General features: G+C 45.3%; 2 protein-coding genes across 3 annotated transcripts; one reads left to right on the forward strand and one right to left on the reverse strand.

Annotated features, from left to right (window-relative positions):
• Window positions 1–27,192: 27,192 nt before the first annotated feature.
• On the forward strand, window positions 27,193–88,186 carry KIF19 (kinesin family member 19). 2 transcript variants are annotated; one of them, XM_066587892.1, is made up of 20 exons: window positions 27,193–27,468; window positions 30,172–30,252; window positions 42,109–42,219; window positions 54,931–55,018; window positions 56,154–56,290; window positions 62,776–62,901; window positions 63,975–64,169; window positions 66,427–66,573; window positions 66,706–66,828; window positions 72,576–72,732; window positions 72,816–72,990; window positions 73,221–73,422; window positions 78,603–78,873; window positions 79,737–79,858; window positions 80,037–80,206; window positions 81,024–81,129; window positions 82,170–82,254; window positions 84,124–84,521; window positions 84,898–85,048; window positions 87,229–88,186. In XM_066587892.1, the coding sequence occupies exons 1-20, from the start codon at window positions 27,430–27,432 to the stop codon at window positions 87,390–87,392; spliced, it is 3,048 nt and encodes a 1,015-aa protein (XP_066443989.1). In that variant the 5' UTR covers window positions 27,193–27,429; the 3' UTR covers window positions 87,393–88,186. The 2 variants fall into 2 exon arrangements, with proteins under 2 accessions (XP_066443989.1, XP_066443988.1); XM_066587891.1 differs by lacking the exon at window positions 27,193–27,468 and adding an exon at window positions 29,207–29,800.
• A 1,502-nt stretch (window positions 88,187–89,688) lies between these two features.
• On the reverse strand, window positions 89,689–103,733 carry BTBD17 (BTB domain containing 17). Its single transcript, XM_066587893.1, has 3 exons — window positions 103,645–103,733; window positions 94,172–94,448; window positions 89,689–91,826 (listed from the first exon to the last, which is right to left on the reverse strand). The coding sequence occupies exons 1-3, from the start codon at window positions 103,721–103,723 to the stop codon at window positions 90,746–90,748; spliced, it is 1,437 nt and encodes a 478-aa protein (XP_066443990.1). The 5' UTR covers window positions 103,724–103,733; the 3' UTR covers window positions 89,689–90,745.
• Window positions 103,734–144,179: the final 40,446 nt, after the last annotated feature.

Consider the following 144,179-nt stretch of genomic DNA (forward strand, 5'->3'; position numbering starts at 1 on the left):
GTGACATCCCACAGCGGCCCCCAGTGTAATAGCGACAACCCACAGCGGCCCCCAGTGCAATAGCGAAACCCCACAGCGGCCCCCAGTGTAATAGCAACACCTCTCAGCAGCCCCAGTGGTAATATTGACACCCCACAGCTGCCGCCAGTGTAATAGTGACATCCCACAGCAGCCCCTGGTACCCACAGTGGCCCCCAGTGTAATAGTGACATCCCATAGCGGCCCCCAGTGTAATAGCAACACCCCACAGCAGCCCCAGCGATAATTGACATCCTACAGCGCCCCCTATTGTAATAGTGACAACTCACAGCAGCCCCCAGTGTAATAGCGACATCCCACAGCTGCCCCCAGTAGTAATAGTGACATCCCACAGCGGCCCCCAGTGTAATAGTGACATCCCACAGCGGCCCCCAGTGTAATAGTGACACCCCCAGTGGCCCCTAGCTGTAATAGTGACATCCCCCAGCAGCCCCCAGTGTAATAGCGACACCCCCAAGCGGCCCCCAGTGTAATAGCGACACCCCACAGCTGCCCCCAGTGTAATAGTGGCATCCCACAGCGGTCCTCAGTAACCACAGTGGCCCCCAGTGTAATAGTAACATCCCATAGCGGCTCCCAGTGTAATAGTGACAACCCACAGCGGCCCCCAGTACCCACAGCGACCCCCAGGGTAATAGTGGCATCCCATAGCGGCTCCCAATGTAATAGTGACAACCCACAGTGGCCCCCAGTGTAGTAGCAACACCCCACAGCGGCCCCAGTGTTATAGCGACATCTTATAGCGGCTCCCACTATAATAGTGACATCCTATAGCAGCCCCCAGTGTAATAGTGACATCCCACAGCGGCCCTCAGTATAAGGGCGCCTACCCACTTGCGTTGCCGATTTTCGCGCATGAAAAACGTGGCGTTTTCTGCGTGTTTTCCGCTGCGTTTTTTTGCGCGTTTTTCGCGACTTTTTTTGCGCGTTTTTTGCAGCCCTCCATTGACAATCATGGGTGCATTAAGAGAAAAATAAGGACACATATGCAACTGACAGTTCCTATGTGAAAAAACCCCACGAAACGGAAAGAAAAACCCAGATGGACAAGAACACATTCTATACTAATTGCTCTTGAGAAAAAACGCAAAACATCGCAGGAAAAAAATCGCAAGTGGGTAGGCGCCCTAATAGTGACATCCAACAGCGGCCCCCAGTGTAATAGTGACATCCAACAGCGGACTCCAGTGTAATAGCGACATCCAACAGCGGACCCCAGTGTAATAGCGACATCCAACAGCGGACCCCAGTGTAATAGCGACATCCCACAGCAGCCCCTAGTGCAATAGCAAAACCCCACAGCGGCCCCCAGTGTAATAGCGACACCCCACAGCGGCCCCTAGTGCAATAGCAAAACCCCACAGCGGCCCCCAGTGTAATAGTGACATCCCACAGCAGCCCCCTGTACCCACAGTGGCCCCCAATGTAATAGTGACATCCTATAGCGCCCCCCAGTATAATAGTGACATTCCACAGCACCCCCAGTATAATAGTGACATCCCACAGCGGCTCCCAGTGTAATAGTGACATCCAACAGCGGCCCCCAGTGTAATAGTGACATCTAACAGCGGATCCCAGTGTAATAGCGACATCCAACAGCGGCCCCCAGTGTAATAGCGACATCCCACAGCGGCCCCTAGTGCAATAGCAAAACCCCACAGCGGCCCCCAGTGTAATAGCGACACCCCACAGTGGCCCCCAGTGTAATAGTGACATCCCACAGCTGCCCCCAGTGTAATAGTGACTACCACAGCGGCCCCCAGTGTAATAGTGACATCCCACAGTGGCCCCCAGTGTAAAAGCGACACCCCACAGCTGCCCCCAGTGTAATAGTGACTACCACAGCGGCCCCCAGTGTAATAGTGACATCCCACAGTGGCCCCCAGTGTAATAGCGACACCTCTCAGCGGCCCCCAGTGTAAAAGCGACACCCCACAGCTGCCCCCAGTGTAATAGTGACATCCCACAGCGGCTCCCAGTATAATAGTGACATCCCACAGCAGCCCCCAGTATAATAGTGACATCCCACAGCGGCTCCCAGTGTAATAGTGACATCCCATAGCGTCTCCCAGTGTAATAGTGTGACAACTCACAGCGGCCCCAAGTGTAATAGCAACACCCCACAGCGGCCCCAGTGGTAACTGACATCCCACAGCGCCCCCCCCCCAGTGTAATAGTGACATCCCACAGCAGCCCCCTGTACCCACAATGGCCCCCAGTGTAATAGTGACATCCTATAGCGGCCCCCAGTATAATAGTGACATACCACAGCATCCCCCAGTACCCACAGTGGCCCCCAGTGTAATAGTCACATCCCATAGTGCCCCCAGTGTAATAGTGACATCCCACAGCACCCCCAGTACAATAGTGACATCCCACAGTGGCCCCCAGTGTAATAGTGACATCCCATGGCGACCCCCAGTACAATAGTGACATCCCACAGAGGCCCCCAGTGTAATAGTGACATCCCATGGCGACCCCCAGTGTAATAGCGACATCCAACAGTGGCCCTCAGTGTAATAGTGACATCGCATAGCGGCCCCCAGTGTAATAGTGACATCCCATAGCGGCCCCCAGTGTAATAGTGACATCCCATAGCGGTTGCCTCCCCTCCCCCTCTCACTCACAGTTGTGGTGCGCCGTCCTCCTGCACCTCAGCCTCTGCCGCTACAGTTTCTAGGGTCGGTGCTGCCCCCTGTCCCGTCGCTCCCAGCCTCGCAGCTGTCCTGTATGCCGGACCGCTGGGCAGGCTCTGTGCTACCTGTGCCACCGCTCTCAGCCTCGCCATCCGGTGCTCCAGGTATCAGCGCAGTCCTCTGCCCCCAGCCAATCAGAAGCTGTCAGTTGATTGATAGGTGTATTATGTCGCCACCCCTTACTGCCGGTAGCGAGATAATACACCAGTACTGAGGAGACGTCGTTGGAGGAGAATTCGGGCTGCACACTGGCGTCACAGTGTGCGCCAGGATCGGCGCTACTAGCAGTGCAGCTGAGTGAATGCCGGCAGGGAAGACTCTGCGTGCCGCCTCTGGCACACGTGCCATAGGTTTGCCACCACTGTCCTATAGTATCAGCTGTGGCAATATCTGAGGGCGCTGACAATAATTACATCACCTGTACAACACTGAGGACATCCTGAAAACATGACCTGTTGGGGGTCCTTGAGGACTGGAGTGCATTTTGGTGGTGGTCATCTGATTCTATGTGAGTCTCCCTACTCTTGAACTGCTGTTAGTGTGTATTACTGAGACTACACCAGCATGTCCGCCTCTACATTTTACTGTTCTCCAATCATGAAGCGGGAGTATTTTCTTTAGCTGATGAGATGTAAAAAAATTCACTGGAGGTTTTCCATAGACCGGGGATGTTTGTAATAGGGCCCATTGATGATTTTAAAATGGTACAAGAATATAACTGCTATAATACTGCCCCCCTATGTACAAGAATATAACTACTATAATACTACCCCCTATATACAAGAATATAACTACTATAATACTGCTCCTATGTGTGAGAATATAACTACTATAATACTGCCCCCTATGTACAAGAATATAACTACTATAATACTGCCCTCTATGTACAAGAATATAACTACTATAATACTGCCCCTATGTACAAGAATATAACTACTATAATACTGCCTCCTATGTGCAAAAATATAACTACTATAATACTGCCTCCTATGTACAAGAATATAACAAGAATATAACTACTATAATACTGCCCCTATGTACAAGAATATAACTACTATAATACTGCCTCCTATGTGCAAAAATATAACTACTATAATACTGCCTCCTATGTACAAGAATATAACTACTATAATACTGCTCCTATGTGTGAGAATATAACTACTATAATACTGCCTCCTATGTACAACAATATAACTACTATAATACTGCCCCTGTGTACAAGAATATAACTACTATAATACTGCCTCCTATGTACAAGAATATAACTACTATAATACTGCCTCCTATGTGCAAAAATATAACTACTATAATACAAGAATATAACTACTATAATACTGCTCCTATGTACAAGAATATAACTACTATAATACTGCCTCCTATGTGCAAAAATATAACTACTATAATACTGCCTCCTATGTACAAGAATATAACTACTATAATACTGCTCCTATGTGTGAGAATATAACTACTATAATACTGCCTCCTATGTACAAGAATATAACTACTATAATACTGCCTCCTATGTGCAAAAATATAACTACTATAATACTGCCCCCCTATGTACAAGAATATAACTACTATAATACTACCCCCTATATACAAGAATATAACTACTATAATACTGCTCCTATGTGTGAGAATATAACTACTATAATACTGCCCCCTATGTACAAGAATATAACTACTATAATACTGCCCTCTATGTACAAGAATATAACTACTATAATACTGCCTCCTATGTGCAAAAATATAACTACTATAATACTGCCTCCTATGTACAAGAATATAACTACTATAATACTGCCCCTATGTACAAGAATATAACTACTATAATACTGCCTCCTATGTGCAAAAATATAACTACTATAATACTGCCTCCTATGTACAAGAATATAACTACTATAATACTGCTCCTATGTGTGAGAATATAACTACTATAATACTGCCTCCTATGTACAACACTATAACTACTATAATACTGCCCCTGTGTACAAGAATATAACTACTATAATACTGCCTCCTATGTACAAGAATATAACTACTATAATACTGCCTCCTATGTGCAAAAATATAACTACTATAATACAAGAATATAACTACTATAATACTGCTCCTATGTACAAGAATATAACTACTATAATACTGCCTCCTATGTGCAAAAATATAACTACTATAATACTGCCTCCTATGTACAAGAATATAACTACTATAATACTGCTCCTATGTGTGAGAATATAACTACTATAATACTGCCTCCTATGTACAAGAATATAACTACTATAATACTGCCTCCTATGTGCAAAAATATAACTACTATAATACTGCCCCCCTATGTACAAGAATATAACTACTATAATACTACCCCCTATATACAAGAATATAACTACTATAATACTGCTCCTATGTGTGAGAATATAACTACTATAATACTGCCCCCTATGTACAAGAATATAACTACTATAATACTGCCCTCTATGTACAAGAATATAACTACTATAATACTGCCCCTATGTACAAGAATATAACTACTATAATACTGCCTCCTATGTGCAAAAATATAACTACTATAATACTGCCTCCTATGTACAAGAATATAACAAGAATATAACTACTATAATACTGCCCCTATGTACAAGAATATAACTACTATAATACTGCCTCCTATGTGCAAAAATATATCTACTATAATACTGCCTCCTATGTACAAGAATATAACTACTATAATACTGCTCCTATGTGTGAGAATATAACTACTATAATACTGCCTCCTATGTACAAGAATATAACTACTATAATACTGCCCCTGTGTACAAGAATATAACTACTATAATACTGCCTCCTATGTACAAGAATATAACTACTATAATACTGCCTCCTATGTGCAAAAATATAACTACTATAATACAAGAATATAACTACTATAATACTGCTCCTATGTACAAGAATATAACTACTATAATACTGCCTCCTATGTGCAAAAATATAACTACTATAATACTGCCTCCTATGTACAAGAATATAACTACTATAATACTGCTCCTATGTGTGAGAATATAACTACTATAATACTGCCTCCTATGTACAAGAATATAACTACTATAATACTGCCTCCTATGTGCAAAAATATAACTACTATAATACTGCCTCCTATGTACAAGAATATAACGACTATAATACTGCCTCCTATGTACAAGAATATAACTACTATAATACTGCTCCTATGTACAAGAATATAACTGCTATAATATTGCTCCTATGTACAAGAATATAACTACTATAATACTGCCGCCCTATGTACAAGAATATATCTACTATAATACTGCCCCCTATGTACAAGAATATAAGTGCTATAATAATGCCTGCTCTGCACAAGAATATAACTACTATAATACTGACCCTATGTACAAGAATATAACTACTATAATACTGCTACTATATACAAGAATATAACTGCTATAATACTGCCTCCTATGTACGAGAATATAACTATTATAAGACTGCTCCTATATACAAGAATATAACTACTATAATACTGCTCCTATGTACAAGAATATAACTACTATAATACTGCTCCTATGTGTGAGAATATAACTACTATAATACTGCCTCCTATGTACAAGAATATAACTACTATAATACTGCCTCCTATGTGCAAAAATATAACTACTATAATACTGCCTCCTATGTACAAGAATATAACGACTATAATACTGCCTCCTATGTACAAGAATATAACTACTATAATACTGCTCCTATGTACAAGAATATAACTGCTATAATATTGCTCCTATGTACAAGAATATAACAACTATAATACTGCCCCCTATGTACAAGAATATATCTACTATAATACTGCCCCCTATGTACAAGAATATAAGTACTATAATACTGCCCCCTATATACAAGAATATAACTACCATAATACTGCTCCTATGTGTGAGAATATAACTACTATAATACTGCCTCCTATATACAAGAATATAACTACTATAATACTGCCCCTATGTACAAGAATATAACTACTATAATACTGCCTCCTATGTGCAAAAATATAACTACTATAATACTGCCTCCTATGTACAATAATATAACTACTATAATACTGCTCCTATGTGTGAGAATATAACTACTATAATACTGCCTCCTATGTACAATAATATAACTACTATAATACTGCCCCTATGTAGAAGAATATAACTACTATAATACTGCCTCCTATGTGCAAGAATATAACTACTATAATACTGCCTCCTATGTGCAAAAATATAACTACTATAATACTGCCTCCTATGTACAAGAATATAACTACTATAATACTGCCCCCTGTGTACAAGAATATAACTACTATAATACTGCCCCCTATGTACAAGAATATAACTACTATAATACTGCCTCCTATGTACAAGAATATAACTACTATAATACTGCTCCTATGTACAAGAATATAACTGCTATAATATTGCTCCTATGTACAAGAATATAACTACTATAATACTGCCCCCCTACGTACAAGAATATATCTACTATAATACTGCCCCCTATGTACAAGAATATAAGTGCTATAATAATGCCTGCTCTGCACAAGAATATAACTACTATAATACTGACCCTATGTACAAGAATATAACTACTATAATACTGCTCCTATGTACAAGAATATAACTGCTATAATATTGCTCCTATGTACAAGAATATAACTACTATAATACTGCCGCCCTATGTACAAGAATATATCTACTATAATACTGCCCCCTATGTACAAGAATATAAGTGCTATAATAATGCCTGCTCTGCACAAGAATATAACTACTATAATACTGACCCTATGTACAAGAATATAACTACTATAATACTGCTCCTATATACAAGAATATAACTACTATAATACTGCTCCTATGTGTGAGAATATAACTACTATAATACTGCCCCCTATGTACAAGAATATAACTACTATAATACTGCATCCTATGTACAAGAATATAACCACTATAAGGGTGACTACCCACTACAGTTTTTTGTTCACTGCGAAATTCGCAGTGTTTTTTTTTCCAGGGGTCTATGAGACTTGTAATGTTAAAATCGTGATTTCGCGGTAACTACTATAATACTGACACTATGTAGAAGAATATCACTACTATAATACTGTCTCCTATGTACAAGAATATAACTACTGTAATACTGCCCCTTATGTACAAGAATATAACTACTATAATACTGCCCCCTATGTACAAGAATATAACTACTATAATACTGCCCCCTATGTACAAGAATATAACTACTATAATACTGCCCCCCTATGTACAAGAATATAACTACTATAATACTGTTCCTATGTTCAAAAAATATAACTACTATAATACTGCATCCTATGTACAAGAATATAACCACTATAAGGGTGACTACCCACTACGTTTTTTTTCAGCAGTGGTTTATTTTTCCGGAGGTCTATGAGACTTGTAATGTTAAAATTGCGATTTCGCGGTAAATTGCAATTTTGCGCGAACGTAATTTTAAGATTACAAGTACCATAGACCCCTGCAGAAAAAAAACCACTCTGAATTTCGCAGTGAAAAAAAACTGTAGTGGGTAGTCACCCTTTTACTGCTCCCTATATGCAAGATTATAACTACTATAATACTGTCTCCTATGTACAAGAATATAACTACTGTAATACTGCCCCTTATGTACAAGAATATAACTACTATAATACTGCCCCTATGTACAAGAATATAACTACTATAATTCTGCCTCCTATGTACAAGAATATAACTACTATAATACTGTGCTCCCATGTACAAGAATATAACTACTATAATACTGCCTCCTATGTACAAGAATATAACTATTATAATACTGCCTGCTCTGCATAAGAATATAACTATTATAATACTGCCCCCTATGTACAAGAATATAACTACTATAATACTGCCTGCTCTGCATAAGAATATAACTATTATAATACTGCCCCCTATGTACAAGAATATAACTACTATAATACTGCTCCTATGTACAATAATATATCTACTATAATATTGCCCCCTAAGTACAAGAATATAACTACTATAATACTGCCACCTATGTACAAGAATATAACTACTATAATACTACTCCTATGTACAAGAATATAACTACTATAATACTGTCCCCTATGTACAAGAATATAACTACTATAATACTGCTCCTATGTACAAGAATGTAACTACTATAATACTGCCCCCTATGTACAAGAATATAACTACTATAATACTGTCCCCTATGTACAAGAATATAACTACTATAATACTGCCTCCTATGTACAAGAATATAACTACTATAATACTGTCCCCTATGTACAAGAATATAACTACTATAATACTGTCCCCTATGTAGAAGAATATAACTACTATAATACTGTCCCCTATGTACAAGAATATAACTACTATAATACTGCCTTCTATGTACAAGAATATAACTACTATAATACTGCCTCCTATGTACAAGAATATAACTACTATAATACTGTCCCCTATGTACAAGAATATAACTACTATAATACTGCCCCCTATGTACAAGAATATAACTACTATAATACTGCCTCCTATGTTCAAGAATATAACTACTATAATACTGTCCCCTATGTACAAGAATATAACTACTATAATACTGCCTGCTCTGCATAAGAATATAACTATTATAATACTGCCCCCTATGTACAAGAATATAACTGCTATAATATTGCTCCTATGTACAAGAATATATCTACTATAATATTGCCCCCTAAGTACAAGAATATAACTACTATAATACTGCCCCTATGTACAAGAATATAACTACTATAATACTACTCCTATATACAAGAATATAACTACTATAATACTGTCCCCTATGTACAAGAATATAACTACTATAATACTGCTCCTATGTACAAGAATGTAACTACTATAATACTGCCCCCTATGTGCAAGAATATAACTACTATAATACTGTCCCCTATGTACAAGAATATAACTACTATAATACTGTCCCCTATGTACAAGAATATAACTACTATAATACTGTCCCCTATGTACAAGAATATAACTACTATAATACTGACCCCTATGTACAAGAATATAACTACTATAATACTGCCTCCTATGTACAAGAATATAACTACTATAATACTGCCTCCTATGTACAAGAATATAACTACTATAATACTGTCCCCTATGTACAAGAATATAACTACTATAATACTGTCCCCTATGTACAAGAATATAACTACTATAATACTGACCCCTATGTACAAGAATATAGCTACTATAATACTGCCTCCTATGTACAAGAATATAACTACTATAATACTGCCTCCTATGTACAAGAATATAACTACTATAATACTGTCCCCTATGTACAAGAATATAACTACTATAATACTGCCTGCTCTGCATAAGAATATAACTATTATAATACTGCCCCCTATGTACAAGAATATAACTGCTATAATATTGCTCCTATGTACAAGAATATATCTACTATAATATTGCCCCTAGGTACAAGAATATAACTACTATAATACTACTCCTATGTACAAGAATATAACTACTATAATACTGTCCCCTATGTACGAGAATATACCTACTATAATACTGCTCCCTATGTACAATAATAGAACTACTATAATACTGTCGCCTATGTACAAGAATATAAGTACTATAATAATGCCCGCTCTGCACAAGAATATAACTACTATATTACTGCCTCCTATGTACAAGAATATAACTACTATAATACTGCTCCTATGTACAAGAATATAAGTACTATAATAATGCCCGCTCTGCACAAGAATATAACTACTATATTACTGCCTCCTATGTACAAGAATATAACTACTATAATGCTACCTCCTATGTACAAGAATATAACTACTATAGTACTGCTCCTATGTACAAGAATATAACTACTATAATACTGTCTCCTATGTACAAGAATATAACTACTATAATACAGCCTGCTCTGCACAAGAATATAACTACTATAATACTGACCCCCTTTGTACAAGAATATAACTACTATAATACTGCCCCCTATGTACAAGAATATAACTACTATAATACTGCTACTATGTACAAGAATATAACTGCTATAATACTGTCTCCTATGTACAAGAATATAACTACTATAATACTGCCTCCTATGTTCAAGAATATAACTACTATAATACTGTCCCCTATGTACAAGAATATAACTACTATAATACTGCCTGCTCTGCATAAGAATATAACTATTATAATACTGCCCCCTATGTACAAGAATATAACTGCTATAATATTGCTCCTATGTACAAGAATATATCTACTATAATATTGCCCCCTAAGTACAAGAATATAACTACTATAATACTGCCCCTATGTACAAGAATATAACTACTATAATACTACTCCTATGTACAAGAATATAACTACTATAATACTGTCCCCTATGTACAAGAATATAACTACTATAATACTGCTCCTATGTACAAGAATGTAACTACTATAATACTGCCCCCTATGTGCAAGAATATAACTACTATAATACTGTCCCCTATGTACAAGAATATAACTACTATAATACTGTCCCCTATGTACAAGAATATAACTACTATAATACTGTCCCCTATGTACAAGAATATAACTACTATAATACTGACCCCTATGTACAAGAATATAACTACTATAATACTGCCTCCTATGTACAAGAATATAACTACTATAATACTGCCTCCTATGTACAAGAATATAACTACTATAATACTGTCCCCTATGTACAAGAATATAACTACTATAATACTGTCCCCTATGTACAAGAATATAACTACTATAATACTGACCCCTATGTACAAGAATATAGCTACTATAATACTGCCTCCTATGTACAAGAATATAACTACTATAATACTGCCTCCTATGTACAAGAATATAACTACTATAATACTGTCCCCTATGTACAAGAATATAACTACTATAATACTGCCTGCTCTGCATAAGAATATAACTATTATAATACTGCCCCCTATGTACAAGAATATAACTGCTATAATATTGCTCCTATGTACAAGAATATATCTACTATAATATTGCCCCTATGTACAAGAATATAACTACTATAATACTACTCCTATGTACAAGAATATAACTACTATAATACTGTCCCCTATGTACGAGAATATACCTACTATAATACTGCTCCCTATGTACAATAATAGAACTACTATAATACTGTCGCCTATGTACAAGAATATAAGTACTATAATAATGCCCGCTCTGCACAAGAATATAACTACTATATTACTGCCTCCTATGTACAAGAATATAACTACTATAATACTGCTACTATGTACAAGAATATAACTACTATAATACTGCCTCCTATGTACAAGAATATAACTACTATAATACTGCCCCCTATGTACAAGAATATAACTACTATAATACTGCCCTCTATGTACAAGAATATAACTACTATAATACTGCCCTCTATGTACAAGAATATATCTACCTGTAATACATAATTTACAAGACGCCCCGGGATCGCTCGCCTTCCTGCAGTTCCAGGAGCAGCTTGTTAAGCGCCTGCTGTGTGAGATAGCCACCCTGCAGCAAGATTACAAAGCCTCACAGAGCGCCACTTTTTACACCCCATTCTTGCCACTGAGGTCAAGAAATACCCCCCAAAAAGCATGGGAGCAGCAGGGATCCCCGGTTTTATTGCCCCATGTGGCCATTCCAATGACATCATCGAATGGCTGTGATTGGGTAACCCAGCGCCGGGTGACGTGGCACTGTATTATCCAATCAGAGCACTAGCTTGCTGGAGGCAGGGCATTGAAGCCCCACATCCAGAAAGCAATGCCCTGTCGGCGTGGAGGAGGACGCCACAGCCTGCAGCAGCGCTGCAGACCATCACGAGGACCGAAACGCAGGCGATAGGTGAGTATTAGACCCTCCTTAAGCCTCAGCTTGCGAGCTGCTTGACTCGTAAGCAGGCTCGTAACTCGAGTTTTTGCTCTTAAATCAGAGCAAAAATTCGGGAGAGAACCTGCTCGAAAGTCAAAAAACTCGCATGCTGAGGCACTCGCAACTCAAGGTATCACTGTATGTCATAACAAAGAATAGCAAGTAACATAGTAACATAGTATGTAAGGCTGAATGAAGACAATGTCCATCTAGTCCAGCCTGTCTATCCTACTGTGTTGATCCAGAGGAAGGCAAAAAACCCCAAGGCCAGAAGCCAATTAGCCCTTTTGGGGAAAAAATTCCTTCCCGACTCCCTAATGGCAATCAGACTGTTCCTTGGATCAACCCCTAATAGTTCCTACCTGCCTATATACCAGGATTGACACTTAACCTAAGATTTATATCCTGTAATATCCTTCTTCTCCAGAAAGACATCAAGTCCCCTTTTAAACTCCTCTATGGATTTTGCCATCACCACTTCCTCCGGTAGAGAGTTCCACAGTCTAACTGCTCTTACAGTAAAGTAAGGGGATCTATCCATCTATCACATATTTAGAATCATAGAGTGGCCCCTAAAGCTCCTGGGCCCGGGTGCAACCGCATCCTCTACATCCCCTATAGTTATGCCCTGACTAAGGACCTAATTTACCCAGAGATGGGAAACAACGCAAGCAGCACAGGACACAGCTCACACCAACACAGCATGGAATGCATACACAACGGAGCAGGACTGTGGGCACTTAACAAAACCCTCTTGAACTCGCTCTTAAAATAAACGATTCGACTACTTCTTGTTGGTAAATAATTGTGGGGTAGGCCACAGCTTTTATTAACTCTAAATAATTTATCATTTCAAACTCAACTTTTAGATATTTAAACTCTTCCATGCTTTGAATACCGTAGAAAACCATCCTGGGTGTTGGAAAGCCCCGTTCTCGTTCCGGGCTTGCTAACCCTCCACGAAAAACACCACTGGCATAGAAGCTCATATGCCTTCTTCACAAGCTGTGACGACTTCCTGTAACCTATGACTCCTTTGCCATGCTAATGGCCAAATCTCCACCCTTACCCTTCCAATTGGGATGGGTGGGCGGGTTTTCTCCCTTCTTCTCTTCTTTCTTCCTCCACTCGCTCCTTCTTCTGTCTTCCTCTCTTCTTGGCTCCTCCTCTTCCTCCTAAATCTCCGCTCCCAGCTCCTCTAGATCGTTCCACCTAACTTTAACCCTTTCTGTCCCCCAGTCCCTATGCAGCTGCGTTAGACACTGTGCTGCATTCCCGACTGTTCACAGCGCGTCTGGCAACCAGCACAGTCACGCAGGACACATTGCAGCTCACACCCACAGAGCAACAAGCATGCATGCAAACACAAAAGGGAATGCGGTACGGTACTGGTGTGCCTTGACGCCACCAGAAGTGGTCGGTGTACACCAGGATTAGGCTGCTTGACAGCAAGATGACGCCCACACTTCTAGATTGGCTGTTTAGCAAAGTGGCTGGCCACATTGACAGCGGGGACAGAGAACGGCGGACCAATAGGGGAGATGCCACAGCAGCAGGCAAACAGCGGAGGATCCTGCGGCCCCGAGGACATTCCGGCGATATTGACAGCAGAGAAAGGAGACTGGAGGGGCAGCAGGGAAGATGCCACAGCAGCGCCCACAGTTACAGCTGCCACCGAGCAACAGAACACCGTGGTTGTCATTGGTAGCGTGGCCGCCTGCACATTACACTCACAGCGCCCTCTACCCGCTGCAGCAGTCACGAGTTCCCTGGCACCGTAGTATCTCCGTACCAGCGGCCCTGCTCTCAAATAGGAGGCTGGTGTCCTGCGGCGTCTCGCTGTTGCTGACCCCGCTCTTGTCAGTTGCAGACATCTTATGCAGCACAGTGCATAACGCGGCTGCATGGGACTGGGGGCGGAGTTATAGGGGAATAGCGAGCTCGAAAGGGGGGGAGGAGCGTAGAACGGAAGAAGAAGGAAGAAGACAGGAAGAAGAACAGAAGGAGAAGAAACGTGGAAGCGAGAAGACGGAGCCGGGCAAAACGCAAGACGAGACAGAAAGACTGAAAACTGAAGGCAGAGAAAAGAAGAGAGGAAGAGGAGAAAGAAGCAGGCAACTGAACAGCGGAGGTCGGGAGACATTGCGAGAAGTTAAGAAGAAGGGAGACGGCGGGAAAGCGAAGAAGAAAGGCAAGATGGAGGACCTGAGGGCACGGATCCAGGCGGCGGTCATGCAGGATGGCACCGGCTGGCTAGAAGAGCTGCTGTCGAGCTGCAGGACGGCCGCGGGAGCGGCGGAGCCGGAGGGATCCGGAATGCAGCAGAGCGGAGCCAGTGAAGCACCGACGGAAGCAGAAGAGCAGTTGCAGGGAAGACCGCAACGGAGGAAGCAGCCGCCAGCGAGGCTCAGCCCGAGCCCAGCGACCAAACGCCGCGGACAGCGAAATAGTCGGGGAGAAGAAAGAGCGGCGGGAGCCGCGAGCACCGGAAGAAAGATGGCGCCGAATTCAAATCGGGTGGCGGGAAAGTGGCCCGCCACAAGGCAGCGCTCACCGCCGGCGAGCGGAAGCAGGAGAGAAGATATGCGGCAGTCAGCAGCAGCAGCAGTGAGCTCCGCAGCGACAGAGCAGCGCGCGTCTGGGCGCAGGACGTCGCAGAGAGGGAGAGGTGAGCCAAGGAGAGAGGCAGAAGAGAGAGGGAACACGCGGGGAGGGAGCGTACCCCAACAAGACGGCGGATCACCGCAAGTAGAGCGCGGCGCGGCACAGACTAGGCGAGAGAGGGAGCAGAGGGGGGGGGGGTACAAGTAAAGGGGGGAATATACCACAGGCAGCGGGCCCCTTTAGCACCCCCACCAGCAGCACGGCAAGCAGCCCTGGCCCCGCTGCTTTAACCCCACGGAGGAGCCAACAGGGGGGGGGGGGTTAGCTCATTTTCGGGGTCACGCAGCCCGACCCCTGAGCCCCACACATCTAGCCGCCCGGGCCATAGGCACAACAGGGTCGCTTACTATCACGGGAATAGAGCTGAGGCTTCCCTGTACCGTGGTCAGCAGGAGGCGGTATACCCCACCCAAATGCCAAGCGGACACGCTTCACAATTACCACCACCCACTACGGCCATACAGCGCCGTTGTTTTGTTAACCCACGATACCTTGACCCACTGCTGCAAGAAACGCTGGGTTATTCGTCCCAAACGTCAGACAATCGCGCTAGCAGTAGCCGCCAAGGGCAGGGCGCCAGGCGTAGGCAGAGGGATAGAACCAGAGCGCTAAGACAGGAGGCCAGGCGTTACAGGCAGTTAGAGCAGGCAAGTAGAGCTTCTAGTAGCAGCAGCTGCAGGGCGCGAGGAGCCAGCAGGGCAGATAGGAGCAGCTCAGAGGAAGAGATACGGTGCTCAGAAGACCAGCGTCAGCCGCTTAACTCACAATCGATGCAACGTGGAAAAGACCACAGGAGCAACAGGAGTCAAGGCCATTCGCAGGGATGGTCAAGCAGACACCAGCCTGGTTTGGCGCGACAGCAAAGGGCGCAGGAGGCTACGCGAATGGTCAGTCGGCAGCCCACGCCCGAGCACAGGATCCGTAGGAGGGAGACAGCTAGGACATCACCCTTGGCATCGCCGGAGGTCGGTCGAGCTGGTGAGTTATCATTGCATAATGCTTGGTGTAAGGTGATGGATCCCGCGAAGGGCGCGGATAAACAGGATTTGGTCACGGTGTTAAAGTCATTGTTGAGCAAGGTGGATCCGCAAGAAGGGCTTTTAGTGTCCTGTGGTTCACCAGGGGGCAGAGGCCCGCCTGTGAGTAATGTGTCTGGAAGCTCAACGTTGTGTACAGATGGTGACCCAACGGAAGGTTTAAAATATGCAGATTCGAGGTTTTGCGGGGTTGCCCCTCTAGTGGTAGGTTTGGCTGATGATGTTACGGAAAAGATCTAAAAAGGCTTATATGTGGATATTTGGTCCTTACTGTCAGCGGACCATGTTATGGTAGACAAGGAACGGTTGTCCGAACGTGGAGCTGAGAAGAAGCCAAAAATCGCTAAGACGTTTGGGATTTGGCTTCAAGCTTATTTGGTTTTGAGTCACGTAGTGTGTCAGCTTCAGCCGAGTAAAGGACCGGAGTTGATGGTCTATTTAAATACCATTTACAGCGCCTACAAGATACACAGTGGGTCAGCTTGGTGGCGCTATGATAAAGATTTCAGACGGCGGGTATCAGGAATGAGCCACATAAGCTGGGCCACAAAAGCAACTGATGTGTGGATCCAGCTTATTCTGGCGCAAAGGCCCGCCAGAGCGTCCTTTCCTACGGGAGCCGTGGGAGGCGGGCAACAGCCCCCCGTGGCTGCTCAGAGACCCAATGGCTCATGTTGGCTCTACAACGAGGGCCATTGCAGGTTTTATGCCACCTGCAAATTCCGACATGAATGCTCGGTTTGCGGGGGCCAGCATGCAGCAGTTCGCTGCTTCAAGAAACAAAGAGCGTCTGCCACAGTGGGTGGTGCCGGTGGAGCACCGAACCCCAGTGAAAAGCCGGGTCCTGGATCTGTGGTTAGACAGATACCACATGAAACAGGCGGCAAAAATTCTTAAGGACGGTTTTTTGAAAGGTTTCGTTATTCCGTTTGTGTTTTCCCCCGCGTCTATGTTTGCCCCTAACCTAAAATCGGCGTTAGATAATATCCAATTAGTTAGGGAAAAATTGATTAAAGAAGTGGAGCTGGGCCGCAAGGCCGGCCCTTTCGAAGTACCGCCTTTTACGAATTTGCGGGTGTCCCCCTTGGGTTTGGTGCCCAAGAAGGAAACCGGAAAATTCCGTTTAATTCATCACCTATCCTTCCCAGCCGGAGACTCAGTTAACGACGGCATATCAAAAGAACAGGCAACAGTTTCGTATACGTCGTTTGATTGCGCGGTCCGTTTGGTCAGGGCGGCGGGTAAGGGAGCTCAGCTAGCAAAGATGGACATTGAGTCCGCCTTTCGCTTGTTACCAGTGCACCCCGATTGTTTCCACCTCCTGGGATGTCGGGTGGACAATCAATTTTTTGTAGACATGTGTCTGCCGATGGGATGCTCAATTTCATGCTATTATTTCGAATTGTTTAGTTCTTTTTTGGAGTGGTTACTCAAGTATGAGACGGGCATCTCATCGGTGATACATTATTTAGATGATTTTTTGTTCGTGGGCTCGGTGAACTCGGGCGATTGCGTATTTTTGCTTAAAACTTTCCAGTCCCTCATGCGGCGGGTTGGGGTCCCATTATCAGAAGAGAAAACTGTGGGCCCCGTAACCCGGATCACCTTCCTGGGACTCGAGATCGACTCTGAGGATATGATGTTTGGGCTACCAGTGGAAAAAGTAGCTAGGTTACACCAGGCGGTCAATGAGGTTGCCAGCTGCAAGAAGGTCACTCTGCGTCAGATTCAGAGGCTGGCAGGCCTGCTTAATTTCGCGTGTAAAGTTATCCCTGTGGGGCGGGTCTTCTCAAGAAGACTGACGTTAGCTATGGCGGGGGTACGGGAACCCCGTCATTTCGTGCGAGTAACACAAGGGATGAGAGCGGACCTACATATTTGGAAAGTGTTTTTGCAATCCTTCAACGGGCAAGTGATGTGCCCAAAGGAGGAGGTGACGGGTAGCGACATATGCTTGTTCGCGGATGCGGCGGGATCGGGAGGTTTTGGTGTCATCTTTAATAACCATTGGTGCAGGGAACCCTGGCCTCAGAGTTGGTTGGATAGAAATTGGATCAAAAATGTGACACTACTGGAATTTTTTCCATTGGTGGTAGCGTTGGAGTTATGGAACTCAGAGCTTCAGGACCGCAAGGTCTGTTTCTGGTCAGATAACGTGGCGGTGGTTCATGTGATCAATAAGCAGACCTCGGCTTCTCCACCCGTTTTGGCTTTGTTGAGACATGTGGTTTTGAGATGCCTGCAAAACAATATTTATTTGCGAGCCAGGCATGTTCCGGGTTGTGACAATGGAGCGGCTGACGCACTCTCTCGTTCGCAGATGGAGGCGTTCAGGGAGCGGCACCCACAGGCGGAGGCCGAGGGGGTATGATGCCCTCCTCACTTATGGAATCTGGCAGAGCAGAGTTGCTGAAGCTGGTTGAGGCATCGGTCACGTGTGCGACTTGGAAGAGTTACAATTCCATTTGGTTGGATTGGCTATCGTTGGCAGGCGGCTGCGTGGTCGACGGTGAAAGGGCGCGGGCGTCCACTCTAGATATGTTGTTAGCATTACGGAACAAGCGCCGGTCGGTCGGAGCAGCTAAAAAACATTTATCGGGAGTAGCCTTTTTGTTAAAACTACATGGCAAGGGGGACGTCACGAAAGAGTTTATTTTTCGCCAGATAATACGCGGTTTGAAAAAAGATAAGACACGCATTGATAGAAGATGGCACATTACGTTTTCCCTGTTAATTAAGCTATTAGAGTTGTTAGAAAGCGTATGCGTCAATAGTTCGGAAGCGTTACTATTCAGAGCGGCCTTTTTGGTGGCGTTTTTCGCGGCGTTACGGATTGGAGAGCTGGTTCCGGCACGTAAAAATAAGTCTGGCGGTTTGCGACACAACGACGTAATTTGCTCGGGGGAGTCGTTACGAATATGTATCAGAAAGTCCAAGATGGACATTTATGGCAGAGGCGAGTGGATAGCAATTAACAGCCTTGGCTCCAAGTGGTGCTCGGTAAGCACGGTTCGGGATTATATGAGCTCGCGTAATATTTGTGACCAATTTTTTGTACATTTGGCGGGCGCCCCCCTCACCCGGTTCCAGTTTACGGCGGTTTTTCGTTCAGCCCTACGCACAGCAGGTTTGGAGGTGTCTGAGTTCGGCACGCATTCGTTCAGAATAGGTGCGGCAACCATGGCAGAAGCACATGGTATGCAGGAAGAGGATTTAAAACGCCTGGGTAGATGGAAGTCGCAGGCCTATAAATCATACATTAGACCGGACTTAATATTATAGGAACGTGAAGGTGTTATTAGTTTGGGCCAGTTAAATGGCGTTTTTTCAGTTGGTTGGTACGGGGTTTTTTCTTTGTTTTCTGTGTTTCAGCTGCAGAACCGTGGAGAGTCTGGATCATCGGGCATTCATTCGTGTATTGGGCCGAAAGGAGGGCAGCAACTCGGCCATTAGGAAGGAGTTTAGGAATGACGGATACAGTGGTAAATTGGCACGGGATTCGAGGCCTGCAATGGCCTAGGTTGCTGCAGATCGTGACGGAAATTAGCAGGTGGACCCCCCGGAGAGTCATTTTGGTCGTGCACGCCGGGGGTAACGACCTAGGCAAAGTGAAGATGGGCGACTTACTCGTCTTAATAAAACAGGACATGCTCCGTTTTAGGGAGTGCTTCCAAGAATCCGTGCTGGTGTGGTCGGATATTATCGCCAGGAGATGTTGCAGGGGGGCAAAAAACCCCGAAGCGATCAAGAATGTGCGAAAGGTGGTTAACCAGAGGATTTCGAAGTTCGTACAATCCCTGGGAGGGATTGCTATACGCCATTGGGAGTTGGAGGACAGAGAGAGAGGTGCGCTGAGAGATGACGGAGTACACCTGAATGACGTGGGATTGGACACATTTTTGTCGGGACTGCAGGATGGTGTGGAAGCTGCTTTAGCTCGGGTCCGTGGAGTGGGGCGGAATGCGCCGTAGGCAATACGGCGCATGCCATGTGGCCTGAACTTTCCATGCTGGCTAAGAGGAAGGTTTACAAGCCCAAGGAAAGCGGGCTGACAAACGTCCAGTGGAACAGTTAAAGTTAGAATCAGTTCAAGCGGGTTGTAGCATGGGAAGGGTAATGGATTTAAAATAGTTAAAGTTAGTAGAGGTTAAATCTTTTAATAAAAGCTGTGGCCTACCCCACATTTACACACAAGAAGTTTCTGGGTAAGTTTCAGCACAGTGCATAACGCGGCTGCATGGGACTGGGGGCGGAGTTATAGGGGAATAGCGAGCTCGAAAGGGGGGGAGGAGCGTAGAACGGAAGAAGAAGGAAGAAGACAGGAAGAAGAACAGAAGGAGAAGAAACGTGGAAGCGAGAGGACGGAGCCGGGCAAAACGCCCACCCACCCGCCCGTGAAATAGGCGAGGATTGACTTTATTGGACAATTATGCGTTTGGAAGTTGTCACAGCTGAGGTTGGCCTGAACTTTCCATGCTCGCTAAGAGGAAGGTTTACAAGCCCAAGGAAAGCGGGCTTACAAACGTCCAGTGGAACAGTTAAAGTTAGAATCAGTTCAAGCGGGTTGTAGCATGGGAAGGGTTATGGATTTAAAATAGTTAAAGTTAGTAGAGGTTAAATCTTTTAATAAAAGCTGTGGCCTACCCCACATTTAAACACAAGAAGTTTCTGGGTAAGTTTTTGTTATACTGTTAAGGGAGCGTCAGTCAGGCTGATGCCCCCAGTCCACTAGTGCCCTGGTGGCGTATCTCTCTTCGGCGTCCACGCTTTCACTGTCCCCATTGGGGAAGGGAGGGAAGGCCTTCTCATTTCTCCATGGAAGGCCCAGCGCAGAGTGCACCCCCCACCCCCACTCCAACCCCCCAGAGTTTTTGTAGGAGTCTAAGCAAAGCATAAGGAAAAAAAATACGCTTTTAATTTTTTTGGCAATTATGTCATTTTAAAAACATTTTTTTGTACAGCACACATTGGAATGAAGACTTACAACCTAAAATGGATCCCCTTGTTTGTCCTGTATTCAGAAACATACCTACTGTAGCCCGATCCATCAGGGCAGCTGAATCTTTAACTTTTTTTTACTTTCAATTGACTTTCATATGATCGCCGACATTCCGTAAATGCCGGCTATCATGTGACCGAGGATGGGAGGGGGAAGGTGCCCCGCGGCCCGGGATGACAGCTCCAGGTTGCTGGCTACCTCCGGTAATCGGCAGCATGGGGCTGTTACGTTCAGAGCTTGCAAGGTTTTTAAGCCTCGCAGGAAGCATGTTTTTACGTCCCTGGGGAATAAAGCCCAGCAAGCTAGGACGTAAAAAGGTAATGGGGTGGTCACTAAGGGGTTAATGTCTGCAGATGAGCCATCTCTGTCTCTAAATGTATCACTTCATGTTGTAAGTTTGGAGTCATGTGACCACGAGAGATATATGTCTTTGCAAGTGTTTGTGCTTGGGTCTTCTGTTCCAGTCGTAGCCCAGCAAGGAACCCACACAGACACCTTCCGTTCTGTGTGGCCCGCAATGGAGGAGGTTGAGAGACATCCTCAGTCGTCCATGGGCCTGTTACACCCAAGAGATGCCAGAGGTGCTAACCCACTGAAGAACTGAGAAAGAGAGTGAATCGCCATCGCAGTGTGGAGTGTATGCCAAACGTGAGTGCTGACAGGTAGAGAGCTGGAGAGTAGAAGAGGTGTTCGTGTCAGGCACGGAGCCCTACAGATAACTGGGACTGTAGATTCCTTGGTGAACCCGTGATTTCCTCCCTGTCGCACTACTTTGTGACTTTTACACTAATTGTCCTGCTGATGTGATCTGTATAGTGTTGGACTGTAAATACATTTTTCACAAGTAAAAGAGCACTGCCAACAGTTCCCGGCTTCGCTATTTAAATCTACTGTGTGAGTGCGGACCATTTCTTTCATCATCCGAATTTACCGCAGAGAAAGGAACGGTGGTGTCACCCATGACAACCAGGTAACTGGTGCCAGAAGCAGGAGCAGAGGAGCTAACTGGGAGCAGGGGACACCGGAGTGGCGCAGGAGCCGGTGCTGATGCCGCCAGGAGTCAGAGGAAGCGGCTAATCAGCGGGCAGAAGCAGCAGAGCGGGTCCTGGTGTGACAAGAGCACAGAGAGCACAGCTGTCGGGAGAGAGGTCCTGCCGGTGAGACTGCAGGAGCTGCCGACAGAGCTGATAGGTATACTCTGTGTGTCTTAGTGTGTGTGGGTCTAAGTGTGTGTCTTAGTGTATGTGTACCTGTGGGTCTAGGTGTGTGTCTGTGACTAAGAGAGGGGGTATTAGAGTAGGAGTGTGTAAGTGTCTGTGTGCAAGGTGTAAGTGCAGCAGGAATGGGGGATTGAGTGAGAGGGCGAATGTTTAATTAAAAAAAAAAAGTGTGTGAGCGGTTGCGCATAGGCGGAAGCATGTGAGCAGTTGCCAGGAAGACGACTGCTCCAGTGAGACAGATAGGGCAATCTGCCATAAAGTCCGTGATCGTCGAATGGTGTGTTGTCTTCCTGGTGCTCGAGTTTGACACATCGTGGATTGGACTGACAGATCACTGGGAGGGGCTGGTGAGGATCCAGCGGTCATGGTGCACGTTGGCACCAATGAACAAGTTAGAGGTCAATGGAGGGCCCTCAAAAATGGTTTCAGGGACTTAGGGTCCAAGCTTAAGGGGAGGACCTCCAGGGTAGTTTTTTCGGAAATACTACCTGCACCTAAAGCCACACTAGAAAGGAAGTGGCTCCGGAGTTGGTGTAAGAAGGAGGGATTTGGGTTCCTGGAGAACTGGGCTGACTTTGCTGTCGGCTGCAGGCTCTACCGAATGGACGGGCTGCATCTTAATGGGGAAGGTGCAGCTGTGCTGAGTGGGAAGATGGATAGAAGGCTGGAGGAGTGTTTAGACTAGGGACTGGGGGGAGGGCAAAAAGAGAAATAAGGGGGTAGTCAGCGTAGCTAGCGACCCGGGTCTAAGTAACGGAATGGGGGTCGAGCAGGGGGTGGGGTTAGTACAGTTAGAACTGTCAGATCAGCCAATAGTACCATTAGTAGCTAAATGAATTTAAAGAACAAAAAAACTGTATAAAGTATATGACCACGAATACAAGAAGTCTGATTGGTAAAGTGGGTGAGCTTGAAGCGAGAATGGCCGATGAAAACTATGATATAGTCAGAATAACGGAAACATGGCTTGATGATGAGTGCGATTGGGCGGCGAATTTACAGGGTTACAACCTCTTCAGAAGAGAACGTGGAAACCAGAAAGGGGGAGGGGTATGTCTGTACGTTAAATCATACTTATTTCTGAGGTTACAGAAAGATATAGGGGCAGGAGATGAACATGTGGAATCTCTATGGGTAGAAATACAGGGAGAAAAAAATTACAAAATCCTGATAGGGGCTTTCTATAGACCACCAAAAGCAACAGAAGAAACTGAAATCTTACTATTAAAGCAGATAGAAGAGATGTCAAAGCGCAACAAAGTAATTATCACGGGGGACTTTAATTATCCGGATAAAATATGGGATAACGAGACCTGCGATTCTCATAGGGGTGATAGATTCTTGAGAACAATTAAAGATAACTATCCTACCCAACTTGTGCAGGAACCAACTAGAGCGAGGGCCACTCTGGACTTAGTACTAACAAACAAACTACACCGAATAAAGGGGGTAAGGGTTGAGGGGCACTTGGGGAACAGTGACCACAATATAATCAACTTACAGATGCCACCAGTAGTGTCCAGTAGAAAGATCCAGAGTCCCCTGAACCCCCGGATGGCCTGCGAGAACAGATGAGTGAGACTCTTCAATGACTCTGAGACGCAAGGTCTCTGGCACAAACCGTCTGCCCTCCGGCACCCCTGAGGGAGCGTCCTGCTGACAATTTTGTAGATGAGGAACGAGATCAGATTCTACAGCTGCCACCACCACCCCAGGTGCCAAGATATTCTCGGGAGCCACTGTCTCACTTTCCGGTGAACCGAAACTCCGTGAGAGGGCATCTGCCTTCACGTTCTTCTCCCCTGGAATATATGTAACGACGAGGTTAAACCTGCCGAAAAACAACACCCACCTGGCTGAAGAGCTGTGAGTCTCTTAGCATTGGTGAGATATACCAAGTTTTTTATGATCAGTATACATTGTAATGGGATGCCTTACCCCCTCAAGATGGTGACGCCACTCTACCAGAGACCACTCAATCGCCAATAACTCACGATTACCCATGTCGTAGTTACGTTCAGCCGAAATGAACTTCTGCAGGAAGACTGCGCATGGGCTATACCCAGGTCTCCCGCTGACTTCCTGAGACAATACAGCCCCCGCCCCCACCTCAGACGCATCGACCTAAATGAAGAACTGTCGCCGCGCGTCAGGCTGTACTAGTACCGGGACAGCAGTAAGCGCCCTTTTGAGATGACTAAACGCCTCTAGGGCCTCTGGCGACCATCTTACCAAGTCGGCACCCTTCTTGGTAAGATCGGTCAGGGGTTGAGAAATAACAAAATAATTCTTAATGAATTTACGGTAAAGATTCGCAAAACCTAAAAACTACTGGAGAGCTTTCAGGTTATCTGGTCTGCCCCATTGGGAGATTGCTGCCACTTTATCAGACTCCATTTGAATCTCCGTGGGTGAAATTACATAGCCAAGGAAAGACACTTGTTTAGTACCAAAAATGCATTTCTCCAGCTTGACAAAAAGTTGGTACTCACACAAACAGGTCAGAACTAGCCTCAGGTGCCGCACATGTGAATACCAGTCTGGGGAGTACACCAGAATGTCATCGAGATATATGACCAAAAACATCCTCAGGAAGTCGTGGAAGACCGCGTTCATAGATCCCTGGAACACAGCGGGGGCATTACAAGTCTGAAAGGCATGACTAGACATTCAAAATGTCCGAAAGAGGTGTTGAACGCGGTCTTCCACTTATCTACCTCTCAGATGCGAATTAAATTGTACGCCCCCTTAAGTCCTATTTGGAAAACCAGTGGGCCTCCACCCCCTGATTCAATAAATCAAGGATCAGGGGCAAGGAGCACAGGTTCTTCACTGTAATTTTATTCAAAGCCCGATAGTCCACACAAGGCCTCAATGTCCCATCCTCTGCAAATAGTGCAGAGGGGCGGAGAGGAGGCAGAGAGGGGGCGGGAGCTCAGTTCCTGCTCCTGGCTCTTCCATCCTCCCCCCTTCCTGCAGATGAGGACGACGTATATCGGCTCGGCATGAAAACCGAGCCGATATACGTTCGTGTGAATGCAGCCTCAAAGTTAATTTGCCTCGATCAGCCTGTACGAATATGCCTCCAATTAGCTAACGAATGAACAAATCCTTGTTTGTTGGCTAATTTTATTTTTCATGCCAGCATTAAAATGATCCCTGGATGGCAGCATCCTATGGAAAAAGGGAGATGTTCTGCTGAGTATGGGGATGAACAATAGTAGAAATGGTCATTCTTCCCCATACCAGCGATTATCTGCCAGTGTAAATGTCAGCAATTAGTGCCAATCAATACGCTATTTATAAACTATTAGAACAGGCGGATTCTCGTCCAGTATAAAAGGTCCCTTTGGCTCTGCGCACAAGACATTTAAGGTATACCTTTAATGTACACAGTACTTATTTTTCTCTTCAACATCTTAAGAGGATTTTTTTCCAAATAAGGGCTCATTCACACGAGCGGATCCCTTCTCACACTGGCAGCATTGCGGCCAAAAGTCGTGTGTATGAAGAAAAGGCGCGCTCAAGTCCAAAGTTTCATTAGTGTTTTTGCTTGCATTCACATGGGTGTGGTGTATATACGCCGCAGCCCGGAAATTCCTCAATTGACATAAGTCTTCGAAATTACTTCTAATGCCTAAATAGAGGCATCTGTCATGTTTTAGCAGCGCTGGACGCAGCTAAACTCCCTCTACCTGCCATAGGAGTCTATAGGAACCACCAGCAAATAGCGGCCAAAAAATGGGGCAAAACCTTTCCCCATGAAATCTTTTCCATCTGTACGAATACATTGGAATTGGAAACAGAGCACTCCATGAAAATAAAAAACATGGTGAAAACAGCTAATTTTGCCTGTCTCGCCGCCCAAAAACGGAATAGAAAATGATCAGAACGTAGCATGGGTCAACAAATAGTACCATTAAAAAGTAGAACTCATCCCGCAAGAAAAAAACCCTTTCACAGCACCGTTGACAAAAAAATAAAAATGCCGAACCGGAGAACGATGTTATCATAGTATTAATGGGCACACGAAACGCCGTAAAAACGAAAAAACAAATGACAGAATTTCTTTTTTTTTCACTAATGCTACTAAATAAAATTAATAAAAGTTATATAATACATTATATCTACCCAAAATGATGCCATTAAAAAATACAACTTGTTTCTCAAAAAACAAGCCCTCGTATGGCTGTCAACGGAAAATGCGACAATTAAAAAAGCTGAAAAATTAGTTGGTCCTTAAGGCGGAAACAGTCTTCACCACTCAGGGGTTAAAAGAGAATAAGGGCTCAGTCACACGGGCGTTTATACGTGCGTAAAAACGTTTGTACTGCGTTCGTCAAAAAAAAAAACACATCTACAAAAGATAGAACACATGGGTGGCAATGGACATGGTCACGCGTGTAAAAACGCCCATGTGACTGAGCCCGAAGGCTGTAAAATCACCCCAAAGTGTCCGGTCCTTTAATGACCAAAACACGTTGTTCCTGAAGGGTTAACACGATATCTATTAGGCGTCCGTATTCCCAGTGGCCACAAGGGGGAGCAGGTGAGCGCTGCAGTGACAGCTGGGGTTGGTTTGTTGTGTTGGGTTTCCAAATCTCCAGGGAATCCATGAGAGATGAAGGAGTGAGAGGGAGCTGGTGAACTCCTCGCAGCCGCCCCCCTGCTGCCCCCTGCGGGCTGCACACACATGACGGACCCCCTCAGCCTCCATGCTGCACATTCTGGGGGCTCACAGAGGAGGCTGCGGTGAAGTGGGACATGTATGGATAAAGCTGCTGGACCTCCCTGCTGTGCTTCACTCCACATCCAGCCATGAAGGACGGAGGCGAGTCCAAGGACCAGCAGCTGACGGTAATCTATACGTCTCATCCCCTATATACACTGGTCAGATATCCGCTGTCACCTGCCATACTGGACAGAAGGGGAGCTGACAGATAAGAGGTCACCGGTGGATTGACACTGATGACCTCTTCTATCTGTCCGTCCTACATAGTCTCATCTACATAAAGATGGGTATGAACCCCTCCGTGTGTGTGTGTGTGTGTGTATATATATATATGTATATATATATATATATACACATACATACATACACACACTCACATACAAACATATATACCTAATTACATATACACTATCATACATGATACATATATACACTCACATACATACATGTATACCTAAATACAGATAAGCTCTGTGGGGTCAGGTGGCACTATACAAAAGAGGATTATTATAATTATATTATATACACTCCCATACATACATATATACACTATTATGCATGCATACCTATATGCACACATATTTATATACTCCCATACATACATATATAGACCCTCATACATATTCTTACACATACATATATACACTTTACACATACATACATATATATATATATTCCCATATATACCTAAATACATTTATACACTCTAACACATACATACGATTCCATACACACATATTTACACTCACATGCAAATATATACACTCTTTTATATATATATATATATATATATATATATATATATATACACTCTTACACTTAAATATAAATACTCTCAAAAATCTATATATACACACATACACTGTCATAATACATATATACACTCCTATGCATACATGTATATGCTCCCATACATAAGCACAAATATAGATAGACACTCTTATATAAACATACTGATACACATATAACGATGCATACCGACACACACATATATATACACATGCTTGCAGAAACTCTCTGCGATTGTGTGTACAGTATGTGAGTGACTATATATCTGGTTATATGCATGTATATGACATTCCGCACACTGGGGGTGACCTTCAGCCACACTGCACCCCCCTGTGTGACCCCGGAGTGCGTTGAATCTGCACTTCTTAACAGAAAATCAAATCTATACAAATAATCCCCGGGCGTGTTCCCGCGGCTGCCATACGCTGACAGCCGTATATTTATATGCGCAGAATGTATAGCTGCTGTGTGTATATCCACAGCAGATATGAAGGCTGTCTTTGTATTCGCGCACATGTACGCACACCCATTGATAGGTAATGCCGCGTATTTTTGCACACAATCGCACATCCTGTGACATAGTGAACTCAGATGAACCGACCCATTCAACTCCCTGCGTTCTATTCACTGCATATTACTCCATTACGTATTTCTATAGTGCATGCATATTACACAGCGCTTCACATCGCTCGACGAGTTCTGTCACCATTGGGCTCACAATCCACCTGTTTTTGGAGTGCGAGAGGAAACCATGCAAACACTTGGAGAACACACAAACTCCACGCAGAGGTTGTCCGATATGTAGCCATCCTCTAATATCCCGTTATTAGTCCTGACGAGGCAGGAGGCCATATTCACTTCACAGACTGACGCAGAAGAGGCGGCAGGGTCACCGACCGATCACCGGAGATTTGGTATACAATTCTCCACGCTGAATGGGTTAATGCTGCTGGCCGTCCCGGTATGGCATGGCTCCCGCTTGGCGTATGGTACATTTGCTCGCAGGGCTCTGCTTAGTCCTTGCATGCATCCCTCACCGGGGGTCTCACTGGGGGATCAGAGGACACGGAACTGCTGGGTAGGCGATTAAGCAGCGTTTTGCAGCGCAGGCTTTTCCGTTTTTACACAATTTTCCCAAGTATTTTCTGACAAAAACAAATATTTCGGCAGCTGGATGTTGGCTGAAGGTCAGTAGGGAGGTCTGAAATGTACTGCAAATAGTGGGGGGCATTAACTAAGGCCAGCGCTTCCCCGGTGCACAATGCACCTAATATATGAAGAGGCGCATATTGCGCATATCTCAGCATCTCCGTGCGCTTACATTTATGGCCTCATTTACCCCAGATCCTGGCAAATATTTCTATATGTATCTGTCAGCCCAAGGCGGCCACACCGCTGCTGAAAGCTCCACCCACTTTTCTCAAAAGTGCTGAGGCCAGTATAAAAAGTTTAAAAGTGGCAAATTTTTGCAAAAATCCCCTCTTGCACAAAAAGGTGTAAAATGCTTTATGCGAGTCCGCAATGTTGGTTTTCTTTGCTGGTGTTTTTCCTCATTTGAGGTGTTTTTTAATTTTCTTTCCCAAAATGCAGCACGCTCTAAGCCCAATTTCACAACGGGCAAGTGTGATATCAAGCCAAGAAACACGGCCCGATATCGCGCTTACCCACGTAAGTTTCCCCGCAGATGCGAGGTGTTTTAGCATAAAAAATGTATGGCATCACTTTGGGGAAGTAGTGATTCTCCATCGTGGAGGGTTTCCCATTGTTTTCATCGTACAGCATACACGCAGCACGTGGCGCGATGCTGCCGCTGGCCCCATTGAAAACAATATGTGATGCGATGGCACGCCCAAAGATAGGACGTGCCGCGATTTTGTGCCCGCATTGCATCTCATTGCAGGAAAAAGTAGCTCATGCATATGACCCCATTCAAAAGAATGGGCTTCATATTCATGTGAGGTTTGTAGGATTATTGAATTGACTCCCGATGACTCCGGCCATTTGTTACATACCGTTAATACTGTCTTTTACTACAACAGGTTGCTCTCCGCATACGGCCGATCAATGAGACGGAGCTGGTAGAAGGAGCCACCATCATTGCCCACAAGGTGGATGAACAGGTGAGACTTATCTCCTTGTGCGATGTACCATAAGATGCTGGAGATACTAGAGCAGTCAATATTGGGATCAAATATTTCTGGGAGACCAAAACATATGAAATGCCAGTGATCTTTGGTAATGTTAATAAGGATCCAGACTTTGTACAATATTGATGACTTTCGGACCATGACTTGGATGCTTTAGCTTTTACCTATAGCACCGCAAAACCTTTATCTGTTAACAAATCGCCCAACTTTCATCCCCTTCTGCGCCGTCCTGAAAGCAATTAGAAACACATTCCCAATAGTCATGGACCAATGCAGCCCTTCAGTGCTGTTTTCATTAGAGGCCCATAGCCTAGGACAGTGACGGCGAACCTTTTAGAGACCGAGTGCCCAAACTGCAACCTAAAACCCACTTATTTACTGCAAAGTGCCAACACGTCAGGGGGCGGGGCTTATCACAACATATGATTTTACCCCCGTCGTTCTAAAAAGGACAGGGCCGCTTCAAAATTGATAGGGTGCAGATTTTGACTGCTTTTTGGATGCGGAAATACTGCAGAATGTCCTTAGCGGAAATTTCTGTGGAAAATTCTGCACCATTTCCGCATCCAAAAAGTAGTCAAAATCTGCATCATGTCTATTTTGAAGCGGCCCTGCCCATTTCCGCCACCTGTAAACATTCCCCAGCGGTAATAGTGACACCCCCCCAGCAGCCCCAGCGGTAATAGTGACCCCCACATCACAGCGGCCCCAGCGGTAATAATGACCCCCACCCCACAGCGGCTCCAGCAGTAATAGTGACCACCCACAGCGATATTAGTGACCCCCACCACACAGCAGCCCCAGCGGTAATAGTGACCCCCAGCGATAATAGTGACCCCCACATCACAGCGGCCCCAGCGGTAATAGTGACCCCCACAGCGGCCCCAGCGGTGATAGTGACCCCCAGCGGCCCCAGCTGTGATAGTGACCCCCAACCCACAACGGCCCCAGCGGTGATAGTGACCCCCCAACCCACAGCGGCCCCAGCAGTAGGTGACACCCCCCACAGCATCCCCAGCAGTAATAGTGACCCCCCACCCCACAGCGGCCCCAGAGATAATAGTGACCCCCCCACCCCAAAGCGGCCCCCAGTGCATTAGGGACACCGCACAGCGGCCCCAGCGGTAATAGTGACCCCCACCCCCCAGCGGCCCCCAATGCAGTAGGGACACCCCCCAACAGCCCCCAGTGCAGTAGTGACACCCCCCAGCAGCCCCCAGTGCAGAAGTGACACCCCACAGCGGCTCTCCAATGCAGTTGTGACACCCCACAGTGCCGATCTCGAGACTCACATATTTACCTCCTCCTCCTGGAAGCTCAGCTCCTCTTCTGGTCAGCGATGGTCCCAGCATGCATATTAACTTTTTCTTACCCACTTCTGCCTCAATAGGTAATTCCCAGCAACTTGATTGGTTGTTTGGTGAAACCTAAACAACCAATCAGGTTGCTGGGAATTGCTGATTGCGGCAGAAGTGGGGAAGAAAGAGTTAATATGCTCCCGGCACACACTCTGACTTCAGTGTGCTGCCGGACGCCTCCCCCTTCCCGGCGGAACCAAGTAGTAGGAGACGTCGGGGCAGGTGGCAGGGGGATTCCAGCTGCACACTGAAGTCAGTGTGTGCCGGGATCAGCGCGGCTAGCAGTGCCGTTTGTGAATGCCGGCAGGGGAGCCGCGGCCCCTGCTGGTATTCACAAGTGGTGAGCGGCCGATGGGGCGCGTGCCAGTACGGAGGGCTCTGCGTGCCGCCTCTGGCACGTGTGCCATAGGTTCACCACCACTGGCCTAGGACAAAGGGCTATCGGTGACGTGATTCGCTCATTCAAATGAGAATCAGCTTTTCATAAAGGACGCTAAGATGCCTTGATCTACTGCAGATCAGTTCTCATTAACGGTTGACAGTTGCCTACTTAGGCCTTTACAACTTGCAACCCCAACACCAATTCATGATTTGGAGAGAAGGATGGCTGAAGGGGCAGAATTGAGTCAACTGAGTTCTATTTTATAAGTGGTTATACCCTGGATGATTAACAAAATGTAGGGTTTCATATTGCCAAAAACGCATGTGATCTATAAGGCACGAGGCACTGAATGTCTCAGTGGTTCTCAAGTAAAACAGATCAGTATAAAGAGGGAAAATCAGTTGGGTCTTGTTCTCACCACATATTTTGAATCATGTTGAAAGTGTATTTTATCCTATCGCCATTGACCTCTAAGAAAAGGAACCTGCATCATTATTGTGTCTTGTCGCCATTGACCTCTAAGAAAAGGAACTTGCATCATTATTGTAGCTTATTGCCATTGACTTCTCAGAAAAGGAACCTGCATCATTATTGTGTCTTTTCGCCATTGACCTCTCAGAAAAGGAACCTGCATCATCAATGCATCTTGTCGCCACTGACCTCTCAGAAAAGGAACCTACATCATTATTGTGTCTTGTCGCCATTGACCTCTAAGAAAAGGGACCTGCATCATTATTGTGTCTTGTCGCCATTGACCTCTCAGAAAAGGAACCTGCATCATTATTGTGTCTTGTCGCCATTGACCTCTCAGAAAAGGAACCTGCATCATTATAGTGTCTTGTCGCCATTGACCTCCCAGAAAAGGAACCTGCATCATTATTGTGTCTTGTCGCCATTGACCTCTCAGAAAAGGAACCTGCATCATTACTGTGTCTTGTCGCCATTGACCTCTCAGAAAAGGAACCTGCATCATTATAGTGTCTTGTCGCCATTGACCTCTCAGAAAAGGAACCTGCATCATTATTGTGTCTTGTCGCCATTGACCTCTCAGAAAAGGAACCTGCATCATTATTGTATCTTGTCACCATTGACCTCTCAGAAAAGGAACCTGCATCATTACTGTGTCTTGTCGCCATTGACCTCTAAGAAAAGGAACCTGCATCATTATTGTGTCTTGTCGCCACTGACCTCTCAGAAAAGGAACCTGCATCATTATAGTGTCTTGTCGCCATTGACCTCTCAGAAAAGGAACCTGCATCATTATAGTGTCTTGTCGCCATTGACCTCTCAGAAAAGGAACCTGCATCGTTACTGTGTCTTGTCGCCATTGACCTCTCAGAAAAGGAACCTGCATCATTATTGTGTCTTGTCGCCATTGACCTCTCAGAAAAGGAACCTGTATCATTATTGTGTCTTGTCGCCATTGACCTCTAAGAAAAGGAACCTGCATCATCACTGTGTCTTGTCGCCATTGACCTCTCAGAAAAGGAACCTGCATCATTATTGTGTCTTGTCGCCATTGACCTCTCAGAAAAGGAACCTGCATCATTATTGTGTCTTGTCGCCATTGACCTCTCAGAAAAGGAACCTGCATCATTATAGTGTCTTGTCGCCATTGACCTCTCAGAAAAGGAACCTGCATCATTATTGTGTCTTGTCGCCATTGACCTCTCAGAAAAGGAACCTGCATCATTATTGTATCTTGTCGCCATTGACCTCTCAGAAAAGGAACCTGCATCATTACTGTGTCTTGTCGCCATTGACCTCTAAGAAAAGGAACCTGCATCATTATTGTGTCTTGTCGCCACTGACCTCTCAGAAAAGGAACCTGCATCATTATAGTGTCTTGTCGCCATTGACCTCCCAGAAAAGGAACCTGCATCATTATTGTGTCTTGTCGCCATTGACCTCTCAGAAAAGGAACCTGCATCATTACTGTGTCTTGTCGCCATTGACCTCTCAGAAAAGGAACCTGCATCATTATAGTGTCTTGTCGCCATTGACCTCTCAGAAAAGGAACCTGCATCATTATTGTGTCTTGTCGCCATTGACCTCTCAGAAAAGGAACCTGCATCATTATTGTATCTTGTCACCATTGACCTCTCAGAAAAGGAACCTGCATCATTATTGTGTCTTGTCGCCACTGACCTCTCAGAAAAGGAACCTGCATCATTATAGTGTCTTGTCGCCATTGACCTCCCAGAAAAGGAACCTGCATCATTATTGTGTCTTGTCGCCATTGACCTCTCAGAAAAGGAACCTGCATCATTACTGTGTCTTGTCGCCATTGACCTCTCAGAAAAGGAACCTGCATCATTATAGTGTCTTGTCGCCATTGACCTCTCAGAAAAGGAACCTGCATCATTATTGTGTCTTGTCGCCATTGACCTCTCAGAAAAGGAACCTGCATCATTATTGTATCTTGTCACCATTGACCTCTCAGAAAAGGAACCTGCATCATTACTGTGTCTTGTCGCCATTGACCTCTAAGAAAAGGAACCTGCATCATTATTGTGTCTTGTCGCCACTGACCTCTCAGAAAAGGAACCTGCATCATTATAGTGTCTTGTCGCCATTGACCTCTCAGAAAAGGAACCTGCATTGTTACTGTGTCTTGTCGCCATTGACCTCTCAGAAAAGGAACCTGCATCATTACTGTGTCTTGTCGCCATTGACCTCTCAGAAAAGGAACCTGCATCATTATTGTGTCTTGTCGCCATTGACCTCTCAGAAAAGGAACCTGCATCATTATAGTGTCTTGTCGCCATTGACCTCTCAGAAAAGGAACCTGCATCATTATTGTGTCTTGTCGCCATTGACCTCTCAGAAAAGGAACCTGCATCATTATTGTATCTTGTCGCCATTGACCTCTCAGAAAAGGAACCTGCATCATTACTGTGTCTTGTCGCCATTGACCTCTAAGAAAAGGAACCTGCATCATTATTGTGTCTTGTCGCCACTGACCTCTCAGAAAAGGAACCTGCATCATTATTGTGTCTTGTCGCCATTGACCTCCCAGAAAAGGAACCTGCATCATTATTGTGTCTTGTCGCCATTGACCTCTCAGAAAAGGAACCTGCATCATTACTGTGTCTTGTCGCCATTGACCTCTCAGAAAAGGAACCTGCATCATTATAGTGTCTTGTCGCCATTGACCTCTCAGAAAAGGAACCTGCATCATTATTGTGTCTTGTCGCCATTGACCTCTCAGAAAAGGAACCTGCATCATTATTGTATCTTGTCACCATTGACCTCTCAGAAAAGGAACCTGCATCATTATTGTGTCTTGTCGCCACTGACCTCTCAGAAAAGGAACCTGCATCATTATAGTGTCTTGTCGCCATTGACCTCCCAGAAAAGGAACCTGCATCATTATTGTGTCTTGTCGCCATTGACCTCTCAGAAAAGGAACCTGCATCATTACTGTGTCTTGTCGCCATTGACCTCTCAGAAAAGGAACCTGCATCATTATAGTGTCTTGTCGCCATTGACCTCTCAGAAAAGGAACCTGCATCATTATTGTGTCTTGTCGCCATTGACCTCTCAGAAAAGGAACCTGCATCATTATTGTATCTTGTCACCATTGACCTCTCAGAAAAGGAACCTGCATCATTACTGTGTCTTGTCGCCATTGACCTCTAAGAAAAGGAACCTGCATCATTATTGTGTCTTGTCGCCACTGACCTCTCAGAAAAGGAACCTGCATCATTATAGTGTCTTGTCGCCATTGACCTCTCAGAAAAGGAACCTGCATTGTTACTGTGTCTTGTCGCCATTGACCTCTCAGAAAAGGAACCTGCATCATTATTGTGTCTTGTCGCCATTGACCTCTACGAAAAGGAACCTGCATCATCACTGTGTCTTGTCGCCATTGACCTCTCAGAAAAGGAACCTGCATTGTTACTGTGTCTTGTCACCATTGACCTCTCAGAAAAGGAACCTGCATCATTATAGTGTCTTGTTGCAATCTCATTTAATGATACATTTATTCCACCAATAAAGACCTTTTAACAGGATGCAAAAAATGTGGCGTGAAACTAAAGACCACTGACAGGAGCAGGTATTCATATTCGCGGAGTTCCATACAATCACCGTGAGCAATTGAAGAGCAATTCCAGACAAGTATTTACACACAATGTTATCATCTCAATCATTAAGAATTCATTGTTTGCTCGCTAGTTAACAAGTCTTGTGTCACTATTAATCAAGGGATTCATTTTACATGTCACAATGTCAGAACGACCAGCGATTATTTTGATGTTTGCATAAACAATTAGTTGCACAATTATCTTGATCAACCAGCTCCTTCTTGATAGTTTTTCAGTCAAGGTCCTATTAGACGAGCCGATTCTCGTTGCAACGTTCGCTCTCGGGCCGCCTGATTATACAGCAGATACATCGTTGGTCGTTAAAACGAGAATCGTTCAGCCTTTCATATTCGCTGTATAAGTGACGGAGGACGACTGAACGAGCGCCGGTTAACCCGAACGATTAGAGAACGAGCCAACGATGGTTTTTATGCCGACAGAAAATGAATGACGAATGAAAAGTGAACAATTCTCATTCAGGCGTTGACTGCGTTTAGGCCCAACGATTATCTTCTGTTTAGAAGCACCTGATACATTCAGCACTTGTCTTCATGCTCGCTCCTCTGCCATGGAGTCTGACTGGTTATTTGCAGGTGTTAATGGGCTCTTTCTCCAGGAATGTGGCAGGTATTGAGTGTTGGCTGTCTAGTAGACATAAAAGGGAGCCAGACAGATCAGAAGACGGGAGGGAGGCGCAGATGGTGGTTGATAGAGCCTTTGTAAAGGCCAGCGTTGTTATAGTAACTCCCCCGGACAGAGGCATCATAGTATGAATTGGCTGAAGATGAAAGAGATGGTCAGATATAGTCTGTGCAGTTAATATAGCTACCTGGAACAGGTGTCACCTGTGCGCCCCCCCACCACCACCACCACCATCATCATCAAGTACTCATGTAGGATGAACCACGGAGGAGCACTGAGGCACAGGTCGTGTATATGACTCTTTTCATCACACCCCAGAATGCATGCAGATCCAGACCGCATACACTAATGCAGACCCCCTAAACTAAAAGGCCATTTCACACGCCAGAGATTTTGGTGTGCATCCGTGGAAAAATTTTCACGAAAAATTCTCATGTGTGTAAGGTTGGAGCCAAAAATGCTGTGAGGCTCCGGCAGCGTTTTACAGCTGTGACCTGCGTACGGCCGTGAATGGCAGCGAAATTGTATTGCGCATGATCACATACTCACGGAAGCAGTTATACGAGGTACACCTTTTTTTTTTAGTATTTCCCATTCTATTGTTTAGTGATGACGCGTATACCTGCAGCCCGTATGCTGCGTGTATACATATGACAATATAGAACAGTGGGCTCTATGTCGCGTATATACATGGCAAAATAGAACATGCTATGTTCTATTTTTCGCTCGCGGATCACACAATCCCGACACGCTAAAGTGAGTGGAAGTGCGTAAGGCAATGCAATTGATTGCCTGCGAGCTACCGCGTATCACAAGGGCGGACAGAGGCCACATAATACGCAATTCCTATGTAGTTATGTGAGTCCGGTCTTATATGCCGATATTGGTGCTGATTTTGACGAGGCTTTCACACCATCATTTAAAGAGGTAAAATCAGCTCCGAAAATGTGCCACATCGGTCGACCGCTGCGGATTTACAATAAGCTCTGGCCTACGACCTGAAGGTTGCAAGTTCAATCCCCGCACTATTCAGGTAGCCGGCTCAAGGTTGACTCAGCCTTCCATCCTTCCAAGGTCGGTAAAATGAGCACCCAGCTTGCTGGGGGTAATAAATAATAATAACCTGAAAGCGCTTTGGAATAAGTTGGTGTTGTACAAATAACAAGATTTTAACACTGCATTATGACTTACTCTGCAGACAGTGGATGAGATTCCTTGAAATCTCACCCACCTTACTCTACTGTAAAACGGATTTTCCCCCTAAATACCTAGCCCAGACAAAGCCCGATAAGCTAATACAGATCCCAAATCAGATGCCCTAAACAAAAACATCCCAGACCCCATAATCAAGACCTGACCTCCTAATTACAGACCGCAGACCAAACCCCCTAATGCCCGATTGTCGGATCCTTAAAGGGGTTTTCCCACTACCTGAAATTGCTTCACAGCCACTCTGTACTTCCTGGTTGCTGCTGACCAGAACATGTGACTGCTGCAGCCAATCAATGGCCACAGCAGTGACCTTCTATAGACAGTGATTGGCTGCAGCAGTCACATGTCCTGGTCAGCAGCAACCAGGAAGTACAGAGTGGCTGGGAAGCAATTTTAGGTAGTGGGAAAACCCTTTTAAGCACCCGACAGCCGTCTCCATGCTGATCACTCTTTTGCTTTCACGCGGGAGTGATCATTGCTAAGTGAATGGCGGCGGAGCGGACCGGAGATCCATTCACAGTAAACAGGCAGTCGGTTATAGATGAACAACTGCCTGTTCACACAGGCAGATGCAGCGGCAGACCAATGATGATTTTTATGGTCTGCAGGAAAGATTTGATCAGCAATTTATTGCTGTTAGTTCTTCACCGCATGTGTTTACACTGCACAACAGCCTAAATCTAATACAAACCCTGGACCTAACCTCCAAAATAAATATAGGCTTCAGACCAGTCTTTTCAGAATTCCACCCTTCCTCCTTCCTCGCAGTTTGCTTTCCACTTCGCTCCCAGGTTCTTTGGAAGGCAACATCTTGACTCCAGCCCCGCTGTTAAGACATTGTCTGTGCCAACTCCTGGTAGTGAAAAGGACTGCTGGCACAAGGAGAGGTGAGCACATACTCAGAATACAGCATTCGGAGTCTGGGAGGGAATGAAAGCCTAGATCTGATTTCCCAGTGCAATGATAGGGGTGTGAGTAGATCTGCAGATCAGCCCTTCCTTCTGTCACTATTGGCATGCTCTGGTGCCCTCACCTAACATATGGCAGGTATAAGACCTTTAAGGTGTAAGACTCCAGATGGGGATTACACAACCACCCATGTAGCAAGCAGATGGCTTACTGAGACATCTTACAACTACAGCTCCTTGTGACCTGCAAAGCATAATTAAGGCGATAGAATCTTGGATTCAGACATAGAAACCCTTTATATAAACTGTCTGGTGAGGTATGGAATATGCCAAGCAGGTAACAGTAGGGTGATGATGCCAGGTATGGCTGGCCATAGATGGTAGCAGAATGTGGGTCTTTTGCGTTTTTATAGGGTTGGCGTTGGATGTGGACCCTTTGTGATGTTCTAGTGTTGAATTTGAACCCATAGTTCCTTTGTAAGGTTAAGACTGGATGTGGACTCTTTGTATCTCCATAGGCTTGGAGTTAGTTGTGAATCCCTTTATCCCTACGGAGTTGGTGTTGGACGTGGAACTTTTGTGTCTTTTTTTAAGGGATAACATTGGATGTGGACAATTTGTTTCTAGATGATTTGAGTTGGATGTAGAACCTTTCTTTCTCGATGGAGTTTCACATTGGATTTACACCCGTTGTATCTCTTTAGGTTGAGGATAGATGTGGACCTGTTGTGTCTCTATCGCAGCGGTGTCAAACTCATTTTCACAGAGCTAATAAGTCAGTGTCTACATGTAATAAGTCTGTACCTGGCATTAATGGTCCACACCATCCATATCCAACCGCCTCCTCCACAGTGTGGACATGACGCAGCTACTTTGTTCCTTAGACCATAATCAATCCAGAACCTTCAGTCCTTAGAATCCTTTTTATTCCATCATCTACACCCTGGGTCATCAGGACCTTGTAGTCCTTCTGCATCACTCCTGGTCATCAGGGCCTTTATGGTGATGCTTGGGCTGCTCCCTAGCTTGAGAACAGTGCTGCTCAGGCCCCAGCTATCAGTGGCCACCACTTTAAGTCTCTGCTGGGGTCCACACAATGTCATAGTTCCTCTTTCATCTGTATCCTCTCTACCCAGACTCTGGTGATCTCCGTAACAGCTCCTGCTGCTGCCACACACACAACACTAAAACCCATGGGCCAAACTGGCTGCTGACACGTCACCTGGGTGCCGGGCTTAGCCCTCATACACAGCTGCAGCACACAAAGGAGGTCCAGGACCTTCAGTGATGCCATGTGACCAGGCATGGCATTACTAGTAATTATAAGACCTTAGGAAGGGCAACACATAGCCTCTATACTCCTCCCTTTGCTGTGTATTGTCCAGCAGCACACACTGCTACTATCTCTGCAACCTCTGATATCATTGAGTGGGCAGAACCCCTCCCAGCAACTTCACACTGGGCATCACTTACAGGCACCCACAGTGTCTCTGTTAATCCCTTCCCTGCAATGGTAGTTGGCTAGCGGAGTGGGGCCTTTACTCAGGGCTGGCAAGCATTGCATTAACCCTGCACTCGGCATGTCTTGGCCCTCTCTGCTCCCGGGTGGGTTCCGGACCAGAGAGGGCAGGGTACACCTTGTGGCACGCGGGGCCGCTACAGACTGTGTAAGGGGTTGCGGAGCACCGCTCACTCCCCCTTTAAAATGCACAGAATTAAGAAGACGGTGCCTAGTACTAATAAATCAGGCCTCATAGATAATAAGTCAACACTCTAAGATAGTAAATTACATTACAGACCTTGTTTTTGACCCTCATATGTACCTACCTGTAGTGTACCTATCCTTTGGGCCTTACTTTTTACATTACTTTCATAGGCAGAAAATCAGTCCTTATAAAGAAAACCTCCCAAAAATTCCTCTGTTTCTCGTCCGTTAATAGCTGGGGTAATGTTAAATAGTTCCCTTTGTTCTAAGTATTGCTGAGGTAACCCCAGCTGGTCATGGAGTGAAGGTGGCCATTGTCTGACTACCTACGCTCAGATGTACCAGAGCTTAGTCTGGCACAGAACTGTGTCTATTCGAACTGGCATCATTTCTGGAATAATCCCTTATCTGACTTAGAAGAATTTAGAGGCAATGTAGCCTAATGCCATCTGCTTACAAAATCCCCACTCATCCACTAATGTGAGGCTTTTCTTTAAATAATGGAAGGTTTTGACTCAAGGAACACTTGGTGCATTATATCCGCCTCTTGGGAGCAACATTCGTGTAGAATATTGTGCGTTAAGGGGGCAAAGAGATAAAATATCTGCCAGGGTCCACCTCAACTCGTAAAGAATCCTTAAAGATGGAAAATAGGAGAAAGTTTTATGATGGCTGAGGAGCAAGAAATTGTACAGCAGAATGGGCCAAGAAAGTGAAGAAAAGACATGGGGGTAGTGTGAAGACTACGACAGCCATAACCTTAACAATTGGGGCATATTGCAATAGAGGATTTCTAATTTGTAAGTATTGTTACGGAGGGCAGAAGGTCTATCAAATCAATCTAGTAAGTCCATGAGATTAGGAAGGGATGTAGGGATCTTATTCTTAAAGGTGATTACAATGTCATCTGCAAACAGGTGAGCTTCAAACTCCCTCCCTCCAATGGAAACACTCATAATATTGGAGATGGTTCTAATTGAGGCGGCTAAGGGCGTAATAGCAAATGCAAAAAGGGCAGGTGAAAGCGGGCACCCTTGACAGCTACTATGAGGTATGTTGAGCGTGGCTTGCTTAACAGTAGGGAGTTCTAAGGAAGCCTTAGGGGTATAGTATAAGAAATGGAAGGCTTTTGGAAGAAACCATGGATATTGACATTATCTCAACAACTATATAGAGATATTGCTATAATAAATCATTTGAGGACCTTGTCTGAAGCTTGGTGACCAGATACTAGGGAATGAAGAAACAAGTTTAGCTTGATAGCTAATATTGAGGTGAAAAACTTTATGGGGTTTTGGCATGACTGTAGTTATTGCTGAGAGTACACCGGGAAGTAGGAGTTGGAGTTGACCTTGCAGGGCAGAATTACAAAAAGCTTGTAGGTGCGATAGAAGCAAAGGGTTGGTGGAAGAGGGTGGTGGAAGGTATGACAATGTGGTTGATATGTATAATTGTGTTAAAACTTGCATTTATAATAACAATTCAGAGGTTTTGCAGTGATCCAATTGTTGAATGTTAGCCTATATCCTTGCAGATGGTGGTTCTTATGGATCCTATGGAAGACCCAGATGACATTTTGAGAGCCAACCGTTCCCGTGAGAAGTCCTACATGTTTGATGTGGCTTTTGACTATTCTGCAACCCAGGTATGATGCTTTGATTTTCATAATGAAAGTCCAGGAGATAGTTGCATATATATCAAAGAACGAAATCTTATATTTGCTTCTAGGTGTCACCAGTATGATGACAAACAAGTGATGGGGGACCACTGATCATCTAATAGATGGCTTCCAAATGAGGACCAGCCAAATGGCTGGCTTGTTGTATGGAGTACTTTGGGTCAACCTTCAGTTTTGTTGTTCTTAAGTGACTACATCTGAATACTTATAGCCCTGCCAGAACATTATAGGCAATGATGAACATTTAAGATAGAGAATAGCAGATAACAAAATGGTGCCGATTTTCCATCCAGGACAGAAGGGCCTCATGTTTGTTTTCCCCATTTTCAAGACCCTTTGGCCAATTCCCCACCACTTTGTTGCTAACAATGTAGTCCCTTTGGAGAGTGATGTCCTGCATATTCTCTCACAAACGAATAGCAGAGGGATGGGACCTACTATTGCAGAGCTGGGCCCCCTCTCTCCAAGGGCCCAATAGTAGCTGCACGCTCTATCTCTATGGTACATTCGTCCTTTCACCTAAACATGTTGGTGGTAGTGATGTTGGATCTCTCAGATGTTCTTCAGCATCCATTTCCATAATAGTAGGTGACAATGTCTTCTGTTGACCTATAGAAGAATGGCTGTGAAGACATCAAACTCTCCTCTTCTACATACCGGCTGTAAACTATAGAGAGCATTGTGCTCAGGTGGCATGCATAGAGAGCGTGCACAATAGATGTGTTCTTCAGGAATGATTCCTCAGATGCTGTGTCCCTGGTGTTTCCGTGTCTGCTAATTATTTGTTAACTACTTCATTGCTTGTATGGAACTAGTATGTCACCAGGCTTCACCCAAGCAAACCAGAAAGCTCTGGAATGAAGGTGGCCTACACATTAGAAAGAAGTCTGATGGAAATCAAATGATGGTTTGATATGATATACAATGATGGTTGTTCATCTGGTAAGCAATTATTCTGCCAACATGGCCATACACATTTTAGCTCATATTGGCCATTAGTCATTCAAACGGGCCATATATGTTCAATGACTCCGGACGAAGGACCAACGATCTCTCACTGGAAGAAAGATCTTTCATATGAAATTACATTATCGTCTGTGTATTGAACGAAAATTTCAAACCTGGCTGTCTAAAATGTTCATTCATTGTTGAGTTCCAGCCAACAAATGTTCATAATGGTTGAAATTGTCCATTTTTGTCAACTTCATTCTAATGTGTATAGGCAACTTTAACCCCTTAGTGACAAGCCTATTTTTTGGTTTAAGGACCAAGCGATTTTCATTGTCACATTGCAAAAACCATAAATTAGGACAAGTTGTAATTTTTATGACAGCAATATTGTGTTGTTTAACTTTCATAATTTTTTTTTCTTTTTCGGTGGGGGTGGGGGTTGGGAGGAAAACTCCCTCAGAAATTCCACCATTGTGTTTAGGTTTTGTTCTTACAGCATTCGCTATTCGGTAAAAATAACATGATAACTTTCTTATCCTGATTAGCATGATTACTGTGATACAAAGTTTATACATATTTTTTTATTTTTTACTACTTTTTACACAATAAAGACACATTTTAAAGGAAGTCGAATCTGCATTGGTGCATTCTATGATCGTTAAGACTTTACTGAATTTTTTTTTTACACATTTTATTTAGTCTCTCAATAGTCTGCCAATAGTTCGATTGCTAGGATATTCCATTGTATTAGGCTGCCAGCAGACGGCCGGATCGGATCATGCTGCGAAAATTCTCGCAGCAGGATGCGGTCCCTTGCCCCTGCAGAGGCCTGTGGCTTACCTGCTCCAGGCGTCTCCTCTCTGCGCTGTGTGTCCAGCCGGCTCATGCGCAGAGAGGAGCCAGCTTGTCACCACTGACATTTCTGTGCGGGCTTCTGCGAGAGTTTTCACATGGACAAATCACGGCCGTCTGCCTAGGATTGCGTTATCTAATGCAATCATATGCAGGCGGGCACGGACAGAAATTCTGCGGGAAATCCTGCTGCAGAATTTCCACCCTTGTGCAGGGGGCCTTACTTATGAACTGCATTCTATTAAAGGGGTTGTCCCGCGGCAGCAAGTGGGTCTATACACTTCTGTATGGCCATAATAATGCACTTTGTAATATACATTGTGCATTAAATATGAGCCATACAGAAGTTATAAAAAGTTTTTTACTTACCTGCTCCGTTGCTGGCGTCCTCGTCTCCATGGTGCCGACTAATTTTCGCCCTCCGATGGCCAAATTAGCCGCGCTTGCGCAGTCCGGGTCTTCTGCAATCTTCTATGGAGCCGCTCGTGCAGAATGCCGGCTCCGTGTAGCTCCGCCCCGTCACGTGCCGATTCCAGCCAATCAGGAGGCTGGAATTGGCAATGGACCGCACAGAAGAGCTGCGGTCCACGAAGACAGAGGATCCCGGCGGCCATCTTCAGCGGTAAGTATTGAAGTCACCGGAGCGCGGGGATTAAGGTAAGCGCTCCGGTAAGCTTCCTTTACCTCCCTGCATCGGGGTTGTCTCGCGCCGACCGGGGGGGGGGTTGAAAAAAAAAAAAACCCGTTTCGGCGCGGGACAACCCCTTTAAGCCTATGACAGCAGCCTGTTGGGTCCTGCCGGAAGCGGGGTCTAGTAGGCTGAGTTACAAGGCAGACATGGAGGCATTTGTCAGGCTTTCGGCTGCTATAGGAACCCTTTGGTAACTTGCAATCACACTGCAGGATGCTGATGAATGACAGAGCCCCCTCTCCCTGCCACCTGCATACATGTTGCAATTGCTATTGATTGTGGCATGTAAGGGGTTAAACTACCAGGATCTGAAGTTTCTCTGCATCTGGAGGTTAGAACAGGAGCCTGGCTGTCGGTAGTCAGCCAAGTCATTGCCTTAAAAGGTGTATGCAAATTAAAAGCTCATTCGTGAGGTCAGTAAAAAGGTGTATTGGCCGTCACTAAGGGGTTAAACTGGCCACATGAACATTGATAATATAGCTGAAAAGACTCTCATGTCCCCTCATGACAACTACTTCTTTTTATAATGACGCCGCCCATCAATCCATGCTTGTAGAAACCACGAGGAGCAACTGATAATGCTAGTGGAAGTTCCAACTGGCCAAACATTTCATTGCTCTGATTTTCTTAGAAGCTACATAGTTGACTCATCATGTCCAATGGCCAAACATAAAGCTTCCAAAGAAAGCCAAGTTGAGCTGGCAGTAGCCCAAAGGGCTTGTCACTTTTTTACCACAGTGGTTGGACTGTGACCAAATGGACATTGATGTCTATGTGATTTGCCATTAATATCATTAGGTCTATTTCAATATCTGGTGCCCATGTATAGTGAAAGCTCTCAAAAGGACCACTTCTATGAGAAGACCACCCCGATGTCTTTTCAATTCTCTTATCCTATATATATTGATTCTCTTCTTTCTTCTGTGCCATTTTTCACTGCAATTTTAGTTGGTCACTGGGTAGTAATTAATGTCTTCTGTATGGGTCTTCGGGTTTCTCCTCAGCATTGATACTATTGCAGCGTCCGAAGAGCAGGCCCATAGTCGAGGAGATGACGGGGTAGATAAGGGCCTTGCCGCGGTGGCGCTACCATCTCCCCCCCCCCCCCCTGGGCGTAGCTCGGCACCTGCCTAAGTTACTGCTGGGGAAGGTCACAGGGAAAGTGTAACCGCAGGTTACCTGAAATCTTCTTGTCACTCGTGACGCCACCGTTCTGTCCTTTTGTGATGAATCTCTGAAAAGCAAATAGCTTAGTCCACACCCAGGGATACTTTGTGGACAAACCGGGAATGGTCAGTAATGTCTGTTTATTGCAACTTTAGTAAAGTTTCAACGCACAGCAATTGTCAGGCCCTAAGTACACGTCTAGAAGGTGATGTGACAGGGAGGACTTTTGGGAGTTATCCAGACAATCCACTGTCCCAGTTATCTGTGTGATCTCGCTCCCGGTGACTCTCTTTCTCTCTCCAACTCTCTACCAGTCAACACTCACGTTTCTTGTGCCTTTCTCTGTCAAGCAGCGGTCCTTCTTTCTCTCTCTGTGTTTGGTGGTAGCACTGGCACATCCTGGGTAGAGTAGGCCAAGGCTAAGCAGAAGGATATCGCTCAGCTTCTTTCATCCTCCACATACAGGCCTATCAATGCATGTGGGTTCACTTGCTTGCAGTCTGACTCCAACTACAGACTTCTCCTAACTTTGCATCTCTCTCATTCTTTGCAAGAACTCCCCTTGAACTGCACCTTGCAAATACATACCGTATTTTTCGCTTTATAAGACGCACTTTTTCCCCCTTCAAAGTGGGGGTGGGGGGGGGGGGGAGTTGCTGCGTCTTATAAAGCGAAGGTGCCCAAAAATTCGTTCCGATCGCCATTTTTAGCGCGATCGCGATTTTAACGCACAAATGCAATTTAGTTCGCGCGATTGCGTGTTAAACTCGCGATCGCACGAACAAATGTGCGACCAGTCTCCTCCCCACTGCCGCCCATGCATACCTGTGATTGGTTGTGAGCGCCGGCGGGTACTACTTCTGATCCCCGCCTCCACCAAACGGCTTCCTTCCTTCCTCCTGCTTCCTAGACGCGCCGCTGTGATATGGAACGCCGGTTTTTCGGACCTCTGCTGCTCCCTCTGCTCCGTCACCTGGCACTATCCCTGCGCTGTCCCTGGGTGAGTTCAAATGTTTTTCCCCCTATTTTCCCGCTCTAAAACGGGGGTGCGTCCTATATACCGCCTTTAGACCTTATGTCCACGGGCGGGTTGGATTACGCATGCGGGACCCCACAGCAGAATCCCACCCTGCCCACGGCCTAGGACACATGTTTACCTGTGTGGGTCTCCTGCATCACGTTTGAATCTTCTTTCTTTTTCACAGCAAATGTGTGCGGAAGCGCCGGCCGTCACGCCACGGGCATGCGTAGTGCTTTTTTTTTTTGAACTCCTGCTTTCCAGTGGTAGCCGCAGCCCATCCCCTAAATTGTGGACGGCCCGCGGATCGGACGGCTTCCATTGACTTCAAAGGAAGCTGTCCATGTGGTATCCACAGCAAAATGGAAATGCCAATCCTTCTGACCACATTGGTTTCTAAGGACCTCATGATATCATTAATAACGATCATTACCTTGAATCCTTTTTATCAAATCCTCATCTTCCCCCTGTCCACAGTTGACTGGAGGTTGCTCCACTAGAACACACTCGAACCACAGTGAAAATATTCATAAAAATGTGAATTACCCTGCGCCAAGCGGGATATAAATTGATCATTGTTGTCAAATGTATACTTACTTACTGGAGGGTATATTTGGGATAAGTTGCGGTTTACTAAGCTTCAAGAACATGGTCTCGCTAAAAAAATGACATTACCGTATTTTAGTCAGTATTCGCCCCAAGACTCTGAATGCTCCTAGTGTTCAAAGCCTTTTGATCAGTAATGTAGGTGAACCTGAACTTCCATTGACTGAGCACCTTTGAACCTACACTGAGGCTTTCTTTTTCATCCATTGTTTTCTTCCTTTGCTCAGGGATTAGATTAACTTCAGCAGTTTTTAGCAATAGATTTTTCGAAAGGCTTTGCACGGAAGTCCAAAGACTTGAAGACATCTAACCATCTATCCATGTTGATTAGACACCTGTCTATTAATGACCACCCAAACAACTGAAGCTCTGGTCATGTTGTCATAACTTGCATCCATCAGTAATATTGATTCAGTCTTCATATTGATGGCTTCTAGTTTAGGTTGATAATAGATGCACATTACTACATCTTCAATGTTAGGGTGGTCATTAACAGCAGATGAGACCATCAACACTGATGGTTATTCAGATGTCTGCACATTCCCGGCCCCTCCGGCAGAGAAACCACTTCTCGATGGTTTGGTTTGCGTAGTGTATAACTGGTTTTAGTCTATGTTGGAGAGCCCAGTTTGACTTTATCCATAATTCTAGAAGAAGAAAGAGTGAAGTAAACAGCCAGCAGGAGGTACATGCCTGAGGGACCCGCCTAAGAATGACCATATAATTGACTTATTTTTTACTACATCTCAATGGTTCGATCAGCTCAACCTCTTCCATTATGTAATTTGACCATGGTAGCATGACTAACCTAAGACCTGAAATTCAGGATGGTCTTCTTCTGCCCAATGTTTCACCTGTAATACAACCTGTGTTTCAACTGTAAAATCCGTGCGGTTAATAATCACATTACAAAATTGTCACATTACGCTTGCAGTTGTGCCATGCCATAATTGGCTACGCAGCATACTGCTGATAACTGGAAACTCAGCCTTAGAAGCCATACTCAGTCCAGGTTCACACGCAGCAGGTATACAATGACATTGCGTACTTGCTGCGGGCCGCCCATCGCCATGTACTGTCTTGGCGTGTATGATAGAACATGCTGTGATTTTTCTTGCGCACGTATTTCATGCAGTTCATGTGAGTGGCAATATTGAAAGCATATTCCGCACACAAGACCCACGCGTGGAATACTGTGAACCAACACGGTCATTTGAGCCAGGCTCAAAACTTTTGGGGGGTCAATCAAAGCAACCATCGTTACCACATACCAACAATATTAAATTGTTTCATGGTCTGTTAACTGCGACCTTAAGAATAAAAATGCAGATCCAAAAAATACCACTCAAGATCCTGATGTCCACTTATAGACTTCATGAGTATTGAAGGGAATTAGAGAGTGAATAGTCAGATCCACAATGAGATCAAGATACGGAAGTCAGAGATTGATGGGACTCCGAGATACCGGATCACCACCACATCTTGTTAACGTGCCTGTACACCTCATTCAAGGCACATTTACCCCTTCGAAGACTATGGTAGTATTTTCAACTAGTATTTTCAGAGTATTGGTGGCTCTTGTTATGCATTAGATGGCAACTACTGTCAATTTTGGGGCCACAACTATCTAATGCTTTTTGCCAGTTTTAATGAATATTTTGGATGATTCATGCAATGTATCCTTGACAAATTGACAAATTGTAGGAAATATTGTAATGTTGATGGACCCCAAATGGGCATTCTCCAAACCACAATATCATTAATCCATTGTGAATTTATGGTGAATTTTGCCCAAATCACCTGTGCTACTCTGTATTAGGAGATTCTCGTGAATTACTGGATATGTAAAGTATCTCCATAGAGGCACTCTACTGGCAATATCTTGGTGACAATTTCAAGACTGCATTTGTTTTTCTATGGGCGCATTCATGTGTGGAGGTAACCTCTTGATTTTCATGTTTGCCTCCTGTCCAAAGTCACACATTACCTTAGCACCCCCCAGGTTGCTCATTGTCCTACTCTTTCTTCATTGTCCCTTTTGTACTTGCTCGTCCTGCTTTCCTCCATTCCTGTTTATTCTTATTATTAGTCTTAACTTTCCCGTTTCATAACACTTTTTTACTTTTTGTAGCTTCTGCCTTCTTGAAACGTCTTTGCTCTTGATAGAATCTTCTGAGCTAAGAATGAGGACAGAGGAAACACAAGACTGTTTGGAGATACTGTTACCTCCTTGATGGGATCATGTTGCCTCTTTGTGCTTTGGGTTGTGTTACCTCTTCATCTGTGTCTTGATGTATGTGTGACTCTTTAGATTATCATTGGGTATTACTGGCCAACTGAATATGTAAACAAATCTGTTACTCCTAAGATTACTGTGGTGACGTTCTTGCTTTCATCGCTTGCTTCAGCCAAGCAACACTCTGATACATGGAGACTCATGTTTATAGATCAAGCAAGAAAAATGTTATCATTGTGGTAGCATTTATTAACTTTCAGTGCTTGGATTTCGCCAACTTTCATGGCATGTTTATCTTGCCACATAGGGATTATAGTATGGACTAAAAAGGGGCAATTGCCCATGGGCCTTCACTATTTAGGGGCTCCACAATCATGTTCTCACCACATTTGGTCATTCTAAAATTCTTCCTTGTTAACAACTCATTTTATGGTGGTGACTACAGTATTATTTTGACATGTGTGGATCTGTATTTGCGCTATACAGCATTCACTGGATGGCACTGACTATATAGGCACTGTATGGGCATGAAATGGTAGAGGGTCCTTACACATATAGCCAAGGGCCTTTGCAAATCTTAAACTGAACCCCCAAGTTCTCTAACCAAACGTTGTTCCACTGCTGTACTCTGAAGTCTTTAGATCTAGTCTGTGAAAAAAAACAACAAGTATTAGATTTCCCTGCAATGCCCCCACAGGAGAAAAGCGGTATTACACAGTTCTTCTTACAATCATGTTGCTGTCGTATAGTGTACTGCATCCTCCAGAGATGGACAGTCTTGTAGCCATCCAGCTAACTGATGAGACCCTTGATAGAATTAGCCTAGAATTCCACAGAGAAACATAGAAGACTGATGGCATAAAGAGGGCACGGGCTCCATTCAGTCTGCTTTTATATTTTTACCTTTGTTGTCTTGGGATAGCTTTACAGTACTGTGCCAAAGATTTAGGCAGGTGTAGAAAAAATGCTGCAAAGCAAGAATACTTTTAAAATTAGATGTGTTAATAGTTTATTTTTGTCAATTAACAGAATGCAAAGTGAATGAACAAAAGAAAAATCTAAATCAAATCAACATTTGGTGTGACCGCACTTATCCTTCAAGACAGCATCAGTTCTTCTAGGGACACTTGTAACTGTTTTTGAAAGAACTCGGCAGGGAGGTTGTTCCAAACCTCTTGTAGACCTAACTACAGATCTCCTATGGATGTCGGCTCGCTCCAATCCTTCCGTCTCTTCACCCGAGACAGACTGGATGATGTGAGATCAGGGCTGTATGGGGCCAAATCAGCACTTCCAGGACTTCTCGTTCTTCTTTATGATGAAGATAGTCCTTCGTGACATTGGCTGGATGTTTGGGGTTGTTATCCTGCTGCAGATTAAATTTGGAGGCCGTCTGACACCTCCCTGATGGTATTACATGATGGATAAGTATTTGTCTGTATTTTTCAGCATTGAGGACACAATTAGTCCTGATACTGAAATGCAGCCCAGACTTCCAAGGACCTCCACCAAGCTTCACTGCTGCCTGCAGACCTTTATTATTGCACCACTCTAGTCCTTCAGAGAACAAACTGCCTTTTTACAGCCAAATAATTCAAATTTTGACTCCAGAGCACCTGCTGCCATGTTCCTGAACCCAAAATCCAATGTTTTTGTGTATAGTCGAATCGCTTGGTCGTGTTTCTATGTCAAAGGTATGGCTTTTTGGCCACAATTCTTCTATGGCCAGACTTCTCCGAACAGTAGATAGTTGTACCTGGGTCCCACTGGTTTCTGCAAGTTCTGAGTAGATAGGACTGCTTCCAATTTTAAAAGGAAGTAAGCATAACGTTTTTCATTTGTTGCACTAAGTTTCCATGGCTGACCACTGAGTCTACGGTCCTCAATTTTGCCTGTTTCTTTGTTCTTCTTAAACCGCACATCTTGAAACCCCAGTCTGCTTTGAAATCTTCGCCTGGACGAAATCTTGCTGATGCAGTATAACTAACTTCTGTGTTGTTGCTGTGCTCAGTTTTGCTATGGTATATGTCTGTAAAATAAAACTGTCCTCCACAACCTCACCTTTTGTAGCAGAATTTGACTGTTCCTTACCCAGTTTTAAGCCTCCTACACAGCTGTTTCTGTTTCAGTTAATGACTGTATTTCAACTTAAATTTTGATCATTATCACCTGTTTGGTATAGTTGGTTAATCATACACCTGACTAGAGTCTTACAAAATCTCTAATTTTGTACACGTGTCCATAGAAGAACTGATACTGTTTAGAAGGCAAAGGGTGGTCGCACGAAATATTGATTTGATTTAGATTTCTCTTTTGCTCATTCACTTTTGTTAGTTGATAACTAAACTGTTAACCCTTGTATTTCTTAAAGCATTCTTACCTTGCAGCCTTTTCCCCCCACTTGTCTCAAACTTTTACACAGTACTATATATTTATTGTAGGCATGTTTAAATAAATTTGAAAATAGGTTTTCAAAACCCGACAACCCCTTTAATATCTCCATCCAAATCATCATTCTAATAATCCTATACATTTGGGATTTTCATATAGAATTGTGGGTGACTCCCCCCACCCCCTCCACCTTTCAGATAGATCAAAGGCCATTTGATCCTTATTGCCCTTTGATGTTGTCCTGTACTTTCAATAGGAAGCATTTTGGACAAGTTAGTCCTCTAGCAGCAAACTTTTGCATGGATGCAATTATGTAAAACTTCATTTGGAATTCTTTCAGATTAAGAGATACATTCATCAACCTCACAGATTCCCGTCAGTAGTAGGATCTTGTAAAGCATAATTTCTGAAGCATTCTAGATGGAAAGTCCTGGCAAATACTGTTCAGTACACAGGGCGGCTCTAGTGGGCATTAATGGCCCTTACATACAAGCTGTATAAGTAGTGACAACATCTTAAGTACATAATTGTTGAGATGACTTCCTTATGCCCTGTGTTTGAAGCGTAATAACTACATTACAGAATTCTCCTAGACGGGCTGTGAGTCTGGTAGCGGAAGAATTACAAATAGTAGATTCCCTTATTTCTAGAATTACAATATATGAGTCCTCATTTTCTGATGGAAACAGTATTTTTTTTAGCAACAGTTCTATTTCTTTCTGGTAAAACCTAGGTGATAAATATGGCCGACTTGTTAAAACCAAGATTCTATTGAGACTCAACAAGCCAATAGTGAGTAGAGACACACGGAGCGACACTGATATGGCCACAATTTGCCCAAAAACCCTACTTGGGGCAACTGTTGCAGTTTTGAAATTGATTGTTAAATGGCTACATTATTTTGCTATTTCACCTTCATCACTCATTTTGTCATTGATGACATCTCTTATGTGGGCATAAAAATGATTGCTCATCAGCAGCACAATCCCTCATATGAACAGGGTTATGTTGCTAACATGAATGCAAACTGAATGGGGGAAACCATCATACTCTCGATGATCGATACCTTTAGATGTACCTAAACAGGGGCCAATCAACTTGCTATATCAAAGGGTGATACCTTGTTGTGGGCAGATTATCTCCCCATGTAAATGGATTCTAAGAGTCGGATGAACTCAATTTTTAGCGACTTGACAGAAGAGAACAACTTGAAGATTTCTACTTAGTGTTAGAACAGCAGGTATGGACCTGCCATGCCACAAACCGATTTTGCTTGGTACTACTCCTAGGGGCAACAGTTACTCTTTAACCCACCAATCGAGATCGGGTTTTTGTTGCAGGGACCCCTGGGCCATTACTTTAGAAATAGTCTCGGTGTTGTGGCAGCTGATGCAAACAGGGTAACAAATAGTACGGTACCAGAGGAGCAGGCAGAAATTCAGTTGGGAAACATGGTTGAGACCAGAATAGGCAGAATTCTTGAGTAGTAATTTAATAGGCCAAGGGTCAGGGAAGGCACTTGACAGATATAATGTGGTCCAGAAACAAGCCCAAGGTCAGGAATGGAGAAGACAGGAAAGCTGAGCAGTAGGAGAACGGATCAACCAGGAGTCAATCACAACTAGTAAGCACTTTTTCATAGCAGACAGGTATGCACCAGGCACCCACTAATAGGGGAAAGTACTTTAAATAGATAGGGAATGTAAAAGCTGGGTCAACACTAGCCCTTTAAGAGGTGAGCTGGCCATGTGCACACTTTATGGTACCAATGACAGGTAAATTGATGTAGATATCAGGCAAGATCCATAAAATAGTCCCCAATGGACATTCTTTATTCTTCCAGAAACAAAGACAGTAGAGTTGAGCGAACATACTCTGCCGAGCTTGATGCTCGTTGGAGTATTAGCGTACTCGATGGTGCTCATTACTCGAACGAGCGTCAAGTCGTGTTCGACCCTGCCCCAGTTTTTGGCTCCTCCCCACTGTGACGTGCCTGTTTTGGCCCCTCCCCGCCGCGACGCAGTGCGCGTCATTGGCAAATGTTTTGTCTGGTGAGGAGGGGGCACAGACCAAGAAAAAAAAAAAAAAAGCTCGGGTCCCTGCGTCCCACATACAAAAATGCTTGAGTCTCCCATTGTAGTCAATGGGGTTCGTTACTCGAGTAGAGCTCTCGAATTTTACGAAAAGCTCGACTCGAATAAGTGAGCATTTGGGTGCTCGCTCATGTCTAAAAGACAGTGCAGCGTTTCAATCCCTATTAGGGCTCCTGCACACTTGCGTTTTTTTTTTCATGCGATATTGCTGCATTTTTTTTACGCGATTCTCAATGGGACTTTCTAATGTTAAACACGCGTCGCACAAAAATCGTAAAGCACAAACTTGCGATGCGTTTTTAACATTAGAAAGTCCCATTGACAATCGCGTGAAAAAATACAGCGATATATCAGCGTTAAAAAAACGCAAGTGGGTGTGAGCCCTCACAAGCATCTTTTTCAAGCAAAAAACTTGGCCCGGAAGCTTCTCTTGAAAAACCCTAATATCAGAAGCTATGAGTACTAATCATATGGAGATCAGACGTTGATCCAGAGATTGTCATATTTGGAGTTGGGGAGCAATTCTTTTTCCTGATATGGATCTGCTTTATAGGGTTTTTTTTGCCTTAATATAGATCAAAACGGTGGGATTATAGATTGGACTTGATGAACCTGCATCTTTTTTCAGACCTTATCAACGATGACCAGTTATATTTTTCTTGCTCTCTGATAGGACACTGTGTACCGTCTCACCACCAAAGGGTTGATTGAAGGAGTCATCTCGGGTTATAATGCCACAGTGTTTGCCTACGGCCCCACCGGTAAGTTGTGTCACGATGTACTTAGTTTTGCTTTGTTCTGCCTAGACACACAGTATCTTCTGTCTCACGGAAATATGCTTTAGTGCTACGTTTCTGCCTCGATGGATGTGCACTAGCTTAATCACGGCTCGGCTGGCACTGGTCTCAAACAAGAAGCTCATGTGCAAACAGGTTGTTTTCTCCCTGAGATTACCTGCATCTTCTGTTACAATAGTTCACTGCAGAAAGCCAAGCTTATGGTTGTTGTTAAGTTATCCTATAGTGGAGTGGGGGCCCCTTGTCGAAAATCAAAATGGAGCGCTTGAGCCGCATAGTTTGAAGGTCCTAAACTCCAGTAGCAAAACTTGGCTCAACCAGGTGCCAACTTCTGAAAATTACATCCCCATTTATAGAGTCTTAATCTAAAGTGCATGTGGCATTGGACAGTTAGTGGCCCCTAGAGGTTGGGTTTTGAGTGTGACCACTTACTCAGCATCTCTTATAGCTGCACCCCTGGAACTGATGGTAATCTCCCATACTGATGACTTGTTCATCCATACCTCCAAGCCTTGTAGGTAAGAAGAGTGGTTCCAACCTAAGGCCCTCCCATGTTTGCTATTATTATAATACTTTTGGAGAGGAAGAGCTCGTACAGGGTTATCAAACCGTGAGGAAGGGGAACTGTTCTCCAGGCCCCTAAGGAAGTCAAACTTGTGTTGTCCAGGACAGCCAAAATGTGGGCTATACTACTATTGAGCACTTTCAGCAAAGAACTGACTTTGGGGATGAAAACACTGTATGTATGATATAACTCCATGGGTGCATCACTGAGGACAGGAAGCCCTATATCAAAATTAAATGTGGACCCCACCTGGTACTGGCTAAGAGTAACCAACCCCGATATATTGGCAGTGCAGGACATTTCATTTGCTAGCCCCTACTCTACCAACCTCCATAGGTGAGAAGGGTGGGATGAACCTTAGGTTGGTTCATCCTTCCTTACTGGTAATACTAAATTGCCTGTGGAGAAAGTGGCTCAGTATTATGGTGATGGGACCAACCTTAGCAAGGGCTTCCTCTTTTTTTGCATTCATGGTGTATTTTTTACAGTATTCTCATCTGATTCATACTTACTGTTCATTTACTTTCCCATAAGGATGTGGAAAGACCTACACTATGCTGGGCACGGACCGGGAGCCTGGGATATATATCAGGACCTTGAATGATCTCTTTAAAGCCATTGAGGAGACCAGTGATGATATGGAGTATGAAGTCCTCATGTCCTACTTAGAGGTTAGTGGTAGTAATGATGAACTAATAAGACTATTTTGTAATAACTTGAACAGTTGGAAATTACCTGAATGGATAGGGCTGGGGATAACTATAGGCGATGCCAGAGATGATATTTGATTGAAGTACAGCCTACTTCAATGTTGTATGGTGGATAACTGTGAAAAACCCAAGACAATGACTTGACTGGTCATCCAATCTCTGTTTCCTAGAAAGCCAAAACTAAAATCTAGAACTGGTGGAATTTAACCATTTGCAATCCAATTTTGGATTCAGGGTTTCCTAGGAGGCTTTCTCTTCCTGCCATTATACAATGGTGCCATCTGCTGGCTAGAGCCAGTACTGTGGTATGGGACATGCTGGAGAGGCCCCCCGACAATAGAGCAGCCAGTAATATACAGTAATAATACCCTGCTGGACGTATTCCGACATCGAAGCTGTACAGCCTTCAATCAGAATGTCTTCAGACGTCAGACAGTGGATTGGAAAGGGTTAATGCATTTACACTGGTGTATGTGGAATAGAGCCAGACCAGGGTGTTTTGGAAGAGAGATGAATTATCAAGAACCCATATTAGGGGCATATAAATAAGAAATAAGGATCCAGAGAAACATAAGAATGGGGCCCACTCTTAGTATTGGTTCACATTAGCTCCGCCTCTGACCCCATCCTGTGAAGGTAGACAAATGTTGCTCCATTGGCCCTTTCTAAACTCCATGAGTCGGGTGTTACAGCCTTTAAGGCTATGTTCACATCACGTTTTTACTGTACATCTGAGGGCTTATTCACACGAGCCTATATCGGCCGGAGTCTTCACAGCCGGCCGATATACACTCCCATCTGATTCATTGGATTCCAATGCATCAGATCACATAGGCATATTCCCACGACGTAAAAGCGCCCAGCCAGCAAATATAGGGCCGGGCAGCAAAGATAGGCCTGGAACTACCGTTGAGCCAATGACAGCGAGCAGAGAAGGGAGGTGGGAGGGAGTTTAGTAGCGTGACTGCTGAACACCCTCCCCCTTCTTTCATTTTTTCTCCTCCCCTTCGGCTGTTTGCAATAAGAGGGAGCTGGATGGGGGCGGAGCTGAGCTACACACCATCCCATTGCTGGCTATGGACAAGGGGAGGGTCAGGTGCCTACTAAGGCTCTAGTACACTGTTGTACCGCCTCTAGCTTGGATACAAGATGTGATATGGACAAGCATGGTGACTCTAGTAGCCTGTTGTACCACCTCTAGCTTGGATACAAGATGTGATACAGGTGGGCATGGAGGCTCTAGTAGCCTGTTGTACCACCTCTAGCTTGGATACAAGATGTGATACGGACAAGCATGGAGGCTCTAGTACCCTGTTGTACCGCCTCTAGCTTGTATATAAGATGTGATATGGGTGGGCATGGAATCTCTAGTACCTTGTTGTACCGCCTCTAGCTTGGATACAAGATTTGATACAGGTGGGCATGGAGGCTCTAGCACCCTGTTGTACCACCTCTAGCTTGGATATAAGATGTGATGCAGGTGGGCATGGAGGCTCTAGTACCCTGTTGTACCACCTCTAGCTTGGATATAAGATGTGATGCGGGTGGGCATGGAGGCTCTAGTACCCTGTTGTACCGCCTCTAGCTTGTATATAAGATGTGATATGGGTGGGCATGGAATCTCTAGTACCTTGTTGTACCGCCTCTAGCTTGGATACAAGATTTGATACAGGTGGGCATGGAGGCTCTAGCACCCTGTTGTACCACCTCTAGCTTGGATATAAGATGTGATGCGGGTGGGCATGGAGGCTCCAGTACCATGTTGTACCACCTCTAGCTTGGATATAAGATGTGATGCGGGCGGGCATGAAGGCTCTAGTACCCTGTTGTACCTCCTCTAGCTTGGATACAAGATGTGATACGGGTGGGCATGGAGGCTCTAGTACCCTGTTGTACCACCTCTAGCTTGGATGTAAGATGTGATGCGGGCGTGCATGGAGGCTCTAGTACCCTGTTGTACCACCTCTAGCTTCGATATAAGATGTGATACGGCATGGAGGTATACAGGTTTTGTATGGTATCCTGCAGCATATCATTCCACATTTGCTGTAACGGAGCCACTAGATTGTGCCAACTCGTAGGCTGTTAAAGTGGGCATCGCAGATGGTCCCATACATGTTCTATTAGCGATAAATCTGGTGACCAGTCGGCCACAGAAGTGTGACAATGTTGTGGGGGCTTCCTGTGACCCCCTTGTTTGTGCGGCTGAGCATTATCCTGCTGCCTCTTGGAAGCCACCATGAGAGGAACCCATGTGGCTGCAGGATGTCCTGAACATATCGCTGAGCTGTCATTGTCCGTCGTACCACTACTAGGGATGACCGACTGTTGTTTGTGATGGCCCCCCAGTCCATCACACCAGCAGGGGGCAGTGTGCCACTCCACAGCAAAGGCAGGACTGAGGAGCTCACCCAGAGATCTCCAGACACGAACACGGCTGTTGTCAGCGTCAAAACTAAACCTAGATTCACAGCTGAAGACAACACTGTTCAATTCTGTAGCGTCCAGTTTCATCATTCACAACACCAGTGCAAATGGAGGTGACAGTGGATGGTTGTCAAAGGCCGTAAAGGGAATGGACGCCGTGAGACCAAATGTCCTTCAGCCGAGTGCCTGGAAATGGTTCCGATAGACATAGGGGTGTAACGATAGCGCCCCCTGTCTTTGGATGGCGGACAACAAAACAGTTGGATCTGCTTCTACTTTTGAACAATCAGGTGCTCCTCTCTCTTCTGGTGGTCTGTAGGGGGCATCCTGAGCCCGGTCACATTGTGTGCCCTCACACATCCCCTGGACCCAACACCTCCTAATAGTCTGGTCAGAACAGCCGGTGGGGACAATTCATCTATACGACCATCCAGCTTCTCACATCCCAGTAATGCGCCCCTCTCAGACTCTGGTAAGGGGGGGAAATCTCTTCTCTGCGTTTTAGAGGCGTCTAGTGATCAACAAGCTCTACACAAGCGGAAGAAGAGGCCACATAAGGGGCCTCCGAGAGCCTTTTATAGGCCAAGGGGGAAACCACTTTTAGGGCCTCAGGTGACCGTTCATCTAATCACCACAACTCTCATCATTTACAGATCTGCCTGAGATGGAACTGCAGGACGAGTTTTGTACCAAAACGACAACTTCTTCTGGGGGTCCGGATTTGTTTTATTTTGACAAAGAGTTTAATAGCAGCCTGTAGTGCAAGAAACCAGTCCCTTATACAGCCGACATAATACCACCATATAGTGCCCAAATAGTTGACTTCTGGAGTTACCATACCTGTATTTTGGGGGGCATGCCCTTCAGGGCAGTAGGTTTGGTACGATACAATGTGACGTCTTGGCTAAGGCTGGGAGCCTGCTATGTACAATGTATACCTCCTGCTATAACACCGTGTTCTGCAGTATTAGCACAAGGCGTGGTGACAGTTGGGGATCAGATCTACTAGATAAAGCCCATCTCCATGGCTGGTAGAGCTGCTATCGGCCGGCTTCTCTTGTTTCACCTGGAGGGCTGATAACATTACTGCCGCTTCGCTGCATCCTCCATGTCAGCAGATAATCCCCATGGTGACAGTCTAGGCCCGGCATGTGCGCTCCCCCTCATGTGGCGGGGATGACTTTATGGCCTGCGCAATATTTGCATCTTACTTTGTCTACAGCAACTAGAAGGACAAACAGGAAGCCGGTGAACTGCAAGACAAGTGCTGTAAGGTGGGAAGAACAGGCCCTTTTACACGGAACGATTATCGCTCAAAAAATCCTTCAAACTAGCGAAAGTGAACGATAATCATTCACTTTTCATTCGGCATCCATTTTCTGCCGACGTAAAAACCATCGTCGGCTCATTCACTAATCGTTCGGTTTAGGTAGCGATCGTTCAGTCATTCTCAGTCACTTATACAGCGAATGTGGGCGACTGAACGAATTCTCGTTTAAACGGTGAACGATGTATCTGCTGTATAAACAGGCTGCCTGAGAGCGAATGAGATAACGAACATCGTTCACGCTCGAATACCCATTCTAATCCACGGAAAGAGAGTGTCATGCGTGTGACTTTGCCATGCGAACGCAAAAATTATAGTCCTATGCGCAGATATGCGCATACCAGCCTGATTATCGCCCTCTCCAAACCTTGTTCATGCACAAGTGCGCTGCATTGCGGCAAGCGTATTTGCGCATACGCACGTCTATCAAGCCCTTAATCATATGGATCCAGTTACCGCTGAACTGACTGACACTTATGGATGCCAGACGGGAGATGAGCTGAAGACATAGAGACATTGTCTCCCACAATACATGAGGGTCTCTGGCGCTGCTGAATGCCACCCAGAAGGGCATCATATTAAGTACATAATGCAGACTTTCTATGCCTGGCACACCCAGATATACTGTATACACGGCACATACGTTCGCTTTCACATGAGCATATGCCGATTTGCACGCCTGAGGCCGCTTTCACACGGGCTACAAAATTGTGCGATTTTCGTTGATACAACAGCGCTACAAAATGCATGTTTGTGAAACCGATGCTTTTTAATGGATTCCTTCCCATTAGCGATGTTTTCTCGGATGCGATGCTCTATCTTTCTGCTTTTTTCTCCCATGTTCCTCTATGGAGCCTCCTTGTTTATCGCATCACATAGCAGGAACTCGCCATTTCCATGCAATGCGATTTTAACATTAGAATCTCCTATTGACTTCCGCAATAAAAAAAATCGTGCGAGTGGCAGCGAAGCGATGCGAGATTATTCTCAAGAAAAGCAAAATTGTGGGAACAAAGCTGCGATATCGCCGCAATTTTGTATCGGCAATCTCGCTGTTGATGTGTGAAGGAGCCTGAGCGTTGCGTGTTTGCGGGATGAATGACGCTTTTTTGCACACACATCGGCGTATTTTACTGTACTTTTTGTGCCCACAAGGCATGTTCATTTGCGCATTCCATACAAAGACGCACCGATAGAAATGGCTAATTAGTCAAATTCCAGATGTGATCGTTTTCCTGCTCAATTACACAGTGATTCACGCATTTCCTAGCGCATTCCATGTGCATTTGTGCATCCCCATTGACTTCTATGGGACTTTGGGTGCGCAAATGTGCAGGAAAATAGAGCATGCTGCGTTTTTTGTTTGCATGTGAACAAACCCATTGAAATCAATGGTTCTATTTACTGCGTACTGCGCATGCAAGTTTTGCGTGTGCAAATATGTTCATTTGAAAGGGGCTTTATACTTCCATGCGAATACATATGTAGATGCATACACATATGTAATTAAGGAAGATTATTTACAAGTTACAAGCCTCTCACCAGCCAAGCCAGAGACCTACTGCACACTGATGAGGGGCAAACACCCCGAAAGAGCTGTCTGTGTATGGGTTCTGGCTTGGTTTCCTATTGTCAATCATTGTTTTACAGACTTGTTAAAAAGTCGTATATTGATTTGAAGGAATGCTGTCATCCAATAGGTGGCGCTTCAGAGGTATTGTTCTATCTTCCTTATTTGCATAAATTACCCAGAGAACCATGCATGGCTGTATAAGTCTCCTCACTCACCTTTCAGGTGTCTTCTCACACCCCTTCTGGGTGCTCTCCTTGGGGAGAGACAATGCCATCCCCGACCCACTCACCCCCTAGGTGTCTCCACACACTTTTTGGATGCTCTCCTTAAGGAGAGACAACACAATTCTTGACCTACATACATGCATACATAGTCATATATATATATATATATATACATACATGTACATACATGTAATCAGGGGTGTAGCTATAATGAGTGCAGAAGATGGCATTACACCAGGGCCCTTAAGGTCTCTCCCATATGAAGAGGCCATCACTATGGAAGAAGCATTACCAATTGGCTGCCCTCTTATGGTACTAGTGTATCTTGACACCACCGTAAGCTAGGGGCTGACCTGGGGTTGTTGCAGTTAATGCTCCCTGTCAAGCTCCTATGTTCCGATTGGCTGTGGCGTCAAGATGCTAGAGTAGCGGCTGCGACCCCGATTCCCGACAGCGGGGCCACAGACCGCAGGGGGGACCATCAGGGAGCGCGGCTACCGACCCTGATTGCCGACTTCGGGGAGCACATGACACCGGGGACCACAGAAGGCAGGGGGGGACATCAGGGAGCGCGGTGGTCGGCGGCACCTTACACTTACAGCGGCCTGGCCCCGCAGGCAGGGTTCAGAGCTGCTGTCCTGCTGCTGAGTCTTGGAGCTCCAGACCCCGGTGGTGTCAGATCACCTCACAGGTCGGCTGTCACACTACTTCCCTGACGGCCTTCCATGTCCGCTACAGGCCGTCCCTGCTCTCACAGTACCTGGAGGTGGGGGTGTGTGGGGAGACTGCTTCACAGCTGTCCGCGCACGCCCCTGCGCACAGTCTACAGTTTTAGTCATCCCAGTGGCGGCTGGTTAATCCTTCGTTGGATCAAACCGTCTGATTTGTTTTACAGATCTACAATGAAATGATCAGAGACCTGCTGAACCCGGCCCTGGGCTACCTGGAACTGCGGGAAGACTCAAAGGGAGTGATCCAAGTAGCTGGGATAACGGAGGTGTCCACCATTAACGCCAAAGAGGTGCCAGGATGCTTTTCAGATATCAATAATTTAGCATATTTCCTATTTTTGACCCGCAGGGGTGCAGACACCGTCGTGTGAACTGGCCGTAGTGTTACACTGTACAGCTATTGGAATCAAGTATATCCGCCACTATATTATCAGAACTGACCTTCCCTGATGGTGTCCCAGTTATTGTGCATCAGATTGGAAGGCACATGACTTTATTTATATATCGTGCACATGAGGGAACTGGTCATATGTGTAGTATTAACAGGTCCGCATTAACCCCTGTGGAGAAATATTTGCAAATGCAGTGCACAAATAATACTGATATACAGTGCACCAAAATACCGCAACACGGTGTAAAGCAACATCAGAATAATGCAATGATTCCGCCATACAATGGCCATATAACAAACAAAGGAGGTTGGTATACCACAGCATTCTTACATTCCCTTGGTCGCCTGCACACGGCCGGGTCGGACCCCGCATGTGGGATCCCGCAGCAGAGTTTGACCCTGTGCCCGGCAGGTGACCCCTGCGTACCTGTCCTGCGTCTTCTTCCCTGTGCTGTGGATGTGCCAGCCTGCATGCCAACATACATGCGCAGTACAGATGACGCTGCACCGTCGATGGGCAATGACACGGATTCCGCAACCATTCTGCAATGATGATTGCAGAATGGCCGCTCTATGGACGGCTTCCATTGACTTCAATGGGAGCCATCCGTAAGGAGCTCGCACAAAATCGCAGCATGCTACGATCGGTTCTCCGCAAGCAGAAAATTGCGATTAATTTCTGCTCGTGGACATGAAATCGAGTATTGCCATAGTATGCTAAGAGCTGGATTGGATGCAGAATCCGGAGGTGGACGCCCACTCCGGATTTCGCAATGCAAATCTGCCCGTGTGCACGCAGCCTAACTGATGGGTTTCCAACCACATTTGCTGGAAAAATCTTCCAATTCAGTCCTGGTGTCAGTCAGCCTTGCTCACCGGTATCTGAGGTCCCATGGCAATCGCCCCTTATAGCCTCCTCTACTGGGATGTCCTTGCAGATAAATGGGGACTTACATCTTCTTTCCCATGTAGATCATGCAGCTGCTAATGAAAGGGAACAAGCAAAGGACCCAGGAGCCCACCGCAGCCAATAAAACCTCGTCCCGCTCTCACGCCATCCTCCAGGTCACGGTACGCCAGAAGAATCGTGTTAAGAACATCACACAGGAGGTCCGTGTTGGACGGCTCTTCATGATAGATCTGGCCGGGTCAGAAAGGGCATCTCAGGTAACTCGAGGAACCCGAGGCTATGGTGTTACACTCTAAGCAATGTAATAAAATACTGAACAAATATATATATATATATATATATATATATATATATATATATATATATTTGTTCAGTATTTTATATAATATATATATATATAATACATACAAATACACATAATTACATACAGTATATATAATATACTGTATATATAGTATAAACTGGGGCATACCCAAATAGTATCATAGTATGTAAGGCCAAAAAAAGACATATGTCCATCCAGTTTAGCCTATTACCCCCCCAATGTTGATCCAGAGGAAGGCGAAAAAAAACCAATTAGGTGGAAGCCAAATTTTCCTCATTTAAGGGACAAAAACTTCCTTCCCGACTCCAATCGGAATAATCCCGGATCACCGACCCTTCTGGAGTTATTAATGCTTCTAACATATAATACAGTATGGACCGTTACAAAGTTATATCCGCCTTCTTGCTGGAGTGTTTTTTTAGCTTGTCTTAAATGACCCTTTTAATTTCCTTTAAACTGATTGGATCTTATAATGAACCTTGTGTAATTCTTCAGCTGCATGTGAATGTTCTAGATGCCTGTATATAGGTGTTCTTGCATTGCTCTGATGATGGGCACTGAGTGTTGCCAACTTACCGCATGATATTATTATCATCTTATTTGTTATTTGCTCTAAAATATCTCAACGTAAATTATTGGAATAAAAAACTCCCCCATTTTTGTGGCCCCTGCTTGTGTCCCCCACGAGCCTGGCGCTTGATTGAAGAGACAACCCCTGTACTCACATGAACCGCCACACTGACTCGCTGCCTTTCCAAACCCATAACCTGCTGTGTCGACCCGAACTCTGTGACTCTATGCAAGTCTATGACACTTGTAAGCTTTCGTAGAGTTGCATAGGGAGTCTGACCTCCAGGAGCAAGGCGGATGTCTCTTCAACAAAGCTCTTGGTGGTCTGGACCTAGACAGAGAAGAAAGTGAAGATCACCAATCAGAGAAGACGTCACTTGTGATCACTGGAGTAACCGCACTGTAATCACTATCACTGTGTACCGCTTGTATCTGACTATTTGGTAATATACAATATATGGTCACGGCAGGGGGCTGTGAGCCACTGATTGGGGTCCGCCGCTGTACTTCATGGACTCCAGGTATCATAATGAATTATTTTCTCAGTGGCCGACTGCACTAACGAATATATATCCGAAGCCTCAATACATGTATTCTAGGAGAGCATGCATTGTAATCACATTGCTGCACACATCCCTGGCCGACAAATGGCTTTAGAGAATTTGTTCTCCTTTCTTCACGGCATTTAATGATTGTGCCCTTTTATTTGAAACCTGGCACCTTGCAGAGGACAAAAGACGAAAATGTCGCTTCTCATTGTAACGCTGAGCGCAGTGATACGATTTATACAGCTAAACAGCGCCACCTGGTGTGTCTAGGAGGTATTCACTTGAGCTGCATTGAGGGTATTTGTAATAATATAGAGTATTGCATACAATATAATCCTTTCCATGGGTTCTGGCCCGCAGTATGGCTCTTATGTCTATCTACATATGTGCACAAAGGCTTATTTCTTAGAAAGCCAATTATATCTCCGAACACTTGAGAAGGACAGATATACAGAATGTGGCATGCCAAGTACCCCATTGCATATTATTTACTGCCAGCTATGGTACATCCATAAAAGTGGCAACCATAGTGACCCCATAAGTAACTTTACCTTCTAGAATTGTGCCAGTCACAGTGCCACCATAACAGTGTCATCTACAGTTCCCCCATAGTAGAGTATGTCTTAGTGCCCAATAACAGAACAGGCCATAGTGTACCCATAACAGATGCATCTGCAATACCAGCTGCAGTGCATCCATCACAGAGCCAACCTTAGTGCCCCATAACAGTACCAGCTACAGATCTGTCCATAGTTTCCACATATAGAGCCAACAGTCCTGCTATGAAAGAGCCAGCGTTGGCATTAATGCTAGCCACAATCTCCCCATATTGTGCTGTTAACAGTCCTAGTCATTGTACCCTCACAGCAGGGCCAGCCACAGCACCCCCATGACACTGTCACATTAGTGATGCCAGCCGTAGTGCCCCTACACTTAAATCCAGGCACAGTTCTCCCTCAAGTCAGCCAGATATGATGCCACATGAATGATGGCATTCAAAGTACCCCCATAATGTAACCGCGGTGCTAATTTCCGAACCATTAAAAAGATTTCTTATTTTTTCTGTTGCAGACTCAGAACCGAGGTCAGCGGATGAAGGAAGGGGCTCACATCAACCGATCCCTGCTGGCCCTAGGCAATTGTATCAATGCCCTCAGTGACAAGGGTGGCAATAAATACGTCAACTACAGAGACAGCAAGCTGACCAGGCTTCTGAAGGTACAGTCCATCCTATAAAGCCATACACTCTGCATCCACTCTTCTCCTATTTTAAGATTGTCAGCTCTGTGGTCCAGTATGGACTTTCATAAGGATTACATTGTACCCACTTACCCCCATTTTCATCATCAGGACTCTTTGGGTGGGAATAGCCGCACCGTAATGATTGCTCATATTAGTCCGGCCAGCAGTGCCTTCGAGGAATCCCGGAATACGCTCGCCTATGCTGACCGTGCCAAAAATATCAAGACTCGGGTATGTATAAAGGAGCACTCACCCTAACGGAAGGTCTAAGAGAAATTGGGATTTATTTTTGTATGCAGATCAACATTTTTATAAATGATCTGGAGGAGGGCATTGATGGGAAACTGATCAAATCTGCCGACGACACAAAGTTAGGAGGGATAGCCAACACTAGGGAAGAGAGGGAGAGTATCCAAAAAGATCTAGAAAAGCTTGAACAGTGGGCAGCGACTAACAGAATTGCTTCTAGTCTTTCCTTGTGCAGATGAGAATAGGGCTGATCCCTCTGCACTGTGACAGCCCTTCAGATATTTGTAGACCGCTATTAAAGGGGTTGTCCCGCACCGAAACGGGGTTTTTTTTTTTCAACAGCCCCCCCGTTCGGCGCGAGACAAACCCGATGCAGGGACCTAAAAAAAAATCCGCACAGCGCTTACCTGAATCCCCGTGCTCCGGTGACTTCTTACTTACCGGCTGAAGATGGCCGCCGGGATCTTCTCCCTCGGTGGACCGCAGGGCTTCTGTGTGGTCCATTGCCGATTCCAGCCTCCAGATTGGCTGGAATCGGCACGTGACGGGGCGGAGCTACACGGAGCCGCTCTCCTGCACGAGCCGCGCCATTGAGAAAAGAAGAAGACCGGACTGCGCAAGTGCGTCTAATCCGGCGATTAGACGCTGAAAATTAGACGGCACCATGGAGACGGGGACGCCAGCAACGGAACAGGTAAGTGAATAACTTCTGTATGGCTCATAATTAATGCACAACGTACATTACAAAGTGCATTAATATGGCCATACAGAAGTGTATAGACCCACTTTGTTTCGCGGGACAACCCCTTTAAGTCTCCTCTCAGCCTTCTCTTCTGCAAGCTAAACATTCCCAGATCCTTTAACCGTTCCTCCTAGGACATGATTTGCAGACCGCTCACCATCTTGGTAACTTCTCTGTCTGTCTTTTTATTTTTTTATTTTTTTAAACATTAATTTTTATTGAGACATTTTCAATATCCAAGGAATATGTCAGCAGAACAAGTTGTACAAGGCACATCCTAGTTGAGTGATTACAAAACTAATTCTGTTCAGGTATTATACAAAGTATATTAGTAAGGATTTCTTGCTTTTTGCTAGTGCTTTTCTTGTAGGTGTATTTCACTGAACACAGTGGCCTGGCGAGGGCGGAAACACAGTTCTAGAACAGAAAGAAGGGAGAAGGGGGGAGTCTTAGGGGTGGGGTGGGGAAGGGGGGTTCTTCTCTCTCGGGACCACGACCCAGAAGGGAGGAGATGCCTCAGGGCTATGTTTTTTGGTGTTGTTTTTTATCGGGAAGTTGATGGGTTAACCTCTACTTCAAGGAGGGCGTAATCCATCCACGGGGTCAAAATACTCCGAAATTTGTCATATTTGTCTTCTGTTATGGAGGTTAACTTTTCGTTTATCATGTACCAGTTCATTCTGCGTTTAACCTCTGAAAAGTCTAATGATGTTCTTCGCCAAGATTGAGCTATAGTTTGCTTTGTAGCTAGGAAAAAGAACGAAATCGGTCTTCTAGAAGAGGGAGGCAAATTTGCAATCCGTTTATTTAACAGGGCTTCCCATGGATTTTTACGTAATTTATGGTAGGTTACTGAGTATATTAGGGAATATGGTCTAATCCAGAGCTTTTTAACCCGAGGGCATGACCACCATCTGTGGAACATGTCTCCAGGGGAGGAGCAACCTCTGAAACAATCTTCAGAGTGACCTGGTACTGCGTGTGCTACTCTTGTGGGGACCAAATACCATCGTAGGAGTATTTTATAAGATGTTTCCAACATTAGCGTATTTCTGGCGCTGCCATTGGTGGATCTCCAGATTTGAGACCACTCGTCTTCATCTAGGGTATTACCTATATCCCGTTCCCATCTTGTTACATATGGTAATTGTGCACAGTACGTGCTATGTACTATTCTTGAGTATATTTGTGAAATAAGGCCTTTTGCTTGTGGGTGTTTAAGGCAAAATGTTTCGAATAGATAACGGAGAACTAGTGTTCCTAAGAAGAGTAGATATAAGACTCTTAAGCTGCAGGTAACGGAATATTTCAGAGGATGGTAAGGCTAAGTTTTTCTGAAGGGTGGGGAATGCAACCATGCCTTCTAGTGAAAGTAAATGGTATGTTTTGGAAATACCTTTATTTGTCCAATTCTGAAACGAGAGAGGGGAATCGTATCCTGGGGGAAATAAGCGATTATGCAAAAATGGTAAGGGATAAATGAGGGGAAATCAGCTTTCCGGGATATTTTATGGAGTACCAGATTTTAAGGGAGTGATTTATAATCGGATTAGAAATATCGGGTCTTTGGGCTGGGGGGTCCACAAGATCGAGTCCACTGTAAGAGGGTGTATCTCACTAGCCTCAAGAGTATGCCACAGAGGAGCATTAGTTGTGGAATGGAGGGAGGCCAGCTGGGCTACCTGGTAATATCTTAATAGGTGTGGAACTCCCATGCCTCCCTGCAGCCTATGTCTATACAAAGTGGAACGCAACACTCTAGGAGTGGAGTTATTCCATATGAAGCGGAGGGTCATCTGCTCAAGAGTCTTCAGGATGTGCCCAGGTACTCAAACCGGGAGAGCTCTAAAAAACTAAAGAAGCTTAGGGAGGAATGTCATCTTTAGAGAATTCACTCTACCGATCCATGAGATATGGTATCGGTCCCAACTTTCTAGAAGTAGTCTGAGTTTACGGAGGAGTGGGATATAATTTTGTGCGTACAATGAGGCATAGGAGCTTGTCAGATTTATACCCATATAGCCCAGCGAACCAGACACCCACTTGAAAGCAAAGTTGGATTAAAGGAGAGACACCATTTGTGGGGATAGTGTAAGGATGAAGGCCATCGACTTCATCAACCCAGAGCGTGACCCAAATCTGCACAGTTCCGCCATAAGGTTATGGATAGAAGTATGAGGAGAGCAAATTATTGCCAACATAGCATCTGTAAATAAGCTGATTTTATGGTGAATCAAAGAAATTTTGATTCCCCTAATGTCAGGGTTGTTTCGATTTTTTTTAATTTTTTATTTATTTATTTATTTATTTTTATTGCTAGAGGTTCTATGGCTAGTATGAAGAGGAGAGGAGACAGCGGAAACCCCTGCCTTGTGCCCCGTTGGATCGGAATGTGGTCTGAGCAGAAGCCTTTATAACGAACAAATGCTTTAGGGCAGGTGTGCCTGTCTTTTTTAAAGTGGGGTGCCCAGAACTGGACACAGTATTCCAGATGAGGTCTGACTAAGGCCGCCTGCACACGGGCGGAAATACCACGGCGGGATTTCCGCCACTAAAAGCCTGCATAGGACTGCATTACAGCACGCACTCTTATGCAGACGGCCGCGGTTTGGCCACGCGAAATCTCGCGCGGCAAACAAACCGCGGCATGTCCTATTTTTGTGCGGGGCTCACAGAGCCTTGCACAGAAACATCACTCACCCGGCCGCCGGCTCCGGTCTGCGCATGCGCCGGCTGCCCGGCAGCCGGCACATGAAAGAGCCGGGGCCGCCGGGTGCGGGTGAGTACGCGCTCCTCCCTGCAGGCGCTCGGGTCGGGTCCCGCAGCGAGAATTCTCGCCGCCGGATCCGACTCGCTCGTCTGCAGGTGACCTAAGGCCGCCTGCACACGAGCGTTCCGGATTACGCCAGCGTATTTTCACGCGCGGGAGACCTGCGTATGGTACCTAAATGTGCTTGCGGATAGGCGCGGATGCGTGAAAAATCACGCGCGGATATATGCGGATGTGTTGCGGAAAAAAACGCACCCATTCACTAGTATTGGAGGCTTCACGCGCAGAATCCGACCCAAATTAGAACAGGTCGTGGATTTTTTCTAGCGCGTGAAAAAACGCGATACAAATCCGTCCGTCTGGGGACAACTGCGGACCCCTATAGAAGTATATTGGCTGCAGTCTGGGGCGGACAATGTCCTTGAAATAGGCCGCCTGCACACGGGCGGAAATCCCGCCGCGGGATTTCCCGCGGGATTTCCGCCACTGAAAGTTTGCATAAGAGTGCATTACAATACGCACTCCTATGCTGACGGCCGCGGTTTGGCCGCGCGAAATCTCGCGCGGCAAACAAACCGCGGCATTTCCTATTTTTGTGCGGGGCACGCACTCACCCGGCCGCCGGCTCCAGTCTGCGCATGCGCCGGCTGCGCGGCAGCCGGCACATGAAAGAGCCGGGGCCGCCAGGCGCGGGTGAGTACACGCTCGTCCCTGCAGGCTCTCGGGTCGGGTCCCGCGACGAGAATTCTCGCTGCCGGATCCGACCCGCTCGTCTGCAGGCGGCCATACAGCGCTAGAAATTCCGGTCGTGTGCAGGCACCCTAAGGAAGAGTAGAGGGGAATAATGACCTCACGTGATCTAGACTCTCTGCTTCCCAGAATTGTGTTTGCCTTTTTGGCTGCTGCATCACATTGTTGACTCATGTTCAGTCTATGATCTATTAGTGTACCCAAGTCTTTTTCACATGTGCTGCTGCTTAGCCTAATTCCTCCCATTCTGTATGTGCTTTTTTCATTTTTCTTGCCCAGATGTTGGACTTTGTATTTCTCCTTGTTAAATACCATTCTGTTAGTCACCGCCCACTGTTCAAGCTTTTCTAGATCTTTTTGAATCCTCTCCCTCTCTTCCCTAGTGTTGGCTATCCCTCCTAGCTTTGTGTCCTTTTGCAAATTTGATCAGTTTCCCTTCAATTCTTTCCTCTGGATCATTTATGAAAATGTTAAACAACACTGGGCCTATGTCTCTAGTGGTACCCCACTAGAGACATCTTGGAACAAAGTATGGAAGACAGCATTATATGGCATTCTAAAATGCCATGCACAGACAGGTGAAGCATATTGGTTGAGGTAGAGATAACTGCAGCAGAATATAGTGGACAGCAGTGGAAGGCAATTTGGATTGGCACTCATAGACTGGCAAGGATTATCAGCTGTAGGGTTGAGGCGGCTAGAGCAGACTAGAGTAGACAGCAGTGGCTGGCATTCTATTATGGTGCACATGGATTCGTTAGGCATATTATTTGAGCGTAGAGACAGCTGGAGCAGAGTACGACAGACACAGAGTGGCATTCATGTGTTGGTGAGGGATTTTAGTCGAAAAGTAGAGCTAACTGGAGCAGAATATGGTTCACAGGGGCTGCACAGCAGAGTGCCACTCTAGGACTGGTGTTAGCTGAAGCATAAAGACAGCTGTAGCAGAGCATGATAGACTGCTGGCACTCTGGAGTAGCACTCATAGATTGGTAGTTGCATCAGCGGGAGCAGAGTTTAATAGAGTATCATGCGGAACGCTGGAGCAGATTATAATTGACACAGCGGTTGGCACTCTGGAGTCGCACTCAGACTGGTGATGTGTATCAGCCACAGTAGACAGCAGTGCCTAGCACTTAAATGTGCTGCATCTTCTGGGTTCCAGAAGATGTCATGCTTGACCCAGTGTGACCTTTCCTAAGACTTGGTCTGGATCTGAGCATGCTGGATCAGCGTCAGGTAAGTATCATGATAATCATTGTGATATCTGTTGCTCTTTGTGGAACCTCCCACCAAATCCCAAGGAACCCTGAACCACCTTTGTTCCATCCCTGCCGGCATTTACACTGAACGATTATCGTTCAAGCAAGAATCTGAACACTAATCGCTCGGTGCATTCTATGATGCAATGCAATGAAATGACATAGTATTCCTTTCCATCATACTGGTTCTTCCTCTGTCCACTAGGTGAAGCGGAACCTTCTTAATGTCTCCTATCACATTGCCCAGTACACCAGTATCATATCAGACCTGAGAAATGAGATTCAAAGGCTTAAGGAGAAGATTGATGAGCAAGGTTTGAAGCAGATGAGGAATGAGAGAAGTGATATTCGCAACATCCAAGGTAGTCCTTGGCTTTTTTAGCATATATATCCCATATAGTCCAACTGATATATACCTTAACACATCTGATTCTATTTCCACCAGCCGAGGTTCAGCTGCATACTTTACCCTATGACAGACGAGAGCTGGACCAGCTCAGAGAACAGCTGATAAAGGCTTTTAGGGAACAGATGGACATCCGCAAACAGCTGATGGACCTGGAGAACAACCACATGGAAATACAGATGGAGACTTCCCGTCACTTCCTCATCATTGCTGAGTAGGTGTAACATTTGTATCCTTTTGTAGGATGCCCTTTGTATCCACACATTGATGGAATTCTGGTCATCATAGGGAGGTCCCTTGTTCCTGAACTGACCATACTTTAACAGTTTTGGCCAACTGTTGGATAAAGTTAACAAATAACGTACTGACTATTCTATAGGTGCCTGAACTTGGTAGGATATAGACCTGCAAGGAGTAAGTGAACACTTTATCTTATGATTACAGCTGGGAGCAAGAAAAAACACGCCGAGTCCGCAAGTGGCGAGAAGAGCTGAGAAGAGAATCCTATTGCAAAGACGAGATTAGCGAGAAGGACTCGGACACTGGAGATGACCAGTCAGACATCATGGAGCCACCAGAGGTCACGGCAGCCAGAGAGAACGTTCATACGCTGGTAGTAGATCAAAGCAAGCTACGGCACCAAAAGGTATCAGTCAGAGCATCAATGTCATGACTCCACTCGTTACATCTGGAGGTAGATTGAGAAATCTGCTGGTTTCTGCCAATATGTTGACAGACAACCTCCTAACCCTGTACATTGACTGTATAGTGCATCTCCCATACTGCACTATGCACCACAGTGGAGCTTTGTGCTGTAGCGGCACCTGCTGTTAAATGCTGGTTTAGGGGTTCCCTACTTTAACCCCTTAGTGACCAAGCCTGTTTGCGCCTTAATGACCGGGCCAAATTTTGCAAATCTGACACGTGTGAATTTAGCATGGAAAAACACCAGAAAAGTTTTGCATATCCTAGCGATTCTGACATTGTTTTTTCGCCACTTGTTGTACTTCATTTAGGCGGAAAAAAAAGACCGATAGAATTTGTGTTCATTTATTAAAAGCGCCAAAATTGGGAAAATTTTGAAAAAAATCGTCATTTTTTCACATTTCCAACTGCAATATCTCAAATATGTGCAAACATAATATAGAAATTTTTGCTAAGATATATATTTCCATCCATTTACTTTATTTTGGGCGCACATTGGAAAAACTTTTTGTTAACCATTTAGGAGACGTACAAATTTAACATTACTTTTCAGCATTTTGAGGAACACTTTGTTTTCCTACACCAAGCCAAGATTGGAAAGGCTCATAGGAGTCAAAATGATAGATACCCCCACAAGTGACCCCATTTTAAAAACTACACCCCTTAACGTATTTACTGAGGGCGTCAGGAGGATTTTAACCCCACAGGTTTTTTTTAGGAGTCAATGCAATTTAGAAGAGAAAAACTAAAATTTCATATTTTTGCAAATATGCCATTTTAAAGACAGGAATTTTTTCTGTAGTACACATGAAAATGAGGATTTGCACCCCAGAATGGATACCCCTATTTGTCCCATGCTCAGAAACATACCCATTGTGGTCCTAGTATTACGTCTGTATGCACAATGTTGCCCAAAATGAAAGGAGCAATCGGTGGCTTTCGGAACAGAAATTTTGCTAGAAGGAGATTTAGTCCCCATTGCCCACTTGTAGAGCCATTGAGTGACCAAAACGATGGAGAACCCCGACAAGTGACCCCATTTTGAAAAGTAGACCCCTTAACGAATTTATCTAGGGTTACGATGACTTTTTTTACTTCAAAGTTTTTGAATGAATCTAAGCCAAGCAGAAGGAAAAAATTATGATTTTCATTTTTTTGGCAATTGTGTCAATTTAAAAACAGTTTTTTTTTTCCAGTGTACATAGTAATGAAGACGTTCACCCCAAAATGGATCCCCCCGTTTGTCCCGTGTTCAGAAACATACCCATTGTGGCCCTAATCTACTTAAAGGAAACATGGCTAGGCCTGTAATGGAGGGAATGCCCGCTGGATTTCAGGGTACAACTGAATAAATTCCAGGCCCCATTGCCCACTTATATGGAAAAAAAATTGACTTCCTAAAAATAAGCCCCCCACCCTCCCCCGCCATCCCCATTTTTTGGCATTCCCTAAATAATAGATAAAAGTAATAATATAAACTGCGTTTTATGTCCGAAGACAGGGGTAATTATGGAGGCTGGTTGGAATGGGCACATGGGACAAGAAAACCGGGCATCCCCCTTCCTCTCATGCTTTTTGGGGGGTATTTTGTGACCTCAGCGGCGGGGATGGGGTGTAAAAAGTGGCCCTCTGTGAGGCTTTGTAATCTTGCTGCGGTGCAGCGGTCTCACACAGAAGGTGCTCAACAAGCTGCTCCTGGAACTGCATGAAGGCGAGCGTTCCTGGGGCTTCTTGTAAATTACGGATTACAGGTAGCGGTCTGAATAACGCCGGGCTCACGCGGCCGTATGCAGAATCCACTTGTGGAGGCCCGCAGTGGATTCCAGCTGTGAGCCCGGCTGTGACCCTGTGTACAGGCACGTAATGTACTGCGCATAACTGCGTACTCACACAGGCGGTCACGCGCAGTACACCGTTGTTTGTTTTTATTTCCCGCGCCGTCGCTTAGAGATGACTCGGGTACGCGCAGCCCGTACACAATGTGTTTGCATATGGGGTGCGGGTATATCCGCAGTCATAGAGCATAATGGGCTCTAGGTCGCAGATATTCGCGGTAAAATATAGCATGCCGTGTTCTGTTTCTGCGAGTGGATTCCGTAATTCCAACCCACTAATTGGGGGGAATTGTGTAATCCAGTGCATGCGATTGATCCGTGGATTACAGCTGATCAAGCGCATGCAGAACCCATAATTCCTCTCCGGTCTTGTGTGACCGGCCTAATGTTAGATCGCTACTTTATCACGTGACCGGGGACCGCTCAACGAGGTCTCCGGTCACTGCTCCAAGCACTCAGCGACCGTTGGTCGCTGGGAGCAAGGAGATTTAACATTTCCTGGGCTCCCCGGCTCCTGCGAATGTGTCCGGCATTTTGCCGGCGGGCGCATGCGCAGCAGCCGGAAGGGTCCATGGAGGATAATCGCATCTGGATTCAAATGCGGAAGCCTCCGAGAAGATGTTTCATCTCCTCTCACCAATCGCATCGGTGAGGGGAGATGAAACTGCCACTTTTTTAAGAACTTTTACGTGATCGCCATTATGCATTGGATAACGGCGATCACGTGACCAGTAACCGTATACCGTGGCTCCCCGTGACATCTCCAGGCTCTTGGCTACCTTTGGAAGCCAGGAGCAGGGAGATTTTAAATTTCTTGGGCAATATTTCACTTTTGCGCATGCGTCCGCCATCATGCTGACGGGCGCATGCGCAGAAGCTGGGGTAAGGTCCGCCGATGAACATCCCATCAGGGAACAAATCCGGGACCTTGGGTACGTAATTTCATCCCCCCTTACGGATACGATCCGTAAGGGGAGATGAAACTTTAACTTTTTAAACTTTTAACTTTTTTTTTTTTTTTACTTTTTAACTTTATATGATCACCGTTATCCGATGGATAACGGTGATCATATGACTGGAAACCGCATAGCGCTGTCCCCAGTCATATCTCCCTGCACTCGGCTAACTGTGACAGCCGGGTGCAGGGAGATTTTGAATTTGCCAGGCTCGCCAGCCTTCTGCGCATGCGCACCACATTGGCGCATGCGCAGAAGCCAGCAGGGGGTCTGAAGACCGGCCGGAGGACATGGAGGAAGCGGGGTGAGTATTTTCACCTCCCCCCATGGATCCGATCCATGAGGGGAGGTGAAGCTTTTCTTTTTTTACGCTTTTCTTTACTTTTCCGCGATCGCCGTTATCCATTGGATAACGGCGATCGCGGTACCGGGGACCGCTCACCGCGGTCCCCGCTGACATCTCATGCCTCCCAGCTACCTACAGGAGCCGGGAGCCAGGAGATTTTAAATTTCCCGCGCCGCCAGGCCTTCTGCGCATGCGACTGACGTAATGCCGCCTGGCACGCATGCGCAGAAGGATGGCTACGGGGCCCGAAGCATCGGGAGAGCGGGGAGCAGTGCAGCGGACCTCTGTGAGTAATTTCAGCTGCCCTGATGGATCCGATCCATCAGGACAGCTGAATCTTCAACTTTTTTTGTACTTTTATTTACTTGGCCAGTGGATAGCGCCGATCGCAATGCCGGGGGGAGGTCCCCGCAGCCCGGGATGACAGCTCCATGCTATCGGCGACCTGCGGACACCGACAGCATGGAGCTGTCACGTCCAGAGCCCGAGGGGCTTTATTCTCTGCAGGACACATGTTTTTACTTTCTCAGAGAATAAAGCCCACTTGAGCAGGACGTAAAAACACTATGGGCTGGTCGTTAAGGGGTTAAACTTTCATTTCTGGAATAGTCCCTTGACAAAAAAGTGATCATAGAGTGCAACGGATGCTGGGGCCCCAGAAATCAGCTTTAAACTGGCAGCGAGTGGTCGGTTTCCCTGCAGCGCCACCTCGGGGGAAATTAAGTATTACACAGCATTAAATTGATTTCAGTGACAGTTGTGCCTGGTGCCTGCACTTACAAGCGCCGGCCACTACATGGAAGTTGGCGCAGAGGCTTCAGCTCCAACCTCTGTTGTTGCGGCTCTGACAGCAGGCGCCCGCACAGCTGATCGGTCGGGGTCCCGAGCGGCAGACCCTGGTCAATCAACGATTGATGACCTATCCTGATGGTAGGTCATCAATAGTATTTATGCTTGGAAAACCCCTTTAAGCATTGCGCAGTGCACATTCAAATCGATGGATTGTCTATGCAATACAGGACAGGATAGGTTCTCCAAAGCGAGAGACACTCTTTGTAACCTCTCTTTCCCCTGGCCAAGAGTTGAGGATCCTAAACAGATGACCTACCCTTCTATTAAAGCTCAAATAAATGACTTAAGTGATTTCATCCCATTTCGTGGGAGGGATTTTCACGCCTGCAAAACGGGACGAAGTGAAAACATTGATTTCAATGGCATTGTTTTCACAAGTGTCATTCTTCAGCATTAATACTACGCACACGAAAAGATAGGGCTTGGCATAACTTTCCCGCACATAGTTTTTCTACATGCAAGAAAAGATAGGGCAGGACCTATCTTCCTGCTCTTTCTTTTTCGACCCGTGCGCAATAGCGCAAAATTTGAACTGTCAAAACCCAAAAGAATTTTGACTGGTTCATGTGCTAATATGGTCTGTATCGACGAGAGTTTTTGCATATACGCATTTCAGTTTAAGCCCTTGACCCAGAACTTCTTAATCGAGTGAATGAAAATAATATTTCTAAATTGGACAACCGCTATAAAGAATACGTACACAACCACCTCTTCTTGCTAACCTACACGCCCATCGGGGAACGCTTTGGCCGGCCAGACATTTCCCATGGGTCCATCACATGTAATATTACATGGCAGCAATTCAGATGAATCCACCGAAGTAAGAGCTGCTCTTACGAAGAGTCTCCCCATCCTGGTGGGTCCTGAGCTAGGGATCCCCACTATGCTGAAATAGGGCATAGGGACAGGGGATGACTTGTAAGACAACCCCTTTAAGGACAATGCTCTGTAATGATAAAAGCCAAGGATGCTCTGTGAAGATTTACACAGAATGTATCTGGGGGGGCAGAAGGATCTGCTCTCTATAAACCATACAGCCGAATGGAGACGAATTCATTGTACATAATAATACGCCATATCGTGTGTGTCTGTTGGGATAGAGTCTGACCTTCAGGTTCTATTATGCCTTCAGATGGAATTGGAGAAGCGATTTAAAGAAATCCGGCAACGAGCAAGGAGACTGGAGGAGATTTTACCAAAACGAATCAGCTCGGAGGAGCAGAGAGAGGTCTTAAGCCTCTTGTGTAAAATTCATGAACTAGAGATTGACAATACGGAAATGCAGTCCCATGCATTGCTCAAGGACAACATGATCCGGCAGAAGAACTACATGGTACAGAAATTCGAGCAACATCGGTGTCTATGTGATGAGATCATCAAGCAGCAGAGACGCATCATCATTGGTAAGAACTCCTATTAGGTTCTGAATACAAATGAAGCCAATTCCCCTAATGAAGACCTGTCACAGAGTGTTAAGGCAGCAGAAATGCAGACCTAAGCTCTCGCTCACGACCTGAAGGTTCAGGTAGCCGGCTGAAGGTTGACTCAGCCTTCCATCCTTCGAGGTCGGTATAATGAGTACCCAGCTTGCTGGGGGGTAATAAATAAATTATCTTTAAGCGCTGTGGAATGAGTTGGCGCTAAACAAATAACAAGATTTAATTTTTTTTAATCCAACCACCAGGACAGGGTGTATTCCTTTGCAGCCACATCTCCACTGATTTCTCTGGTGGTTTCATTTATTTATTTTTTTCAGTCCCAGTACCATCCCCCCCAACCACCACCACCATCCCATCACTGCCCACTTCCCCACTCCCACTGCCCATAGTCACCCCAGTGAATTTTCAAGCCTGACATTCGTTCAGCACCCAGTGTTAGTGGATGGCATGATGTTTGTTTGGCACTGGGTGATGGAGACCATTCACTTGACAGTACACTAGCATTGTGCTTGGAAAGTAACTGGAGTAATTGCGAGTGAATGCGGACACTACAGAAAATAATCATCAGAAAATCAGTGAAGACACAGGTATAAAGGGTATGCAGCCCATCCCACTGGTCAGAAATCAGTGCAGGTCCTATTTAATGCGCATGTTCTCCTTTGATCAACCAAAACGGTTAGTAATGAGTAGATCTTCTGTCTTAGGTAGACAATCTCAAGTGACTAAATACATTTTATTGGATGTTTCTGAAAGTTACTTATAGCCTTTTACCTGATAGGTGGTGGGTCCTTCTTATATTTTCTCCTAAATGGTCCCTCTATTTGTAGACCACAATCTGACTGTCCCTCACCGCCTCGAGGATTTGTATGAGCTCTACCTTCGAGAGCTGGAAGATGGCACATTGGACCGCATAACCATAATTGACAGAGCTTCTGTTATGGCCCTAAAAGTAAGTAAAGCTAAGCCATTTTAACTCATAGGAAATTGTCATAAAGCTTCTTCCTTTCAGTCCACCACTATTGAAGAGATCTGAAATTCCTTCTACAACATCTTGTAATGCCATATGACTTTGTAATTTGCTTTGTGCTTCCCATGGACTTAAATTCTTATTTTTTCATACTGTGCAGGATAGCCAGAACTCTTTGCCGAAAATCCCTCCAATCACAGCAGAAGAGACATCCCAAGAACCGGACTCGGACCAAGAGAGTGTGCGGACATTTGGATCAGACAACAGGAATATGAACCATAGAGAATCCTACAGGAGAATGCTTCCTCGATTACTGTCGGAAACAGAGAGGTTGGAGACTAAATATATGCCACAGACTTGATAGGCTTCTAGTTTTTCATAAGTATTTGGGCAGTCTGGTATTGCCCAACGGAGCAGCAACTAAAGTTGCCTATAAAGCTTCGATAACTGTTGGCTGAACACTCCTTCAGCAAACAACTATTTTCCCTGCACCCCGTATACACAGGAACACTTGGTTTGGATCAGCATATATGTGTTTTCAATGAGCTTGGAGGAGTAAGCTGCTGCCGGACACCTCTAGCGGAGGCTTATCTCCAGGTACAACAAAAGGAATGGGACTTTAAATTCAGTGTGCCCGATCTTTCTTTTTCCTGACATCATCTGTTGGGGAAATTGGGAGGCCGCCATATACATGTGATAGTCATCTGGTCTCCCTAAAATAGGCAGGCTCAGATCCTCCTCATGCAGTGATGGGACCTATTGAAGTTCTCAGTTGATGTTTAGCTGGTCAGTTGGTTGAGTAGGGCACAGGGATGTCACTAGTTCCTGCTATGAAGCCCAAGGGAAGCCAGTTGGTCCACCAATTTGCCATTAGCTCATTGGAAAGGTGGGGCAATTAATCTAGAATGCAAAAAAACTAGACTTAGCGTGAAGTCAATGGCGTTGAGCTGCACACACAACCTGAGGACAGAACTGTCACTGTTTATAGTCATTGTTAGCCATATTTCTTCCATTCCACTTATTGAGAGACCGAATGCACATTTTTATAGTATTTTTTAGTATTTTTCCAGCATCTGTTTAAGCTGGTGACTTTTATCTAAAGCGAAGAGATTTATCCTTTTATATTATGTCTTCTCTCTCTCACCAGTGATGCAAATAAAGTCTTTAAAACCAGTCCCCGTGCCCGCCACTTTAAAAAATCCACAGTGGTGACTCCACCTCCAATACACCTGAATGGGATGATCAGCAAAGAAGTAAGAAGCTTGTTTTTTTTTTTATTTCTGGTGTTGCTTATATATGCCTGCTGTACATTTGGGCAGTAATGTGTTACTTTTTTTTTTTTAATTAAACCATCTGATTTTTATTAGGAGAAATGGCATACACTTTTACAAGAACACAGCCTTAAAGGGGTTGTCTCGCGAAAGCAAGTGGGGTTATACACTTCTGTATGGCCATATTAATGCACTTTGTAATATACATCGTGCATTAAATATGAGCCATACAGAAGTTATTCACTTACCTTCCCTGCGCTGGCGTCCCCGTCTCCATGGCTCCGTCTAACTTCAGCGTTTAATTGCCCGATTAGACGCGCTTGCGCAGAAGGGTCTTCTGCCTTCCGCTCGGTCTGGCTTGGGCGGCGTTCTGGCTCCGCCCCTTCTACGCATCACCGCGTAGCTCCGCCCCGTCACGTGTGCTGATTCCAGCCAATCAGGAGGCTGGAATCGGCACACATGACGGGGCGGAGCTACACGATGACCCGTTGAAGGGGGTGGAGCCAGAACGCAGCTGCTGCCGGACAGACCCGAAGGCAGAAGACCCTTCTGCGCAAGCGCGTCTAATCGGGCGATTAGACGCTGAAGTTAGACGGAGCCATGGAGACGGGGACGCCAGCGCAGGGAAGGTAAGTGAATAACTTTTGTATGGCTCATATTTAATGCACGATGTATATTACAAAGTGCATTAATATGGCCATACAGAAGTGTATAACCCCACTTGCTTTCGCGAGACAACCCCTTTAATTGCTGCAGAGACTCTTAAATTCACCAAAAAAGTCAACAACCTTTCATGTCCTTACAGTGGCGCTACAGAGTAATTTGGACCATTGCTGCTGGATTCTCACAAATTACAGTTGATCACTGTTGGTCCCAGCAGTGAAATCATCTAATTATTATGAAAGAGATTTCCATAGAGGACAACCCCTCTAAGGCCTATTAGAAAGATGATTAAGTGTATGTATGATTCCAATTATAAAAAGTTTGTTGCAATTTATTTTAATCTTTTATGTTTTTTTCAGTCTTTATCACGTGACGATCTAGTGAAAAGCAGCCACATTAATTCCTCTCCTGACAACAGTGACAAGGTTGCCTTGACACGGAAAGGTAAGGGGCATCAAATGGGGAATTCAATGAATTCTCTGCTGTAAACAACTCTGTTACACTTAATCAAAGTGCCAAACCATTCCTATGGCATTGCACCTCCGAGTTGTGACACCCCCCAACTGCACATGACCCTGAAATCACTGTCTCCTCTGTGTTCCCCCCATTAACCACAACAGTACCAGACAACCACCTCCTATATTAGACGGTACAGTATACTGCTTCTCTATCGCAACATTCTCCGCCACCCACATATAGCATGCCTCATTCTACAGAGAAACATTGCTCCTCAGGAAGGAGAATAAGTGGGGAAGGGTCATATGATCATTGAAGACCACATGGCCCACTGTGTAGTATTCAGTTATGTCCATGCCCTGACATAATATGGCAATCCCTGGGATGTCTAATGCTAGAGATGCTACAGTAACTGGGTGCTCCATCTAACTACTAAAATTCTCAACAAATTACATTATCTAAAGGGGTATCTTCCAGTGATCATGTACTGTCTACTGGTGGTCTGGTCCTGGTTACAGTCTCAAAATTTCAACTATGGTTCCTCCAAGGCTCCTTAATCCCATGTGCAACGGCACGATATATATATATCTCCTGTGAGGGACTGCAAAAACGTGTACATAGGGCCGAGTTATAAACTATATACAATTTTCTCCCTACATGAAATAACTACTACTCCCCCTCATACCTGTTGTCAGTTCGTGACGCCGTTTCATACACCGGCATTCATACATGGTGCATTAATGACACTGGACAAGTGCATAGTACCTCGGGTCCTCCAGAACGGTGTAGGCCCGGCAAAACTTTACTAGTGACTTCATACGATACAACAGACTTCAGAATGCAGAGTTTACTGTACAGGAAAACTTAGTGAATATTCAGTAATACTTGACATGAAAGTCAATGGCCACAGAATGGCAGTAATGATCACCCCGCTCTTATAGACTTCGTCACGCGTGGGTGTCAGTTAAAGTTATATCACTATACGGTGATCCAGACTTCAGACGGCTGCATAGGAATCATAAACAGATTTAATATGATCTTCAGAGGTTCGGTAGGCCTCTGCACTTCTATTAGCTGTGTAACGTATAGTCGTCACTTGGAACGGTAGTTACTTACTATGGCTCTCTCTTTTGGTGGGACTTTTGGGGGTAAACATTTAGGCTCACTCACTTCCATGCGCTTCACATACGGTTGGGTAGTCTTTCCTTTTCCTCCATCTTCAGCTACACAAGAGCTGATGGTGCCCGCATGTGTCTCTGTGGTAGCAAACTCTCAGATGGTGGATGGGTGCTTCCTAGCAGACAAGATGGGCTCTCAGAACTCTCCTCTGGAACCCAATTGCTCATACTTATCGATTCATCCACACCCCATCACATTATACTGTAAGATAGATACATTCAACATGCAGCCAAGCTCACAGTCAATGATTCTAAGGTAGTTAACCCTTCAGATGCTGCAGCTGTGCAACACACATACAGAAAACAGACATGACCGTTTTGCACAGGGCATCCACATAAGACAAACATGTATGACAATTATGGAGGGGTCCAGAATGATGTTCTGGGACACTACTGCTGTGCAAGTCAAAAGGTGTAGTGTAGCTAGAGAGAAGGAAGTATTGACAGGAACGACAAGAGTCACAGGGGGCTCAGTGCTTCATACATAATCATGTCAGCGTTACCATAGAGAGGGAACTGTATCCCCTACATTACAGAATACACCACTATGTAATGCCACTCTTGGGTCCCATTGTAAAAAATAACAGGATCTTGTTTTTGGAATGATTTTGTAAAAAAAAATGTTGTGGTGACCTGCTGAGGAAATTTATTTTTATTTTATTTTATTTTTTTCAATTAGAGAAGAAAGAGATCCTAAGCAGCATTAAAAGTATTTCAGTGAAGGCAGCCCGGAGACGTTCTCGAGTTATAGAGGCTGATCGCCTACAACCACTTCAACCTATGAAAGAGAGGAGTAACTTGTCAGTCCATTCTCTAAGCGAGAGTGAAGACAATCCTTTCAGAGATCAGCAAATACCAAGCTCTCCACTCCACCATGCCGTCAGTGAAGACAACATTTCCACCAGCACTGGGGAGATGGTGACAACCCTAGGAAGAGACAACCAACGCAGACATTCCCCAGGCCTTTGGAACCAAGCACAAAAGAAAGGAGCCCAAAAGTTGGAGAAAAGCGAGGAGTCTTTAGAAGTTAAACGCAGAAAGAAGAGGTCACGGTCATTTGAAGTCACTGGGCAAGGGGTAAGTGCATGCAAAATGTGACAGGATCGATTTTAGAGAAAATGGGACCTTGGGCAAAAAGCAAAGTGTCCACTCTTCGTCAAGATTAGACAACTTTTCTGTGAAGGGTAGAGAAGAATTATTTATAAATAGGTATAGGAAATTCAAAGGCCCAATGGTTTTGTGGGTCCTATCCCAACAAGGGGAAGGAGATAGGAACCCTGAGCAATTTCCTAGCTTGCCACCCCTGAAATTGGTCCTGCCTAGTGTATAGTATACTTGTAGAAAGTGTTACTTATTTTCATTAGTCAGACGTTGGACTACTGTTGAAATTGCCTTAAAGCACTACCCCACAGGAAGGGAATGTTCTTATTTATTGTCCCTTTTGTTTGTGCAGCTGGTGAGACCGAAGAACAATCCCTCTCGAAACAGAACCCTCGAGAGCAATTCAGACCACAGGATCCAAAATAACATCCCTCAGAACATCAATAGCCGCGGGAAAATTGTGCTACCTATAGCACATGTCAAACTTCCTCAGAACCAAGCTGGTGAGTCTCCTCTAGAGTTTATGTACAAATACATGGGCTTTTGAGGACATATGAATTTAAGAAATGGGGTACCCAACTCGCGGCACACCTCTATGAGCCAGAACTTATAGACGATCAACTGTCTGTTGGTGTATTGGAGAGTAATGAGCTCTGTTGATATCTACATATATAGGTTCACTACTTGTCCTCATCTTCTGCATGGAGGCACAAGTGCAAGCTATGGGCCTCCACACCTACTTTGTTGTCTGCTAAGACAAAGTTAAAGGGGTTGTCCCGCGAAAGAAAGTGGGGTTATACACTTCTGTATGGCCATATTAATGCACTTTGTAATGTACATCGTGCATTAATTATGAGCCATACAGAAGTTATTCACTTACCTGCTCCGTTGCTAGCGTCCTCGTCTCCATGGCTCCGTCTAATTTCAGCATCTAATCGCCCGATTAGACGCGCTTGCGCAGTCCGGTCTTCTCCCTGGTGAATGGGGCCGCTCGTGCCGGAGAGCTGGTCCTCGTAGCTCCGCCCCATCACGTGTGCCGATTCCAGCCAATCAGGAGGCTGGAATCGGCAATGGACCGCACAGAGCCCACGGTGCACCATGGGAGAATACCCGCGGTGCATCGTGGGTGAAGATCCCGGCGGCCATCTTGCTAAGGTAAGGAAGAAGTCGCCGCAGCGCGGGGATTCGGGTAAGTACTAAACGTTTTTTTTTTTAACACATGCATTGGGTTTGTCTCGCGCCGAACGGGGGGCCTATTGAAAAAAAACCAAAACGTTTCGGCGCGGGACAACCCCTTTAATTGACCTGTGTGTCCAAGTAACTGAAACTTGTGTGACTAGGTTAAAGAAGAATTCCACCTGTAGGAGAGTCAGCTTTCTTGTCTGCCTGTTTCTTACACTTGATAACCCTGTAAAGGCTATAATATTAACATGTACATGACAGTCACAGACTGTCAAGATGCTTCTTGTACTTGTTGAGAAGAAATCAGATGTATTAACTGTCTAATGAGTAAATAGAACACTAGCTGAAGAAACAAGATATGTGACTACAGATCTTGTAGCAGGCACTTTACTCATACAGCATTATAACTGGCTAATACAACATGAGTGACAGTGGAGCAGTAAGGAGAATGTACAGCGGGGGACGTAAACAGGAATGTTGCTACATGGTCTGCAGAGGTCTTGATAACACATGGGCCCTGATGCCCGAATGGGCCTAGAGGCTTCTTTGCCAGATAAGAAGTATTATGAATAGAGATGAGCGAACGTACTCGTCCGAGTAATGTGCTTTATCCGAGTACCGCTGTGCTCGTCCTGAAAGATTCGGGGCGCTCCGCTGCTGACAGGTGAGTCGCAGCGGGGAGCGGGGCAGAGCGGGCGGGAGAGAAGGAGAGAAAGATCTCCCCTCCGTTCCTCCCCGCTCTCCCCTGCAGCTCCCCGCTCCGCAGCGCGTCCCGAATCTTTCAAGATGAGTACAGCGGTACTCGGATAAAGCACATTACTCGGACGAGTAGTGCTTATCCGAGAACGTTTGCTCATCTCTAATTATGAACAAAACCTGAAAGGTAAGGGACCCTATTACAGATTTTGCATTGTGGCCCAGCAGCTTCAAGATTGGATGTAAACCTTTGTATGTAAACAATGCAGTCTACAGTACTTGGGACACAAGCGTGATGCATAATTATTAGAGATGAACGAGCATACTCGATAAAGCAAACTACTCGAGCGAGTAGAGCCTTATTAGAGTACCTGCCCGCTCGCCTCTAAAGATTCGGCTGCCGGCAGGGGGCGGGGAGCGGCGGGGGAGAGTGGGGAGGAACAGAGGGGGGAGATCCCTCTCTCCATCTCTCCCCCCCGCTCCCCCCTGCTCACCGCCGCAACTCACCTGTCACCCACGCCGGCACCCGAATCATTAGAGACGAGCAGGTAGGTACTCGAATAAGGCACTACTCGCTCGAGTAGTTTGCCTTATCGAGTATGCTCGCTCATCTCTAATAATTAGTATAGCGGCAGAAGAACCGTGGGAATAATTACGTTTTTGCTTAGTATGGGTACACCCTTTCTTGGGATCAGTGGATGTCTCAATGGTTTTTCCCCGTTGATCAGACATAGCATATACAATCAACACGCCATATAAACTTCTAGTTTGAAACCCCATTTAATGTTGTTTTTAATCTACACAGGAAACCTGGCTAAAACTGGAGACCATCTAGGAACAGTATCCCAACACAACCAACCTGGCAATGCCAAGAAGCAAATTTCCACCAATCAGCGCCCAAGATTCAGCTACAACACTGGAAACACAGGTGGCATCAATGGGAAGGAGATACGAGTACGGAGATATTAATGGTGTTGGAGCAGTTCCATGAGGCCAAGCAAGTTGTCCTAATACAAGTCTTTGATTCGACATTGCACCTCTGGAAACGTTTGACTGCTAAACTTTGCCGAAGGTAGAAGTGACAAAACATAATTTTGTCACCAATAAGGACATTTTTTATTCCCAAAGGTATTTTTTACAATTCCTTGCCCTGACAGAACGGTATATCTCTGGTCTTTTGCTCTGGGGATACCAATTCCTGAAATATCTAAATGTCACTTTGGTACCCGCAGAGATTGTTACTTGCTGCTATGTAGAGTTGACCGATGATTCTGTTCCATAGAGTGCCTGCTTCTCATTGGATATCGAAATAATTGTCAGGCAAAGTGAATACTTTATACAAAAATCTAGAACGCATCAGATTTTCCTCTTTGTAGATCTCTTGTGCACTTTTTGTATTATCGCTGGATTATTCCATGTCGACTGCTGTCACACCTTCAATATTGGACACTATGGGCATTATGGTATTATCAAGAGAACCAAGGTTTTCGTGCTGTGGGCCTCTGTGACAATGTGTTGGAGAGAACGCAATCCCAAGACGATGTAATTGAGCGTCTTATATATGCAATGGACTAAGTCCTGAGGAGGTGACAATTAGGTATAATACTGGTAACCTGTGGCTGAATTCCTCTGCAGGGTCTATAAAACCTTTGGTACTATGCAAATTTAATATAACCTTGCTGTGAAATGTCTACTTTTTTGTTCAGTGGACATTGAAACAATAACTAATATAGGATTATGCTAATTATAACCCAATTGACTCATATACATTTCCTCTTATTTTACATACATTGTGAAAGTATTTAAGTGGAGGGTTGGTAAATATTGACCCGGGGGGAAGGGGCCAAATCTCCTAGTATGGTCGCATGTTCTTCTGTATGCATAGTTAGGCAATGATGACTGGTACTGAATGAATGAGGTTAAGTGTATTTTCTTGGTGTCATTTGCTACTACGTAGTAATGTTTGAGTATGACATTCTTAGCACCGGGCATTTGGAGCCCCTACCCCAAATCCTAGGCCTAAATTACATCTTAAACTCTAAACCACCCTATATGCTTGGGTATTGTCTAGGTATGCAAGTATTTAAGTAGAGGGCTGGAAAACATTGGCTATGGGAGGGAGGTGCCAAACCTCATAATATGGTGGGATGTACTTCCATTGGTATGGTCTAACAAATAGGCCTTACAATACAATTTCATATCCTCCAGAATTCAATTTGTGACTAATATTTTTATCCCAAATACAAAGAAAATTTTCCAGGTGGCTCTCTAAACTATCCCATATTACCAGGAGTATTAAAGCGACCCTCCAGTCCTGGACAAACAAAGATGGCCAAACTCTTTCTGTGACTACCTGATGTACACTGTGTATTAGTATACATTATAGATGAGCAAGTATACTCGCTAAGGCAAACTACTCGAACGAGTAGTGCCTTATTCGAGTACCTGCCTGCTCGTTTCTAAAGATTCGGGGGGCGGCGCCGCTGACAGGTGAGTTGCGACGGTGAGCAGAGGGGAGCAGGGGGGAAAGAGGGAGAGGGAGATCTCCCCTCCGTTCCTCCCCGCTCTGCCCCTGCCGGCAGCCAAATCTTTAGAGACGAGCGGGCAGGTACTCGAATAAGGCACTACTTGCTCGAGTAGTTTGCCCTAGCGAGTATGCTCGCTCATCTCTAGTATGCATTGGTAACCAAAGACCCAACTTGCTGCTCTGACCGGCCAGCACTGCTCATGTGGGCAACACTGGTCAATCAAAGCAGCTGTAGTGTCTTTGACTGATGTACAGCGGGCACCAGGTAGTCGGAGAAGCTGGTATAGCCAACTTTGTTTGTGTAGACCTGCAGGGTCACTTTGATATTAACGCTTAAACCACCCTATACCATCAGGGGCTTTTCGGATTAGCCCCTATCTCATGGCAGGCCAAAAGTGGTATTAATATAAAGCCCTAAACCACCCTACACCACCATATAAAAGGAGATGTCCAGTACAGTCTACCTACTCAAACCTCAAGGCAGTCAGTCCTCAATGAAGCAATACATGGCACCCATTATACTTAGCAGGTCAGCCATGTAATACACAGGTGGACTGGATTTTCCAGTACAATTGAAAAAAAAGGATTTTCTAACCAGAGAACCCCTTAATAATTTATGACTTCACCATATGAGACCATGAATGCTATTAATATTGATCTTTAAGCCCCACCAGACCATCAGGGATATTATTTATTGAACTCCATTAGCACATTATGGTAAAGAATTTCACACCATCATAAACCAATGTGTTTTATTATAAACCACAAAAACAACCATGATCAGGATCTATATTATCCAAGAATGAGCATCCTTGCAGATCTAGCACTTTTATTGTCTTCTCTGGCAGGAGGAGAAATAAGGTTTCCAATAGGTAAATACTTTGTATTCTTTGTACTGATTTTTTTTTGTTCACTGTCTTTTTATATAAATTCAATTGAAATAAAATAATCTCAGTGACCTCACTAGACTGTACCTTTTTGAAAACTTGAGCTGGCTTTCTGTGGTATCCCGAGGCAGCATACTTCATCTTATATCTCATATTTCACAGTAGCCCTTGCTGGTTCAGTGTCTACATATAGGACATTCTGCAACGGTGAATGGTGGCCTATGTAGCTTACAGATATATACCGTTAAAAACAATGGTCTACAAGGGGTCTCCAACCTGTGGCTTTCCAGCTGTTGCAGAACTATAACTTCCATGCTGTCCTTGCACGCTGAGAGCTGTAGTTTTGCAACAGTCAAAAATGCACGTTTCCAAGGCAGTATTTTATCATGTTGTCTTTCTTAAAGGCTATGTGCACTTTTAAGCATCACTTTAAATGTCAGATTGGTGAAGAAGATCTTTGAGCCAAGACGTGTACATAGGGTGAGTGCCATGTCCCTTTGGCGTATATTGGCTTCATTAAGAGATTTTCATAACTTTGTACAAAGGTGACTGCTACTAGCTACCATTGAAATCAATTGAACTATAAGGCTCATCACCTTCACCTATGCAGAAACCTCAGGGTGAGTCCAATGGTGTATGCCATTCTATCAGTCTGTGGCAGTCCGGCTTTGACGAAGAACATGTCAATGTCAGAAGATGTTTTAAAGTTCACATAACCTTCCAGATTTTTGGTCTGGCCTGGGAACTACCGAATCTGATGTTTAGATTAGAGGTAGCAGATCTTAACCAACCACACTGGAGAGATATCCAGCTGTGCCAAAACTTTTGTTGAAAGGAGGATCCACAGTAATATCTGGGTTCTGCATTGAGCATCATGGCGGAAGATTAACTACTCTTGAAAGTTCATATCACTTGGCCTTGATTATAGAATGGTAGATAGGCTTGATGATAATATGGAGATGAAGAGAGTTGTCTATCAGATACTCTGAGGTCCGTTTCTGCAAATCGGCTTGTGCTAGGAAATCGGACACTTCATCTGTGCTCTGGTGGATACTGTAGACATGCTTCACAAACACCTTGCCTTGCTGTCTTCTTACTCCAATCAGTACAGTCTTCTGAAAAGTGACTCCTGCAAAATCTAGGCCACTCATGGCTGAAGTCACCACTAACCGTGGTCTTCCCTCTTCTAGACGATTTGATTGAGAAGCACTAGACACGGATTCTGAATAGACAGGGCGGAGACTGACAGGAAGCCAACGTGGAGAGAAAAGTGCATTCCATGTAATCTTCTTACTAGAGTCATAATTGCTTGGTCCTAGTTGAGTTTGAAAGCTGAGACTTCGATCATCCCTGGCAGGGTTATTAATGATCCATTGGGACCCCCAGGATGAGGATAGATAATTCCGAGGAATGAACATGCTGCAGTTGACATCAAAATACTTAGCAAAATGTAGCGGGGAAGCAGAGTGAAACTGGAAGGCTTGGAACAGTAAATCCTGGACAAAATGTTGGTAGGTAGTCAATAACATTGACTGCTTTTGGATTTGAAAAAGTTGACTTGGGGGAATCATGGGATACCTGATAGACCTCAAGATCTTCTCAATAATGGACACATTTGGGTTGTTCCGATTTACCCACTCTTCAACGGAAGCGAACAATTCTAACTCGCTCTGCAACACCAAGTCAGATCTTTGTAGAAGGGAAACCATGAGGTCATCGCTCACAGTCACCCACTCATTGCTATTCATCACAGTGGAAAGGTTCCAGGCCAAAAACTTCAGGCAGCTTTCTTGCAATATTTCATCACCGATCCCTAAAGCATAATGGTACCAGCTCACTACATGGCCTTGAGTTGACTCACTGGCTAGATGGGTCTTCATATAATCAGTGACCCCTTTCTGTAGTGCTGATACATGGTACTTGCTGGCCAAACGATGCAGTGGTACAGCTTGATTTAACTGGACTGAGATCTCTCCACAATAGAAATACCTACAAGAGAGACATGTATTCTGAGTTAACTTTATGAGAGCTTAACTGTTGACCGGCCTCTGTCAAGTGGGTTAGCGGAGAGCGGGGTAATAAGATAATAGGATAATAAGAGACAAAAATTATACAGCCACTCCTAATAAATGCAGGGAATCTGTACTTTTTGTGTAAGAACTTCAGCTCATGAGTGTATATGCTAGAAATTCAGAGTCAGAGTCACAGGCCGAAATGGGACTAAAGTTGTTTAAAAGTTTCATGTTTTTAGAGCTTTTTTTAAGTAGAAAATGTAATAAAATCGCACCCGCTTAATGCAGCTGAATGATGTTGCTATTTAAATGATCGCAAATGCAGTGGAAGAAAACAGGAACAGTTTGTAAGCTGTTGGTCGTGTGTGTTCTATACATGCATCTCTTATTACCCCGTTTTTGGTTTACCTGTGGGTAATAAGAGATTTTTTTCATCTGTCATTGTTTCTTCTTTGTTAAGTGCTTAGAAAAACATGCAGACGGCCGGGTCGGATTCCGACTGAGATTCTCGTAGCTGGATGCGACCCTGTGCCCCTGCAGTGACCTCCGGCTTACCTGTCCGGTGTCTTCACTCTACTCTGCGGATGTGCCGGCTGGCGCACATGCACAGAGCTGGAGAGTCAACCATGACGCAGCCGTGCGAGTCTCGCACTGAGAAAGGACATGCTGCGATTTTTTTATCGTGTGAGTATTCCGTGATCAAAATCACGGCTGTCTGCATTGGTTTGCGTAAACCAATGCAATCCTATGGTAGCGTTGACGGCGGGAATTCCGCGCAGAATCTCGCTGCGGAATTTCCGCCCGTGTGCATTCAGGCGTAATTTCAGCCTGGATGCTTATTTAGAGATGTTTGTAGATGAATGGCATTCGCTGAAGCTGCTCACTTGGTAAACAAGTGATAAGGGTCCTCTACATGTTGGAGGAGGACAGAAGCAAGAGCTATGAAAGGAAGATGAAGCTAGCTGGAATATCTGCGAGTGTGTGGAGGCTGTGCTGAAGGCCTAGCATGGCATGAATTACTCGTTCTCGTGAAGGAGAAGAACTTGAAGACTTGGTGGGGCGACAAAGTACCCGGACGTGAGTGGTTGCATCAAATTAGACTGCTATTAAGATTGATGTTCCAACTCCAAAGTTCCCAGAAAAATGGTCTTCCAACGTTAATTTATAACTTTCTTTATTCAATTTTCAAGTTTTTGTAACTTTTCTTCTAATAAACATAAGAACACCAAACTTGGTGCAGTCGTCCTGTCAGTAGTGTCTTGTTTTCCTCACATCTCAGTGTATGATGTTGTATAGGGAGGGGCTCCCATGTTTCTTATTACTTCATGTGGGAAATAAGAGACACTACTTGGGGTAATAAGAGAATCTTTGCCCTGCATTATTAAATGGAATATGCTATTAATGTAGAGCCCTTCTGTAACGTACTTACTGATGCCAGTATGGGATCTGTTCATGTACTGACTGATGCCAGTATGGGATCTGTTCATGTATTGACTGATGCCAGTATGGGATCTGTTCATGTACTGACTGATGCCAGTATGGGATCTGTTCATGTACTGACTGATGCCAATATGGGATCTGTTCATGTACTGACTGATGCCAATATGGGATCTGTTCATGTACTGACTGATGCCAGTATGGGATCTGTTCATGTACTGACTGATGCCAGTATGGGATCTGTTCATCCTGCCGTTAAGCCACAAAAATGGGATTGTCTCCTATTACCCCTCTCTCCTCTAACAGTAGGATCCTGGAAACCATCAACAGGCATGGTGATTGCTGTGGATAGATCCTATTATTGCTTTATTTCTCATCATAATATGGCTAGTTTAACTACACAGGGCAGCCTGTCTCATTAGCTCCATAAACATTCAATTAGTCTTTCTAACATATTACTATTGTCCAACACTTGCATTGGGTATTAATGTGGAGGGAGAGGGGAGGGGGGTTGCCCGTATTTCTAGCAGCTTCCATTCTAGCGGTTGTGAATCGTCTTTTATATGGGCAGCCATTCAACTGAGTGACCACCATATAATATTATATGGCCCTGCAGTAGATGATACAACTCCTTTTAAGATGTTAATGAGCCAATCAGAACCACAATCCATTTAAACAACATTATAGAGAGAAAACCCTAAACTGAGTGACAAAATATCTGTCAACAGCAACTTGTTGATGGTTTCCATGCTCCGTACTCATTGTAGTATCAATTTTCCACCCAATATATAATAATAATAAACTTTATTTGTATAGCGCCAACATATTCCGCAGCGCTTAATCATATCACTGTATAATGTTTTATTGAAGTGCCTGGAAGTTTACCTTATGAATTTCTCAAACAGCGCAGCGCACTCTGGGGGCTCTTTTAGGGTCACCACACTTTGGTTCCCAAGGAGTCCTTCAAAGATGTCACTTTGGAGAATAAGCAGCAGCTGATGAGTGTGGATGATCTTCACCTCGTCCGAGTTGGTGGTGCGAATACGAAGCGTGATGTCACTGGCATTGCCGTTCTGTAGCAGCTCATGCAAGCGCTGGATGAGGATGGAGGAGTGATTAATGAGGGTGGTTGCGGCATCACCACCTGAATCCGACTTGTGAGCTGTAAGAGGAAGAGAATACAAAGAAACATGTCTATATGTTCTGCGCCTATGCGGGCATTGACTTTCTAGCGACCCTCTTTTCATATATCATCTAACCACAATGGAATGCCCCATCAGGAGCCTCGATAAACTAATTGCAGCTCTGATCTGCAGAATTTCCCCACACCACCCTGCAGGAAAAACAAAGCTCTAAGGGTGCATTCACATGAACGAATATCGGCTCGGTTTTCATGCCGTGCCGATATACGTTGTCCTCGTGTGCAGGGGGGGGGGGGAGGATGAAAGAGCCAGGAGCAGGAACTGAGCTCCCGCCCCCTCTCTGCCTCCTCTCCACCCCTCTGCACTATTTGCAATGAAAGGAGGCGGGGCTATGTTCAGAGAATTAGCCCCGCCCCGCCTCTCCCCATTGCAAATAGTGCAGAGGGGCGTAGAGGAGGCAGAGAGGGGGCGGGAGCTCAGTTCCTGCTCCTGGCTCTTCCAGCCTCCCCCACTGCAGAGAGAGACAACGTATATCGGCTGGGCGTGAAAACCCAGCCGATATACGTTCGTCTGAATCCAGCCTAATAGGGTTTTGTAGCCTCATCAATCAAGTGTGCCTAATTATTATTGGGTGCATAGGAGAGCAATGAAAAATGCTCAGGTGATGTTTACAAGCTCTTCTGTTTAATTGTTCCAATGCAGGAGGTTATCTAGTGTGGCATCCTCCTCAAAAAAGTCAACAATTCAAAGTCCACAGCAAGTGTGATACTTCTCTCTTAGTAAAACATTAGAACGGTTAATTATGCAAGCTCAGCGTCTGGGACCCTGTAAGTAAAAATGTCACTATCCTGCCTGTCTTTCGCACACATACTTTTTGCTATGTACACAGCACTACTGCATAAACTATAATTCAATACTTTATCAATATAATTTAATGCTTTCACACTACATCACCTCTTTTTGTAAATTGACTCCAAGTTTTGGCTTCAAAAATTGCCTCAAGAAACCTGAACTAGGGACAGCATCCTAAGGCCCCACTTAGACCGCAGTATTCTGGTCAATTGTTTGCATTAGTATTTATGCAAATAGGAAAGGAACAATGCCTCTACAGCACCACCTAGTGGAAGGCAGCATTCCTGCAAATCAATAGCAGACTTTTTAACCAGCTATATGTAACAACTAGCTGATATACCCGGCTTCGCCCGAGTTAATTTGGTACTGGTGGTTATCTGGTGTTCACACGGAAAATCTTATGAAGTCGTGGTTACTTTAGAGATACCGGTAAAACATATGTTCACCATTTTGCATAGTTCTCTGCATTACCCAGGAAACACCACGTGGAGGTAACCATGTGACGTTTACTTTATATAAAATGACATCAGGAAGTGACAGAATTAGATTCCATACGTAAAATTTGGACGCTAGTTCTTTTGCGCTAGAATTGAATAATCGAGTTGGGACCCATTAACTTTTCCTATTTATGACATAATCAATGCCAGTTCCAAATTTCATGTTTCTATGACACCAAGAAGTGAGAAAATTAGATTCCATACGTAAAAATTTGGACGCTAGTTCTTTTGCGCTAGAATTGAATAATCGAGTTGGGACCCATTAGCTTTTCCTATTTATGACATATTCAATGCTTATGGCAAATTTCATGTTTCTAGGACATTGGGAAGTGAGAGATTTAGATGATGTACGTAAAATGTTGACGCTAATTCTTTTGCGCTAGAATAAAATAATCAAGTTGGGACCCATTAACTTTTCCTATTTATGACATGATCAATGCCCGTGCCAAATTTCACGTTTCTATGACACCAGAAAGTGAGAAAATTACATTTCATACGTACAATTTGGACGCTAATTCTTTTGCGCATAGAATTGAAAAATCGAGTTGGGACCCATTAGCTTTTCCTATTTATGACATAATCAATGCTCATGCCAAATTTCACGTTTCTATGACACCGGAAAGTGAGAAAATTACATTCCGTACGTAAAATTTGGACGCTAATTCTTTTGCGCATAGAATTGAATAATCGAGTTGGGACCCATTAGCTTTTCCTATTTATGACATAATCAATGCTCGTGCCAAATTTCCCGTTTCTATGACACCGGAAAGTGAAAAAATTACATTCCGCACGTAAAATTTTGACGCCAATTCTTTTGCGCTAGAATTGAATAATCGAGTTGGGACCCATTAGCTTTTCCTCTTTATGACATAATCAATGCTCCTGCCAAATTTCACGTTTCTATGACACCGGAAAGTGAGAAAATTACATTTCGTACGTAAAATTTGGACGCTAATTCTTTTGCGCATAGAATTGAATAATCGAGTTGGGACCCATTAGCTTTTCCTATTTATGGCATAATCAATGCCCGTGCCAAATTTTAAGTTTCTATGACATTGGGAAGTGAGAGATTTATATTATGTACGTTAAATTTTGACACTAATTTTTTGCGCTAGAATTGAATAATCGAGTTGGTACCCAATTACTTTTCCTATTTTGGAGATAATCTATGCTGCTGCCAAAATTCATGTTTCTACGACATCGGGAAGTTGGAGAACTTTTGGTGAGTCAGTCAGTCAGTCAGTCAGTCAGTCAGTCAGTCAGTGAGGGCTTTTGTCTTTATATATATATACTAGCTGATATACCCGGCTTCGCCCGAGTTAATTTGGTACTGGTGTTTATCTGGTGTTCACACGGAAAATCTTATGAAGTCGTGGTTACTTTAGAGATACTGAGGAAAAACATATGTTCACCCAGGAAACACCACGTGGAGGCAACCATGCGACGTTTCCTTTATATAAAATGACATCAGGAAGTGGGAGATTTAGATTATGTACGTAAAATTTGGACGCTAATTCTTTTGCGCAAAGAATTGAATAATCGAGTTGGGACCCATTAGCTTTTCCTATTTATGACATAATGCTCGTGCCAAATTTCACATTTCTATGACACCGGAAAGTGAGAAAATTACATTCCGCACGTAAAATTTGGACGCTAATTCTTTTGCGCATAGAATTGAATAATGGAGTTGGGACCCATTAGCTTTTCCTATTTATGACATAATCAATGCTCCTGCCAAAGTTCACGTTTCTATGACACCGGAAAGTGAGAAAATTATATTCCGCACGTAAAATTTCGATGCCAATTCTTTTGCGCATAGAATTGAATAATCGAGTTGGGACCCATTACTTTTTCATATTTATGACACAATCAATGCTCGTGCCAAATTTCATGTTTCTATGATATTGGGAAGTGAGAGATTAAGATTATGTACGTAAAATTTGGACGCTAATTCTTTTGCGCATAGAATTGAATAATGGAGTTGGGACCCATTAGCATTTCCTATTTATGACATAATCAATGCTCGTGCCAAATTTCCCGTTTCTATGACACCGGAAAGTGAAAAAATTACATTCCGCACGTAAAATTTCGACGCCAATTCTTTTGCGCTAGAATTGAATAATCGAGTTGGGACCCATTAGCTTTTCCTCTTTATGACATAATCAATGCTCCTGCCAAATTTCACGTTTCTATGACACCCGAAAGTGAGAAAATTAGATTCCGTACATAAAATTTTGATGCCAATTCTTTTGCGCTTCGAATTGAATAATCGAGTTGGGACCCATTAGCTTTTCCTATTTATGACATAATCAATGCTCATGCCAAATCTCCCGTTTCTATGACACCGGAAAGTGAAAAAATTACATTCCGCACGTAAAATTTGGACACTAATTCTTTTGCGCATAGAATTGAATAATGGAGTTGGGACCCATTAGCGTTTCCTATTTATGACATAATCAATGCTCGTGCCAAATTTCACGTTTCTATGACACCGGAAAGTGAGATAATTAGATTCCGTACGTAAAATTTGGACGCTAATTCTTTTGCGCATAGAATTGAATAATCATGTTGGGACCCATTAACTTTTCCCATTTATGACATAATCAATGCTCGGGCCAAATTTTAAGTTTCTATGACATTGGAAAGTGACAGATTTAGATTACGTACGTAAAATTTTGATGCCAATTCTTTTGCGCTAGAATTGAATAATCGAGTTGGGACTCAATTACTTTTCCTATTTTGGAGATAATCTATGCGTGTGCCAAATTTCATGTTTCTACGACATCGGGAAGTTGGAGAACTTTTGGCAAGTCAGTCAGTCAGTCAGTCAGTCAGTCAGTCAGTGAGTCAGTGAGGGCTTTCGTCTTTATATATATAGATGAATGGGAATACCAGTCAAAGCCAGAGTCTTCTCCAGAAGGAAAAGATAACCAAGCAAAAGTCTGTTTGGGGGTTTTTGGCCCTCATTAGCAGTAGGTTGCTGGCTGTATGGGTTCATCTTCTCATTTGCATAAATGGTCTTATACGTCTCCTCATACTTACTTGCTGGTCCTCTTCTGACCCACATCAGTATTTGGAAGCCAAAACCAGGAGTGGAACCTACAAAGTATAATGGAAAGATTTGCACATCTTCTGCATTTTGGCCCCACTCCTGGTTTGGCTTACAAGTACTGACCTATGGTCTAAATGGGGTTAAAGGGGGCATTCATAGGGGGCGGTTGAGATGCGTTAAAAGCTACATAAAAAATAACAAATGTGGCAAAACGCACCTTTTTTAAATGTGGTTTTTACTGCACCCAAACCGCCCCGTGTGAACGCACCCTTAGGGCTTATTCACACGTCCATATATCAGCTGGGTTTTCACGTCCGGCCGATATACAGTGTCCCTTTCTGCAGAGAGAGGAGGCAGGCCAGGCCGGTAGCAGTGCACTGAGCTCCCGCCCCCTCTCCGCCCCTCGCCACTGTTTGCAATGGGAGGGCGTGACGGGCCAGAGCTAAGTTCTGCCCCATCCCACCCCCTCCCATTGCAAATAGTCGCGAGGGGCGGAGAAGGGGCGGGAGCTCACTGCACTGCTACCGGCTTGCCTCCTCCCCCTGCAGAAAGGGACACCGTATATCGGCCGGGCGTGAAAACCTGGCTGATATACGGACGTGAATAAGCCCTTAATTTGAGACTGCGCCTTAAAAAAAAATGTGGCTGAGTCAGGCGGGCGTTCCTTCCCAATTAATCATCTCATTAAGGAATTATTCAGACTAGCATGTCTGATTTTGGTCCGTGCAAAAAAGCCTGATGTTCTTCAGTGTGTACATTGCTGCTGCATCGTTCAGCGTGTATGTTGCTGCTGCATCGTTCAGCGTGTATGTTGCTGCTGCATCGTTCAGCGTGTACGTTGCTGCTGCATCCTTCGGCGTGTACGTTGCTGCTGCATCGTTCGGCGTGTACGTTGCTGCTGCATCGTTCGGCGTGTACGTTGCTGCTGCATCGTTCGGCGTGTACGTTGCTGCTGCATCGTTCGGCGTGTACGTTGCTGCTGCATCGTTCGGCGTGTACGTTGCTGCTGCATCGTTCGGCGTGTATGTTGCTGCTGCATCGTTCGGCGTGTATGTTGCTGCTGCATCGTTCGGCGTGTATGTTGCTGCTGCATCGTTCGGCGTGTATGTTGCTGCTGCATCGTTCGGCGTGTATGTTGCTGCTGCATCGTTCGGCGTGTATGTTGCTGCTGCATCGTTCGGCGTGTATGTTGCTGCTGCATCGTTCGGCGTGTATGTTGCTGCTGCATCGTTCGGCGTGTATGTTGCTGCTGCATCGTTCGGCGTGTATGTTGCTGCTGCATCGTTCGGCGTGTATGTTGCTGCTGCATCTTATGCATGTTGCTGCTCTTTACTGTCACAGGTCTGACTTATACCTAGCATTGTTAAACAGTGATCATTGAAAAACGGAGCGTATACGGCTGTCCTCCGCGTGCGCTCTGTTTTCTTATGCGGGCCCTTTGACGTCCTTAGGTGACTGTCGTTCCAGAGACCGGACTGGCGTAGAACATTCTGCAATGTATTTTTTTTACAGGTGGTGTAAAAGAAAAACCCCAAACATGCCCAATAATCCCATTGGCTGTAATGGATCCGTTGCGGAATACGGCCTCCTACGGAATATTCAGCACCAAATCCGCCCTGCTAACGTGCGGACTTTGATGTGGAATTAAAAACGGCAACAATTCCACATTAAAATCTGCATTTAGATGGCGCATTCCGTTGTGAAATTCTGGGACGGCATATTCTGCAACGCTGTTGCAGTATGTTCTGTCGCATGTGAAAGGCCCCAAAGGGCGGCTGCACACGAGCGAGCTGCCCGCATGCGACAGTCACGTGGTAAGTATGCAGTGATATTGCGCACTTGCTGCAGACCGCCGATCACCATGCACTATCTTGCCGAATATGTGAGTGTAATACATGCCAAGATAAAACATGCTGTGGTCTTTAATGTGCCCGTACATTGCACAATATGTGTGATTGGTACAGCATATCCGGCGGGCAAAAGCTACCCGCAGAATACGCTATAGCAATACGTTCGTGGGAAAGAGCCCTAAAGAGCATAATGGTCTTCCTATTCAATGGCACGGAAAAAACTAAGTATTTGCCAGCTGCATATGCCCAAAAATGGGAACTCAGCACCCTTTTCTACTTTCTCCTAAGAAGGAAGCGGTTGCGCCATCACCGCATGTTCCCAGGACTTCTCATATTAAGCTTCATTTCGATGGCTGAACAATATTCCAGGCGGCACAATCTCCTCTTCAGCTCTGGCTGAAACTTATTTACATCTTGCAAGCGACAGCACAAAAGAGGTTCCCTTTAGATTCAATGAGTGCCCCTCAGTGGTGGCGGAACGGCCCTCCCTCTTGTTCCGCTCCCTCACAATTTGGCTTTAAGAGTCAACTGGGCGACATACAAAGGCTTATTTAGGATCTATTCAGAGGAGGCAACACAAATAACCTCTGTAGCAGCCTATCGGGCGGCCCAAGATGCCATTGAGATTGGCAGAGAGATGGCACAATGTACTGGTAATAGGATTACCCCCCACCTTAACCCCTTTCTTGCCATAGAGAGTTTTAAAAAAGTTTTCTAATAAAACAGGCGTGATCTGGGAGTATATTCAGACATTGCGGTTGTGCTACAGTGAGGCTCATTGAAACCATGAAAATGTAGCAATTTGTGACAACATACCTGCGCTGCCTGAATTAACCCCGAAATGGCTCTCAAAGGCCGTTTCCACGCGGCTGAGAAAATCCCATGAGATTTGTTCGATTGTTTTTAATGAATGAGGTCATACACACAAGCGACGGTTTTCCGCGGCCCATCGCGTTCTCTCGCACTGCATCTGCCATCAGGGCGGGCAGCAGCATCGCACCATGTGCTAGGTGCGCACGGTGCGATGCCAGGTTTCGCTATTGAAAACAATTGCACAAAAAACTCTGCGATCGCCACTTCCCCAAGGCGGTTTTGAGATAAAAACGTCTGACATCTGCAGGGAAATCTCATGTTGGCGAGGGGGATATTGGGCCTTGACTCATAGCCTAATATTGCACTGGCCGGTGTGAAGTTAGCCTTAGGCTAGTTTTACACGACGATTGGGATTTTGCCATGAAATAAAAATCGCGTCTTCGTTACCCCAATTTTTTGGCATCGGCAATGCTTTTTTTTTCAGCATAGTCTCGTATCACGCTGCCGCCTACGATAATTTTAATTTTTTTTGCGAATGTCAATAGGACTTACTAATGTTAAAATCACATTGCAATGCAACTTTGCTGCATCGTGATGCGATAAAACGGAGGCTCCATAGGGAAACATGGGGGATTCAAAAAATCACGCATCGCAGAAAGATGGAGCACGCCGCGATTTTCTGTTCTCTCAACATCGCAGCAGTGAAAACATCGCAGATGGGAAGGAAACCATTTTCTTGCCCGTATGAAACCACCCTAAGGATGGTGTCACATTTGCGTTGGATCCCCCAGTTGGAGGTCCCGTCGCAGATCTGTCAAAAAAATACAGAAAGGAAAGCGTTGCATGCAGAGCCTTTTCATCTGGCAAAAAGTCGGGTAGCTAAACAGAAACCGAACGGACGCCATTATAGTCAGTGGGGCCCTTCATAAGACAGAGCTGGAAAATGGAAACCCCACCGCAGATGTGAGACCACCTTAAATCCCAGCTGGGACTCCAAAACACACAAAAAAAATCTGAAACTGTCGAAAAGAAAAACTGTCTAAGTTGAACACTGCAGCCAATCACAGCTCGGCTTCCATTCTTCACAGTGCTCTTGAATATGAAAGCTGCTCTACGATTGGTCGCTATGGGCAACATACAGTTTTTCTTATCAACAGTTTCCATAAATCCATTCCTCAATGTTTACAAAAAAATGATTTCCACAAAAAGACAACATTCCCAAAAATGAGCGCGTCCATTAATGAAAAAGCAAAAGCAAAACCAAACGGATATTGTTAAAGGGACATTAATCGAAAACTAAATGAAAACCACATTTTTATACCATTTCCAACACAAGCGTCAAAAGGAAAAAAAAGGGAAATTTGGCTGCACTCACACATGTGAGCGTGATATCGGTCCGAGAAACTCAGACCGATATCGCGCTCGCAACATTACGGTTCTGGATGCGAGCACGATATGCATCACATGCGTAAAAAAAAAAAAAAAAAAAAAAAAAAAATCGCAAGTGCGTCCAATAGTTTTCAATAGTAAAAATCCCATCACGCTGACATCGCACAGACAAGCGCAATGCGATTTTTTTCAATTTCACAGCAGAGATGCGAGCGAAAAATTGCTCATGTGAATAAACACATTGAAATGAATAGTTTATTATCAGGCGCAGATTGTGTTCGTATCAGAAGGAGCCGCCGCCTGCGGGAATACATCCTAGTATTTTAAGGGAAAAACCATCAGTGCAGCCAAAAGTGGGTCCAGGAGGAAGGAGACGTGGGAGCTCTTCCTTTATGTTCCCATTCATTCTACCATATGTGTGGATGGCCTAAAAAAAACTGCTGCAAAAACTGCGCACTTTTCCAAAAAAGCTGAAAAATATATAAAAATGGGCATTAAACATAATATAAGTTACATTTATTCCTTAGTGGGTTTTATTTCTACTTTATTTTTTGCCCGGAGACAAAAATATTCCAACATGGTGAAACTTTAAAAAGTTTAGAAATAAAGCTATGCGACTGTCAGTCCTGCGGATAGGACATTGCATGATCATAGAACACGGCTCCTCCGGTCCAGGGGATCTGGACATAAGCAGGTCGATTGTTAAGGATAGCTGAGACTTGTAGTTCCCCAAGCCATACAATGTGGGAGAGTACAATCTTACCTGCTTCTGCTGTAATGAAGAGCAAGGATACCAAGGCAAGCCAGCGCCCTCCTAGAACAAGGCGACGGCCCCTCTCCATCCTGCCACCTCTTCTCTGCTCATTTTCTGGCAAAGGACTGGACACTCACTATTTATATTGGGCGGTGGTCCTCTCAAGTTGTCACTTGCCAGTCATTGGTGCATCTGCCCCTGTTGTCATGGCAACCAGTGTTTGTGTTTAGGATGCCATGAAAGTTCTATTCTCACATCCTCTAAAGTGATACAATGAATGTAACAGACTCCCCCTCTCTTCCCAGAGGGAAGATTAATACTAATTTGCATTAAAGAGACAGGAGGATGATAATCCATTTAAAGGCATACTAACCTGAATCCTTCACACATGTTCAGTATGTCAATGTTCTCAGCACTGGAGATAAGCAAGGATCCTATGGGAGGGCAAGGATTGTTTATGGACTTCTGGTACTACATTCCGGAATGGCTGATAACAGAGAATCATATATGGTATCCAGTTGCACAGTAAATTACATATATTACGTTTAGTGGCCCTTTAAATACGACTGAATTGGTTGCTGTTACATGAACATTCGCAGGCACGAGCGAGGCCGGACGGATTTGTGTGCGAAAAATTTGAGTGCGCAATCTGCAGAAAATAGGACACATTGATTTTAACGGATTCATTCACATGCATGTATTTGGCGTGCATAATTCTGTAGCGCAAAAAACAAAACGCAGTGCGCTTTATTTTACAGCACATTACTGCAGTAAAAAAACGTATCCTGATCTGACTAAACTGACTGACCATTTCAATGGGTGAGAATATCGATGCGTGTAACTTGGTGCTCACAATTGCGCACGACTTGCACGGGCAAAAAGTGCAGTTACAACTGCTGTTGTGCACACAAATATGCAACACCCAATGCGCAAAAATGCGGTGCAAGTACACAGGCCTATGGGTGGCTTCACACGGACATATTTGCACGCATGATGCGCAGTGAACAGAACCTGTTGATTTCAATGGGTTTATTCCCATGCGCATATGTTGCACGTGCATTTCGGCATCGCAAAAAAAATAGCACATGTTCGATCTTTCAGCGTATTTGCACACCAAAGGTCCCCATAAAAATCAATGGGGGGGGGGGTACAAATGCAAAGGAAATACGTAAGGAGATCCATGAAACACCGCGCAATTCCGCTAGAAGAACACATCTAGAACTTATTAGCCGATTCAATGGGTGCGTTTGTTTGCTGCACACAAATGAACGTGTCCTGTGGGCAGAAAAGGGACAGTAGAATATTCCAATATGTGCGCAAAAAAGTCTCGCTCATAGCGCAAGAATATTGCGCTAAGGCGTGCGTAATTGTGCTTACGCCCGCATGAAGCCGCTCTAAAGGCTGTTTTTGCCCCACTTTGCAGCCGTAGCTTTCGGAACCATTGATTTCAATGGTTTTGTTTTCCCTATCGCGATTCTCACATGTTAATGCTGCGTGCGAGAAACAGGACAGGACCTATCCGACTCACGCGTAGTTTTATCACAGTATCAGTGCAGTTTTAGGCCTCTTTCCCACGAAAGATATAACACGGTTGGCCGCGCAATAAAATCACAACCATCTGAACCAAATATCGCATGAACGAAGAATAGCGAAGACCAAGTCGCAGCAATTATTCACATTTTTTTCGTCTTTGGCATGGCTGGCTGCAGGATAACTGCGTCGCAATCCCGAAATCCCTTGGTCGGCAGAACTACCACCGTGTTTCCACGAAAGTAAGACCTACCCTAATAATAAGCCCACACACTGATTGAAATGTCTAATTAGTCTAATGAGATCTTGTGGAATTACTTAATGTTTCTCGTATCCCCTAGCGTACTGTGACACCCCCATCACTCTATTGACTTCTATGGGGACCTTTCGTGTGCAAATACGCAGAAATATAGAGCGTGTTCTACCTTTTTTTGCGCAACCGAAATGCGTGCTCCAAAATACGGAAATATGAGTGAGTTGACATCAATGAGTTGTATTTTCTGTGTATTGCGCGCCATGTACCAAGCCTGGGTGCGATTATTACCTCGGCACCTACTTAAGCTCCCAGCCTGATCATCCCAAAATATCTGTATAATAAATGACGCCGAGCCGCAGCCATGACCATGGAGGTGTATTATATAGTTCTGTAGTGATGGTGGGGTTAGCATGAGGCACAGCTGCACAGAGGGGATCGCAGCAGATGGAACGTGCACCCCAGGGGGCAGTCTGCATCAGCGTCTCCCGGGACTGAGCTCTCCTCGCACAGACAGAGCCAGCAGCATGCTCAGGGGTGGCACCATGTCCCATGTCTCTAGCCAGGGGGAATGTCATAGAACAACAGATATCTGCAGTGCCATTAAATTTGCTCTCCAGCAGGGCATGAAGATTTAATCAATTTCCCCTACATGAGCAGAACTTGTTCTAATGCAAAGAGAAAAATCACTTGAGGACGATCTATCATATCTATCTAATATGTATCTATGTATCTATCTATCTCATATCTATCTATTTATCTATCTTATCTAATATCTCTCTATTTATTTATCTATCTATCTCATATCTATCTATCTATGTATCTATCTATCTCATATCTATCTATGTATCTATGTATCTATCTATCTATCTCATATCTATCTATGTATCTATCTATCTCATATCTATCTATCTATCTATCTATCTATCTATCTATCTATCTATCTATCTATCTATCTATCTATCTCATATCTATCTATGTATCTATCTATCTCATATCTATCTATCTATGTATCTATGTATCTATCTATCTATCTCATATCTATCTATCTATGTATCTATGTATCTATCTATCTATCTATCTATCTATGTATCTATGTATCTATCTTATCTAATATCTCTCTATTTATCTCTCTATCTATCTATCTATCTATCTCATATCTATCTATCTCATATCTATCTATCTCATATCTATCTATCTATCTCATATCTATCTATGTATCTATCTATCTCACATCTATCTATGTATCTATCTCATATCTATCTATGTATCTATCTATCTATCTCATATCTATCTATGTATCTATCTATCTCATATCTATCTATTTATCTATCTTATCTAATATCTCTCTATTTATTTCTCTATCTCATATCTATCTATTAAATAACTGATTAGCATAGTCCAACACAATTCAGTCTATGGAGATGATGTGAGGTGGGGGTACTCACAATTGCGCGCACTTTTGAAACTTAGCTGTTCAGATAGCTCCTGCCAATCCGTGAGTCACCACTGCTGTCCTTTATCCCATTGAAATCTCGGAGCCTGCTGTCAGTGCACACAATTGGGCAACTGAAGTCTCCTCCGGCACCAGCTGAATCTGTTTCTCAAGCCCAGACTGTATCTGTTGGCAAACACTGCTTCAATGAAGCTGTTTCAATTACCTAAGTCTTCCTCTCTCTCGGGTACACAAGTCCAGCTGCAGGTCAGCTCTGTTGCAGCTGTCATTGACTGAGTCTCTCTATTTCCTGCACTTTCTGAAACTGCTGAGACACACCAGAGCCCAGGAACAGGACCTCTCTTTTATACTTAACCCGTAACCAATCATTGTCCAGGTTAGGTCCTGTCATCCATAGCAACAAAAATCAGAGTAAAGAAAGTCATGTGACCTCTCTCTAAAGGTCCTAGCAGGAACATAAATTAAGTGCAGCAATAATATTCATATATACACTACCGTTCAAAAGTTTGGGGTCACATTGAAATGTCCTTATTTTTGAAGGAAAAGCACTGTACTTTTCAATGAAGATAACTTTAACCCCTTCCCGCAACAGGACGTACCGGTACGTCCTGGGGATAGCGCGGGATCACATAAGATCCCGTGCTATCCCGCAGCGGGAGCCAGCTGTCACTCACAGCCGGCGTCCCGCTGCAACAGTGGGGGGGCATCAGAGATGCGCCGCCCCGCTGTTAACCCCTTCCCTGCCGCGATCTAAGTAGATTGCGGCAGGGAAAGAGTTCACAGAGGGATCGCGATCCTTCTGTGTCTCCGGCCGGCTTTCGCGATGTCATCGCGAGAGCCCGGCCTGTCGCCATGGCAACAGGACGCCAGACACTGGCGTCCTGTATTGCCTGTGCCTATAATCGCTGTATAGGCATTAAGGCATGGGAGAGCAGTAGCTCTGCCATGCCTTATCACAGCAATCATAGGCATACTGCTGCAAGTCCCTCAGAGGGACTCAAATAGTGTAAAAAAAAGAAAAGAAAAATGTAAAAAAAGAAAAATGTAAAAAAAAACCTTTTTTTATGCTTTTTCTAATATTAGCATAAAAAAAGGGGGAAAAAATGAAAACCCCACATATTTGGTATTGACACGTCCGTAATGACGTGTACAAAAAGTTGAACACACTTTTCATTTTGTACGACAAAAAGCGTAAAAAAAAAAGAGGCAAAATGCTAATTTTTAGCATTTTGCCTCCCAAAAAGTGCAATAAAAGTGATCAAAAAAGCCGTACATTCACCAAAATGGTACCAATAAAAACTACAGCTCGCTTCGCAAATAAGCCCTCATAGAGCTCCGTACATAAAAAAAAAAAAGTTACAGGACTTTGAATGCAGGTATAGAGAAAAAAAAAAGATTTCCAAAAAAAGGGGGTTTTATTGCAAAAAAGTGTAAAAACCTAAAAAAATATAACAATTTTGGTATCGTTGTAACCGTACCGACCCGCAGAAAAAATTTTGTGTGTCATTTATGCTGCATGATTAACGCTGTAAAAAAAAGAAAAAGAAATCTATGGCAGAATTGATGCGGTTTATCTCCATGTTATCATAAAAAAATTTTTTTTAAATTTTACGATATTGTTTACGTACCCAAAAGTGGCACCGATAAAAACTACAGCTCGCCACGCAAAAAACAAGCCCTTATACGGCCGCGTCCACGGAAAAATAAAAAAGTTATGGCTTTTGAAAAAGGAGATGGAAAAATACGAAAAAATCACTTGGTCCTCAACGCCAAAATAGGCCATGTCATTAAGGGGTTAAACTAGTCCTAACTTTAAACAAATGCACTCTATACATTGCTAATGTGGTAAATGACTATTCTAGCTGCAAATGTCTGGTTTTTTGTGCAATATCTACAAAGGTGAATAGAGGCCCATTTCCAGCAACTATCACTCCAGTGTTCTAATGGTACAATGTGTTTGCTCATTGGCTCAGAAGGCTAATTGATGATTAGAAAACCCTTGTGCAATCATGTTCACACATCTGAAAACAGTCTAGCTCGTTACAGAAGCTACAAAACTGACCTTCCTGTGAGCAGATTGAGTTTCTGGAGCATCACATTTGTGGGGTCAATTAAACGCTCAAAATGGCCAGAAAAAGAGAACTGTCATCTGAAACTCGACAGTCTATTCTTGTTCTTAGAAATGAAGGCTATTCCATGCGAGAAATTGCTAAGAAATTGAAGATTTCCTACAACGGTGTGTACTACTCCCTTCAGAGGACAGCACAAACAGGCTCTAACCAGAGTAGAAAAAGAAGTGGGAGGCCGCGTTGCACAACTAAGCAAGAAGATAAGCACATTAGAGTCTCTAGTTTGAGAAACAGACGCCTCACAGGTACCCAACTGGCATCTTCATTAAATAGTACCCGCAAAACACCAGTGTCAACATCTACAGTGAAGAGGCGGCTGCGGGATTTTGGGCTTCAGGGCAGAGTGGCAAAGAAAAAGCCATATCTGAGACTGGCCAATAAAAGAAAAAGATTAAGATGGGCAAAAGAACACAGACATTGGACAGAGGAAGACTGGAAAAAAGTGTTGTGGACGGATGAATCCAAGTTTGAGGTGTTTGGATCACAAAGAAGAACGTTTGTGAGACGCAGAACAAATGAAAAGATGCTGGAAGAATGCCTGACGCCATCTGTTAAGCATGGTGGAGGTAATGTGATGGTCTGGGGTTGCTTTGGTGCTGGTAAGGTGGGAGATTTGTACAGGGTAAAAGGGATTCTGAATAAGGAAGGCTATCACTCCATTTTGCAACGCCATGCCATACCCAGTGGACAGCGCTTGATTGGAACCAATTTCATCCTACAACAGGACAATGACCCTAAACACACCTCCAAATTGTGCAAGAACTATTTACAGCAGAAGCAGGCAGCTGGTATTCTATCGGTAATGGAGTGGCCAGCGCAGTCACCAGATCTGAACCCCATTGAGCTGTTGTGGGAGCAGCTTGACCGTATGGTACGCCAGAAGTGCCCATCCAACCAATCCAACTTGTGGGAGATGCTTCTAGAAGCGTGGGGTGCAATTTCACAAGCTTACCTCAACAAATTAACAGCTAGAATGTCAAAGGTGTGCAATGCTGTAATTGCTGCAAAAGGAGGATTCTTTGACGAAAGCAAAGTTTGATGTAAAAACAATGTTATTTCAAATACAAATCATTATTTCTAACCTTGTCAATGTCTTGACTCTATTTTCTATTCATTTCACAACGCATGGTGGTGAATAAGTGTGACTTTTCATGGAAAACACAAAATTGTTTGGGTGACCCCAAACTTTTGAACGGTAGTGTATATATATATATATAAAAAGACACTGAGGGGGTTAATAATGGACGGTCGGTATATTTCACCTGGGTTCAGATATTACGCTCAGTAGGTATGAAGGGAGTTCATGTCTCACTACATGAGACATAGGAAAAGAGCAGGAAATGTGATCTCCAGCAAAGGTAATTGCTGGAGATGCTTTAGTAAAATGTGCTTGTGCCTGTTTTTTTTTTTGGAATGGATGGCAGGCTCGGTAGTGGGGCTGTCCATTCCACCCCCTCCACTCCAGGTCTTATTATGGGGAGGCAAGCTCCTCAGGTGCAGAGGCTGGGCAATTAGCTAAATCCATAAAGTCTGCAAAGCTGCAGACAGAGTTGAGGCCTGGGAGCAGCTACGTATGCTGGAGGCTGCTGGCCTCAAGTAATGCTTTATTCCTGACCAAGGAAAATCTGGACATTCTGCAAACTGTTTGGTGGTCGTGCAGCTGCAGCTAGCCGTAACGTATAGTCAGGGAAGGACTCTGTATAGTAAGTGCTGGAGAAGCAGGTTTTTTGTTTGTGTCTGAAAGCTAAGGCTGTGTTTTGTTTATTTTTTGTGCTTTTTAATAAACGCAGGCCAAGCATGTATATGGACTATAACTGCTATCTTGGTCTCTGACTGTTGCTCACACTGCAACCCGGTGCTCTACCTGAGCTGACTCTCCCACAATATATATATATATATATATATATATATATATATATTTATATTTATTGTAGAGGTGCACAACACAGAAGGGCCTGTAGAGGGCTGCAGACAGGACTTCTGCTGCTAGGGTTAACACCAAGGTGTGGAGCAGGAACCGGATGAAAGCCAGTTCCTGCCAAAAGCAAGAGAGAGAGGACCAGTGCAGCAGAGTTGAGGTGCTGCAGGCTGGTGGCATAGCAAAGGCAAGAGTCCGACAGGGACGACAACCCTGGACTCACACCCAAGTGGGGTGCATATGGACTGTGTATATTGATGTTGGATGATATTGCTGTGTTTTGTGATTGCAGTGATGACAAATAAAGGCTGGCAGGAGCCAGATAAAGTAATCCACATCTACTGAGCAGTTTCTACACGTGTGGTGTGCCATTTTCATGAGCAAGAGGTCAGGTCGGCGATCCGCAGGCAAGTGCATCCCGCTTGCTTACAATATTTAAGTTTTGAGTGGAGGTTATATGACACAGATGCTGCCGGGCAGAAGTGAACATCTGCCAGAGCAATAAGGTTCCATTGGTCAGGGGTTTGAGCCATTCAGCTGCTGTTACCAGCTAGCTCCCAAAAGCACCCAGAGCAGGGCAAGAAGTGAAGTAAACACAAATTTGGTAGAAAATCTCTCAGCCAAGCAGGCGTCAAAAGGGCAGCTCAGTGCTAAAGATTAAAATACAATGCATTTTGTATGGTGTTTCCATATTTTTGTCTACCCCCGGTATCTCATGTCCAATTAAATGGCATTCACACATCTTTGTCCATTGTTTCATGATCGAAATAACAATTGGTTTGCAGAACTGGGGAGAACTAGGATTGGCCAATTAACAATGGCCACAACGCTACAGGAAGCCACGTTTGGCTCCCTGCTTTGACATTGTGAGGGATTATAAAAACCAAAGTACCTCCATCTTGTCTTTTCATATATACAGTTAATGCCAATACTAACCTGATTTTAACATTCACATGATGATTCAGCATAGAAGCTAAGACTGATTATGAGCAGTGTACATCTGGTGTCTTGTGCTAGGCACTGTTCCCATCAGACTCAAGGACAGACAGTTTCACCTACTGTTATTGTAAGAATATGTGGGAAAGTCCAGATTGTCAGGAGCTCACGAAACACTGTTTTGCTTAGATGCCTTCATTTCTTTGAAATGCTACCGTGTTTCCCCGAAAATAAGACAGTGTCTTATATTAATTTTTGTTCAAAAAGGTTTAACTTTTTTACATGTATAGCTGCCTGGACACTATTTAAATTGACTTTTTAAATTAACTTTTAGCAGGGCTTAATTTTGGAGTAGGGCTTATATTTCAAGCATCCTCAAAAAGCCTGAAAAATCATTTTGCATCCTTACAAATTCTGGAAAATCATGCTATGTCTTATTTTCAGGGGATGTCTTATTTTCAGGGAAACAGGGTATATAAGATTGAAGCCTTTGCAATAAATCAGAAAAATCTTCCAGCAGACAGGCTGTATGCTGTAGGTGATTTTTTTTTTCTCCAGGCCGGCTTGATACTCTATTTTGGCAATCGGTACCATATTGGAAGAAAACCCTTAGCTTTTCGCCGACAGACATCCAGCACCTTTTTGTGATGTGGGCGGTGTGATGATTGTCAATGCAGCGCCTGCGTCATTTTGCAGGATCCTAGCCAGTAAAACCAGTGAATGGGAGACGCTGTGTAAGTTTAAGGGAGGAGAGTGAGTTTATTACCGGACACAGTGAGGGCATATTAATCACTCAGGAGACACAGTGGAACAATATTAAAGGGATATTCCCATCTCAGGAACCCAATTCCAATGTGCTGCAAATAGCAAAGTAAATCACTCACCAATGCCATGTCTGTTGCAAAAATGACCCATTTTCTTTCAAAATTGTAGTCTTTTTTTAAAGTTGTTTACTGCTCGCTGGTAGAGGAACTGACTACATCCTCTATGGAGCGCAGATGGCTGGTGCTTGTGCACTGCTAACACCATATGCAGCGATTTGCTGGGTGGCCAGGATCTTTAGAGTGCATACACAATAGCTCCTGTTCAGGCCACCAGTCACTGCTGCTTTCTGCTGTTTCTTTGCAGAGAAGGGCTTCTGAGCAGTGTAAACAAGTCTTGGTGTATTAATAATAGGACAAACTGGTGGCAAATTTATTAAGAGGACACAGTGTGTAGCACAATTACATTCAAGGGTTAATATAGGGGTTAAGGATAAGAAAAAGCGAGGATATCTCCATGACATCTGAAGAGACATGTTGCTTCAGGAAGAAGTTGTCATGATGGTCTGGGCTGCATGGAGAAGAAAAAGAAAATGACCCCAATCATAAATGATGTTACCTGTGAGTTACTAAATGTCATTTTCTGTTCTGCCACTGGATCATACTGGGAGCTGTTATTTCACAATATGAACTTCTATAGCAAGGGCTAATGTTTGCAATTTATTCCTTTATTGTTCTTAGTACTGGTTCCTTATATATGTCTTGAGTTTAGTTCTGGTTCTGTATCTATGTTCTCAGCTGGGTTCTGTTCCTGTATTTATATTGTGAGCTTGATTCTGGTGCTTTATTAATGTGCTAAAATTAGTTCTAGCATTAAAGGGGTTGTCCCACGGCAGCAAGTGGGGTTATACACTTCTGTATGGCCATATTAATGCACTTTGTAATGTACATCGTGCATTAATTATGAGCCATACAGAAGTTATAAGAAGTTTTTCACTTACCTGCTCCGTTGCTAGCGTCCTCGTTTCCATGGAGCCGACTAATTTTCGCCGTCTAATGGCCAAATTAGCCGCGCTTGCGCAGTCCGGGTCTTCTTCTTTTCTGAATGGGGCTCCGTGTAGCTCCGTGTAGCTCCACCCCGTCACGTGCCGATTCCAGCCAATCAGGAGGCTGGAATCGGCAATGGACCGCACAGAAGCCCTGCGGTCCACCGAGTGAGAAGATCCCCGCGGCCATCTTCATCAGGTAAGTAAGAAGTCACCGGAGCGCGGGGATTCAGGTAAACACTCTCCGGTGTTCTTTTTTAACCCCTGCATCGGGGTTGTCTCGCGCCAAACGGGGGGGGGGGGGTTGAAAAAAAAAAAAACCTGTTTCGGCGCGGGACAACCCCTTTAACAATCGCTGTCGTGAATACTAGGAGTGTTGTAAATGTTCAATCTGAGTATTAGTTTAGAGATAATATCTGCAGTGATCTATGCCATGAGAGCCTCACACGCATATCTAAGTCAAGTAGTGAACCAGTTGTTAAAAAATTTGAATCCCACTCCTGCGTACAACGCTCAGCATGGACACTATGACCAGTCTGTGACTAAGGAGCCCCATACACAGCAAGCTGCGATGAACTGTGTGTTCTGACACATTTCTATCATAATCAGCATTGATTTTTTAGCTATTTGTGCGCCTGTAGCTCTTCTATCAGACCAGATGATTCAGCCTTAACTCCTCATGAGTATCCATGAAATGTGAGCCCCCATGACTTGTCAAGTCTTTACCAGTTGTCTTTTTCTTGGACCACTTTTGGTATTTACTAACAACCGACTAACCAAAAGCACAACACAAAACCTATCATTTTGAAGATACAATTTGGCTCTTGTTAGAGTTGCTCAGATCCTTACGCTTGCCCATTTTCTTGCTTCCAATACAACAACTTCAAGAACTGTTTGCTTGCTGTATAATATATTTGTTAGAGCATTCTACTGGAATCTGTTGCTCTACAGGGTTTCCCAGCAGCTTGGCTCCATGGGTGGGGTTGATTGAGCTGGCTGGGTGTGGATTTCTCCAGCCAGCCAATTGCACAGGTCTGCTGCTCATATATATCAGCTCCTCTTCTAGTGGCTGCTGGCCTTTCTCCGTTTGTTCCGTATGTTCAGTGTGATCTGTGTCATGTTCCTGTGCGTCTATGCAGTTTGCCTTTCGTGTAGTGTGAACTGTGTCCTGCGTTGGATTCTTTATCATCTAGTATGCAGGCAGGCCCCTAGGTTCAAGCGCTGGGTCATCCCTGTCGGGACAATCGCCCCGCATGCAGGCAAGGTTTCCTGGGGCTAGTTGTCTTGTTAGATTAGGGACCCGTGAGACAATGAGGACCCGTGAAGTGGGCTTGCGGACTTAAGTAACTTGGCTAAAATACAAATGAATACCACGTACAGCCTATAGCTATTCCATCTGGCTATGTGTGCAGGTATGTAGATGAGTGTTTTGTGTGTTTGGCAGTCTTTGGTTTATGCTTGTCTGCGAGTATGTATTCTATCTTTCAGTCCTGCAGTTCTGTCTGAGTTCTCCGTACGGAGTATGGAGTCCAGTTCGCAGTTCGGCAGTTCCATCTGTGTTCACCTTTCGGCGAGTTCTGTTTGAGTCCAAGTTCTGTCTGATTCCGAGTTCTGTCCTGATTTATGTCTATTTCCGTGTTCTGTCTGAGTTCTAAGTTCCTGTGTTATCTGTGCGTAACAGTCTGTCCGAGTTCCTGAGCCCTGAGTCTGAATTCCTGAGTTTGGATGTTTGGAAGGCATAACAATATTTCACCTCTTCACAAGATAATCCATGTTATTCACTTCACATATCAGTAATTTTAATAATGAAAACAAAGATCTGCTACCGTGTTAGCCAGTAGAGCAAAATGTGATTGTTCTCAGCAAGAGAAACGACGTAATCTTGTAGATATGATACCTTTTAATGGCTAACAAAAATACATGATGTAATAATAGCGAGCTTCCGAACCGACGCAGGGTTCTTCTTCAGGCTTAAATGGATTGGATCTGAAGAGGCATGGATATTTATACACATTAATAACATACATACTTATGACAAGGCACAGATATGGTTGTGATTGGTTCGCACTTAAAAGGAATTCTGCAACAGCAAACAAACTTTTTTTGTCTAGGCACTGATAGCGGAGTGAAAGTTTTATGGTCCCTAAATTACTGTTGGAGGGGGGGGGGGAGGTCAGCAGGCTTGAATTGCTACAAGATATACACAAACATTTTTAGCTAAACACTGATGAGGGAGTGAAAGTTAATGGTCCTTGAATTACTGTTGATGGGGGTCTTATCTGTATAATAAATGTCTCACACTTCCCATTCACGCATAAATCCTGGGGAATAGTTTAACCCCGTATTCAGCGTGTCAAAGGTTGTTATCAATTTATATTCCCAAATTCTTCTGTGGTTTTGTGACTTGAAACCCCCCTTCAATATCAAAACTCTCATATCTCCTATGTCCATGGTTAGAGAAGTGCTCGGCCACAGGTAATTCCCTTTTTCTGTGTAATTTTAATGTTTTGGCCGATCAGTATAGTTGTAATTTGTTTGTGTTTATGTTTTTTATGTTTGTACATTGGCTATTTTTATGTCTTTTTATTTACTTGATATAATACCCGGGGGTGCTCATACCATAAGGCGAAATTTGCCTTCATCCTCAGGCAATGGCGCAATCTAAAAGGAAAGGGGGGCAGTGACTCAGCCGCCAGATTGAATGGCAGGCTTGTTGCTTGGCTGGACTTTTTCCAAGCTCAGCTGACTGTCCCTACAGTAGGCAGCCAGTAGAGCCATCCATCCACACATCACTTTTGCAGACTGCATTCTGGGGATGATGTGATCCCGTTGTCACCTGCTTCCTGCCTGGCCTACTGAATTCTGGTAGCGTGTGTCTGTGAGTGACACATGCAGTCACTCACAGACACAGACCAGCCATCGCCCGCCCTACCTGCACTCATCATTCTCCAGGAGAGCTGCGCTGAAATTAAGCCTAAAATTGCTGGGCTGAGCCTCAGCCAATCAGTGCCAGGCTTCTTTTATATTTGCCCCAACTCCACTGTGTTTATGCTGTACCATCCAAAGGAGGAGCAGGACTGAGAGGCTTGCTGACCCAAAGAGTGAAGACAAGTTTTGGTACATTATAATTCATAATGAGCAGTTGGTCACTATTACTACAGCAATCACTATGGGGGGCACTATTACTACATAGGACACTATGGGGGGCACTATTACTACTATGGTCACTATAGGGGGTGCTATTACTACTGGGGACACTAAAGGGGGCACTTTTACTACTGCGGTCACTATGGGCGGCACTATTACTACTGGGGATACTATAGGGGGCACTATTACTACTGCGGTCATTTTATGGGGCACTATTACTACTGGAAACACTATAGGGGGCATTATTACTACTGGGGACACTATGAGGGCACTATTACTACTGCTGTCACTAAGGGCGGCACTATTACTACTGGGGGTCACTATGGGGGCCACTATTACTACTGGGGTCACTATTGGGGTGTCACTGTTATTACTGTGGTCATTTTGGGGGGCACTATTACTACTGGAAACACTATAGGGGGCATTATTACTACTGGGGACACTAAGGGGGGAACTATTACTACTGCCGTCAATATGGACAGCACTCTCACTACTGTGGTCACTATGGGGGACACTATTACTACTGGGGTCACTATATGGGGTCACTGTAACTACTGCAGTCACTATGGAGGGCAGTGTTACTACTTTAAACACTATGGAGGCACTGTTACTACTGGGGACACTATGGGATGCACTATTACTACTAGGGACACTGGGGGGGGCACTAAAAAACTACTGGAGTCACTAACAGGAGCACTATTACTATTGAGGGACATTATGAGGGGTACTTTTACTACTGAGGACACATATAGGAGGCCCTATTACTACTGGGGACACTGTGGGGGCACTATTACTACTGCGGTTACTATGGGGGCGACAATTACTACTGGGACCACTTACAAGAGTACTATTACTGTTATCGCCACTAACAAGGGAACTGTAACTACTGGGGGTCACTATGGGGGCCACTATTACTACTGGGGTCACTATTGGGGTGTCACTGTTACTACTGCGGTCATTATGGGGGGTAGTGTTACTACTGAGGACACTATAGCGGGCACTGTTACTACTGCGGTCACTATGGGGGGCACTATAATAATAATAATAATAATAATAATCTTTATTTGTATAGCGCCAACATATTCCGCAGCGCTTACATAGACGGGAAATACTGAAAGACAAAAGTACAAAAAATTACAGAACCACGGTTACAATCGTAATCAGCTGATGGAAACAATAGGGGTGAGGGTCCTGCTCCAACGAGCTTACATACTACAAGTAATGGGGTGATACAGAAGGTAAAATGGCTGGAGGTGTGCACAGTATCGCGTGCTGGAGAGTGAGGGATGCTATATACAGACAACAGTCAGACATTTAGCTATGCGACGGCAGGATCAATATGACTACAGGAGCAGTTTATGATGGCTAGCAGGGATTGCAGTCAGTAGGTCAGGGAGCATGTTATCAGGCGGTGTACAGAAGGGTTTGTTTAGGGAATGCGGTATGCATCCCTGAAGAGGTGCGTCTTTAGAGCACGCCTGAAGTTTTTCGAGTCCTGGATTGCCCGGATGTTCTTTGGTAGTGCGTTCCAGAGGACCGGTGCTGCTCTGGAGAAGTCTTGGAGGCGGGAGTGAGAAGTTCGAATTAGAGGGGTGTGCAGTCTAGTTTCGTTTGCCGAGCGGAGAGCCCGGGCTGGGTGATGGATTGAGATGAGGGAGGCGATATAGGGGGGCGCTGCACTGTGGAGGGCTTTGTGGATGAAGGTAATAAGTTTAAATTGAATTCTGTATTTAACTGGCAGCCAGTGCAGTGACTGGCACAGGGCAGAGGCATCTGAGTAGCGGCTGGACAATAATATGAGCCTGGCTGCCGCATTCAGGATGGATTGTAGAGGGTAGAGTCTGGTGCAGGGGAGGCCGACCAGCAAGGAGTTGCAATAGTCGAGCCGTGAGTGGATGAGGGCAACAACAAGCGTTTTCAGCGTGTCTATGGTGAGAAAGGAGCGGATTCTTGAGATGTTCTTTAGGTGCAGCCGACATGTTCGGGCCACTGACTGGATGTAGGGAGTAAATGAGAGATCTGAGTCGAATATGACCCCAAGGCAGCGGGCATGTTGTCTAGGAGTTATGGTGACGCCACACACTGAGATGGAGATGTCAGGAGGAGGTCGGTTGGTGGAAGGAGGAAACACCAGTAAGTCAGTTTTAGAGAGGTTTAGTTTTAGGTAGAGAGAGGACATGGTGTTAGAGACAGCAGACAGACAGTTGGTGATGTTTTGGAGGAAAGGTGCAGAGATGTCACGGGAAGAGGTGTATAACTGGGTGTCATCAGCATAGAGGTGGTAATGGAGGCCAAAGCTCCTGATGGTTTGTCCAACAGGGGCTGTGTAGATAGAGAAAAGGAGGGGGCCAAGGACCGAGCCTTGGGGGATCCCAACAGCAAGGGGAAGAGAAGGAGAGGTAGAGCCAGCAAAGGAGACACTGAAAAAGCGGTCAGATAGGTAGGAGGAGAACCAGGAGAGAGCAGTGTCCTTTAGGCCGATGGAGCGAAGCATACTGAGGAGGAGTTTGTGGTCAACTGTGTCAAATGCTGCAGAGAGATCGAGGAGGATCAGTAGGGAGTAGTCACCCCTCGATTTGGCTGACAGTAGGTCGTTTGATACCCTTGTAAGGGCAGTTTCTGTGGAGTGTTGGGGTCGGAAGCCAGACTGTAGGGGGTCGAGGAGAGAGTTCTCTGATAGATAGCTTACAAGGCGGGAGTAAACCAGCCGTTCTAGTAATTTGGAGATGAAGGGGAGGTTTGAGATGGGTCGGTAATTGGCAACGTCAGTTGCGTCAAGAGTCGGCTTCTTTAGCAATGGGGATATGATGGCATGTTTGAAAGAAGAGGGAAAGATGCCAGAGGCCAGAGAGAGGTTGAATATAGTGGTGAGATGCGAGATGACCACTGGGGAGAGGGATCGGAGGAGGTGTGAGGGGAGAGGGTCGCTAGCGCAGGTGGTGGGGCGAGCAGAGAAGAGCAGTTTGGAGACTTCTTCCTCTGTTGCTGGTCTGAGTACAGACAGTGAGCAGGAGCTAGCTGCAGTGCTGACAAGACTAAGGTCAGGGCTAGTCTGGGATTGGGAGGTTATTTCTTGACGGATGTCATCAATTTTCTTTTTGAAATAGGCAGCCAGTTCAACAGCACTGAGATCCGTCACCGGGGGCTGCGGTTTAGGGCTGAGAAGGGAGTGAAAAGTATCAAAGAGCTGTTTAGGGTTGTGCGATAGTGAGGAGACGAGAGAGGTAAAGTAGACTTGTTTGGCATGGTGGAGGGCGAAGTTGTAGGTTTTGAGCATGAATTTGTAGTGGAGAAAGTCTGCAGACGTTTGCGACTTCCTCCACAGCCGTTCGGCACTTCTAGAGCACCGCCGGATGAAGCGCGTTTGAGGTGTGAGCCAGGGTTGCCGTGGTCTACATCGGATGGCTCGGGTCCTGGGGGGCGCCGCTTCTTCCAGGGCATGTTTGAGAGCGGTGTTGTAGTGAGCGGCAGCCAGGTTGGGGCAGGAGAGGAGAGAGATGGGGGACAGAGAGGACTGTAGGGATTCAGCAAAGTCTTGTGTGTGGATGGCCTTTAAGTTCCTGTAGGTACTGTAGGTAGGTGGGTCTGGAGAGATGTTAGGGAGTGTGACAGAGAAAGAGAGGATGTTATGATCTGAGAGCGGGAGAGGGGAGTTAGTGAAGTTGGAAGCAGAGCAAAGCCGGAGGAAGACCAGATCCAGAGTATTGCCATCCCTGTGAGTGGGAGAGGCTGTGAGTCGAGAGAGACCAAGGGAGGAGGTGAGCGAAAGAAGCTGAGAGGCAGATGGGGAGATGGGGTCATTAGTGGGGATGTTAAAATCGCCTAAGATGAGGGTTGGGATTTCGCAGGATAGGAAGTGGGGGAGCCAGGCAGCAAAGTGGTCCAAAAACAGGCGAGCAGCACCTGGGGGGCGATAGATGACTGCTACTCGCATGGACAGCGGGCGGAAAAGCCGTAGCATATGTACCTCAAATGAAGGAAAAGTGAGTGAGGGTACAGGGGGGATGACCTGGTAGGTACATTTCGGGGAGAGAAGAGCACCTACTCCTCCGCCACGCCTGTCGTCTGGTCTCGGGGTATGGGAGAACTGCAGGCCATTGTAGGACAGTGCAGCAGGGGAAGCCGTGTCAGACTGTTGTATCCACGTTTCTGTGAGAGCGAGCAGACTAATGGAGACACTATGGGGGCAACTATAACTACTGAGGACACTAGTGGGCCATTAAAAGACTACTGCGGCCACTAACAGGAGCACTATTAATGCTGGGACCACTAACGAGGGAATTATTACTATTGAGGGACATTATGGGGGGCACTGTTGCTACTGAGGAGACATATAGGAGGCACTATTACTACTGAGGACACTATTACTACTGCAGTCACTATGGGCGGTACTATTACTACTGTGGTCACTATGAGGGGCACAATTACTACTGGGACCACTTACAAGAGCACTATTCCTGCTAGGGCCACACTACTGGGGGTCACTACCGGGGCCACTATTACTACTGTGGTCACTATGGGGGGCACTATTACTAATGGAGACACTATGGGGGCAACTATAACTACTGAGGACACCATTGGGCCATTAAAAGACTACTCCGGCCACTAACGGAGCACTAGTACTGCTGGGACCACTAACGAGGGAACTATTACTATGGAGGGACATAATGGGGGGCACTATTACTACTGAGGACACATATAGGAGGCACTATTACTACTGGGGACACTATTACTACTGCAGTCACTATGGGTGGCACTATTGCTATTGTGGTCACTATGGGGGCCACAATTACTACTGGGACCACTTACAAAAGCACTATTCTTGCTAGGGCCACTAATGAGGGAACCATAACTACTGGGTGTCACTATGGGGGCCACTATTACTACTGGGGTCACTGTTGGGGGTGGCACTGTTACTACTGCGGTCACTATGGGGGGTAGTATTACTACTGAGGACACTATAGGGGGCACTGTTACTACTGCGGTCACTATTGGGGGCACTATTACTACTGGAGACACTATGGGGGCAACTATAACTACTGAGGACACTACTGGGCCATCAAAAGACTCTTGAGGCCGGCAGCTATTACTGCTGGGACCACTAACGAGGGAACTATTACTATTGAGGGCCACTATGGAGGACAGTATTACTGCTGGGGACACTATTGGCGGTACTATTACTCTGTCACAAGTGTCAATGGTTCAAATATGTGTTGGGTATCTTGTGTATTGCTGCTTTCAATGCCTGAGAGAGAAGTAAGGAGATTCTTTCATACATAGCCCTTGTCTCTAAAGTCTCCCAATCTAGATGTTCTGTTTCAAGAAAGGGTTAATGGTTGCGTTCACTGTTGCCCTCTAACGCCGAGTGTCCTGCTTTCCATTGATCAGGCTCTGTCAGATGTGGCTGTCCTGCGGGCAGTGTTAGCTATGCCAGCAACAGCAATGCAACCTAAAGCAGACAGCTGCTCTCTATGTCTGTATGCAAGTGCTTCCCTATCAATAGATGCCAGCTGGTGAGACCAATGCAAGCCCAATGTCAGACAGAGAGATACAAAGTAATGCTTCCTCCCTGTGTAACATTCATCTATCCATTAGGGAAAGCCTAATGCCCCAATACACTCACAGGATTCCAGGAAGCTGAGATGCTGTTTTTACACTGAAGCGCTAGTTTAAAGGGAACCTGACTCCTCCAAATACCACCATGAACTAAGTTCTGGAGTTGTTCGGGTAGTTGATCGGAGGAAAAATAAAAAAGTTATTGCGCGCAGAAGATGGCGGCAGAAAATAATTTTAAAAAATCAAAGTGGTACAGCAAAAAAAAAAACTATACAAGTTTGGTATCGTAGTAATTGTACTGACCCATGGAATAAAGTTATCATGTCATTTTTGTTGTAGTTTGTGCGCCGTAGAAACAAGACGCACCGAAAGATGGCAGAATTGTGGTTTTTTTTTTATTTTAGTCCACTTAGAATTTTTAAAAAGTTTTTCAGCGCATTCTATGGTGCATTAAGTAGCACCATTAAAAAAATACAACTCATCCCGCAAAAAAAAAACAAGCCCTCAGACAGCAGTGGCGATTGATAAATAAAGGACTTAAAGGGGTTGTCTCACGCCGAAACGGGTTTTTTTTTATTCAATAGGCCCCCCGTTCGGCGCGAGACAAACCCAATGCATGTGTTTAAAAAAAAAAACGGGTAGTACTTACCCGAATCCCCGCGCTGCGGCGACTTCTTCCTTCTTCTTACTTACCTTAGTAAGATGGCCGCCGGGATCTTCACTGTGAGGTCCATTGCCGATTCCAGCCTCCTGATTGGCTGGAATCGGCACACGTGACGGGGCGGAGCTACGAGGAGCAGCTCTCCGGCACGAGCGGCCCCATTCAGAAGGGAGAAGACCGCACAGCGCAAGCGCGTCTAAAATCGCCAGAAGAGGCGATTTTAGACGGATCCATGGAGACGAGGACGCCAGCAACGGAGCAGGTAAGTGAATAACTTCTGTATGGCTCATAATTAATGCACGATGTACATTACAAAGTGCATTAATATGGCCATACAGAAGTGTATAGACCCACATGCTTTCATGAGACAACCCCTTTAAGATGTTTTAAAAGAGGGGAGGAAAAAATGAAAATGGAAAAACAACAGGGCCGCGTCATTAGAGGGTTAAAGGAACTCTGTCACCTGATTCTAGTATAAACTAATCCTATGATGAAGTGTGGGTCAGAGTTAAGTTCCCTTAGTAGTCGTCCCATAGACTGCCACTCGACTGTCACTCCTGTGCCTAAACGGAAACGATAGTCATTCAAGTGAATCGAGCAGAGCGGGCCGGAATCATTCCAGCTGCCCGCCTCCATTCCCAAAAAAATTAGTCACTCAAACATTACGCGATTATCCCTTTGCAGCGACTGAGGTGAAGGGCTCACAGCTAAGGAGATGGTGGGCAGCTGTTAGGGATGTCATGGTGGCACTATCATTTTGCATGCAACCCTTTGCCAAAGCCCTGGCAGACCTCTCCAGGCAACGCTAGTGATGCGGTTACCTGAATAAATCTTTGCAGGAAAACTTCGGTATTTGTCACGGGGACGCCACTGCTCCATCCACTGCGGTGAACTCCGACAATGGTGCAATCAATCCACACACACAGGGCTGTACTTTAAATAGTCTAAACCCGGAATGGTCGGTAAAGCCTTTCTTTACTGGAACATCCAGCAGGGATAACACAACAGTTCTTGACATGGTGGATTGGCTTTAGGACAACTGTGATTTGTGAGGAGACAGGGGGGCAACCCAGGGTATCTGGTTGCATACAGTCCTGGTTATCTGTAGGACCACTCTCCTGGACGACTTCTCTCACTCTCTACCGGCCAACACTCACAGTTTTGTTGTCTGTTAGGGCACTCTCTCAATCCTTCCATGGTAACTTCTGGACTCTATACCAACTGGGGATAAGACGGGGTATTCTCCATTCTCAGTAGATGGAAATATCACTCTGCTTGTTCTATATTGGATAGGCCTAGGTGGGGATGTCTCCTGTCCACATGTAGACTTGCAGACTCACTCGCTGTCTGGCGGACTGACTAGACTGACTGTCCACTTGACTGAATACTGACTGACTGATTGCTTGACTACTTCATTTGCACACCTTGCAAACACATATATCTTTCATGCTCACTGACAACATTGGATACACACAAACTGTTACATTTTCCAGACATACCAGACATTAACCTCTTGTGCACTGCAGCTGTGCAATACACATTGTAGACAGGACAGACAGTTAAGGACACATATATGAACTGTTATGGACAGTTATGGAAGGGCCAGATAGGTATACCTCCGGCCACTACAGCTTGGTATTTAGTTTCACAAAAAAACCAAGCGACTTCAACAGGTGAGCAATTCCCCACTCAGTGCCCTGTTGGTAGCCGCATGTACGCGGGATGATTAGCACCTGAAATCACTGTTTTCAGCGTGAATTTGGGCAATAACCACCCTATATAAAAGTACCCTAATGAAACTAACTATCTTTATATACTGGTGATTAGATCCGCTTCCCATGCGGTAACATACTTGTAGTGGCCCAGAACACCATCCTCGTCCCCTCCATAAATGTCATATATGTTTGTTCTATGTAGATGCACTGTGCAAAGCTTGTCTTGTTATATCCAGTATGTGTGTTGCACAGCTGCAGCGCTTGAGAGGTTAACTTCACTAAAATTACTGCCTACATGTAAATGTATCGGTCTTTTATGTCATGTGGTACAAGTGATGGTATAAATAGGAGTGCTTGAGAGCGGAAAAAGGAGTTCTGTCTACAATCTGAGTGCTGAGATCTAACACAGAGCCACATAGAAGCACCTTCGGCTTCCATGTAGGTGAAGATGGAGGAGAAGGAGAGACTAAAGTCTGGATATGAGTGGAGTGAGTCCCAAAACCCGTAAGAGAGAGCATTCATAAGTAATTCTGTATAGAGAAATTCATCGTAAAGGTACTGCTCCTAAACCACAAGTTGTTCCTGCGCAGCCGTCCAAATTTAGGATCACCGCACAGAAGTACACTGCAAGTCACACCCACGCTTCTGCTGTGCAGGGTGTCAGAGCTAATCCTTTAAGTAAATAATTGCTGCCAGAGTGTCTGTGGAGTGACCCCTATCCCCCTTTCCTGCTCCGGAGAGCTCCCAATGCAGGAGCGGTACCTGACAGATAACGCGGACTGTAGGACTGGTGTCATCCTGTATATCCTCCCTGATCTCTATTATACTTTCTCTGTGAAGAATTGTACCTGCATTACTGTGAATAATTGTTTGCCAAAGTTTATCAAGTAAAGTTATACCGGGCCCTGACCGTTCCTGGGGACCCAAGGTACTATACACAAGTGTCTGTTTATTCTCTGCCGTGCACCATACCGGTGTGTGGGAACGGTGGCATCACGCGTGATAACTACTACCCCCCCTCATCCCGTTTATTAGCATTCCCTATCCTAGGGGTGTTGATGGTGGCCTACAATCCAGCTCTAGTCTTGGCTACGTGTGATTCCTCTGGGACCAGAGTCTGGTAAGTGCCGCCGTGACAAGCCAACACTTATCCCTACTCAGCTCTACATGTTGGTCAAGTATCCAGGGTCACCCCTCTGGGGTGTTGTATTCTCACATCCGTTCATGGTCCTAAATGATGTGACACGCATGTGCCACCCTCGGTGCAGGACTGCGGACTTGTAGCCTGTTCTTTAGCTGCAATCTATCCGGAACGCACAATGTCTCCGGCTCCCTGAGCTGCAGGCGTCCATTAGGAGCAGCGTGGTTAGTGAAAGAAGAGGGAAAGAGCCCGGCCAAGTTGGGGAGATGAACCTAACTAGTAGACCTCCTGCACATGGGCGGAAATTCCGTGGTGGGATTTTCCACAGAATTAGATAATGCAATCCTATGCAGACAGCCGCGATTTGACCGCGTGAAAACTCCTATTTCTGTGCGAGGCACACAGAGGCTCTGCTCTGCGTATGTGCCGCTGGGCGGCAGCCGGCACATAGCAGAGTGGAGAAGCCGCCAAGAGGAGGGGAGCCGACCCGGCCGTATACTGCACAGAAAAGAAGATATTTCTGGACGGGTCTGTTGAGCAATATAAAGATGCAGTCAGTTTCATTACTTTGTCCCACATCTGATGACAGAAGCAGGTAGGAGACTTCCTTTACAGTGGTACTTGTTGGGGCATATAGAGGCCGGTCCCCTATTTATGAACCAGAATGAAGAAGTGAACGAGTCAACGATGGTTTTATGCAGAAAATAAACAAAAAGTGAACAGTTTATGGTTTGTCATTTGACTGATGGCTGAACAATCATTCATTTTCGCTGATTTGAACAATTTTTTGAACTATATCACTCCGTGTAAAAGAGCCTCAGGCCCAATGTCCACAGGGAAATTAGATTTGCAGAATCCGCACAGGAGATCTGCAAATCAAGCCGTTCATAGAGTTGCATTGTGTCTGCAAATGGATTAACACATGCGGCTTTGATTTGTGGACCTTTTGGTCTGGAAAACAAATTGCAGCATGCTCAATTTTTCTGTAAATTCCGCACAGATGGCTTCCATTGAAGTCAATGAAAGCCGCCCAATCCATGGCCCACCCTCGGCTGACACTGCGCTAGATTTAAAAAACAAAACAAAACTGTACTGTGCATGTCCGACGATGAGCCGTGAGGAACATGCGCAGTACAGCGAGCCTGGAAGTGGAGGGATCTGTGCAGACGCCACTGCCGGGGAAATGCAGGTAAGCAGGGCTCACTGGCCGAGGGCAGTGCTGGATTTCCTGTGAGATTCCCTGCACGGAATCCACACGTGCCGTGATCATGAGGCCTTAGACATGGATAGCCATTTATCTGAAACAGTTGTTGCAAGAGGCAATATTTGCTGGCCAACAACTACAATACTTGTGTTTTCTGATATGGCAGAAGGGCCTTTGAACCTCTCAGAAGTCTAGGCCCAGGTGCGACTGCTACCTGAGCACCCCATATATGCCTCCATCTCATAGGCTGGTGCAGTGATATGTAAAACATTCTTGCCAACAATCCAAATTTTCACAGGACTATCCCAAGAAGCAGACCACAGAAAGTGTGGAAATTGTTCCTGTATGGTGGAAAGGAGTGTTAACAGGCATTTCGTGTAATTGGTAGAATGAGGCTGTGCCCAAGTATCCTGTCATTTGGATTTCAAATATTGGTATGATATAAGGCACCCCATATCTCAGCTTTCTGGAGTGTAAAATAGGTAGACAATATTGGGGTTAACTGCAGCTATACTTGAATTTTTAAGTTTTGAGCCAAATTAGGTTGTAAGCCCTGGTTTACATTGTAAACTGAGCCACAACATACAGCGGAATGCAGCAACTTTTAAGAACTGTGGTCATCTTTCCCTAGAAATCAAAGCTGGTTTCCATTGTATCTAATGTTATCAGGGATCCCAGCTGCCAGACCCTCACTACTACTGTAATCCAACCAGACAAGTCAAATCCAAAAATATATCTAAAAAAAAAAGTCCTATATGATATAACATTCAAATGACCACTAGATGGCAGTAGCTGCTTGGAATAAATACAGAAGCTTCAATGGGAATATTAAATCCAGCAGTAGCATAAATGTAAAAATAAAATGATCTAGATATCCTAATTATTAAATTACCTGAAATTTCTGCTATAGAAAACTGTATGGTGTTAGTATTTTTTTTATGAGACATGCAGCACCGTTGCAAAATGTTTAGGGAATCTGGTATATTTTGCATGTTACATTATATCCAGCGCTAAATGGGCTGTCCAAGCCATTACAGCGCAGGCTCGCTGCAGCCAGCAGAGACCCTGAGCCGGCGGCGGTGACTTGTGGGGAGGGGTGAGTATGAGGTCGTAATTATGTTTTTTAAATAGGGGACCTGTTTGCACATAAAAGTTTTAACTCGGACAACCCCTTTAATTTGAATGGTGCCCCGTAGAGTCCATTCTGTTACCCCTCCATATGGTGCATTACTATACAGTATACAAATAACTATACTGTACGATGCAGTGACTGATTATCAGCATCCTATAGTAGAATGTCTCACTAAGACTGCCATATGTAGGCTAAATAATACTGCCATACAATTGCCTAACTATCAATGCAAGTGCCACAAAATACCGCTATAAGCTGATGATATAATAGCATAAGGTAATAATATGATACTACCTTACTGTACAGCCACCACACAGCTCTATACAATACCCCTAATGACAAGATACTGCAGTGTCTAATATCAGGATCTTGGTGGTGCTCCCCTTCAGCAGGGGCGGTGGATGTGGAAGGGGGTGGGTAGTGACCCCCATTATTATAGTTCCTAATGATTATCAGAGTTTTGATTAAGCGATGTACGTTTAACCCCTTAGTGATGCAGACTATTTTGGCCATAAGTACATGATGATTTTTTGGGGGATCTTCATCTTCACTTTTCAAAAACCATAACTTTTTAATTTTTCCATTGAAATGGCCGTCTGAGGGTTTGTGTTTTCGTGGCAAACTGCAGTTTTTATTAGTACCATTTTTGTGTACATATAAGATTATAATTAGAGATGAGCGAGCACCAAAATGCTCGGGTGCTCGTTACTCGGGACGAAATTATCGCGATGCTCGAGGGTTCGTTTCGAGTAACGAACCCCATTGAAGTCAATGTAGGTCAGGTCCCACTATTAAGCCACAATAGCGGCAAGAGCTTCCCCCCCCCCCTCCCAACAACTTTTACTTCTGAAAAGCCCTCATTAGCATGGCATACCTTAGCTAAGCACCACACTACCTCCAACAAAGCACAATCACTGCCTGCATCACACTCCGCTGCCACTTCTCCTGGGTTACATGCTGCCAACCCCCCCCCCCCCCTGCGCACGACGCAGTGTCCACAGCGCACACCAAAGTGTCCCTGCGCAGCCTTCAGCTGCCCTCATGCCACGCCACACTCATGTCTATTTATAAGTGCGTCTGCCATGAGGAGGAACCACAGGCACACACTGCAGAGGGTTGGCACGGCTAGGCAGCGACCCTCTTTAAAAGGGGCGGGGCGATAGCCCACAATGCTGTACAGAAGCAATGAGAAATATAATCCTGTGCCACCGCCATCAGGAGCTGCACACGTGGGCATAGCAATGGGGAACCTATGTGCCACACACTATTTATTCTGTCAAGGTGTCTGCATGCCCCAGTCAGACCGCGGTTTTTTATAAATAGTCACAGGCAGGTACAACTCCGCAATGGGAATTCCGTGTGCACCCACAGCATGGGTGGCTCCCTGGAACCCACCGGCTGTACATAAATGTATCCCATTGCAGTGCCCATCACAGCTGAGCTAACGTCCGATTAAATGCAGGTGGGCTTCGGCGTCACTTTTATTGGTTTTTTTTAAAGAGGCAAAGTGAACAAAATAAGTACTTTTAAAGTGTATTTTTTTCACACTTCTTTCCCTGCAGGGGACTTGATCCATAAAATCTGTGATTGGTATAATTTATTGATTCCCTTCCTTCCTCCTGTGATATACTGAGGGCAATTGGGGTTTTGGCTTAACATTTATTATGATTATTTTGTAGCATCACATTGTTTTTTGGTTTTTCTTTTTCAGTAGATTGTCCTGAACTCCTGCTTATCTGAGCTGCTTAGCAGTATCTTCCCTAAAGGGAAAGCATTGCAAACAACTGCCAGAAGCATTTAGCTGATGCTTGGCGCAGCTGATGACCGTGTCACCATGATGTCACATCTGTGTCCCATGCCCAGAGATGCCACATTTGGGGACTGCAGAGCCAGATGTGAACTACTGAGTAATGCTGGAGGCTTGACCAGGGTATGGTCGACTCACCGAGTATTAAATAATCCATACCTCTTTTTCCATTAATAAAACTCCGAACCACTTCTTAATTGGAATATTTTGGCCACAGCAGCCTTTATTAAACATACACAAAAATAAACACCGTATCCATTAAACTATACGGGGAAGGAGGCCCTTGGAGTCCCATCCAATATAATAATAATAATAATAATAATAATACTAAGGGTCTGGCGTATAATAATCCATGAAACAAAACTGTACCTGGCTTCCAACCGTCACCCGGCTCGGATGCCCAAAAACCCCCTCTGGGAGGCAATCAGCATATAAAATTGTAGGCCACCCGGGACCCCTTCCCTGGCCTGCTACCACCGCGCCAGACCCAACCAAAACCATTAGGGTGATAATCACTCCAGGTGAGGCCGTCCCCACCGTAACTCCTTCCACCCAATATAAACTGCCTCCAAGGACCCCCCCCCCCCGCCTGCCACAGCCAGCTGCCATGACGTTTTAAATACCTATAAATTATATAATCAACAGCTTCACTCATATCTTCTCATAAATATACTACCCGCCTAAACCAATTAATATATATTCACTTATTCAAAAGAAAAATATTTTTTTTTTTTTTTTTTTTTTTTTTTTTAATAAATATATTCTTCAACCTATCCACCAAAAATCGGGAGGGTGGGTGGGCTCTGAAACGTTCAAAAAGATGGCGCTCCCGCCCAAAATGCCCCTTTTTATAACTAACCCCCCCCCCCCCCCGCAATTCCCCCCCCCCCTCTTTTCTCACTAACCAATCCCTTTAAACTGCTTCCTAACAATCACTCCCCTCACCTTTACAGTTAACCCTATCCTAACCTTCTTGTTCCCGGCAAACCCTGTCATGCAGGGCCTACACGTATATGCCCCTCGCGGCACGTTCCGGCCCTTTTCTTGACCAGGGTATGGTCGACTCACCGAGTATTAAATAATCCATACCTCTTTTTCCATTAATAAAACTCCGAACCACTTCTTAATTGGAATATTTTGGCCACAGCAGCCTTTATTAAACATACACAAAAATAAACACCGTATCCATTAAACTATACGGGGAAGGAGGCCCTTGGAGTCCCATCCAATATAATAATAATAATAATAATAATAATACTAAGGGTCTGGCGTATAATAATCCATGAAACAAAACTGTACCTGGCTTCCAACCGTCACCCGGCTCGGATGCCCAAAAACCCCCTCTGGGAGGCAATCAGCATATAAAATTGTAGGCCACCCGGGACCCCTTCCCTGGCCTGCTACCACCGCGCCAGACCCAACCAAAACCATTAGGGTGATAATCACTCCAGGTGAGGCCGTCCCCACCGTAACTCCTTCCACCCAATATAAACTGCCTCCAAGGACCCCCCCCCCCCCGCCTGCCACAGCCAGCACGACTTACCCCCTAAGTCTGCGCCGCCCTCCATACCATCAACGCCCTTTCTATCCCTTCTTGTATACGCAATGACCACATATCCAAGCCGACGTCATTTAAATGTACGCCGTCATCTAACCAATACCCCCCTACCCCACCTTCCAAAATCTCGTGTCTAACTTTAACCCCTCCATTTCTAACCACAAAAGCTGAAATGTGTCTATTTATTTTTATTCTTGCTTTGTTAATTTTCAGAACTGATCTGGCCATCCTCCATGACTTTCTGGGCAAGATTTCAGACCACACAATTACCATGGCTGGGAATGCCCTGCGTAGCCGCAGAAAGTCATGTTGGATGTCCCGCCTAACCTCTCTGGCTGGACGCCCCCCAAGGTCATTACCCCCTGCGTGTATTACCAGAACGTCTGGAGCCCTATCCAGCTCTGCGTAGGACGTGATTTCTGGTATGACCCTTCCCCACATCATACCCCGCATACCCATCCAACGGATTATGGCCTCCCTTCTGGAAAACCCCAGCTGTCTTCCTTCTGGTCTAACCTGCGCCCGCTCAGCTGCCCAAAACACAAAAGAGTGCCCTAATATCCACACGAGCGCCGGGCTTCCCTCTGTCAAGAAAACACAATGAAAAAGGAACAAAAAAGAGGGAAAACAAAAATGGGGCGTTAAGCAGGGTAACTTTACATATGATCATCATAATGCAATCCATAACATAGGGTTTTTTTTTTTTTTTTTTTTTTTTTTTTTATACTATATCTCTACGTATTATACATTCCCGAACCATCCTTCCGGCCTGACGTACAGCCGGTATCTATTGGATCTCCATCTGCCAATTTTTTGTAACACTCCCGGGCTCAGGCCTCGCTCGTATGCCTCTGTAGCTGCCCCTATTCGGAACGAATGCGAAGAAAATCCCATCCGCTCCATGCCCAATTCTTGCAACGCTTTTCCCAGCATTGCGCCAAATTGAAACTTAGATACAAAAGACCCGTCCCTATGCTGGAATAAAGGACCCTGGTCGCCCGGCACTTTTTCCATCAGGCTAATGAAACACGTTACGGGGCACATCCTAGCCCCCGACACTCTACCCAATACAATCCTCTTCCCTTTTCGCATCTGATCTGTTTTTGAGTGTGTCAGCCAAATAACAACATTATCTTCACTCAAACTGACGTCTGTCCTTTGTAAACCGCCAGCAGTCGTTTTACTAGGTGACACCAGCTCGCTAATACGAAACGCCCCAAAAAATGCAAACGAAAAAACCGATTGAAATAGCGCCACTTCCGAATCATCCGAACACACGTCTTCCAATATCCTACCAATCCTTTCTAACATGGAAAAAGAAATTGGCCTCCTCCTATCCTTCACCCTCCTCCCTTTCTTGAAACCCTTCAAAGTCTGGGATATAATAAAGCGCTTTGTAATATCCTCCGCACCCCTAAGTTTGAAGCCAAATGCTAAACCCGCCATTAACCTGTCGATCTTGGCCACCGACCAATTAGCACCATGCGCCTCACTTATCAATAACAACAACGCCCCTACCTGGTCTTCCTCAGAATATACCTCCCCTATATTCTCAATCCACTGCATCCATTCTCCCCAAGCTGCCTCATAAGCTTTCAATGTGCCGGCCGCCAGCGACCCCCGGATCAGGTGCTCCGCCGCACGTCGACCAATCGCCAAAGTTCTGGAGGGCACAGCCGTCCTTCCGTATCCGCCTCTGGCACCAGGGTCCGAAAGCGCTCCCACTGAAAGCGAGAGAGTGAGTCAGCTATGCAGTTTTTTACCCCAGGAACGTGTTCAGCCACAAACCAAGCGTTCAATGTTAACCCTGACAGAACCAATTGCCGCAACAAATCAATAACCGGAGCCGAAGACGCCGATCCCTTATTAATAGCCTGCACTACCCCCAGGTTATCGCAACCAAAAATCACTTTTTTGTTTCTGAAAAATTCACCCCAAATAACTACCGCAGCCACAATCGGAAACAACTCAAGCAACGTTAGGTTTTTTGTTAAACCCGCTGTCACCCACTCCTCTGGCCAAGCTCCCGCACACCACTGACCCCTGAAAAATGCGCCAAAACCGGCGCTTCCCGCTGCATCAGTGAACAACTCACATACTGCACTATCGACCACTTCCTCAATCACCATGGTCCTCCCGTTGTACTTCTCCAGAAAGGACAACCAAACCTCCAAATCAGCCCTCAAACTCTTTGACACCCTTATAAAATGGTGAGGCTTTTTAACCCCTGCTGTTGCTCGTGCCATTCTTCTACCAAATATTCTTCCCATGGGCATAATTCTCCCAGCAAAGTTTAACTTTCCTAACAATGACTGCAACCGCTGCAATGTAATCTTTTTCCCTGCCTTTGCCTTCTGCAATTCCTCCCTTAAGACCTCTAACTTTTCCGTGGGTAACCTAAATTCCATTGCTTCGGTATCAATTGTAATCCCTAGGAAACTTAAAGATTTCGTTGGCCCTTCCGTCTTTTCAGGAGCCAATGGGACGCCAAAATGATTGGCCACCCATTGAACCGTTGCTAACAAATTGCCACACATGGGCGAATCTGCCTCGCCAATGCATAAAAAATCATCCAAATAATGGATAATAGAACGCGCCCCTGACACCTCATGCATCACCCATTCCAAAAATGTGCTGAACATCTCAAAATACGCACAAGAAATAGAACAACCCATGGGCAAGCATCTGTCAACGTAATACTGCCCTTCCCAAAAACACCCCAGCAGTTTGCAACTTTCCGGATGAACCGGCAGCAAACGAAAAGCCGATTCGATATCGGTCTTGGCCAACAAGGCTCCCTTACCGAACTTTTGAACCCACTTAACCGCTGTGTCAAATGAGGTATAATCCACCGAACACAGCTCGGGGTCAATCCCATCATTGACCGAGGCCCCTTTTGGATAGGATAGATGCTGAATAAGCCGAAACTTGTTCGGCTCTTTTTTCGGCACCACCCCAAGCGGTGACACAATCAAATCGCCCCATGGTGGAGCTAAAAAGGGGCCCGCCATTCTCCCTAATCGTACCTCTTTCTCCAACTTTTCTTTTACCACCTCCTTGTGCAACAACGCTGACTTCAGGTTCCTTAACGTAACAGGAACTACATGCCCCGGAGGGGGAATACGAAAACCAACATCAAAACCATCAAACAATAAAGAACTTTTCTCCCGGTTCCCATATCTACTTAGATAAGGGGCCATCCTTTGTAACATCACCGGCGTCATCCCTTTTTCCACTACTACCGGCACTTCTGGCCTTGTCTCTTTTAAAACAACGCGCTGCTCCGTGCGACGCTCCGTCGCAAACTGAGCAGACGTGCTTGAATCGACAGGTGGCCCCAAACTTACATCTCCCCTCATTAAATGCCCAACACACCCCGGGCTTCTTAACATTTTGTTGGCCCACCTGCTGTCCCGTTCCTCCCCCTGATCCAACGCCGGCCCCGCCGGCCCCACCTTGAAAAGGATGCCCGTACCTGACCGGGGCCATCACCCTTAACCAAAGACCTATGTCTTTATTATCCCACCGTATGCTCGGCCTGACCGCCTTTCGTTGACGAAACTGTTCGTCATAACGAAGCCATGTCTGCCCGCCATACGTGCGATACGCTTCCGCTATCGCATCCAAATAACAAAAAAGGCCCGAACAATTCTCCGGGGCTTTTTCGCCTATAACACTAGCCAAAATCGCAAAAGCTTGCAACCAGTTTTGAAACGTTTGCGGAATCAACCGCCACCGTTTCTTTTCTTCGTCCTCCTTCTTAGAATCAGTCCTTTTTCCTTTGTCCAAGTTAAACTTTTCCAAAGGTAAGAGGGAAAAAATCTCTACGTATTCATCTCTCCAGATTTTCTCGCGAACCTCCTTCTTTAGATGGGCCCCTAGGGGCCCCTCAAAACAGACATAGACTTCACCCCTGGCCTTATCGTCCAGTCGGATCGCGTCCCCATCTTTCTCCGTCTGAATTCCTACCGTCACCCCCGACACCGCGGATCCTGTAGTCACCCCTTGACTCCCACCTACCGCGCCACTTCCTTGTGAAACACCTCTAGACCCTTCAGACAACCACGCCGCCACTGGCGATGCAACTGTCTGAGTCCCCAAACCCAGGCCCTGCTCACAGCGGACCAACATCTCCCTCATATTACCTAACAACGAGCGTAATTCAACTTCCCGCTGACCTCCACCTGCACTACCCCCGCTCCCCCCTAACATAAACTCCCCGCTCCCTCTAGGCAGATTAATATCATCAAAATTATAGCATTGTGTTAAACATTCATGCTCACCGGGCCGCATGGGCGCTGTGATCCCATCAGCCGTCATCCGCGGATCCGGTCGTCGTTCCTGCGCCCGACTTGCGCCAGCCGCCGTCTCGTCCCGCTGGTAGGGAAAAAGGCTCTCTCGCTGCCGTTGCTCCGGATCGTTTAACTGTTCCGGGCCCACTTGACGCCCGTCTGGTAGTGGCACGAAGATGGCCGACCTGACCTGCCGACTACCTCCTGCCACCTCGCAATGCACTCCTGGAAATAAATCCCTGGGGCGCTCCGACAAGCTCCCCGTAGCCCTCGGCGGATCTTCCTGCTGATGAAACAATCCAGCTCCCTGCACCACGTCCGAAACCTGGGGGCGCTCGGACGAGCTCCCCGTTGCCCTGGGCGGATTTTCCAAGCGACGCACGGCTCCTACCGCGCTTCGACCTCTCTCTCGCTGCCTGGCCCCCCCCCGGGCCGGCACTTCACCCTGGGGGGTAGCCGTGTCCTCTCCGTCTAAGATGGCGTCTGGCCGGGCAAGCCCCGCCCCCCGAGGAGAGCGAGACCTGCGGCCGGCCGTTGGACCCGGGCGTTGTCTTGGATTCCTCCTGGCCGGTCTGTCCCCAGCCACCCTGGCTGTGGGTGATGAGCGACCGGCCAGAGGGTCCCCGGAGGGGCTCCTAACCCTGCGCCGGGTCCTGGGCTCCGCCTCCTCGGCTATTAACCTAGCCGGAGGACGTGTCCTGCGCGCACGCGCGCGCCTTGCCGGGGCTCCGTCTCCGCTGGCTGCTGCCGGCTCACCTCTCTCCGCTCCTGTCATCTGAGCCTGCAGCCACCCCGGGGGATGATTCACCGCCGCTGCCCGGAGGATCGCTAAGGCTGCTTCCACCGCTGACATCCCGGTAACCTTTTCTTCTCTGTCTTGGCGCTCACTCCGCTACCGCTCTTCCCAGCTGGGTCCTCCGCAAGCACTAGCTCCGCTCCGCTGCCGCTAAAACTTCCCTACCGGCTCCGCTATCTATTCTCTCTCTCTCCACTTTCTCTGAAACGTTCAAAAAGATCGCGCTCCCGCCCAAAATGCCCCTTTTTATAACTAACCCCCCCCCCCCCCCGCAATTCCCCCCCCCCCTCTTTTCTCACTAACCAATCCCTTTAAACTGCTTCCTAACAATCACTCCCCTCACCTTTACAGTTAACCCTATCCTAACCTTCTTGTTCCCGGCAAACCCTGTCATGCAGGGCCTACACGTATATGCCCCTCGCGGCACGTTCCGGCCCTTTTCTTTAGGTCAGACTAGCAAACCCCAGAGTGCCTTACAGATCACCAATAACCGTAATGTGTGCCAGAATGAAGCCTCGGAAGGAAAACAAAAGCAAGAAATTATCATTTCCATCAGATTTTGTGACCTTTCTACTGATTACGTGCCGGATCCAGGGGGACTTATTACATCTAAGGGGAATGAACATGATTGTTTGTAAGTAATCGGGCGGTCATGGGGCAGATAGTCCAGGGTCAGAAATGATCACATTATTAGCCAGAGATCTGGTGTAGGTCTTTTCACCTAAAAAAGTAATTTGGGTTATCCTCTTCTTCCAGGTTGTTGAAAATTTTAGTTGTCTTAAACGGGTTTTCTACACAAATACCACCGCTTGGGATCCCGGCTGATCAGCTGATTGGGCGCCCACTGTCAGCTCTGCAATACTCAGGGGTTGAAGCAGAATCATTTGGCCCTGACCATTGTGTAGTAGCCCACACTTGTAATTTCAGGCACAGATTGATTTTAATGAGAGTTGTACCTGCAATTATCAGTGCCAGCCACTACCCCGGGTTCAGAACTAACTGATAGGAGGTCGCATTCTCTCTGTCTTTCGTCTCATGTATGAGGAAGCTCCTTTGGCAACTTGACCCATAGCACCAAGGAAACTCCCATACTGAGCTCCTCATCTCGCCGCCATGTTGCTGTGGGCACCACCTGCAGCCTTCCCTGAGTTAAGCAGGAAGGGAGACTCCCTCTTTTTCCACATGCCAGTGCTCTCTGCTGTCACTTGGAGGAGCACAGGTCAGCAGTTATGCCACGTCTTGTGCCATGAGGTCAATCAGTGGCTTGATCATCACTGCCATTCATATCTTCAGTGGCGCAGCAGCTGCTGCACATACCCTTTACACAGGTCCTCTGTGTTTCACCTGCTGTGACAGTAACCACAGCACGCCTTTCACTGACCCCTAGAGCCCCTGACACTCATGTCTTATCAATCAGGTATGCTTAATTATTATTCAATGCACTGGAGAAGAAAACAAGAAGAAATACTCAAGTGATGTTTCCAAGCTCTTCTGTTTTATTGTTCCAATGTAAACAGTTCAAAGGCCACATCATGTGTGATACTTTGTAGACATTACAATGGTTAATTATGACAAAGCTGCATGCTCAGCACCTCAGACCCTGTTAGTAAAACAATGGGTGACCTCCTACACAGGCCTTCTGTCAACCTGTTCCACAGCTTATCCTCCAGCCTCCTACTGCAGACATATTTACATGTGTGTACATAGCACAAATAAATGTTATCTGAACATAGTAACATAGTAGGCTAGGCTGAATGAAGACATGTCCATCTGGTTCAGCCTGTTTTAACCCCCTTGTTGATCCAGAGGAAGGCAAAAACCCCAAGAGGCAGAAGCCAATTAGCCCATTCGGGGGAAAAGTTCCTTCCTGACTCCATAATAGCAATCAGAATAATCCCTGGATCAACCTTTGATAGTTCCTACCTGAATGTAAAACCCGGAACTACAAACCCGCTGGTCACCTAATGTCTATATCCTGTAATATCATAGCGCTCTAGAAAGACATCTAGTCCCTCTTAAACTCCTCTATGGATTTTGCAATCACCACGTCCTCAGGCAGACAGTTCCACAGTCTCACTGCTCTTACAGTAAAGAACCCCCTTCTGTGTTGGTGATGAAACCTGCTTTCCTCTAGACATAGCGGATGTCCTTTCGTTACCGTCGTAGTCCTGGGTATAAACAGATCCTGGGAGAGATCCTTGTATTGTCCCCTCATGTATTTATACATAGTAATTTGATCACCCCTTAGCCATCTTTTTTCCAGGGTAAATAATCCCAGTTTTGATGCCCCTCTGGGTATTCCAGTCCCGTCATTCCATGTATTAGTTTAGTTGCCCTTCTTTGAACCCCCTCAAGCACTGCAACATCTTTCCTGAGCAGCAGTGTCCAGAACTGTGCACAGTATTCCATGTGAGGCCTAACAAGTGCCTTATATAGTGGAAGAATAATGTTCTGGTCCCTCGCCCCTATACCTCTTTTAATGCACCCCAAGACTTTATTAGCTTTTGCAGCAGCTGACTGGCATTGGTTGCTCCAGTTAAATCTATAATCCACTAGCACCCACACATCTTTTTTCATATCACCTTTCCCTAGCAGTACCCCATTTAGTGTATATTGGTAACATCCGTTTCTCCTGCCCATGTGCATAACCTTACATTTATGAACATTGAACTTCATTTGCCATTTTTCTACCCAAGCCCACAGCTTATTGAGGTCCATCGGCAGCCGTACATTGTCCTCCATTGTATTAATTATATTGTATAACTAGCTGATATACCTGGCTTCGCCCGAGTTAATTTGGTACTGGTGTTTATCTGGTGTTCACACGGAAAATCTTATGAAGTCGTGGTTACTTTAGAGATACCGAGGAAAAACATATGTTCACCATTTTGCATGGTTCTTTGCATTACCCAGGAAACACCACGTGGAGGCAACCATGCGACGTTTCCTTTATATAAAATGACATCAGGAAGTGAGAGAATTAGATTCCATACATAAAATTTGGACGCTAAGTCTTTTGCTATTTATGACATAATCAATGCTCGTGCCAAATTTCAAGTTTCTATGACATCGGGAAGCGAATTAGATTACATACGTAAAATTTGGACGCTAATTCTTTTGCGTTTAGAATTGAATAATCGAGATGGGACCCATTAGCTTTTCCTATTTATGATATAATCAATGCTCGTGCCAAATTTCAAGTTTATATGACATCGGGAAGTGAAAGAATTAGATTCCTATGTAAAATTTAAATGCTAATCCTTTTGCGCTTAGAATTGAAAAATCAAGTTGGGACCCATTAACTTTTCCTATTTATGACATAATCAATGCCCGTGCCAAATTTCAAATTTTTATGACAACGGGAAGTGAGAGAATTAGATTCCGTACATAAAATTTGGATGCTAGTTCTTTTGTGCTAGAATTGAATTATCGAGTTGAGACTCCTTTACTTTTCCTATTTTGCACATAATCTATGATTGTGCCAAATTTCATGTTTCTACGACATCGGGAAGTTGGAGAATTAGTGGCGAGTCAGTCAGTCAGTGAATCAGTCAGTGAGTGAGTCAGTGAGGGCTTTCGTCTTTATATATATATAGAGATTTCGTATCGTCTGCAAATATTGATATATCACTGTGCAGCCCCTCTATCAGGTCATTGATAAATATATTGAACAGAATGGGTCCTAGTACTCAACCCTGTGGCACCCCGCTAGCAACGGTGCCCCAATCAGAGTACGAACCATTTATTACCACCCTCTGCTTTCACTCTCTCAGCTAGTTCTTTACCCAGATATACTTGTTTTCCCCCAGACCGAGCTGTCTCATTTTATATATCAACCTATTATGCTGTGCGGCCTTAAATGCTTTAGAGAAATCCAGATATACGAGATCAATAGACTCTCCCAGGTCCAGCCTAGAGCTTACTTCATCATAGAAGCTGATCAGATTGGTCTGACATGAGCGACCCCTCATGAGCCCATGCTGGTGAGGAGTTATACTTTTGTTCTCCTTGAAGTATTCTAGGATGGCGTCTCTCAGAAACCCCTCAAGTATTTTACCAATTACTGAAGTGAGACTTACCGGCCTGTAGTTACCAGGCTCTCTTTTGGACCCCTTTTTTTTTATATTGGAACCACATTGGCAATGCTCCAATCCAGTGGTACAACCCCGGTCTTGATAGTGTCCATAAATATAAGAAATAGTGGCCTAGCTATCACATCACTTAGTTCCCTTAGAACCCTTGGGTGTATTCCATCTGGGCCCTGCGATTTATCGATTTTAATCCTCTTTAACCGGCTCTGCACTTCCTCCTGTGTTAGGTATGCAATATGTAGCGGGGGGCTCGTTTTATTCCCCTGCATCTTGTGTGACATTTCCTTTTTATTGGTGAATACGCTTGAAAAGAAACTATTTAATAGGTTTGCCTTCCCTCCATCGTCTTCTATGATTTCTCCTGTATTATTTGTTAAAGGGCCAGTGCTCTCGGTGCAAATCCTTTTGCTGTTAATATAAGTTAGCTTTAATTGTTCTCAAGAACTTATCACCCCTGTGAGATTTGCAGGTTTGATTTTCCCATATTGTATCTGGATAATTAAAGTCCCCCATGATAATTACTTTGTTGCGGTTTGACACTTCTTCTATCTGCCTTAATAATAAGATTTCAGTTTCTTCAGTCCCTTAGAAAACAAGGAGTCCACTTCAAGAAACAGTAAACTATGAAAGGATATAGTGCAGTCCATTATCTGCAGAGGAGACTTGGTCCACCCTCTTTGCAGGATATCTATTGTTGTGGGCCCTTGATGTAAGCTACAGTGAGTTATGGTTGTCCTACAGGACTGGGCGCTGTAGACGGAGGGGTGGCACGGTGAGAGCCCTTGAGAGCCGGAGTCAAAGCTAAAAAATTGATTTACTGTTGGATTGGGTGCATGAATGTTCAGTGGACCTCAGGCTGCAATCTCTATTTCTCCATTCATTTTAAGGCCTACTGATACATAGTTTGAAAGCTGCTCCTCATTTCAGACTTTTCTCATGTGGACACGTCTCTCCCAGCCATGTATGATCGTTTCTGCAGACGGCATTATATTCTACTTTAGATATCCCCCCCCCCCCTCTTTCCATTTGATAAACATATATTTTTGTTCGTTTTTAACATGTGTGCAAATTCTGTGTTCATCCATCCTGGTCTCTTTAAATGCTTCCCATTCTTCCTTCTTTTAGGGATTGTTTACGATTGAGCTTTGAGAATCTCATTTCACAATATTTCCCAACCTTCTTGGACATTTCTGTCCTTAAGAACATCCAACCATTGGATTCTTCCTACCCTCTTTCTGAGTCCATTAAAATCTGCCTTTCTGAAATCCAACCTTGAGGTCAGAGGCGCCGGAATAGTAGCCCCCGGGGATATATATGGAGGCAGCCCATGACAGGGTTAATGGGGAGGCTAGGGTTAATAGAAGGAAGAAGAGGGGGGGGTGTAGTATAGGGAGGAGTAGAGGGGGAAGTTAGAGAGAAAGTGCGGGAAAAGCGGGGGGAGGAGCATCCTTAGGCGGCAACGGAGGAAGAAGAAGCAGAAGAGGAGAAGACAGCCACGAGGAAGAAGAGTGAAGATTCAGAGAAGACCCAAGACCGTAGTCCCAAGACCGTAGTCCCAAGACCGTAGTCCCAAGACCGTAGTCCCAAGACCGTAGTCCCAAGTCCCAAGACCTGTCCCTAAAGACCCGAAGAGCCCGAAGTTCATCGCCTGGAAGCGCCCAGAAGAGGACTTACCCGACATGGAGGCCGCCATGGAGAAGATCCGGGCAGCGGTTTGGAGCGGGGCATCAATTGGCTCATGAGGATCCTGGACGTCGGGGCCCCGGGCCTATCGCAGAAGGAAGCGGCTCCCGCACGGTCAGCAGCGTCGCGGGGAGAGGCGTCCGGAGCCCCTGCATCAACAGCGGTGAGAGGAAGGGGACGAAGCACAGCTGCTGCGGGGAGCCGCACACCGGAGGCAGCAGCTGGAGCGCTGCCGGGGACTGCTAGTGGCCGGAGGGAGGAGGCAGGAGCGAGCAGGGAGACACCTGCAGCAGCGGCCAGAGTGCCGAGATCGAGGAGGGCCCGCGCTCCAGGGCGTCTGAGCCCCGAACAAACTCCCCAGCGTCGGCGCCGCACAGAGTCCCTCACGGGCCCCTACGGGCCGGCTCCCTGCACCATCCATGCCATTGGGGGAGCGCAGGCCCGGGAGGAATCTCGCCGGGCGGCATGGCACAGCGTCCGGCACTAGGTCCCGTGCTGCCAGGGGGGCAGGGCCTAGCACCGGGCTGTCGGCGGTGAATAGAGCTACAGCGTGGGGCCGCTCAACAGGAGAGCCGGTGGCAGCAGAGCAGCCCCACAGTAACTTCCCTAGACAGGCAGAAGTGCGGCCCGTGAGAGCCAGGCCGAGCAGCAGGCGGGCGGCTGTGAATCCGGAGGTGCGACTGCAGCCAGAGGAGGACCCCGGTCGCCAGCTCGGACCACATTCTGATGAGGATTCGGATCCGCTGGAGGGAGGATCGGCGGCTGGTGGGACTACAGCCCCTACGCAGCCAGGTGAGCAAACACACGGGGACAGTACACTACATGCAGTTAGCCGTGTTGCGCCCGCAGGAGATAGCTATGGGGGGTAGACAGGGGATGGGGGGCCGATGGCAGGCACATGTGGCGCAGCGAGTGATTTTGGGTTATTTCTGGGTGGATTATGGGAGTTGTGGCGCAAGCAAGACACAAGGGCAGGGCCGTCGCCAGTAGCTGCTTGGACGCTACCGTCCAACACGTCGATCGCCGACGATAGCACTAGGGGAGGTAGCACGGCGGGGGCAGCAGGTAGCGCCCGTTATGGTAGGAGTCCAGACGGAAAAAGACGGGGAAGGGATTCGCCTGGATGACAGAGTGAGGGGGGAAGTTTATGTGTGTTTCGAGGGCCCCCTAGGTTCACACTTAAAGAAGGAGGTTAGAGAAAAGATTTGGCGCGACGAGTACGTCGAGATCTTTTCCCTTCTCCCTTTGGAGAAATTTAATTTAGACAAAGGGAAAAGGACAGAATATAAGAAGGAAGAGGAGGAGAAACGTCGGTGGAGACTGATTCCACAGACATTCTCCAACTGGATGCAAGCCTTCGCTATTTTGGCCAGCGTGATAGGTGAAAAGGCGCCGGAGAATTGCTCCGGCCTTTTTTGCTATCTCGATGCGATAGGTGAGGCGTACAGGGTATACGGGGGCCAAACGTGGCTTAGGTACGACGAACAATTTCGTCAGCGGAAAGCGATCCGACCGTCTATTCGGTGGGATCAGAAAGATATAGGCCTATGGTTGCGGGTAATGGCCCCAGTTAGGTTTGGTCAGCCCTTTCAGGGGGGGGGGGGGGCGGGACTAGCAGCTTGGCCAGTGGTTCCCGGGGGGGGGGGTCAGGGAGGACAGTCGGGGAGTCATAGGCTCGGATTGTGTTGGCAGTTTAACGACGGCCAATGCAAATTCGGGAACACTTGCAGGT

This window comes from Eleutherodactylus coqui, chromosome 13 (assembly GCF_035609145.1).
Source record: "Eleutherodactylus coqui strain aEleCoq1 chromosome 13, aEleCoq1.hap1, whole genome shotgun sequence".
NCBI lineage: Eukaryota > Metazoa > Chordata > Amphibia > Anura > Eleutherodactylidae > Eleutherodactylus > Eleutherodactylus coqui.

Coding starts and splice junctions, on each gene's coding strand:
- KIF19 (XM_066587891.1), top strand. CDS start 29,654: ATGTTGGTTTTCTTTGCTGGTGTTTTTCCTCATTTGAGGTGTTTTTTA. Junction 29,801..30,171: donor CCGATATCGCGCTTACCCAC/GTAAGTTTCCCC, acceptor TTACTACAACAG/GTTGCTCTCCGCATACGGCC. Junction 81,130..82,169: donor ATGGGATGATCAGCAAAGAA/GTAAGAAGCTTG, acceptor TGTTTTTTTCAG/TCTTTATCACGTGACGATCT.
- BTBD17 (XM_066587893.1), bottom strand. CDS start 103,723: ATGGAGAGGGGCCGTCGCCTTGTTCTAGGAGGGCGCTGGCTTGCCTTG. Junction 94,449..103,644: donor CTTCATTACAGCAGAAGCAG/GTAAGATTGTAC, acceptor TTCCTCTTACAG/CTCACAAGTCGGATTCAGGT. Junction 91,827..94,171: donor CTGTTTGAGAAATTCATAAG/GTAAACTTCCAG, acceptor TCTCTCTTGTAG/GTATTTCTATTGTGGAGAGA.